The sequence below is a fragment of the Canis lupus genome, chromosome 2 (genome assembly GCF_011100685.1).
Source record: "Canis lupus familiaris isolate Mischka breed German Shepherd chromosome 2, alternate assembly UU_Cfam_GSD_1.0, whole genome shotgun sequence".
NCBI lineage: Eukaryota > Metazoa > Chordata > Mammalia > Carnivora > Canidae > Canis > Canis lupus.
The window spans coordinates 36001926-36143401 of NC_049223.1; the positions used below are offsets into that span (position 1 = coordinate 36001926).

The 141476-nt window shown below is 45.4% G+C and overlaps 4 protein-coding genes and 2 long non-coding RNA genes across 18 annotated transcripts; 3 read left to right on the forward strand and 3 right to left on the reverse strand.

The window, feature by feature from the left end:
- Positions 1–11718: 11718 nt before the first annotated feature.
- On the forward strand, positions 11719–26754 carry DELE1 (DAP3 binding cell death enhancer 1). Of its 3 annotated transcripts, XR_005355471.1 has the most exons (14): positions 11720–11881; positions 12551–12665; positions 12757–12880; positions 14932–15079; positions 16235–16396; positions 16645–16733; positions 16835–16931; positions 20302–20444; positions 21272–21430; positions 21525–21617; positions 24264–24429; positions 24940–25179; positions 25357–25457; positions 26163–26274. XR_005355471.1 is itself a non-coding variant. In XM_038530458.1 (13 exons), the coding sequence occupies exons 1-12, from the start codon at positions 11851–11853 to the stop codon at positions 25176–25178; spliced, it is 1566 nt and encodes a 521-aa protein (XP_038386386.1). In that variant the 5' UTR covers positions 11720–11850; the 3' UTR covers position 25179; positions 26163–26754. The 3 variants fall into 3 exon arrangements, 2 of the variants coding, with proteins under 2 accessions (XP_038386387.1, XP_038386386.1); XM_038530458.1 differs by lacking the exon at positions 25357–25457 and having other exon boundaries at positions 26163–26754; XM_038530459.1 differs by lacking the exons at positions 24940–25179; positions 25357–25457 and having other exon boundaries at positions 11719–11881; positions 26163–26754.
- Positions 26755–32307: 5553 nt separating this feature from the next.
- PCDH12 (protocadherin 12) lies at positions 32308–46596 on the reverse strand. Its single transcript, XM_038530460.1, has 4 exons — positions 43342–46596; positions 39223–39320; positions 37082–37230; positions 32308–33308 (listed from the first exon to the last, which is right to left on the reverse strand). Exons 1-4 carry the CDS (start codon positions 46219–46221, stop codon positions 32833–32835), a joined length of 3603 nt encoding a protein of 1200 aa, XP_038386388.1. The 5' UTR covers positions 46222–46596; the 3' UTR covers positions 32308–32832.
- Positions 43765–51369, forward strand: LOC119870213. Its single transcript, XR_005355472.1, has 3 exons — positions 43765–43893; positions 46330–46485; positions 50740–51369. It is a non-coding gene; the product is annotated as an uncharacterized LOC119870213 (long non-coding RNA).
- A 3490-nt stretch (positions 51370–54859) lies between these two features.
- RNF14 (ring finger protein 14) lies at positions 54860–81142 on the forward strand. Of its 8 annotated transcripts, XM_038530463.1 has the most exons (10): positions 54944–54963; positions 55072–55163; positions 60508–60686; positions 62884–63053; positions 64106–64257; positions 67049–67576; positions 68208–68436; positions 71449–71621; positions 72801–72931; positions 75060–81142. In XM_038530463.1, exons 4-10 carry the CDS (start codon positions 62900–62902, stop codon positions 75115–75117), a joined length of 1425 nt encoding a protein of 474 aa, XP_038386391.1. In that variant the 5' UTR covers positions 54944–54963; positions 55072–55163; positions 60508–60686; positions 62884–62899; the 3' UTR covers positions 75118–81142. The 8 variants fall into 8 exon arrangements, with proteins under 8 accessions (XP_038386392.1, XP_038386391.1, XP_038386395.1 ...); XM_038530464.1 differs by lacking the exon at positions 55072–55163 and having other exon boundaries at positions 54860–54963; XM_038530467.1 differs by lacking the exons at positions 54944–54963; positions 55072–55163 and adding an exon at positions 57813–57975 and having other exon boundaries at positions 60508–60656; positions 62871–63053.
- Positions 81143–84928: 3786 nt separating this feature from the next.
- GNPDA1 (glucosamine-6-phosphate deaminase 1) lies at positions 84929–96139 on the reverse strand. Of its 4 annotated transcripts, none has more exons than XM_038530473.1 (8): positions 96068–96112; positions 95470–95573; positions 95077–95206; positions 91714–91815; positions 90119–90301; positions 88871–89055; positions 87012–87186; positions 84929–86321 (listed from the first exon to the last, which is right to left on the reverse strand). In XM_038530473.1, exons 3-8 carry the CDS (start codon positions 95198–95200, stop codon positions 86221–86223), a joined length of 870 nt encoding a protein of 289 aa, XP_038386401.1. In that variant the 5' UTR covers positions 95201–95206; positions 95470–95573; positions 96068–96112; the 3' UTR covers positions 84929–86220. The 4 variants fall into 4 exon arrangements, with proteins under 4 accessions (XP_038386401.1, XP_038386398.1, XP_038386400.1 ...); XM_038530470.1 differs by having other exon boundaries at positions 95450–95573; XM_038530472.1 differs by lacking the exon at positions 95470–95573 and having other exon boundaries at positions 96068–96139.
- LOC111092038 lies at positions 90811–91706 on the reverse strand. Its single transcript, XR_005355474.1, has 2 exons — positions 91496–91706; positions 90811–91198 (listed from the first exon to the last, which is right to left on the reverse strand). It is a non-coding gene; the product is annotated as an uncharacterized LOC111092038 (long non-coding RNA).
- Positions 96140–141476: the final 45337 nt, after the last annotated feature.

Genomic DNA, 141476 nt, shown 5'->3' on the forward strand with positions numbered 1-141476 from the left:
ATAGTGTTCTAAGGTGTCAGACATCCTGAACCATTCATTTCTAGTCTTCTCTTCTGCCTAGTGGAAAAGAGGGTACCCCCTTTCTGCCAGGCAGAGGGTCAGTCCTGGGAAACTTGAAGGAGCAGCTGGACAAGGGGTGGGGGTAAGATAGGATGAGGATGAGAAAGGCCTAAATATGTGTCCTGGTTCTAGTCTACTTGAGCAAACCTCTTAACTACTCTCTGCCTCTGTTTCCTCATTTGGAAAATGTATCAGAAAAAGAAGTAATAATCATTCCCATTTTATAGATGAGGGATCTGAGCCTCAGAGAAGCTAACCCGCTCAAGAATTCCTGCATTCAGGATTCAAACTTCAGTTGACTGCAAGGTTGAAGCTCTTCCTTATTAAGAATTACTACTGAGGTGGGGGTGTGCAGGATGAATTGGGGGGAGGAAGAGATACTGTAAAGTATTAAATGCGGACATCCACAGTCACGTATTTTCTGGTTTCCAAATTGTTAAACCAAGAGCAAGTGTTTTAGCTTGAAGGGAACGCGGTATTGTGGGTGGGCTGGAAGGAGAAGGGATGGAGACGCAATATGACTTGACTGTCTCATGCTGTTTCTTTCTCGGGTTTACAGCCTCCGGCAGGCCCCAAGCAGAGGAACTGCCACGTTAGCGCGTGGCTAGGGGGCCTGTCCCCCAAGATGAGACCGTGGTGCAGGCCTTTTCTGCAGGGTGCCACTGACTCTCCCTACACCGCCCGCACTCCTCCCCCCAAGCCAAGGTTTGGAGGAGGGCGGATGGGGTGCAGCGGTTGCCACAGTTTATGCTCCTCCAGAGCTTCGGAGCAAGATTTCCCCAAAAAGCCATATTAAATAAATAAAAGGAAATTCAGCAGATGGGAACATGAATCAATGAAAACTCCCATATGAGTGCAAAGATTTATGTCAAAAAACAAAACATCAACATCTGGGAGCTGCCGCGTCTCCTCTTGGCTGCTCGCTCGGAATGGATTCTCACTGTCGCTTTCCGCCTCTTTCTGGCCCTGGGAGAGGACAGAGAAATAAGGAATGAAGCCCATTTAAAAAATAGTCATTTTTAATCAGAAATGAACGCTGTTTTCCCCCTCAAGGCTGGAGAGAACGTGATCGGGCGGCGGGGCTGCGGCGCCCGGCTCCGGGATCGCGGGGAGACAGAGCCCCCTGCCGGACGCGAAGGGCCGCCCCCGCCCCCGCCCCCGCGCCCGCCGCCCCCGCCGCCCCCGCCGCCCCCGCGCCCCTCCAGAGCCCGTCACCTCGGGATCGCAGCTGCCGGGCAGCGCGGGCGCGCACCCGGGGGCCTCCGCACTGCGGCCGGGCCCCGCGGCTCGGTGGTCCGGCCCCAGCCCGCCGCGTAGGCGGGGGGCCGCGCGGGGCCCGAGCGGCGGCTGCAGCCTCTCGCCAGCGCAGCCCGCTGCCCCTGGGGCCAGAGCCAGCCTCTGCGTGGGTTTCCGGGGAGAAGAATTGCCGACGTGCGTGCGGCGAAAGAGGAAGCCAGGCCTGAGGGACGTGCGGCTCGGATCAAAGGCCGCAGGTAGCTCTAAGGCCTGGCCACGCAGGCATTATGAGGGCAGGCCCTGGATCCTGATATCTGGGTTCAGATCCACTTCTGCCACGCCAGCTGTGTGTGACCTTGAGCAATTTAACTTCCCTGGGCCAGGGTTTCATTATCCGTAAAAAGGGAATAATAGCACCAGCCTCCTAGGGGACTTGTAAACAGTATATGAGAAAACGCATGTCCTTAGTACATTGCTCATATACATAAAATGGAATGTTCGCTATTATCATTAGGCTAAAGGCTCCAATCCTCATCATAGTCTGCAAGGCTCTGCCTAACGCATGCTGCTAGCACTGTGGCCTTCATCACCGAGTTTTGGCTGCATTCATCTCCTCTGGCTGCATTTAACCATCCAACAGCCTAGTTCCCTTCTGCCTCAGGACCTTTGCATGTACTGCTTCATCTGTTTGGCAGGGTATTTTCCACCTTCCACTTCAAACCAGCCTCACCTTTCTTAGAATTTGAATTTACTGGGGATCCCTGGGTGGTTCAGCAGTTTAGCGCCTGCCTTTGACCCAGGGTGTGATCCTGGAGTCACGGGATCGAGTCCCACATCGGGCTCCCTGCATGGAGCCTGCTTCTCCCTCTGCCTGTGTCTCTGCCTCTCTCTCTGTGTGTCTCTCATGAATTAAATAAATAAAATCTTTTTTCTTTTTTATGATAGTCACAGAGACAGAGAGAGAGAGGCAGAGACACAGGCAGAGGAAGAAGCAGGTTCCATGCAGGGAGCCCGATGTGGGATTCGATCCCGGGTCTCCAGGATCGGGCCCTGGGCCAAAGGCAGGCACCAAACCGCTGCGCCACCCAGGGATCCCAATAAATAAAATCTTAAAAAAAAAAAAAAAAAAAAAAGAACTTGAATTTACTTGTCGCATCAACTCATCCTGATTTGCCCCTCCCCCAGATGTAGCTAGCCTCTGCTCTATACTTCCTTTTTTTTTTTTTTTTTTTTTTTTTTTTTAAGATTTTATTCATTCTTGAGAGACAGAGAGAGAGAGGCAGAGGGAGAAGCAGGCTCCACGCAGGGAGCCGGATGTGGGACTTGATCCTGAGACTCCAGGATCACACCTGAGCTGAAGGTGGCGCTAGACCGCTGAGCCACCCAGGCAGGGATCCCTGCTCTATACTTTCATAGCAGCCTGGGCTTCTCCTTGCTAACAACAGTGCTCCTAGTTGAAATGTACCCCCAGTTTTGTTATGTTTAATGTCCACCGCCCCCTGAAGAGTTTGGTCCAGGAGGCCAGAAGCCCATCCCATTGCATTCATCTGCCATCTCCAAGCCCCAGAACAGTGATTGGCTTGGGTTCTCTATTTGTTGTAAGTGATCCAGGGTGGACGGTGAGACCCTGAGGTGGGAGAGAATCTTAAGTCTTCTATACTGTTTCACCAGTTCATTCCAACAATGGCATTCAAACAGGGGCACATTCTGCTGTAGAGTCAGAGCTCCTACTTGTTTGGCCTTTCTAGCTCAGAGCAAACAGCTCTGAAATTACCCTCCCTGCCCACGACCCCCTTTGGCAGTGGGTGTGAGCAACTCATCACGTTGCTGCCAGTAGGAGTCCTGCCACCCAGAAGCAGAGAGGCAGGTGGGAGCAAGGGGCTGAGGGGCAGGTGAAAGTTGTACACTCCACTTCACACATTGAGCTTAATGAGGAATGTTCACAAGAGTGGCAAAGGAGACCTGTAACAGCTCAGCTAAAAACAGGAGTGCCTCTGGCTTCTGTGCTGCCAAATCCCCGGCACTGGAGGGAGGCCCCTGCCTAAGCCAGCCTCAGCGCCCTGAGGGTGCTGTTCTCACCTTTCACACCCACCTCAAAGCTCCACTGATCCGGCTACATCTCCTCTCACTACCCCTGGGGCTTTTTTTTTAAAAGGTTGGATTCACATCCTTCATTTGCTCTCTTAATGGCAGCCCTGCCCGCTCTCTTGGATTCCAGGAGTCAGCCAGCAAAGGGTCTGGAGGCTTAGGGGGGGTGGGGGGAGCTGTTCTTCAGAGTTTTCTCTGCAGAGGCCTGGCTGAGGTTAGGTGGGGGCTCCTTTCGAAGATTCAATGAGACCACCCTTCTCTGTTCAGGTCCCCTCCATCTTCCATGTCTCAGAAAGCTGCATCTTCCAGCAGTGCCTGGTGAATTCTGACAGGTGGATGGATCTGAGGTCACAGCAGGACATCTAATGGAAAAGTCTAGCAGATGATGTCAGGCTAGAACTCAGGAAAAAGAACAAGGGTAAAGCTAATAACTGTTGTCATCTATTGAGTTCTTTCTGTGTGCCAGGCGCTGTGCTAACAAAGCACTTTATATGTGATTGCTCAGTGCATCCTCACATCAACCCTGTCAGGAAGGTACCAGTACTATCCCCATTTCGCAGATGTGGAATTTAGGCTAAAAAATTTCAAGTCACTGCCAAATTCGCACAGCTAGAAAGTGGTGGGGGATTCAAGTCCAGGCTGTTAGGACTCTGGAATTCAAACTCTTAACCACTCTGCTCTCCTTCAGGAGCCAACAATACAGAAGAGTTCAAGAAAAGGGCAATGGACAGAGAACTGAAACATAGGCAATGCTTGGACTCCAGGTCAGGAGGAGGAAAAGGCAATGGCAGACACAAAATGATAGGGAGGTAAACAAACACAGGAGATGCAGTGCAAGGGAAGCTGGAGAGGAAACAGATTCAAGGGCCTGATGCAAAAGATGGTGATTTTTTTTTTATCAGTCCTGGGGCCTAGGTAAGTGTGGGAGAATCAAGCACCTTTGGGGAATCTGTGCAGATCACAAGAAATCCAGAAAGAAAGCTAGAGAGAGGAGACTCACTTGATTGAGTCCTAAGTCTACAGTCTTGGTCTTTCCAGCTGCAGCCTGCCTTTGGGGTGCATTAGATAGCCGCCCCCCTCCCCGTATCCTGATAAAGCTTTTCCAAAAAGGTAGCTTTCAATGAATTTCTAATATTTGCAGTAAAAGTCAAGACTAATGTGAGAGCAGAGAGGGGAGTCGAGCTAACCCTGAGTTCAAGGTTTCTTTCCTGAATGGCGTGGGGAAATGATACAATTGACAGAAATAAGGAAGTGGGATAATGAGGCCATTTTGTATGTGGAATTAAGGAGTGGACAGTCAACTGAGTCAAGTACTCTGGGCCTAGGAGATTGATTGAGCAATGGCTCACTGGTGGTTAATGAGGTGGTCTTTGATGACCACACTGACAGCTATGTCAAAAGAATAGTGATGGAAGCTGGGAGACAAAGCTGAAAAGCAAAGGAGTGGAGAAGTCATGGGAGGCAGTATGTGTGCTACTTAATTAAGAAACCTGGGGATCCCTGGGTGGCGCAGCGGTTTGGCGCCTGCCTTTGGCCCGGGGCGCGATCCTGGAGACCCGGGATCGAATCCCACATCGGGCTCCCGGTGCATGGAGCCTGCTTCTCCCTCGGCCTGTGTCTCTGCCTCTCTCTCTCTCTCTCTCTGTGACTATCATAAATAAATAAAAAAAAATTGAAAAAAAAATATTTAAAGAAACCTGGCAGTAGAGAGAAAGAAACAGAATGATAGCTGAAAAGGGCAGGAGGATCAAATAAAGGATTTTCCCCCCAAGATAGAAAAGGTTCTTGTATATTTCATAGGAGGAAAGAAAATAACTAGTAAAGAGACATATGCTTTGGCATGAGGGTCAGGATAATTATAGAGACAGGGTTCTAGAAAAGACAGGAAGAGAATGGGACTAAGAGCAAACACAGAGTTTGGTCTTAGAACAAAGGGAAGAGACAGACCTCTCCAAGTGAGTCTATGTTCTTGTCATTTCCTCTAACTCATATTCATGCCTTACATTTATTTGTATAATGTGCAACTAAACATCCACAGCTATGCTCATAGCAGCTCTCAAGTGAGAACTTTCTTCATTATTACCATTTATTGACCATGTATGTGCCAGGCAATGTATGTACTGTTATCTCACAAGGAGGCTATAATTGTCATTCCCACCTTACAGATGAGGAAAGTGAGGGAATAGATTTTATCATTTATTTTAAGCCTTTTAAGCCTTTTAGTACTGTTTGACTTTTCCCTAGAATAGGGGCTCCTTTTTAACCAACCATCACTTAACTGAGGGTAAAATCCATTGAGCCTGGCCTGCTCCCTGTTCTTGGCAGGCAGGCTCTTCCTGAACACACTTAACACTTAAGTACAAATTGTTTGACCGCCTGACCAGCCTCATGTCCATATCCTACCAGGTAGCAGGCTTCCTATGATATGTTTTTTTTTTATTTATTTTTTATTTATTTATGATAGTCACACAGAGAGAAAGAGAGGCAGAGACACAGGCAGAGGGAGAAGAAGGCTCCACGCACCGGGAGCCCGACGTGGGATTCGATCCCGGGTCTCCAGGATCACGCCCTGGGCCAAAGGCAGGCGCTAAACCGCTGCGCCACCCAGGGATCCCTTTTTTTTTTTAAGATTTATTTGTTTATTATTGGTTGAGGAAGAGGCAGAGGGAGAGAATCTCCAGCAGATTCCCTGCTGAGTGTTGAGCCCGACTCAGGGCTCCATTCCACAACCCTGAGATCATAATCTGAGCCAAAATCAAGAGTCAGGTACACAACTGACTGAGCTACCCAGGAGTCTGGGTTCTTTCATGTTCTTTTCAAAATAAAAACAAAAACAAACAAAAACTTGTAAAAAGAGCTTTTTTAAAAAATGAAAATTTCCACTAATAGGGGTGACTGTCTGGCTCAGTCAGTAGATTATGCCACTCTTTTTTTTTTTAAGATTTTATTTATTCATGAGAGACACACAGAGAGAGGCAGAGACCTAGGCAGAAGGAGAAGCAGGGTCCTTGCAGAGAGTCTGATGTGGGACTTGATGCCTGCACTTGGGATCACACCCTGAGCCAAAGGCAGACGCTCAACCGCTGAGCCACCCAGGCCTCCCGATCATGCCACTTTTGATCTCAGAGTACTTAAAAAAAAAAAATCTTTAAAAAAAATCCCCACTAATAAGGTGCAGAAAGAACTTGTATCATTGCTAAGGTGATGACTCAGTCTCAGTGACAAAGGTGAAGTTGATCACTGGATAGAAGGTTCTGGGTGAAAATGAAGATTTGACCCCCTCCAACCCATCCCCCACATAGCAGCCAATAGTCTGTGTAGGGTCCTTCTGGCCTGATCATGCTCCTTCTTCCTTCCTTGGTGTCCCATGCCCTTAGGACAGAGTCCAGACATCTTGAGGCATTTACAAGACTTTATGATCTGGCCCCATTTATCTTTCCAGACTAAAGGGCTATCACTATCCCTTACTACTCCCTCCACCCCTGACACCACTCACCACTCCTCACCCAGCTATAGCCACACTGATCTTTTTTTTTTTTTTTAAGATTTTATTTATTTATTCATGAGAGACACACAGAGAGGGGCAGAGACAGGCAGAGGGAGACACAGGCTCCCTATGGGGAGCCCAATCTGGGACTCGATCCCAGAACCCCAGGATCACGATCTGAGCCAAAGGCAAACCCTCAACCACTGAGCCACCCAGGTGCCCCCAGCCACACTGATCTTAAGTTGTGCTCTCTTTGCCTCTCTGGGGCTTTGCACCAGCTGTTTCCCCTACCTGAACTGCTTGCTCTTCCCTTCATCTGGTTAGTTCCCAGACCTAGTCATAGAGGTTCATCAGTTAAGATGTTGCTGTTTCCAGGAAGTCTTCCTGACATCCATCCATAGATGTTCTCATAGAACCCTGTACTTTCCCCACTAAGCCACACTTCCTAGTATTTGTCCTGATGTGTCTTCTCCTCTTCATTGCTTGTGAGCTGACTCTATGAACTGCTTTATCCAATGGAGTATAGGTGCAGGCCCCAGCTTAAGGCTTAATAAACCTGGCAGCTTGTACTTTTGGACATTCAGAAGCTCTGAGCCACCATTTAAGTTCAGCTGCTCAGCCAGAGAGGCCCTGAGACCACATGGAGAATAGAGGGTCAGCCATTCCAGTGTCCTAGTTGAACCTTCATGACTCCAACTGCAGTAGGCATCTGACTGCCACCTCATGAGAGACCTGAAGTGAGACCAGAATTGCCCAGCTGAGCCCAGTCAGTTCATAGAACTGTGAGAGATAATAATAGTTTTAAGCCACCAAATTTCAGAGCATTTGTTATGCTGCAGTAGCTAAAACACCATGCCGTATTTTAATTGTCTACTGAGTCTGTCTGCCCTGCTAGACTATTTTCTCTGTGAGGACAGGGACCACATCCATTAAAAAAAAAAAAAAAAGATTTTATTTATGTATTTGAGAGACAGCGTGAGCAGGGGGAGATCAGAGGGAAAGAAAGAGAGGGATAAGCAGACTCCCCACTGAGCAGGGAGCCTGATGTTAGCCTCAACCACATCCATTTTTTTTTTTTTTTTTTAATTGTGAGGAGGCACCTGGGTGGTTCAGTCAGTTAAGTGTTTGCCTTGGACTCAGGCCACGATCTCATGGGTCCTCAGATCAAGTCCCACATTGGGCTCCCCACTCAGCAGGCAATCTGCTTCTCTCTCTCCCTCTGCCCCTCCGTGCTGTTCATGCACTCTCTCTCAAATAAAATCTTTAAAAAAAAAAGTCACCATCAAAATAAAATTCCCATTCCAGAGAATTTGAGTTGGTCTGGGGTGCAGCTGGTTGTCTACCTTAGGCTCAGGTCATGCTCCCAGGAGTCCTGGGATTGAGTCTCACCTGGCTCTCCATGCTCAGTCGGGAGTCTGCTTCTCCCTCTGCCCCTACCCCTGATTGTCCTGTCTATCTCTCTCTCCGAGATTTATTTAATAAATAAATAAAATCTTTTTTAAAAATTGTAATATAGTCAGGACATTCTCTATAGCATAAGCACTAATATATTTGTTTTTTTTTTTAAATATTTTTTTAAATATTTTATTTATTTATTAATGAGAGACACACAGAGAGAGAGGCAGAGACACAGGGAGAGGGAGAAGCAGGCTCCATGCAGGTAGCCCAATGTGGGACTCGATCCCGGGTCTCCAGGATCACACCCCGGGCCGAAGGCGGTGCTAGACTGCTGGGCCACCAGGGCTGCCCGCACTAATATATTTGATTAAATTCAGAATCTCTACAAAAACAAAGACAATAAAAAAAAATGTCTAGTACACTCACTGTGAATATACGGTGTCATCAACAAAAGGTGAGAAACTGGATATCTGGGCAGTAGGTTCCTAATATTAAGTTAGACAGTTTCTAGGATCGAGTCAAATTGATTGGGCCACAAGCCCACAACAGACAGCAACCTTGGGACCTGAAGAGAGTAGCTAGTGACTAAGCCAACAAAGCTAAAGATAAGGGAAGAAAGCTGTCATTCTGATGGTGCTCCTCTGGGCAGCACTGAACAGGTGATCTGGTGTGCTAGTGAGGACTCCAGCTGCCCTGCCATCGACCCCTCCCACAAGTGGTTAGTGTTTATATTTCTTTTTTTTTTTAATATTGTTCTTATTTTATTGTTCACTTCATTATTTTTTTAAATTTTTATTTATTTATGATAATTTATTTATGATAGTCACACACACACAGAGAGAGAGAGAGAGAGAGAGAGAGGCAGAGACATAGACAGAGGGAGAAGCAGGCTCCATGCACCGGGAGCCCGACATGGGATTCGATTCCGGGTCTCCAGGATCATGCCCTGGGCCAAAGGCAGGCGCTAAACCGCTGCGCCACCCAGGGATCCCAGTGCTTAGATTTCTAGTGACAAGAGACATCATAATGTCATTTTACACAGGGAAACAGGACACCTTATCTTCACAATTTTTTCAACTAGCTTCAGATATGAAGAGCCCTCAGTGTTTGTATGTGGAATGAATACGTTCCTACCCAAATCAATAAGTCCCCGATTGGGGTCTGGTGCTCTTGTCTGTAATCAGCAGCAGCACAAGGTGTCCAGTCAAGAGACATTGTTTGACAATTTATGTCAAGTTCTATGTGGGCCACAAAATGGGCAAATGCCATCCCTCCCCTGAGGGAAAGAACTGGGGAGAGTAGACTTACACAAATGAGATAATTAAATAACAGGACAACATATAATTACTGCTAAATTGTGTGGTAAGAAATTAAGTGCTACAGGAATTGGGAAAAGCAGAGAACAGTGAGGGCTCAAACAGTTGGGGAGTCATCACTGAAGAGCTGGATGTGGCCCAGCTCTTGAAAAGAACTGCAGACAGGCTGACGGGAGGAAAGGTGCAGAAGTCCCAGGAGCAAGAACAGAGCCAAACCAGCACGCTGGTTATTTTGAGGCAGCAACACAAGGAATGTGAAAGGTGGCTGCCCCAAATCCCAAAGCAACGATATCTCTGAATAGTTTCCCAATATTTGCACTCCTGGGCCTTTATTTTTTGTTTCTTTCGCTTCCAATTGCTTTCTCCCTTCTCCACCTAGCAAACTCTTCACTCCTATGTAAAGGTCCAGCTCAAATGCAACTACTTTTCTGAATCGTGCCTCAGTACCCCATAACGCAGCGCTCGTGCTTCTATTGGAACCTATCTATTGTTTTTGGCTACTCACCTCCACCACTGCAATGAACAGTCACTTATGTTAGGCTTACTACGTGCTACAGGCAATGCTAAACATTTTATTTAAAGATTTTATTTATTTATTCACGAGAGACACAGACAGAGGAAGAAGCGGGCTCCATGCAGGGAGCCTGACGTGGGACTCGATCCCGGGTCTCCAGGATCTTGCCCTGGGCTGAAGGCGGCGTTAAACCCCTGGGCCACCGGGGCTGCCCTAAACATTTAAAAAAATTTTTTTAATTTTTATTTATTTATGATAGTCACAGAGAGAGAGAGGCAGAGACACAGGCAGAGGGAGAAGCAGGCTCCATGCACCGGGAGCCCGACGTGGGATTCGATCCCGAGTCTCCAGGATCGCGCCCTGGGCCAAAGGCAGGCGCCAAACAGCTGCGCCACCCAGGGATCCCTGCCCTAAACATTTTAAATGTACTATTTATCCTCAACAATTTCATAAGGTATTCTGCCTATCTTATAAAGAACCTGAGGCTTAAAGTGCTTAAGTAAATTGCCCTAGAACACATAGCTAGGAAGTAAGAAAGCTCCGATTCAAGCCATTTGTGGAACACCAGAGGCCCTTCTTAAAACACTGGACCGTGTGTTCGTCGAGGCTACAAATGTTCTTTACTCATCTGTCATCTCAGATTCTAGGATGGAGGCTGCCATATGGCTCAAGTAGTGTTGAACAAATACAACTTCCTATCACATGCCAGGGTCTAAAAATAGGTGATCCCAGCAAACTGTTTCCGCAGGTGTAGCCTTCCACCCAACCAAAAGTCACGTATCTGGGGGAAAAGAGGACAGTGGAAGTATAAGCATCCTACATTTGAATGAGTTCCTTTATTTTATAGCTTCTAGTGTGGTGAAAGAAGAACCTTTCTCTTCCACACAAAATGCACAGATAACACCGGGTGGGTCTGAGGATGAGGACTCTAACGGTGTACGTGTGGGTGGGGAGGGAGTCTCCTCTTAGGTATTCCGAAAGCAACTCAGGTTGTTTCTGTCAAGGCAGGAAAGACTAGTGGAAATCCTTCCATCAGATCCTTATCAAGGCACAGGCCGAGGCCCAGAGAGGGGAAGGAAGGGGTCGTGAGGAGCATATATGAGGAGCATATACGGCGACACAACGCTGAGCCAGAGCCGGAAGCCCGGAGGCCCGGAGGCCCGGAGGCAGAACGCTGCTGCCTTTCCATCGCTCACCCCACCCCGTCGGTCTGGGCCGGGGCCGGGGCCGGGGCGGGGGCCGGGGCCGGGGCGGCTGGGACTCCCGGCTTCCCGTCGGACGCTCGCGCTCCTCTCCTCCCCCGCCGGCCCCGGCCTCCACCGCCTCGTCCCGTGGCGGGGCTGGGGAACAGGGTTCCCCGTTCGCGTTTCCACGGCGTTTGCAAAGTCGTCCTCTGCTCCGAGGCCGCCCTAGCCCTGCGTCCCCGCAGTCCCTTTCCTGACGCGGCCCGGCTTCGCCACCTGCGACCTCCCGCGACCTCCCGCCGCCGCGCGCTCTCCCCTCCGGGCGGGCGGCCCCTCGGCCACGGGGAGGTGGGGCCCACGTCCCCGCCCTCGCCGGCCCCAAAGGCGCCCGCACCCCCACTTCCTGCAGCGCGGCGCGCGCCTTCCGGCCGCTCTCCTTTCTAATTGGCCGGCCGAGCGCCTCCTCAGTCCGCGGCCCCGCGGAGGGTGCCGCAGCGGCCCGTCGAGCCGCCGCCCCGGGGTCTGGGCTCGGCCTCCGGACTGCGAGTTCCCTATGCCGTTGGCGACATGTGGCGCCTCCCGGGACTCCTGGGCCGAGGTAAGGGGCGCCAGAGCCGCGGGTCGTTAGGCAGCTGAGACTTCGAACGGGAGGAAGAGGCCCGGCCAGAGGACGCAGCCCAAGCGTTAGCGGGCGGGGCTGGAGGCGAGGGAAGGCGGGGCCTAGGGGGGGCGGGGCTGCACCCGCCCGTCAGGCGCCGCGGGAGTTCGAGGTGTGGGTGGGGCTCAGGGGAAGAGGGTGGAGCTTAGAGTCCCGGAGATGGGCGGGGCTATTGGAAGGGGGAGGAGTCGGATAGCTGGAGCTCAGCGTCTACGAAAGATGAGGCGGGGCCAGTGGAGGGGGGGGCGGTGGGAAGGGGCGGGATCTGGGGACGGGGAGCTTCAAACGTGGAGGGAGTTTGTGTGTGAATGTCTGGTAATTCTGTTGTAACAGTAATTGTCAGCACTGGGAGGACATCAGAACACCTGGGGAGCATCTTCAAAATATGCCCTGAGTGATCCTGGTTTATTGGTTCAGGATGGCACTTCAGAAACTGTACTAAGCAAGAGTCCCACGTATGTGCCTGTTTAAGAACTGCAGAGGGAGATGCCAGTGATTCCTGGGTTCCTGGGATGGGGCTCTGTCAAGCAGCAGAGGGAAGATCGGTGGGGCCACCATTGCCTCATTTCTGTGTATGTCGAGGTGATTGATCTTTGTTGTTCTACACAGTTCTTCCCCGACTGCTGGGACCTGGCCTCCGCGGGGTAACGCCCAAGTCCACCAACCCAGATGGGTTTCAGACTGCCTCGTCCAACCTGCTGGTCCCTGTGACCAGCTTTGACAGGTGAGATACTTCCATTCTGTCACCCATCTCTTCCTCTGGTCTCCTCCTCTCACTTGGGATAGAAGTTGATAACCTTTCTTGCTTTATCTAGGGCAGGCCACCATGGCCCAGGCCCAGGCACAAACAGGGGCCCAAGGTCCCATGGATGGAAGGATGCTTTCCAGTGGATATCTACCCGTGTTTCCTCAAACTCCTTGTGGGATGCCCTATCATGGGTAAGCCTTCCCTGGCTCTGTACTTGACCTTCTGTGTGGATGAGAATGATCCTGCATGGGAATAGAGCCTAGAAACAAGAGCTAGGGCATCATTGTCCCCACACTCAAAATTTGATTAACCCATGGCATTGGAGCCTATTTGGGGAAGTATTGCTGCTTCCCATCCCCCTGCCCTATTCCTCCTTTTTCCAATAAACATTTTTTTAATACCTCTGAGCCAGGCATTTTTCTTAGGTGCTAGTGACACAGTGGAGAATACGATAGATATGATTTTTGCCTTGATGAAGCTTACAATGAATAATACTAATTAGCTAACTTCTTATGTATTAATGCAAGTATTATGTATGCATTACCATATTTAATCCTTAGAAATTATCTTGGAAGGGAAATATAATCTCCATTTTATAGATAAAGGAAGTCAGGTTCTGAAACTTTAGGTAACATGCTTAAGGTCATAAGCTATGAAGTAGGGAAGCCATATTTCTTCAGGAGCTCATGCTCTTAGCTTCTGTGCTCTACAGCTTATTGCTTATTTCTCTGTGCACTCAAATTCTTTCTCCCTCAATGAAGATGTAAACTCCATGAGGACAGAGGCTGTAACTTGTCTTTGCCAGTGTACCCAGCACCTGTTGTAATAAGTATTTGGGTGTGCACAGGACAGATCCTGGTCCATGATTAGTTGCTCAAAAAATATTTGTTGACCCTGATCTATAAAGTCAGTGCTCAGTAGCGCACACTAGGTCCAACAAGGCAGAATCTCTGCCATGCAGGCTCTGCACATGTGCCTCTGCTTCTGTCACGTGTCTTCCCTATCACTTCCATGCTGTGTACTTTGGACAGGTGACTTGACTTCCCTGAGCATCAGTTGACTCATCTGTATATTGGTGTCATCAATAGAATGGAGCCTGGAGTCTCCATGGCAGGGCCACTTCTCTCTGTGGAGCTGCGGACTAGGGGCATAACGTACCTTGGAGAGCAGAGCATTTTCCCAATTTGTCAAAGATTGGAGCCCTAAAGCAATTCCACAGAGAGTCCTTCTAGAAACTGGACCTGGAATCCAGGGGTCTTAATGCTGTCCCTCACTGCCTTTGTGAAAGGTCCTGAGTACAAGCTGTCCCCACTGCCATGGATACATGTCCCTGTTATTACATGCTGGCACCTTCCCTTCCTTCTGGCTTCAGCTCACCCATCACCCCTACAGAGAGGCTTTCCTTGATGCCCTATTTTGTCAGACCTCCCCCTTATGCTTTGTGTAAACTCCTGGTTTGTTTCTTTTTTGGCATTTATCATAAAGTTATTGTGCTTATTTCTCTGTGTACTCGAATTTTGTCTTTCTCCCTCAGTGAAAATGTAAACTGCATGAGGACAGAGACTGTAACTTCTTTACCAGCGTACCCAAAGCCTATTGTGATAAATACGTACTGGGTGTGTACAGGAAGGGACAGAGAAAAGCAAACACTCACTGGGCTAGGAGCTAGCTTAGGTCTTCCACAGACCTGTCAGAGAAGAGACACCTTCAGCAAGTCTGTACCTGTGAATGTGTCTGTAGTGGGGTGGCTTGGGCAGAGGGAAGGGAAGAGTTGTACTCCAGGCTAGAGAAAGAGACTGAACCTGATGGGGACCTGTAACCTGTCACTGCATTTGTGGCCAAGCCCCAGCTTACCACGTTATTTCTTGCCTGCTTAGACTTTATTTATTCACTAACTCATTATGCATTTAATAAATACATGCATGTATATATTAGTTCTTTATCTTAGTATTCTTCTAGGCTCCGGGGATACATTGATGAGCAAAGCAGACATGATTCCTACCCTCGTAGTGCTTAGAGACTAACAGGAGAGACAGACCTTAGCTAAATAATTGTTGAGGTGATGATTTAAGTACCAGGGTGACCAGGGCTCTACAGGGGAAGTGTGGGCACTGGGAGAGTATGAGTTGGCCTCAGCCAGGAGTCTGGAAAGGTTTCTCGAGGAAGTGATGTGTGAGCTGCAGGATGAGGCTGGAGGAGGTGATGAGTGCAAAGCCGGGCCCTGACGTGCTGTCTTTCCCAGGGCACCCTGGCCGTGCTGGCCCTGCAGCTGGCAAGGCAGATCCACTTCCAGTCATCCCTACCAGCAGGACCTCAGCAAGTGGAGCGTGGCTCTTGGCACAGTCCCCTGGACCATTTCCTTTCATCTCCCTTGTGGCATCCGTGCTCCTGTGAGTTCTTAGTCCCAGGGACAGGAGGGATAGGCTGAGAGTTTCTCTGGGCCAGGAAGCATCTCTGGACACACCTCAGGAAAAGAGCCATCAGCAGCTCCTTGCCTTTCCTATCTGAAGTCAGAGGAAGGAGAATGTGAGGAAGTTCTATCCACCCAGGGTGTGGGCCACACCTGCCCTTCAGTGTCCTCCCATGTCCTCCCCTCACCTCCCATGGAGGGAGCCCCGCAGGGATCCAGGCCACTTTAGATCCTGGGTGTGGCTTCCTGCTTACCACTCAGCCAGTTGGGGCATTCTCTGGCTAGTCATTCATTAATAAATGAATCTTCATTGAATAGCTATTATGTACCATGGTACCCAGGCAGTACTGCCTAGTGGTTAAGGCCCTAGAACTAGTGTCAGGGTTCAAGCCCCAAAGCTGTTGCATACTAGTCTTGTGTCCATGAAGAAGTCACTTTTAACTTAATTGTGCCTCAGTTTCATCATCTATAAAATGGGATAATAATAAAACCTACCTCGTAGGTTTTGGGGAGAAGTAAAGGAGTTAATACATGCCAAAGAGTTAGAATAGTGCCTGGCACATAGTAAGTACCCAGTAAGTATTAGTTTCAGTTCTTGTTCTTACGATTATTATTATTATTTTTTAAATATTTTATTTATTTATTTGTGAGAGACAGAGAGGCAGAGAGAGAGGCACAGGGAGGAAGGAGAAGCAAGCTCCATATGAGGAGCCTGATGTGGGACTTGATCCCGGGACTCCAGGACCACACCCTGAGCCAAAGGCAGACGCTCAACCATCGAGCCACCCAGGCATCCCTGTTCTTAAGATTATAATCGTGATTGATACTATCATCAAACAAAGTGCCAGGTACTGGGGCTATAATGATGAATAAGATAAATGCCTCCTTACCATTGGAAGAATTCAGGCAGAGGAATGATTTATACCTAGGGCAGGAGATCCACATAAGTGTGGGCCCCTCTTGACCCCTACAGAGGGAAGTGGCAAAGGAAATGGAGAAGGGAGGTGGAGGTGTGTGAAGGAGGTGTCAGGAGAGTCCACAGTCTTCCCCCAAATCTCAGGGAACACTCAGTAAAGCCTGAAAAGACCGAGCTGATCCCTCTTCTGATGTGATTGCTCTTACTGGGTCTTTCCAGCACTTCGGAGGCACATCCTCCCCAGCCCTGCTGGCCCAGCTCCCAGGCATACTGGTCTCAGGGAACCCAGGCTGGGCCAGGAAGAACCCTCCACTCAGCCCGAGAACCTCTCTTCACCCAGCTCTCTGAGGGCATCCAGTCTTCAGGATCCCATTGAGGAAGGTATGTTTCTACCTTCTAGAATCAGCAAAAGGTAGAGGGGGTGGGTAATTGGACAGATGGACATTTGTTGCTATGTATTCTGGATAAGGTAATTGTCATTATTGCAGGGCCCCTGCTTTCTGGGGAATGATTTTGTTTCCTGGCAGTGGTGCTGCTGGAGGGGCTAGTGAGACTGGGATGGTGGGAGAAAAGGAGAAACCACATTCTTTCTCCTTGCCCTGACTGGGTGTCACCCATTTTCCTTGCAGATCCCAGTGATCTCAGCTTCCTGCACACCAGTAGTAGCTTCAGATCCAGGGAAAAGCCAGCCCAGCCTCAGCCCACTGGAGAAAAGCAGGTATTGTTCAGATTTGGCCTCCGGATCCTCATAATATTCCCCTGGGCAGGTGGCAGTTCCAATGAACAGTCCCATGATGAATCTTTATATTTCTTCCTCAGGAACAAGATAAATCAAAAACTGTTTCCCTTGAGGAGGCTGTGACTTCCATTCAGCAGCTCTTCCAGCTCACTGTTTCCATTGCTTTCAACTTCCTGGGTAACTGGGTGGACCCTGCATCAAGGCAGGCAGATAGGAAAAGTGGAAGGGGTATGGGGCTAGTCAAACAGAATTAGGGTAGGGAGTAGTTTAAACAAGAGAGAGTTTATTTTCTCCCAGGTAGGTAAACCAAGTGGTGGCATGGTGGCACAGTGTGTCAGGGGACCCATCCTCATGATTCTGCCATTCTTTTTTTTTTTTTTTTTTAAATTTTATTTATGATAGTCACACACACACAGAGAGAGAGGCAGAGACATAGGCAGAGGGAGAAGCAGGCTCCATGCACCGGGAGCCCGACGTGGGATTCGATCCCGGGTCTCCAGGATCGCGCCCTGGGCCAAAGGCAGGCGCTAAACCACTGCGCCACCCAGGGATCCTGATTCTGCCATTCTTAAAACTGGCTTCCATCTCAAGGTCCAGAATGTAGGCTTATGGCTTCACTTACTTGCAGAGACTAGGAAATGTAGCCTTTAGCTGAATGACCATGGGCTTACCTGGAAATTCTTCTTCTTCTTCTTTTTTTTTTTTTTTTTTAAGATTTTATTTATTCATGAGAGACACACAGAGGCAGAGACACAGGCAGAGGGAGAAGCAGGCTCCCTGCAGGGAGCCTGATGTGGGACTCGATCCCAGGATCCCAGGATCAGGACCTGAGCTGAAGGCAGATGCTCAACCGCTGAACCACCCAGGTGCCCTTACCTGGAAATTCTGTCACTGTGTAAGAAGGAGAAGAGAAAATCTTGGAGGATACCTTGAATTTTCTGACACATTTAGGCAAGAATAGGCTCCTGAGATTTGGAGCAAGCCCCCAAGTGTACAAGCAGGAACCTCTTACTCACATCTGGAGACTCCAGGTGCCCCTCCACCATTTGTCTTGTTCTGCACAGTGGCTTGGCTTAAGGGCCATGCCTTTTAACGTGGTGACTCAGATAATGGGCAGAGGGGTGAGAAGCTGGGATTCATTTCTTTTGCTAGGCCCTATTTTAGGTGTCAGGGATACAGTGATTCCTAAGATAGAATCCTTACCATCATGGAGCTGACAGGTGAATTGGGAGAGGAAGAAAAACAATACATTGGCAAGCAAAGAGAATTTCAGATGGTGGTAAATGTCATAGAGAAAAATCAATAGGGGATGTGTCTGTGACCTGGGGAAGGAGCGACTTTGGATTTGGAAGTCCTTACTGATGGGAAGAACTTTGTTCTGAGACTTGACTGACACACCAAGCCAGTCTTGTTTCCATCTAGAGAAAGAGCTTTCCAAACAGCAGGAACAGCAAGTACAAAGGTCCTGAGGCAGGATTCAGTTTTGCTTGTTAAAGGAACAAAAGAAAGGTGAGTGTGGCTGGAGCTTAGAGATGACCAGAATATTAGAAAAAGAAGTCAGAGAAGCAGGGAGGGGCCAGATCAGGCAATGCCTTCTGAGCCAAGGAGGAATGGATTTCCTAGGTGAGATAAGATGTCAGTGGAGGGTTTTACACTGGAGCAGGGGGAGCTGTTACATGATCTGAGTTACTTTTTCACATTTCTCTGGCAGTTGTATGGATGCCAGAGGAAACGGGGGGAGACTGGGTTGGAGCTGTTACTGATAGCATAGTAAAGCCTCATGGTGACCTGGTTTAGGTTCGAGGCAGAGGAGACAGAGAAGAGAGATGGATGAGGGAGCCCGGCTGGGGAATGGGGACAGGGTGGGTTCCTTCGTCCTCTTGGGTCTTCTCAAGGACAGAGGGCTCTTTCTGAATCCTGGACAGTGAATTTTCAGGCAGCAGGGAGGTGACTTTAATTCACTATGGGCTGAATGGAACCTGGCTTCGGCCTCATTAGCTTTTTGTGATTTTGATGGGCAGACAGTCTCTTCTGAGAATTTTCTTGCCCATTCCTTCATTCATATATTCATTTATTCAGCAATGCTAAGCAGTGTGGCTGAACACAAAGGGAGCATAAGCCATAATCATATTTTGCATTTGTATAGAGCTTTCACCCTATGCAAAGTTATTTCTTCTACATTCTTTTTCTGCTTCTGCCTCCAGGATTTTGCAGTCTAATTGAGGAGACAGGGCTTGTACTCTGGAAACAGTTTAGTTCATAGAAAAAGGCTTGTATATTAAGTAAATGCCTAGAGAATGTATAAAGTCTGAGTGTGGTCTGAAGGTTCCAGAGGCGAAATAGGCTGGGAAGGCCTGATAGTGGAGGCAGAAAGATACCCTGGGCAGGAGAGACAGCTTGAGCAAAGGTTTGAATTGGGACTCACCTGTGCCCAGCCCCTTCCCTGTTTTTTTGTCTGCTTGATCGTTTGGATGATAAAATGAACATGGGCTTTGCTGTCGGACACACCTAAGTTCAGGTCACAGTTGTCTCACATTCTCTCTCACGATTTCCTCCTAAAGCAGGATTAACAGTATCAGTTGTTACCAGTTATATTTAGTTGGTTACAGGCAGCCTAAACCCACTCTGGCTAGCTTTTTTATTTTTTATTTTTTTTAAAGATCTTATTTATTTATTTGAGAGACAGAGAGAGAGCATGAGTCAGGTGAGAGGCAGAGGGAGAAGCAGAGTTCCTGCTGAGGAGGGAGCTCAGTCCCAGGATCATGACCTGAGCCTAAGGCAGACACTTAATGGGCTGAGCCACCCAGATGCCCCCCCAGTCTGGCTAACTTAGGCACAGAAGGACTCCATTGGGATCTATTGACATCCCAAGTCTCAGAAAGGACAGAAGTCAGGGAAGTTCCTGGGATCCTGGGGGTAGTAACTTTTTTTTTTTTTTTTTTTTTTTTTAATTTATTTATGATAGTCACACAGAGAGAGAGAGAGAGAGGCAGAGACACAGGCAGAGGGAGAAGCAGGCTCCATGCACCGGGAGCCCGACGTGGGACTCGATCCCGGGTCTCCGGGATCGCACCCTGGGCCAAAGGCAGGCGCCAAACCGCTACGCCACCCAGGGATCCCAGCCACCCAGGGATCCCAGCCACCCAGGGATCCCTGGGGGTAGTAACTTAGGGACAGGGTCTTCAGAGTGCTGCTGTCAGAATAAACCTGCAAAAACTGTTTTTTCTCATGCCTCAACCAGATTGAGATTCAGTTTTCTGAGAGAGGGACTTAGTGGTTGGGAAGAGCCCAGCACATTGATTGCCAACATGGGGTGGTGGGGAAGGGCTGCTGCCAGAGGGAAATTGGGATGCTGTCACCAAGAGGAGGATGTTGTATAAGAGGGCAGACCCCACTGCTGTCTCTGGCAAACCAGTGAAATATTGGGAGGATGGAAACATGCAAAGTGTCTAGCTCCAAAAAGCAAGGAAGCAGCCTGTGAGTATGTGGCCAAGGATGTGGGGAAGTTCACGGAAGAAGCTGGGTTTCTGCCCTGTGCTTTCTGCAGGGACAGAGAACGTGAGGAGTGGGGACTACACGGCAGCCTTTTCTTACTTCCAGAAAGCAGCAGACCATGGCTACAGCAAAGCACAGTACAACGTGGGCTTGTGTCACGAGCATGGCAGGGGCACTCCCAGGAACCTCGGCAAGGTACTGCACCTTCTCCCTGGCCCCAGGCCTGCCCCCTAGAGCTGCACTGCCCAGAGCTGACCTCCAGAAATGAGCAGTGGGCCCACCTTGGAGGGAGTTCAGCTTCTCTCTCTCAGCCATGAGAGAAAAATAACAAGCTCCTAACTTCTAGGAAACTAGATTCAAAAGGAGGCCACAGACTTTGTCTTTTTTCTTTGCAGCCATATCCTCAGGACCTAGAATCTTATGTTGATGAATGGATTAATTCATCCTAAAAAAGTAGGATGACTACGCAAAGATGTTATATACAAGAATCTATTTCTTAGAATTGTATATGATGGCAAAAGAAAAAAAGGAAAACAATTTGAAGTTCCTTCAGTTGTGAATTGATTAATAATATCTATGTGGGCCTTAAAAATGAGGCAGTAGATCTATATTTACTGGCAGGGAAAGACATTCCTGGTATATTGTTAAGTGAAAAAATAGGTTAGAAAATTGTGACTGTTGTTCTCTCTGTTTCTTTCTCCCTATACTCACATTATATATGTGTGTGTGTGTGTGTGAGTGTATGTGTGTATGTATAAATACCTGCGTATGTGGGAAGAAATTTGCAAAGCTGTAAATGAAAAGGTGAACAGAGAATGATCTTTAGGAGGCAGAATTTCTTGGGATTTTGTGTTTCTATTTTCAGTTTATCTGTATTTTGAAATTTTGGCTTATCTGTATTTTCTGACTAATCTGTATTGATTATGTACTATTTAATTAGAACAGTTTTTACAAATTTCACTCAGAGGGAAAGCTGGCTTGCAGAGGTACCAGTTGACTGGGTGTCCCTCCTTTTATCCCAGGCAGTCCTTTCTTACCAGCTGGCTGCCAGCCAGGGCCACAGCCTGGCTCAGTACCGCTATGCCAGGTGCCTGCTGCAAGGCCCAGCCTCCGAGTGGGGTCCTGAGCAGCAGAGGGCAGTATCTATGCTGAAGCAGGCTGCAGACTCAGGCTTGAGAGAGGTGAGTGCCTGAGGGGGGTCTCTCCTGAGCCCTTGGAGCATGTAAGGCCTGGAGTGACCAAGATAACCTTTCTCCTTTCTTGACTTACCCACAGGCTCAAGCCTTCCTCGGTGTGCTTTTCACCAAGGAGCCACACCTGGATGAGCAGAGAGCTGTGAAATACTTTTGGCTTGCAGCCAACAATGGGGTATGCGCTCTCCAGCATCAGGGCTTGTTGGGGAGCGAGTCTGATGAAGGAGGGGATTTGGGAACTGGTGCCAAGCTCCACTGTGCACAGGAGGAACACTGGGCCAGCTTCGAGTCTTAACTGTCACTGACTTACTGTGACCCCTGGGCAGGTCTAGTGGGTGTGGTGGAGCTGGCTTACACCAGTCTGCAAAGAGGGGTTGGTGGCTTAAAATCAGCTTATGGGAGGAGGTTTGCATGGCAGAAATTACTAAATGCTACAAAGCCGGGCTCATTTCCCTGGAAAGCCAGTCATTACATTTACCAGCACACTCCTGGCTGGTAGCATCTTGTTTCCCTGTTTTCCTTATCTCAAAAATCAGGGTAGTCCTGAATGCCTCGCTTGCCTACTGCCTCACAGGGTGGCAGTTGTGAGGATCAAAATCTGAGGTCACAATGTGCAAGCACTTGGTAAGCTGTGCACAGGGCAGGTACATCATCACGAGTGGTGCAATTCAGGGAAATTGGAAGACGCTGAGCAGTTTTAGGGGGTGGGGTAGGTGTCTGGGGGCATTGGCATCCAGCCTGCAAGACCCAGAGTCTGTTCTCCACTGTATTAGTTCCATGGAGTGTTTATAAGTAATAGCAGGAAAAACATGTCCAGAGGGGTTAGGGAATACTGAGTTACACAGGTGTCTTTAATGCAGGACATCTCAGAGCTTTACCCCAGTGTGAATCACCAAAGATGTCTCTGGTTTGCTATATTCCTCAAGTGTCCTTGACTGTGATTTTTTTGTTTTTTGGGTTTGTTTGGTTTTTTGTTTTGTTTTGTTTTTTTGTTTTTTGCTGTTCCATCTGGAAGGATTGGATGAAAGCAAACCATGTGCATGTACTAGAATTGCCCTTCATAGGGGCTGCTGCTGTTCTCTGTGTTTTCTGGCCAACACAATGATAGCTGCAGTGTACTCTTAGGCATCAGAATACTTTCTTATTTTTACTCTGTTATCTGTCATTGCCATCTGAAGGGGACCAGTGTCACTGGCCAGTACTGCCTCTATGCCTGCCTTCCTTGACAACTTAGTAACAAAAAAAGGAAATAACTCTATTTAATATGGGCAAAGGACTTGAATAGACCTTTCTCCAAAGAAATGCAAATAGCCAAGATGCTCAATGTCACTGTTAGATCCCCAGAGCCTTCCTCAGGCTGAAGGTGCTTTGCCTTCTTTGTGTGCTGGACAAGCCTGGGGGTACTTTGGCCTGCTTTAGTCACCCAGCATGCTAGAAGGAGAAGTGCACAAAGGGATGCTAAGTAATGCTGTGTTGGGCACAGTCCTCACACCCATTCTAATAGGAGTTGTGTCTTTGTAGGTTTGTACTGAGCAGTGTTGCAGGGTGGGTGTTTTGGCCTTAGGAGTATTCAGTACTATATGCTAAGCTGGTCTATGGCCATGAGTCCACCATATTTATTATGTAGACTTAGGCATGCCTGTTACAGAAACTCTGTCCAGAACTTTGATGCTAGAAGGTAGAAGAGAAATGGGACCATGGTTGGGAATCAACAGAGTATTTTGCTTTTTTAAAATTGGGGGCTTGAGGGGCACCTGGGTGGCTCAGTGGTTGTCTCAAGAATAAATAAGTAAAATCTTAAAATAAAATAAAATTTAAACTTGGGGGCTTCAATATAATGATACTATTCCACCAAAGAGGGAGAGATTAATGATGTAGGCAACTGAAAGTGTGAAAATAATCACAGTAATTTTTTTTTACGATTTTATTTATTCATGAGAGAGGCAGAGACACAGGCAGAGGGAGAAGCAGGTTCCATGCAGGGAGCCTGATGTGGGACTCGATCCTGGGACTCTAGGATCATGTCCTGAGCCAAAGGCAGATGCTCAACCACTGAGTCAGTGGTTGAGGGACCAGGCGTCCCCCTAATCACAATAATCTAAGCACTTTTCATGTATTAACATGTAATTCTCATAATAATGCAGTAAGGTAGGTACTATTATTATTTCCCACTTTATGGATGAGGAAACCAAGGCATGGAGGCATAGAATAATGTCTGAGGTTCCACCACAGCAGGTGGTAGAGCCACAATTGGAACCCAGGCTGGCTGGCTCTCCAGGTTGTGCTCCGAAGCCCTCCCTGCTACTGGCTTTTCGTTCTCAAAGGAGAGAGGATCTAGAGCCTTTTAAACTTCCAAAGGAGGAACATTCTCTGTAACGTATGTGTTGCAGCAGCGACTCAGCAGAGATTCAGAAAAGCATGCAGGGCATGCCTTTGGGAAGCCGAGCCTCTGCTCTTGACCCTGGGACTCTTCCACCTTAAGTAGGAGCCTGACCCCCAGGTTCCCCATAGGTGGGCTGGTTGCTCCCTGTGGCCGTCACTTATGCTTGCCTTCAGTGCCGGCCTCAGTGACAGAAGCTGCCTAGGCAGCTCTGGCTCGAATCTCCCTGGGCAGAAGGATCTCCGTCTCGTCTGTGTTGGGAAAATGTGGGCCTCTGGCTTTTCGTCCTTAAGCTCCCTTGGGACAGGGAGGGTCAGAGCTGGGCCTTGAACCTGCCGGATGAAGCCCCGGCATGCCTGACTGTGCCACCATCCTCCCACCTTAGCATTTCAGTTCTTCACCCCTGCCTGCGTGCCTGTCTGTCTGTCACTTCCCCTTTAGGACTCCCAGAGCAGGTACCACTTGGGGATTTGCTATGAGAAGGGCCTTGGTGTGCAGAGGAATCTGGGAGAGGCTGTGAGATGTTACCAGCAGTCAGCGGCCCTGGGCAATGAACCTGCCCGCGAGAGGTTGCAGACCCTCTTCTCCACGGAGGCAGCCGCTAAAGGTAAGTGTGGCTTCCCTCCCCTGAGCAGAGTGCCCTGCGATGGAGAAAGGGGTGGCAGTAGCCCTTGGTCCACTTGGCATTTCCTGCCTCCATGATGGGGAAGAGCACACTTTTTTTAGTCAGATGCACCTGAGTTTTAACCCCTCTGCCTCTGAGCTTGGACTCCGTGTCTTAGGTTCTTCACTTCTGAAAGTGAAGGTGGTCCTGGTGCCTTACCTGGAGGTAAGGATTAATTGAGAGGACTCTTGAGGGCTTAGCACAACCCAACCTGGCACCCAGCAGGTATTGAAGAAGTGGTAGCTACTCTGATGATTTTTCAGGAGAGACAGTATCACAAGACTGCCTCCTTGCCCTGAGTTGCCCTCTGAGGGCTCTACAAGCCCTGCTCACTCATGAGTTGGTTGGGCTGGCCTGGATTGACAATTCCAGAGGCAGCTAGGTCCTTTAAGAAGTACTTGCTCCAAAGTAGGAACCAACACTGTGTGTCAGAGTTGCTCTCGCTTCTCACAGCCCTGGGGCCCAGCGACCCGGCAGTTACAGGATTGAAGTCCTTCTCCAGCCCCTCCCTCCTCAGCCTCAATACGCTACTGGCAGGAGCCTCTCGCCTCCCACACGCCTCGAGCACAGGGAACCTTGGCCTCCACTGGAAAAGTAGGCATCTTGGAGCCAGCCCTGGGGCCCCCAGCAGGGCCCTCCCCCAACACAACTACCCCTTGGAAAGGAGTCTCGTCAGCCTTGGTTTTGGCTAAGGTGAGGTCGGATATGGGTCACTGGTGTCTCCCACTGGTGTTTGGGGGCAAGGGGGAGAGTGGAGAGGGTGGATGGTAACAAAAATAGGTGTCAGTGACCCTTTCCAAGGTGGAAATGCCAGTGGACACTGAGGTTCTCAAGTGCATGGCTAATAAATGACTTTGACCTTTCCCCCAGTTGGTCGCCTCCCAGATGAGCAGTGGAAACATTCACAGTGATTCCTGGTTCTGTGCACAGAAGGGATTCATTCAGTGACCTGTGAAAAACTCTCCTGAAAGGTCCAGAGACCCTGGTCCTCACTTTGGCCTATGACCTTGAGTAAACCCCTTACCTATTCCCTCCCATGTCTCAGTTTCCTCAGGCTCAGACTACTTCAGTTTTTGCCACCAACTGACGTGTGTGCCCTGGTGGTTCACAAGAGGATTTTAGCTACACCAATTAATATTTTCTTTTTTTTTTTTTCAATTTTACTCATTTATTTGAGAGAGTGAGCAAGAGAGCACAAACAAGGGGAGGAGTAACAGAGGGAGAAGGAGAAGCAGACTCCCCACTGAGCAGAGAGCCCCACATGGGGCTCGATCCTAGGACCCCAGGATCATGACAAGCCGAAGGCAGACTCTCAACTGACTGAGCCACCCACACACCCCTAATTAATATTTTCTATCTTAGTCGTTGGATATTTAATTTATAATGCAAAATGTGACTAGCACATCGTAGTTTGACAGATATTAAAAATAATCCATTCAAAGAAAAGCCTTGTGAAATTAGATAAAGGGGAGACAGATCCAGAGGGGTGGCACAAACTGCAAGAGTAGTTCCATGAATGGTTAAAACATAGGGAACACTTGCCATTGTCAAGATGAGTCCCAACATCTGCTTTTGTTCGTCCCCCATGGATTCAGGACCGTCTCCAGTTTCACCTTTAATCTGAAAGGAACGAGTTTCTTGCCTACATGCTTGATGTGTCTGCTTGACTTTTTCAGACCTCCTCACTTCAGCCCCGAGGAAGGGAGTCTGTGGGTTCTCAGAGAGATACCACAACTTGAATCCCAAAGCAGAGGCCAGTTACCTACTCAACTCCCTAAAGAACTTCAAGCACCTGCCCCAGTAAAGAAGAAGAAAGTATGTGAAGACCCAGGTCCTGGCCATGTCACCTTGAAGCAGTGACCCGACCTGCTGCATTGTTTTCTCAGCTATAGACCAAAGGTGTTGGTGTCTGCCCTCCTACCCTACTGAGCTCACATGGGGCCTTTCACTGCAGAAAGGACCTTGGTCCTCACTTCAGCCTGGGGAGGCAGAGTGGTGCCACGGTTACATGGCTTTATGAGTCATCAGGCCAGGAGAAGACCTAGACCCTCTGATTCCTGGCCCAGGGGCTCCCTTGCACGATTTCACACAGTGGCTTTACATAGAAGTGTTACTGTCATCCTGCCAATGTGAGGAAGGAAACGGAGACTGAACACCTGGAGGCTTGGAGCAGGAAAGTGTAGATTTTGAGATCCTTGTTTGTAAAGAGTATAAAGAGTATGCTAGAAATGGATGGGAGTTTAATAAAATAGATACCGGATTATCTCATCACTGTTGCCCTTGAGTGTGTTGGGGAGAGCTGGGGGCTGGGCAGGGGAACTGAAAGCTGAGGCTCCAGCCTCATTTCTAAACTCTCCATTAACTAATTTGAAGGATCTTAAAAGCTTCTCCAAGAGAGAGACTTAGGAAAAAATGATTTCTGAGTCAACGCTAATGACTCCAATTACTGAATTTGTGCATAGCTGTTCCCTGGCTTCTGGATGTTAGCCCAAGTTCAATAGCATAGATGTGGTTGAAGGGGTGGGGGTGGGGGAGGGACTGAGGACCAGATCCTCTAGTAACTGTTCAAGTGGGAAAGACCACCTAGCTTGGCTAGTTGAAAGGTGGGAGGAATTGGGCAGGAGAGGGTTGTTCCCTCTCTGCTGCCCACCTCTCCACCTCCCCAACCTCTGATGGGTCCTGCCATACTTTTCCAGCATCTTCCTCTCACCACTGGCTTCCTCCAGCTCCAGTGCCTTCCCTGACTGCTGCTCCCTTCCCAGGCTGCCCTGCACACTGGCCTCCCCACCCGCATGCTGGTCCCCTCATGCAGCTGCCTCCCACAGATGACGCCTTGGGATCTGGGACCTTGTTGTCTTTGTATTCTGGTATCCTCAGCACTTAGCAGGTAGGGGCTCCATACACACATTGGTTAGAGCTCAGGTTTTTAAGCTGTACAATGCACTAATCTCTCTGAGGAAAAAAAAAATTCTGTGGTTAAATAAGTTTGGGAAATGCTGTACCAGACATCCCTTTTTTATAGATTCACAATGTACATCAGCATCTTTAAGGTTCAAAGAAGTCTTGCAGTAAAGAACTTGGTTAACCCAATGTTTACCAGTCTGAGCTGAGCACAGAGCTCAGCTCCATGCAGACTGCCGATCAGTCTTCCTGGAGCACCTTCTGTAAAATGGCATTTTCTGCCCTCTTGCAGAGCCCAACTCTCCAGACTCATTCTTTCCTATTATCATTTTGGTTACTGATTCCTTCTGGGGAGCAAGGAGCAGTTCAGACAGCTCCAGGACAGGGGGTGTCCTGTGTTGATGAACAGATGCAGCCCTCCATGCTTCTCAGTCATTACAAGTTAAGTACTGATTCAATTTGGGGTGCCAAACGTGGAGGTAGGATATTTTTAAGCTCTCCTCGTAGACAGGAAAAAAGGGAGAGTCATGAGAGAGATGTTGTCAGGGGCCCAAAAATCCTTGGCTGTTCAGTCACTGCGGTTGCCACACAGCCCCCAGGGGATGGGCTCCATCCACATACCCAGACCCTGCTGTGCTTTTGCCATTAAAATTCCATTATTAATGACTCACTGCCAGTGCCCTGAAAGGGAACAGGAGGGGGAGGGCAGGAAAGTGGCCCCTGCCAGGAGGGCCAGCCTGGGTTAGGATATTGCCGGACCCAAGCCTGGGGACCTCATACCCTCAGCAGTGAGACTTTTGTGTAGTTCTCTGCTGCCTCAGTTTCGTTATCCAGAGATACTGTTTCTAGGGAGTCCTGATGTTGCAGTCAGAACAAGGCTGTTTGATTGTTCATTGTATCTTCAGTGCTAACACAGTGTAGGGTACTTAGTAACTATGTTCAGTAAATATTTATTCAAAGAATGAGTGATTTTATGCATTGCCCCCTCTCCACCTGACAGCACCAAGTCTAGCTAGCACAGGGTAGGTGCTTTAGATATTTGTTGCATGAAAGATTCTGTATCTATTCTGGATCTAATCTACCCACTGCTATTTCTAGTGCTATTTCTGACACATAGTAATCATTCAATAAATACAAAGGGGTTTGTTGAATGAATGTTTCTGATCATGCCTCCCTCCTTCCCCCACCCATACATTGTACTCCATGCTTAGTAGGAACTGGAAAGAATTGACCTATTTTCTAGGTGTATACTAGGTGCCAGGCCGAGCCCGTGCTAAAACAACTCCCTTCCTCTTCTGTCTTCCTTTGGGGATTTGGTTCTCTAGAGAGTCCCATGGGTAGTGGTTGCCATCTCATGCTTGTTCAGCCAGAGGAGAGGTAGGGTCAGTGAGCTGCCAAGCTGACGTTGGGTGACAGACAAGGAGGCTGCCTGCCAATCTCAGAGCTGCCCCCAGGCTCCAAGTAAGCACTGCACTCCCGGTGCTGGAGAACGGCTGACTATTGATAAAAAATGTCCCTCTGCGCTTTCCAAATTGAGACGACACTTAACTGCATGTTGGCTGGCTTGCCTGCCCCCTCAATCTCCCAGGGGACAGAGCCCATCTTGGTTGAAAACCGTTCTGAGCATGTCTGAAGTCTCAGCTTTGACATCTTGGCTGATGCGAAGAAGTTTCTGTAACCTTCCTGTTCAGCATGCTCACCTGTCACCATGCACCCTGTGTCACTCCCCGCCTGTTACTGGGAAAAGAGCTAAGTGTCCCCATGTTAGGATGTGGTTGCATGGTGCATGTTGAGAGCACTCACCTCGAGTGTCTACATCCCCACTCCGACCGGACGTCTGTTGCCTCAGAACAGAAACAGCTGTACCCATCAGTTGTCCAGGGTCTGCGGGGAAGGCGGAACCAAGGACCCACAGAAAGGATCGCAGTGGGCCTTCATCTTATTTAGCTCATAGACCCCTTTGAAAATGTGGTGAGAACATTGACTCCTCATAAGAAAGTATACATCCTCCTAATTTTGCATGCAATTTGGCCAATTCATGGATCTTGGAGCCCAGCCATGGATCCCAGGTTAGGAACTATTGGTATATTAAAAAGAACATTTAAAAAAAAATGAACATGATATAGACTCCAGATCCAGATCCTAGCCCTTCCACAAACCTGCCATGTGGCTTTGTCCAAGTCAGTCTTTTCAAATCTTGCCTTTTCCTTGGTGATAATATGTTCTGGCTCCTTATGATTAAAATTGTAAAAAAAAAAAAAAAAAAAAAAAAAGGGCGGGGGGAGGGATCCCTGGGTGGCTCAGTGGTTCAGCGCCTGCCTTTGGCCCAGGGTGTGATTCTGGAGTCCCAGGATCGAGTCCTGCGTCAGGCTCCCGGCATGGAGCCTGCTTCTCCCTCTGCCTGTGTCCCTGCCTTTCTTTCTCTCTCTCTCTCTCAAACTCTCTCTCTCTCTCATGAATAAATAAATAAAATCTTTAGAAAAAAAATAATAAAATAAAATTGTCAAAAAATAAAAAATAAAAAAAAATAAAATAAAATAAAATTGTCTATGTTTGTAGAGGTTGAGGCCGTGACTGAGACCAGAACAGCATAACTTTTTATAGGTTAACATATTCCTTAGAGAATCTAATAAGGACTTTGTATCTCCTGTCTAGAAAAATGCCCATACACAAGGCTTTGCCTACTAATCACAAGGTCTAACGACTACACAGTAAGGACTTCTGTACTAGAGTGAAGCAGTGATCTAGGGTATCCAATGATCCAGGTGATAGCCATGGTTCCAATGTTAATTAATTAACATTAATTTAAAAATTAATTTTTTTTTTTAAAGATTTTATTTATTCACTAGAACACACAGAGGGGAGAAAGAGAGAGAGGCAGAGACACAGGCAGAGGGAGAAGCAGGCTCCACGCAGGGAGCCTGACGCGGGACTTGATCCCATGTCTCCAGGATCTTGCCCTGGGCCGAAGGCAGCGCTAAACCGCCCAGCCACCGGGGCTGCCCTAAAAATTAATTTCTTAAGTTGCCTGTTCCCCTGTCCCTTCTCTCCACCCTCCCAACACCAGCTTGGCATCAAACATCCACTAGTAGTTGGGGCGGGGGGGAGGGAGCAGGGGGGGGTTGGCAGTCAACATTGTCTGCTCTAGTTCTAATCTACTCAGACTTTGATTTCATATAATGGAAACTTTTTTTTTCTTTCTTTATAATGACATCTTACCTAGAGCTCCAATACAGGTACAAAGGGACACTGAAACATTGATTTATTCATTTATTCATTCATTCATGCATTCAGCAAGTAGGTATGCATCAGGTGTGGCTTTGTGCCAGTCACCTGACTGGTCAGTGTGGAGACCCTGCCTGCTTAGTCTCCCCTGGCTTCTCTCATTGACTTGGGGAACCCAACAGCTTAAAAATCACTGATCTTGTAAGGAGATCACTTGAGGTGATCAGAGACCCAGAGACTCTGCTCTTTAATCACTTAACTTTGGGGAGCCTCGTTTTCCTCATCTGTGATATAGAATAACAGGATAATGGTGCCACGTTGGATTCCAAGTATACATGGCTTCCACTATCCTTGGTGGAAGTATGATTGGCCCATTTCTATGAACAGTGAATGTGCGTACTGGCCTCCAAAAGCGGGCAGAAGGAGAAGCACAGAGAGGAGTTTTCGCCTTCAGAGTGGAGGAGAGCCCCTGCTACTGAGAAGCTGAATGGCTAAATGAATAACTGCTTGGAAATTTCCAGGAAAAGTATAAGGCTGAGCCTTGGAAAAATATTTGCTATTTCTTTGCTCCCTCCTGCCCTGGAAGTTTTGCTGCTGTCAGTAACAATTTCATAGACCCAGTTCATACATTGTCCTCGAGGGCCTGAATTCACAGGCCCAAACCTGCTGTGACAGAGGAAGATTTACCCACGAACGCTGGGTCTGCAAAGATGGGCTAATTGCTGGGAAAGGACAGGAGCCTGCAGAGGCCCAGGCCTTCATCAGGTCAGATCTGAGTCGCTCTTGTTCTGTGCTTGGAAATGCAGAGCCGTGCAGGCCTTAGCAGCTTTAGAAATGTACTTCTCAACGTTGTTTCATGAGGGGAATTCAGACTAAGTCTACTACTGGCAAAAAACTCACCTGTGGGGCTTTTTCCTTTCCTTTCCTTAGCTGGCAGTCTAAATGCCTAGGTCAAGGACATAGGTATTGATCTTGGTCCAGTTTGGTTCCAAAATCTTCGCTCTGTCTCCACTCTTTTTTTTTTTTTTTTTTTTTTAAGATTTATTTATTTTAGAGAAAGAGTGTGAGCGTGCTTGTGCAGGGGGGGGGGAGGGGGAAAGGGAGAGAGGGAGAAGGAAGCAGACTCCCTGCTTTGTGTGAGTAGCCTCACCTATGCTGGATCTAATGACCCCTGAGGTCCTAACCTGAGCCAGAATCAAGAGTCAGATGTTTCAGCAACTTAGCTACTCAGGCACCCCTCTGCCTCTACCCTTGATCTTCAACAAGATACTCTGCTTCTCCAAGCCTCATGTCCTTGTCTGTGAAATGGGGATAACACCTCTCTCCCAGGGTTGTTGGAAATTAAATTAAATCCTAGTGTAAAGGCTGGGGCCTGGCTCACATAAACATTCTATAAATAGTCATGCTTTTCTTAGCCCTAATTTTCCAGCTGAGAAGCAGGTTATTTGATAATGTAACATTAGAGAAGTGAGATCAAGAGTCTCCATGTTCGGGGATCCCTGGGTGGTGCAGCGGTTTGGTGCCTGCCTTTGGCCCAGGGCGCGATCCTGGAGGCCCCGCGATCGAGTCTCACGTCGGGCTCCCGGTGCATGGAGCCTGCTTCTCCCTCTGCCTATGTCTCTGCCTCTCTCTCTCTCTGTGTGACTATCATAAATAAATTTAAAAAAAAATTAGAAAAAAAAAAGAGTCTCCATGTTCATCATTGTGTACTGACCACTGTGTACCAATATGCCCTACTCCTGTCCAGGTCCAGCACACCCTCTTGCCAGTGAATGGGCAACAAGGAACCCTCACTCTGCTACCCTTCCCTCCCCATCTTGACAGGTGCAAACAGGAGAATGAGCCAGTGCTTTTCCTTTATTAGTAGGTCAGAGAGCTTTGCCTGGCACCTCAGGATCCAGCCCCCCACCCTCAAGTATGTGATAAGGCCATACTCTCTTGCTCATGACACTCCTTGGCATCTGTTCCACAGGAGGACTGACCCTCCACGCTCTACATGTGTTTTGCCAGCAAACACTCACTTCAGCCACAAATGTCTCTGTCCTCCAAAAAATTCACAGGCAAAGCCAGCCCCTAATGAGGGGCTGCTTTGATCGGCCAGCTATTAGTTGTGGGGCCCCTGCCTCCTCTATGGAGCAGCATGGGTCACCCTAAAGTTCTTGGGCCACCTCTGGACAGTGAGTTCAAAGATTGTCGAAAGCAGCTCATGTCCCAAGATCCTTAGGGCCTGGGCTCCCTGACATCTCCCAGGGGCCCCGGTTCCTGGATCCACAGGCCCCTGCTGCTGCTGCTGCTGCTGCTGCCAGTCCTGCCCTCGGCCTCCTTCTTTCCACCTGGGCCCCCCTGTCCGTCCGTGCCTGAGGCCCCGCTGGTGGCCAGGTCCAGACTGAGGGTCCTCCCGCAGACGGACAGCCGCCTCAGCACCTCGGAGGCGGCCTCCACGGGCACGCCCGAGCGCTGCCCCAGAAGCATCTCCAACAGCGAGCTCATCTCTGAGAGGAAGGTGCTGGCCAGCCGCGTGCCTGTCAGGCTCAGCTCAGGCCCTGCCGCCTTGCCGAAGGTCTGGAAGGTCCTGGGCTCCTCCACGGCCGGAGTGTCCGGGGAGAACACGTTGTCGCGGTAGTTCATAGTGAGGGGCAGAGAGAGCCTCGCCATCCAGGCCGGGTCGGGGACGCTCAGCCGGTCCAGGGCCAGGCCTGCATGGGACGGATGAGGGGACGCGGTGAGAGCCAGGCAGCTGAGGGTGGGGCTGGGCCGGCCAAGGGCTCCGGACAAAGGAGGGAAGGGAAATGGCGGGGGACAGATGGGGAGGCCCGAGGGGGACCGGAAGGAAGAGGCCCTAACAGGGAAGCTCGCTGGGCAGGAAGGCTGCCGACTGAAGTACCCACAGGAGCAGTGGGGAGGAGGCGGCGGGAGGAAGAAAGCCTAGAATTAGAAGCTGGCCCTTTTCTAAAGAAGTTCCCGATCCTGCTGTGTGACAGGCTAGGTGTCTTCCACCCACGGGTGCAGCCAGGCTCTTCACTCCCGCAGGGCACTAGTAGCTGCGAGTGGGGGATGGGCGAGCATCCGAGTTCCTGGCTGGATGCTGCCATCTGTTTGTATTCATAGCAATAGTGACCATTTATTAAGTTCTTCCACGCCATAATAATTTATGTAATTCTCTCATTTAACCTCTGCACAAACCTTTGAAACGAAGAGTGCTATTTCATTTTATGGATGAGGAAACGAAGTTCCAAGACATGGAATCACACATCTACTAGGCAACCAAATCCAGATTTTGTCCCCAAATCTGATGACTTTGACGCCTCATGGGACTGTACCCTCCTATCCACTCTCTCAGGAGCTCCCCCTTGGCCCCCCAGGTGCTCCGGGTGCACACCTGTGGCCTCCGGATTCCCCAGGCTTGCTAAGGTTTGTATGGGCACTGTGCCCTGGACTCCTCAACCTTCACTTCTCAAGCCACAGAAAACCCAGGTCTAGAGGCAGCGCTGGGAAGGGGTTGTCTGCTAAAGCGCTGTCCCAGGAAGGGGACAGAGGTTATGAAAAACTATCACCTAGAGGCACCTGGGTGACTCAGTCAGTTAAGCATCTGCCTTTGGCTCAGGTCATGATCCCAGGGTCCTGGGATCAAGCCCTACATCAGGCTCCCTGCTCAGTGGGGAGTCAGCTTCTCCCTCCCCCTCTGCCCCTCGCCTTCTGCTCATGCTCTGTCTCTTGCTTTCTCTCTCTCAAATAAATAAATAAAATCTTTTAAAAAACACCGCAAAATTGTCCCCTAGATCCTTAATGGCCCCATCACACTTTTCCTTTTCCCATCTCCTCAACAAAAATGCTATCTCAAACTAGCCCTAGGCCAGATGGTAGAGGTCAAGCCAAAAAAAGAAAGCATAAATCTTATGGTTAAGAAACTGTGTCTTAAAAAAAAAAGTACAACATCCACTTGAGCATGTATTTAATGCTTGCTTAAAGGTGAGCTGCTTTAGAATCTGTGCATAGAATAAAAGACTGGAAGGAGGTATGTCAAAATGTTAACTGGAATTACCCTTGGACAGAAGTGATTTATTCTCTTTTTGTTTAGCTACATTTTTCTACCTTAACCAAATATTACTTTTGTAATTTGGAAAAGTTATTCCAAAATACAGCTAATGGCTGTTTATATTGATAAATGAGTTTCTGTCTTGCCTTGTCAGGGTGGAGCTTTGCAGGCTGTGAGGCAGGGCAGGCCTCTTCCCACCTGGTCCAGCCCACGCCCTGGACTTAGTGAGCATTTCTTGAATGACTCAGTGAACATAAATATTAACCCTGGACATTTGGGAAATGTAAACCTTAGTTCCTTGAGACTTGGGGTAATAAGATTGAAACTCTTCTGGTGTTACAGAATCAGGCCTTTGTACCAGGGTCAGAGAGCTTCAGGAAGAATGGGAATTGGAATGAGAAAATCACTGGAGTATATGAGAATGGCTGGGCAGCAATGGTGAGTCCACCCAGAGGCAGGTGGACGCAAGGCTGGCCTGGGCTTGATTTCCCACCTCTGCCATTTATGAGCAGTGTGACCTTGGGAAAATTGCTTAACCTCTCTGAGCCTTCTTTGTCTCTCATAAAGTGGTGAAATAGTAGTACTCATCTTGTCAGGTTGCTATGAGCATTCACTGAGCTCATGCTACCAGTAAGGTGTTATCCTCACCACATTATCAGATGGATGCAGCCATGACCCCTGGAGTCAGCGAGCTCACCCATAGCCCCTGTGCAGCTCCACCCCGTGAGCAGCATAGGCTCTTCTATCCTCCTGCCCTCATCATCCCTCAGCAATTTCCATGTCCTCTGTGCCGCGGACAAGCAGGACCACGTGACAACTGATCACATAGGTTCCAGCCCAGAGCTGGCCAGTAGAGAGACAATGTGAGCCATAAAGGTCATTTTAAATTTTCTAGGAGGCATGTTTAAAAAGTAGAAAGAAAACTGTAATTAATTTGTAAAAAAATTTCATACTTAATATCATTTTATCATGTAATGAATATTTTTAAATTAATGAGATATTTCACATTCTTTTTTCATGCGGAGTCTTCAAAATCTGAAGTGTGTTTTATGTTTATCACATCTTTTTTTTAATAACAAGTTACTCTTTTTTTTCTGCTTTTTATTTTTATTTTTATTAAGTAAGCTCTATGCAGCTTGAACTCACCAACATGCAGCTTGAACTCACCACCCTGGGATCAGGGGTTCGCACACTCTACCCGCTGAACTGGGCAGGGGCCCCCATATATCATGTCTTGATCGGGACTAGCCATTTTCCAATGTGGCTAATGGCTACTGTGTTGGACTTCACGGTTATAGATTCTACACAATGCTGTCCTATAAAACTTTCTATATGTGTGCCATCCAAAGCAATGTCCACTAACCACATGTGGTTACTGAGTGTTTGAAATGTGGCTGGTATAACTGAGGAACTGAATTTTTCATTTTACTTAATTTTAATCAGATTAATTTTACTTACTTTTAATTTAGAGCCACATTGCCAGTGTTACTAACCATTTTCTGTACAAGCTTGGGAAAGTTACTAGACACCCTTGCCCCTCAGTTTTTTCCTTCATGAAATGGTGATCATGGATAGTTTCTGTCTCATAAAAATTTCTCATGAGGAATATGAGTGCATAGAAAGCTCTCAATGAATGTTAGCTCTATTTTCTTAACCAAGGAAAAGGAAGTCCCTGCCATGCTTTTAGTGTGTTTGCAGCCAGATAGATCACATAGGCTATGTTCAGTTGAGGAACAGATTATTAACTACCAAAACAGAAAACCACAGTTTAGGGAAGAACAGAGGTATGGTGTTACCTCAAGGAGGCTGACCAGTATCCAGCTAGCACATTCCTGAATTAAAGTTCAGATTATATACTTACTGTCAAAATGAATTATTTCTCTAGAAAATGTTATTTTTGTTTAAATTAGAAATATGAACACATTAAAGAGTTGACTGAGTTCTCAGAACGGAAGGATATTTAAACCCACCAAAGAAACACAAATGGGTGGTTTAGGAAGTGAGGGGAGGTCTCCTGACGGCAGGCAGGCCCAGGTTGGTTCCCCTTCAGTCACTGATGAGCTAAGTGACTCCGAGCAGGCTGTGGTATTTCTCTGAGCCTCAGTTTGCTTATCTCTAAATTGGAGCTCATAACATCTACCTCCAAAGACCGTTTGGAAGCTTAACCGCACTAACGTGTAAGATGCTTCCCAGTATCTGGCACACATCAAGAGCTCATTTACACTCTTAGGATTTTTAAAGATTAATCAGAGTAGAATCTGGTCTTTAAACAAATGAAGGCTGTTGGAAGTGTTAGGGAAAGTAAAATGTTACTGATATTCCTGCCCAGAAATAGAATGTCTGTGTTTTTCTTGTGGAAAAGTCTGACGCCAGGACATGTGAGGGGGTCGCAGGGGCAGAAGCAGGCTCAGGGTGATCCTAAGGAGTCCTTACCTGTGTGTGGGTCCAACAGGCTTGACAACTCTTCTTCTAGCAGCTGCTTCACAGACAGGTCCTCTTCAGGATCCAAGGGCCCTTCCTCCTGGTCTGGTTCTGTCTGGCCAGCCCTGGCACCTAGGCCGTCTGTATCTGGGATTATGCTCCTGCAAAGGAGGCCAGCCAGTCCACGAGTGAGAAAATTCACACACCAGATTCATTCATTCCTGCTCATGAACATTCTTCTACTCATGCCAGCATTCATCCACATAAGGAGGTAGATACAGAGCCCAGCTTTCAGAGTCAGACCAACCTGGATTACTTGGTCCCAGGCCTGCCTACTCTGCATCTGTTGCCTCATCTGTAAAATGGAGGTAATAAATAACACCCACCTCAAGGGGCATGCAAAATGAGACAGTTTATGTAAAGAAACTAGTACCTGGCACCATGTAAGCACTCAGCAAATACAAGAAACAATGAATGCATTGGCACCATTATTCACCAATGAATAATTCCTTCCCCCTCCTTTGCGTTGCCTGGCCCAGGGTAGGAGTGTAGTAACTTTGGTTGAAACAGTGCAGTCATCTGTCCATCCATCTATCCATCCACCTCCACCCATTCAACTATGACCTCCAGTGAGAGCAGAGATTTCTATCTGTCTCATTCCCTGGTCACCAGTGCTCAAAACAGAGCCCCAGCACATAGTAGATGCTCAATTAATACTTTGTGGACAACATGGCTGAATATTCCCTACTCCCTATTTGAGGCCAAATCCCAGACCAGAATAGCAGGGCAAAAGAAGATGCAGCTGGGATGAGGCATCAAAAAGCCACTCAGACTCTACCTGACTCTTGCTGTCTCCATCCTGTCCTCTCCCTCCCACAGACCTTGCCTGCCACCTGGAGGAGGCCAGTTCCTGAGAAGGCCTGAGTATGGGGAGGCAGGTCTGGTCCCACAGTTCAGCAGGTGGGAAAGGTCCCTCAGATTTTAAAGGTCTCAGGTCCTTTGTGCTTTTTTTTTTTTTTTTTTTTCCTGTCACCATTTCTGCTGCCATGAAGGGATTAGCAGGGAAGTGGCAAGTTCATAAGTAATGATGACAACAACTAATATTTATTAAGCAGTTACTCTGAGTCAGACTTTATGTTTTGCTAAGTATGTAGACCTTCTCTTCAAACTTTTCCCATCTGTAAGGTGTTCTCTTGTCATCATTCCCAAATTGCAAATGAAAAAAGGAAGACTTGTGAAAAATTCTACACCTTGCCCAAGGTCCCCATGGACTAAGTGTTAAAGCAAGAATTCAAATCCAGACTCATGTGACTATGGAGTATGCATACTCACTGCTGCTCTACACTACCTCCCACCATCTTTGCAAAAAAAAAAAAGAAAAAAAAGCAAAAAAAGCTATGAATTGTCAAGGCAAGAGCTCTGAGCCTGTATTCAGGTGCTGGGAGCTGGTCCCAGCTTTGCCACTCACTGGCCATGTGACCTTGAACAAAGTCACTTTGGGAGGAAAGGACTTAGCAATGGTTATGCACCTACTATGTGCCAGTCACTGGGCTATGGGCTTAGAATATGTTTGATTGTTAAATCCTTAACCTATCACTGCAAAGAAGTGTGGTGACCTCTCTTTTACAGATAAGAAACTGAGGCCCTGAGGATCTATCTGGCTTGCTCAAGTTCAGCATAGCTGGGTTGGATCAAACTACTCAGAGCCCCAGTTTCTATGTCTGTAACAAAAAAGAGTTAGATTAGATGTCCTGTTGAGCTCTCTTTAGTTCTAGGCCTGCCCAAAGAATACACCCACACACCTATGTCCTTAGCCAGGGAACCTTCATGTTATGTTAAAGGATCAAGAGAAAGAAAGCTGAAAATTACACATTTAAAGCCCATAGCCTAGCACCTCTGCAATCAGGGGACAGGTAGAGCCTCAGGGATGAAGTCATTTCCTTAGAGATCTGGGTCCTGTAAATACAATAAATACAGTTGCTCCAGGACCATGCTGCCCAGGATGGGGGGATGGATGCTGTCCGATGCTCTCCCAGGGGGGCCACTGTCTAGAATGTGTTCACCCTTCCTCAGATCACAGAGGTTCCAGGGGTGAAGGCAAGCTGATGGCGGGGGCGGTGCTCGAGAAGCCTGTGGGTCCATGTGCTGCTTACCTGCCTCCGCTGGGCTTGGCCAAGTATTTATTTCCCCGGTGGTTTGGTTTGGGCTGGAATTGGCCCTGATGCAGCAAGGACAGCAGCTGGGAGATTTGCTGCAAGACAGGAAAAATCTGTTGACTCCACACAATTCCGACCCAGCACACTTCCTTGCCGGATGTTTCCCTCAATGCCGGCGCTTTCTTTTTATAGTCTTTCCTCCAGCTTCAGATGTTTGTGCGATCAGATGGGGGATGGTGAACGGTGACGGAGGCGGTGACGGAGGCTGGGACCTGTGCTGGCAGGATCCTTGCTTTGTTCTGTCACCACAGGACCTGGGTATCCCAGGGAGAGAAGGAGGACCCCCCTGGGCCCACCCCTCACTCTCACTCTGAGCAACCTCCCCCCACTGGAATCTGTGAAATGAGGCTGAAGAAGGCATTTCCCGACCATAAATTCATATTACTTTGATACAGATTATCTTAAGGAGTTGTTTCCCCACCTTCAGGAGTACTCAGTCAGCCAATTTTGGTGGACAAGACATAAGACTCTGCAATGGAGAAAGCAACATTGGTAGCATTCAATCATTCCTTTATTCATCCTTTCATTCATTCAACAAGAGTGAGAATGAAAACAGAAGGCACTGCCAGCTGAAAGGCCAGAGGAGATGGTGGAGGCTCAGAAAGGCTGGGGAGGTGGGCAGGAGTCAGGTGAGATGTCAGGGCCAGAACCTGCAGGGCCTTATGAAGGCAAAGGTGACAGACCAAGTTTCAGGAGGCCGAGTTCTAGTTCAAGGTCATTTCTAGTTTCTGTAGTGTCAGGCATGTTTTTAGAGATACTCATACCTCAGTTTCCTATTCTCTAAATTGGAGCTGGAAATACGCATCCAGCCTTCTTCACGGGGTTGTTGGGATTAACTAACCCAGTGGTTTGAGAACTTAAAATGCAAGGATTATGGGTTGCTACTCCTAGAAATACTGCTGATGGTTCCTGGGCCTACCCCCAGTCTTCCCTGAGAAGGCCCATTCAGCCTCTCTGGGCAGCTCCAGCTAGAAAGTACCAACCTCAGAGGACAGTTGGAAAATTAGATGAGGCCTGGGTCCAGTTGTCTGCCTCAGGGCAGATCCTACCTCCTGGCCCAGACCAGAAGCCTCCTAAGGCACCTGCAACTCTTCCAAGTGTTAGCTGGTAGTTCAGGGACACTCTGAGTGCCGCAGCCTGAGCACAGTGCTGTCATTCAGGGTTGCATCATAGTTAGAATGTAAACTATGGTATCTATCAGACTCAGATTCAAATCCTATATCTGGGGGCACGTGAGTGGCTCAGTGGTTGAGCATCTGCCTTTGGCTCCGGTGATCCCAGTGTCCTGGGATTGAGTCCCACATCAGGCTCCCCGCAGGGAAGTTTGCTTCTCCCTCTGCCTATGTCTCTGCCTCTTTCTCTGTGTCTCTCATGAATAAATAAATAAATAAATAAATAAATAAATAAATAAATAAATCTTTAAAACAAAACAAAAAACACATCCTACATCTGCCCGTGCCCCAGTTCCATCTGGATGGCCTTGAGAAATTACGTAAGCATTTTGAGCCTCAGTTTCCTCAGCAGTAAAAAGGGAATAATAGCGAGGCCCATGTGGTTATAGTTATAAGGATGAAATGATTGAAAGTATATAATTCATTTATGTATTCTTTTTTTTTTAGGAAGAATTCTTTTTTTTTTAAGATTTTATTTATTTATTCATGAGAGACAGAGAAAGAGGGAGAGAGAGAGAGATTGAGAGAGGCAGAGACACAGACAGAGAAGCAGGCTCCATGCAGGAATCCTGATGTGGGACTTAGTCCCGGGACTCCAGGAACATGCCCTGGGCCAAAGGCAGGCGCCAAACCACTGAGCCACCCAGGGATCCCCTCATTTATGTATTCTTTTAAAACTTTTTAAAGTAATCTTAAATCTTTTTTTATTTTTATTATTTTTTTAAGATTTTATTTATTTATTTATTCATAGACACAGAGAGAGAGAGGCAGAGACACAGGGAGAGGGAGAAGCAGGCTCCATGCAGGGAGCTCGATGTGGGACTTGATTCCGGGTCTCCAGGATCACACCCCAGGCTGCAGGCGGTGCCAAATCACTGCCCAGGGCTGCCCTTAAATCTTTTTTAAAAGTAATCTTAAAAAAACCTTTTTTAAAGTAAACTTTTTAATTTAAGTAACCTTTTTTAAATTGTTCATGGTAGGACTTGAACTCATGACTCCAAGATCAAAAGCCATATGTTCCACTGACTGAGCCGCCAGGTGCCCCTATTTATTAATAGATCTTATGACCAGCGCTTAATAACTTAATAACAAGCATTTATGATAAGCACATAATATGTGTGTAATCTCATTTAATTCTTACAATAACTCTAGGGAAAAGATACCACCATACCCATTTTGTTGATGTGGAATATGAGGCTCAGAGGGGCTACACAGCAGTTAATGGCAGGGCTAGAATTTGAACCCAGATCTGACTCACTGTGGCACTGTGCTGCTGGAAAGACATGAGCATTAGGCAAGCTGCTTCCTGCCCTCAAGCTGATCCCAGATGGGTACCCTTCTTTCCATCACCCCAGTGGATTTAGCCCCAGTGCTTGCTCTCAGCTGTATGTGTTCGCCAACAACCAATACAGTGTTTAGCTCAAAAAGCTCACTCAGTAAGCATTTGAAAATGGATGGATGGGTGGATGGATGGATGGATGAACGAATGAATGAATGGTTCTGGGCAACCTCGAAGGCTACATAGGGCTCAGGGCAAGACTCCTCAGAGAGCAGCAGGGCTCTCTCCAGGTGGCTTCCTGAGGAGGATGTGGGGGAAGGAAGCTGTGTCCTTCCTTGACAGGAAACCTGAGCCAATTGCCTGGCCAAACAGACATGTGCCTTGAGTGGGCAGCCTGGCACGGGGAAAGTTCTCTGAAGTGCAGAGGAACAGATCTGGATGTGAGATCAGGCACCGTCCCTGAAAAGGATTTCCCATTTTTGTCTAGTAAATTCCAGGTTGCTACATATTTTGTCCTTCATTATTCTATGTAATCCTCAACTCCTGGGAGGCGGACACAGGGTCAGTTTAGCATCATAATTGCCATTTGGGGAAAATGAAGCTCTGATACTGACAGATTTGCTCAAGGTTGCCCTGCTATTGAGTGGCTATGCTGAAATTTGAATTCAGATCAGACTCCTAAGTTCCAAGATTGTTTCCGCTGCCCCATCCTGCAGACCTAGCTAGCAAAATCTTTTTTTTTTTTTAAGATTTTATTTATTCATGAAAGACACACAGAGAAAGGCAGAGACACAGGCAGAAAGAGAAGCAGGCTCCATGCAGGGAGCCTGATGTGGGACTCGATCCAGGGTCTCCAGGATCATGCCCTGGGCCAAAGGCGGCGCTAAACCGCTGAGCCACCCAGGGATCCCTAGCCAGCAAAATCTAGTCTCAGGCAAGTCCAGTGCAGCCCCAGAGCCCAGGAGCAATGATGCCCATGCTGGCCTGCTTCACAGGGAGGTTGCCCGGATGAGAAGAGGGCAGGAGGAGATGAAGAGCTTTGCAGAAGTAATTGCAACCATTTGCTGAGTGCTGACTGTGTGCCGGACATAACACTAGGCTTTAAGTGCACTCATTTCATCTTCAAGCACATTTAGGAGGTAGGTGCTGTTTACATAGGTGTCTTTAACAGCAAAGCAGAGTAACATTCCTGTGGTTCACGGCTAGGAAGAGATGAAGCCAGGATTTGATCCCAGGCAGCCTTATCCCAAAGCTTTTATTCTCAAATGTGTCTTTTGTTGTGTGTCTGCTTGTGCCAGGCCCCCTGAGTAAGTGCTTTGCAGGAATTAACTGATCAAATCCTCAGGACAACTGCGAGGCAGATGCTCTTACCATCATCTCTATTTTATAGATAGGGAAACGAAGGCTCAGAGACAGTAAGTAAGTTGCCCGGGATCACACAGCTAAATTTTGTTGACCCAGAGCTGGGCCCTGACCCACTGTATCCACTATACCATACAGTCCCTGGTGAGCCTAAGGAATGAATGTGAGAAATGTAAGGGTAATGGGGTGTCTGATGTGGTGGTCCAGGGCTGACCACAGAGAAAGCTGCCCATACCCAGGTACCTGAACAGGGGGAGAATCCATGGTGAGTTCCTCTACAGGGTTCCGCTCCGCAAAAGCAGCCACAGATAGCCGGACCAGGCTCCGCAGGATCTGACGGGGACCAGACTCTTTCTCTGGGGTCACTTTGCCATTGAGATTGGGCTGCCGCCTCAGGGTTGCCGATGAGGCTGGTGGACTCAGTGGGGCCTCCTCGCTGCCTGCGTCTCCTGACAGCCTCCCTGCCGGGCTGCCCATAGCCTTTGGGGTCCTCGAGCGTGGCTGGCCCATCACAGGCTGGGACTCAGGAAGGTTCAGGTTCTCCCGGGAGGCATTTCGCTGCCTGGGATGGTTGAAAAGGAGATTGACAGTATCCTGCAGCACCTCTCGGCTCTCAGCCTGTGTTCCCTGGTTGCCTTGGTTACGCAGGGTCCTATACAAGGTTGGCGTGAGGTGAAAGGGGGCCTGCAGGCAGGGGTCCCAGCCTGCTTCCATCATCCCTTCCTTGCCTGTGTCCTTGTGGGGCTGCCTGATGTCTCCAGGCTCATCCACCTGGCCCCTGAGCACGGGCACAAGGTGGATATCCGCCTTCTGGATGTGTTTCTGGGGCCTCTTGGGCTGGTGGCGGTAGGTAGATTCAGCCTCCCGACAGTTGTAGGCTCTGTTGTCCTTCTTCTCTGTCCTGCAGATGGACATGATCAGAGCCAAGATCAACCCAAAGATGGCCAGCAGTACAAGTAGGCAAATCACTGTCAGCACTGAGGTGCTCAGGGTCCCAGGCTCCTGGGCCCTGTCCCTCAAGTGATCCACACTGGTGACAAACAAGACCCTCAACAAGGCTTGGGTCTGCAAGGAGGGGATGCCATGGTCTTCTACCACTATCACCAGTTCCCACTCACTCCCAATGAGACTGCTGGCATTGGTGATGTTGATGAACAACTGCCCCAGGTGGGGGCTGAGGACAAAGAGACAGGCTTCATTCCCACTCCTAATGCTATAGAGAAGCTCTCCATTTGCCCCTGAGTCTACATCTCTTGCTACAATGGTTGCCAAAAGGAATGGCCGGGAACTATGGGTTGTCAGTGGTGGTGTGTCAGCACTCGCTGGACCCAACCCATTAGGAGTTTCAATGGGCACCAGAAGGTGGCCTGTGGAGGCATTTACGAGCACTGAGAGGATGGCTTTTCCATCACTGAGCGTGGGATGAATCACCTCTGGGGCGTTATCATTGACATCCAAGAGGCTGACCCACACAGAGACGCTGGATGCAAGTTGGGGCTGCCCCATGTCCTCTGCGATCACACGGAACTCAAAACTGGCCATTTGTTCATAGTCTAGTGACCTCTGAGCAGTGACATCTCCTGTGTCTGAGTCAATAGCTACCAAATGAGAAACTGGGGAGTCCTGAATACGATATGAGATTTTTCCATTAATGCCCAAGTCTGCATCGTGAGCCTTGACGGTAATGAGGTGAAGAGAAGGTAGGTTGTTCTCCCGAGTAGAGACCTCATACCTGCTCTCTTCAAACACAGGTGCGTTGTCGTTGGCGTCACTGATCTGAATGCTGAGCTGTTTCTTGGCCGATAATGGCTGGGGTCCTTGGTCTTGAGCCAAGAGAGTGAGGGTATATTTGGGCCACTGCTCTCTGTCCAGTGTGGTGTTGGTTAGCAGCATGTATGTGTTGCCATTGGTCCTTTTCAGCCTGAAGTGGCCCAGTTCTTGGCTCAGCCAGCAGTGGACCAGACCATTATTTCCTGAGTCCAAGTCATCTGCCATGACGAGAGCAATGAAACTATCCTTTGGAAGAGCTTCTGACACCAATGATGGCTGGGAGGCCCATGTGATGTGGATGCTTGGGGCATTGTCATTGACGTCCAGAACCTTAATGAGTACTTTGCAGTGGGCTGGGATGGGATTGGGACCCAGGTCCCTCGCCTGGACATCTATCTCATAGGCAGGATTCTTTTCATAGTCTAGGGGTTGACGCAGAATCACCTGGCCTGTCTTTGCATCAATACTGAAGGTGTCCAGCACCTCTGGAGGCACATGTTTACTGAGGAAGAATTCCACCTCCCCATTGGGACCTTGGTCAGGATCCGTGGCAGTCAAGTTTATGAGGAGAGTACCAGGGGCAGCATCTTCTTGGATTTCTAATGCCAGTGAGCTCTCAGCAAACACTGGGCTATTGTCATTGGAGTCCAGGACATTGACCTTGACTAAGCTGGTGCCTGACTTGGGGGGGTTCCCACTGTCATAGGCAGTTAGCACCAGATCAAAAAACGAGTGGATTTCCCTGTCTAGCTCCTTCACCACCACAAGTTCTGCATGTTTGGTCTCATCAGGCCCCACGATGACATCCAGGGCAAAGTGCTCACTGGGAGACAGTGTGTAAGAGTGCAGGGTGTTGGGGCCAGTGTCCGGGTCGAGAGCTCTGTCCAGGGGGATCCGGGTGCGCAAAGAGGCACTCTCAGAGATTTCTAGCTCCTGCTTACCTTTGGGAAACTGTGGCTCATGGTCATTGATGTCCAGCACCTGGATCTCCACATGGATCAGAGCCAAATCCCCCGTGGCAAGCACGTCAAAGGAAATCAGGCAAGGGTCCTGCTGCCGGCAAAGCAGCTCTCTGTCCAGCCGCCTCCCTGTGCTAAGCAGGCCGTCCTCAGGGTCCACCTGGATGGGGAGTGCCTGAGACAGCTGCAAGACCTGGAAGGACGCCTGTGTTTGTCCGCGTCTGTCCTCCCAGCTCAGGTCCCTGGACAGCTTTCCTATCACTGTGCCAGCCGGCACCTCTTCCGCCACTTGGTATTTCACAGTGAGAGTGGCCACCTCCTGACAATGCCCTGGAAGGAACAAGTAGCTGCCTGACCCCAAAAGCTCCAGCAGTAGTAGCAGAAGTAGCATCATGCTTACCGCCAGGATGGGCTAGGCTCAGAAACCACTAGAGTTCTTCAAAGGCCAGGCAAGTCCTCCAGTGTTTCCTGAGTGGCTCGATTAGTGTTCTCCTGCCCCCAGATCTGCTGTCACAGCCTCGTCCCATAATTGGATGATGATGGAAGTAGAGGATTCTCAGGCAAGGCCATCTTCATCTGAAGAGATCTCAGAGCTCCAAGCACTGAAGTGAAATTGCCAAGGGACACCCCACACAGGGGCACCCGTTGGTCCCCTTCGGTAAGTGATGGCCAAGAGCTAGTCCAAGAGGGACTTGACCCAGTAAAGCAGGATGTGGGGATCTGACTTCCAAACAGTCGCTGGGCTAGGGAAATGGAGAAGCAGCTTTTTCCTATGGAAACCCCACCTACAGGAAAAGGGAGGGTTATGCGTTTCAATGCCAATTAGAGAAGGAGGGCTTCCCGTGAAGTGCGAGGGGCCTGCGGCGGTGGTGGCGGAGGGTGGGCCCGGCCGCGAGGAAGGTACTAGCCACGCGAGGCGGCCCCTGAGAGAGAGGGAGCTGCTGTGTGGCCAGGTGGGCAGAGAGCTGAGCCCCTGCCTGCCCCAGTACCCTTCCTGGGAGCGGCATGTTCCTTGTGTCTCTCCTTTCCTCTGCTCTCTGTTTCCCTCATATCCCTGTGATTCCTCTCCCATTCGTCTTTTCCCCACACGCATCTACCTCTCTAAGTCCTGACTCTGCCCTGACCACTCACCCATTTTTGTCTCTCAGGAAGCAGCTGTGGTTAAGAGAGCGGCCATCAGAGCCAAAAACTGCCTGGGTTCAAATCCGGACTCTGCAATTCACTGTCTGGGGCATGTGGGACAAGTCACTTAACCTCTCTGGGCTTCTACCACTTCATCTTTAGAGTGTAGATGGGAAGGATAGGAGCCCTCACCGCAGGAAACTGTGAGGACAAATGAAATGATGCGTGAAGGGCTGGGGCCTGGCTCAGAGTCACAGGCAATGACATTCTGTGAGTAGGGGCTGTTGAGAACTGAATAGCTGGTCTCACCTCATAGCTCTGGCTCTTGCACTGGCGCCGGGGCAGTCCCTGCCCACACAGACCCATGAGGGTGCCCATGGCCTTGGCTTCTGAAGTTCAGGGATCTGTCTGACCTGACCATGTGGCTGCCCACCCCCTTCCCTTCCTGCTCCCCAGCCTGGAGGCCCATTGTTCTGTGCATCTGGTCCAGCTTGAGTCCCTATCTAGGGGAATCCCCGGCCTCCTGCTTCCCTGCCTAGGAGGTTTTTATACTTTTTCTTTTCCTACGCCTTCCTCACCTTATCCCTCCCTTCCCCTGATTCTTCTCTCCCCACTGCTGTCTATGAGTCCCATGAACAGTTCTTGCTCCCCTACCCCCCAACACTCCTAGAGATATGGATGTTTTTAGGTATGCCCTCCTCTCACTCACCTGCTCACAGAAGTGAGGCCCAGGATCACTTGGGTGGCATTTGAGGTGGCTTGTGGCTTCTCATTTCCCTCCTTACTTCCTGGCCCAGCGCCCGTCTGGTCTTATACTCTGCCTCAGGCTGATTCTAGAGGTTTGTAAAACACTGGAAGTGATGGGAATTTAAGGCCAGCTTCCTTTAGGTGTGTGTTTGTAGCTGAGTCCTTGGGACATAGGGGACCCTCATCAGGGGTTGGCGTATAGGCCCGTGGCCTTAAAGCTATCTGTGCCCCTCCCTGCCCCTATATTTTCTTCCCACACCCTATCCTTTTTTTAAATTTTTAAAAAAGATTTTATTTATTTATTTATTTATTTATTTATTTATTTATTTATTTATGAGAGAGAGAGAGAGAGAGAGAGAGGTAGAGACACAGGCAGAGGGAGAAGCAGGCTCCATTCAGGGAGCCGACGTGAGACTTGATCCCTGGTCTCCAGGATCTGGACCTGGACTGAGGGTGGCGCTAAACCGCTTAAACAAGTCACTTAACCTCTCTGGGCCTCAGTTTTCTTCTCTGTAGAATGGCTGTCACCTATCTCATGAGATTATGGTAAGGATTCAATGAGATGATACCTATAAGAGCCCAGCACAGGGCCTGGTACAGAGAAAGCACCCACTCCATATTATTGCAGCTTGTATTGTTTTCTAGGTTTTATGCTTCTGATGCAAATGGTGAGGATGACCTTGCATTTGTCCCTTCGCTGTTTACTCTGCTTCCTTGGCCAAGAAAACTCATTTTCCAGGGCTTCCTCAGCTCAGGCTTTGGCCAAGTGCTGCCTGTGCTTCAAGGGGAGCCAGCACAGGCCCCAGGCTCCTGCTGCTCAGAGATGTGCCTTGTACTCACTGCCCTTGGATGACAGCCTGCAAGGCAACCACACTCTCTGGCCCTCACTCGTCCTATCGTGCAAGGCAGTTGGCAAGACAAAGTGACCAAGTGGCCTGTAGTGTAAGGAAGGGGCGGGGAAGAGGAAAGAAGGGAACCCAGTGGCTCTGTGTTCCGGCTTCGCTCAGGGGAGGCTCCTCATGGAGGGCATTGGGCCAAATCCTGAAGCCAGAGGAAGGTAGGTGAGCAAGGGAAAGGCAAACCGGGCAGAGGAAGCAGAGTGGACAAAGGCCAGAGGTGATTGAACTGGCTTCTTATAGTACCTAAAGAGGGTCTGTGTGGAGAGTGGGAAGAGGGTAGGCCAGGTATGTTAGAAGGGGCCGCCAGACCCTAGACAGCCTGGGGTCCCCTGCTAAGGATTTGGAACTTCTCCAGAAGGCCATGGGGAGCTTTTGAATGCCCCCAAGAAGGAAGATGAGGACAGCAGCTATATGCCAGGCCTTGTCCTGAGTGCTTTACCTGCACCCTCCTGTGCCACTCTCATGCCCGGGGCCATTGGGATAAAGAAGCTGAGCACAGAGGGTTAGATAACTTGCCCAAGATCATGCAGACTGGACCTCCAGAAAGCCCCTTGGGCTGTACCCTGGAGAATGGATTGGAAGAAAACAAGAGGGAGAGGGGGAGGGCAACTGGGAGTAATGCAGGGGAGCTTTGGTGCAGGAAACTCTGGTGCTGAGAATGTTTCCATAATGCCATCTGGTGGCCAAAGGCAGAGAAGAGAAAAAGGCACAGAGGCAGAGGGGTGGGTGCCTGGAGTTCACACAAATGAACAGCTCTAGACCTATACTCCACAGAAGGAGCTTACACACGGTGACAATCACTTCTCTTCACAAGAAACCTAATGAGACCCACTGCCCACTGAAGGAATTATAAAATTCATGATTTTACCAGTGTTAACATTTATATTCTTGAAAGGACACTCTTGTATTTATGCTCTGTGTGTATGTATTGCCTTAAATGTCCCATGGATGCAAAACATGGACTTACAGATCACAAGAAAGTTTTTGAATTTAGATTTCTCAGATGATATTTATGGTTGTGGCTTGTTTGTTTTATTTGCCTTGAGGGCAGAATCCAAAGCCAGCAGACAAGATACCAGACTTTTTTAAGGTCTGGGAATGAGGTCCTGGTTTACTATTTTTCTCTCTCCTTTCTGGCTGCAGGGGTCAGCTACATGTAAAAGGGTGAAAGGAGCTGTCACTGGAGTTTTTCTGGAAAGTCTTCATCACTCTGAGTTTTGAAAATAGGTTTGAAGTTGCACAGGTCCTTTGAAATAGGTTTGAAAAAGCGAAGGATGCCTCCCTCAAGTCTGAAATATTTTTTTAAAGAGGACAGAATCCGGGCTGGTATTTGGAAGTCTTTCTTGCTCACTGTCAACCTTGAGGTCGTTCACATGTGGGCCCTTGGCTATGAGGAGGTGTTGGGGGATGAAGTGGGAGGGGTGGAGTCAAGATTTTTTCAAAATGCCTGGCGTCCTGAGGAACCTTGAGAGATTAGACCAGCAAGGTAGGACACTGACCCTTTGGAGGACCCCTGGGTCAGCTGGATAAAAGCTAGGATCATGCCCCATGCTATCAACGTGCTGCTCAGCTGGGTGCCCACCCTCTGGGCTTTTTGTGAATCTGCCTAGCAAATGCCACAGTCACCATCACCAATGCTGCTTGGTGAAGCTCGAAGCTCAAAAGCTCGGAAGCTTCGTCCTCCTGGGGATTATTCCTGTTGGGAGGATGACCGGACCACCCAAGGTCAGCCTCTTTCTTTTAGCAAGACTTTGGTGAGATTAGAGCCAGTCTGCCAGGAATCTCCACTGGGAGACTCAGGTAGGTGTTCTGAGTCAACTGCTCCTGATGTGGCACTTGGTGGTCTTTGTTGGGACAGATGACAGATGTCCACTCCCACACAGTGACACCTCTCTCTGGACCCAGTGCAAAAAGAAAAAATGTACTTTGCAGGCAAAAATTTGCCAAGAGATAGAACCTTTAAGAAATGAAAAGGCTTTGTGTCTTGGTTGTCTTGCTTAAGAGTGATAGCTCTCAAAGGGGGCCAGATACCAGAATTACTTTTCCAAATACCAGGAACAGGGCAAGACAATTCCTACACCCCCCACCCCCCAAAGAGAATTTTATAACTACCAGCTCCATTCTCCTTCCCTCCCTTCGAAAAGGCTTCACCTTTCATTTGGGACAAAGTTGGAGATGGTGATTCGAAGTTTTTTCTGGAAAGAGAGGCTTAAGTGATCTACATAATACAAGGCAAAGAGGAGAGCGGGGATTGATGAAGCTGAAGAAATTATGGAGGGGGTTCACAAGAGAAAGAAGGGGCTGTGAAGGAAGTAACGTGAACATGAGGACTTGCCAGGGAATCCTTGTGAGCCATGGATCTCCTTCATGATTTTCAAGAAAAATGCAAGAAAAGACTCAGAATTTATTTTGTGCTTTAGTAAGCATAACTGAACAACATAAATTCTGACTTAATAAGGGCTACATGTGTTTTGTCTCTCTTCCCAACCTCAGAGGGAAAGTGGGCTACTTCCAGTATGTAGATTTTAATTCTGATATACGGAACACTCTGAGGTGCACCCCATCTCCACCCCAATCTCGCTGAGAACCACTGATATAGAACTTCTTAGAACAACTAGCAACTTTGTAAGGGTCAAACCTGTACAGCCATCAGGCCTTCCTTGCTGAGCATCCTCCTGGTCGCCACCTCTCCCTCATGCCTGTGTCAGTGCTCAGCAGAAGCTCTATGCATAGCTGGTTGCCCCCTCATATTTTGCAGACTCTTCTGTTCGCTTCTCTGAAAGTTTCGGTTTTCCTTCCATCTGATTCCCAGTTACAGGTGTGTCCCCAGATACTGTCTTCAACCCTCTTTCCTCCATGGGCTTATTAGCTCAGAAATAGGTTGTCAGATTTAGCAAATAAAAATATAAGGTGCCAGTTAAATTTGAATTTTAGGTAAATGACAGTTTTTTAAAAAGATTTTTAAAATTTATTTGACAGAGAAGAGAAAAAAATGCACAAGCAGGGGGAGCTTCAGGCAAAGGAAGAGAAGCAGAACCTCCCACAGAGCAGGGAACCTGATGCGGAGCTCAATCCCAGGACCCTGGGATCATGACCTGAGCCAAAGGCAGATGCTTAACCCACTGAGCCATCCAGGTGCCCCACAATGACAGGTTTTTTTAGTGTATTTTTACCTGGCAATCCTACTCAGAAGTAATATATACTCTCAACACAGTTTCTCTTCTGTTTTTCTGTTTTCTTTCCTCCTCTCCCTCTTCCCCTTCCTCCTCTTTCGCTCCCTCTTCTCCTTCTCCTCCTTTTCCTTCTTTTTGATTTACACAGTGAATTTGAAAATCTATCAGTGAACACAAAAATCAAACATATTGACTGGGAGCATCATCTGTGCATGAATATTCAGAAGCTGACTGTGTTGATTGGCCTTGTTATGTATTCAGCATTTCTGGGTGACTCCAAGATTGAACGGTTCTCACACTGACAGAACCACCCCAGGGGAAGCCTGGATCACACTCATTCATTAACTTATCCGGTCAGCCAGTCACTCATTTATCTGGTGGAATCCAGCATGTTCTTCTCTATTTACAAGGTCAGTTTATTTGGCAAGAGAAGTAACTGACATTGATCCACATTTTCCTTTCCTCTAAACCATTGGTTTGGTTTTCTTTTTCACATAGAATCTAATCAGCCTAATTCTTGCTTGCTTCAGAAAGGTTCTTGCAGGAAGGAAAATGAGTCTTCCCATCGTTACATAAATTCTCATGGGGCTTCCCTTTATAAGTTTATGACAGCCAGGAGTTGAGCCTGGAGCTCTGAGAGAAACAGCCACACACTGATTTATGATGGCAGCTGCTGCTAAATCTCACCCCTCTTTCCTTCTTACAGAACCATGTTACCTTGGGGTTACAAAACTCTTTTCACTGTTATTCAGGGGAATAATAATAAAATGCCAGGTTGCAAGTATAAACATGATCATTCTGTGCCTATTATTGTAAATCAAATTTTACCTTTCATCAGAAGCACAGAAAACATTTTATACTGTCAGCCACCTCAAGCCTCTTTAGGAGTCTGTTTTTATGTAACCCTGGGATGACCTGAGGTGGTGGTTGAGCTGCCCTGACCAGAGAAGCCGGTCACACAGGTGATCTGACTGCTTCTCCTTACATACCCAACTGACCATTTTCCCTGAGCAAAGCACTAATTTGATCTAAGCATAGCATTGAGCTTAATGATATGGGCTCAGGGCTGCAGTTGCCTGGGTTCAAAGATTGGTTCCATGACATACCATCTGTGTGACAGTGAAAAGTCACTTAACTTCTCTGTTATCAGTTTCCTTAGTTTTAAAATAGGGATGATCATGACGGTAACTATGTTTTAAGGTTCTGTAAGGTTTAGCTTAGTCAATATACAGCATTTAGAGTAAGGCCTGGGATGTGGCTAGCACTTTAACGTTTATTTATAATTGTGCTTTTAGTGTAGTAGCTCCTAATTTGTTTTTGACACTAAAGCCCCCATTTGAAAGAAAAACCAATTTTTCAGATTCCCATGTGATGATTATAGACCTTTTAAAGATCTGCATGGTGAGCAAATACATAATGACAAGATGCTAGTGGGAATTCAGTGATTCTTCTATATTAGAGTGGGGCTCACCACTGTCCAGAACTACCTCAGAGTTGGGGCAGGGCTTTTCCTTCCACATTGCCACCCATTTGTGTGTCAAGGCTTGTTTCAGAGGTGCTCACGAATGGTGGCCATTGAAAAGTTGACTATTAACATCACGCAGGTGGGATGAGTTCAACAAAGTCTCTGGACACCCACTGGATGCCCCAGTAATGCATGGGAACAAGGACTGTCACTGAGAGAAGCCTGCTGGTCCCTCCATTAACCAGCATGTTCTGACTCATTCCTGCTTCTCTACTCAATGGTCTATCCACACGTGAGCCCTGACCTCTGTTCTAGGTCACACATCCCATTCTCTTCTGGCCTGAGGCTCCATCACCTACTGTGCTTGGGGATAGGCAATGGAGGTAAGTTTCTTTCCCTCTACCATTATGTCATAAAATCTAATCCCGACTTCCTTAGGGTGTTCCCCTTTAATTCTGAAGGCAGGAACTATTTTATTCTCTCTGTATTTCTGCTACAACAAACCTAATTCTCTTACAGAAGAGTGTAATCACTGATGAGGAACTGGTCCTAATCCTGCATGTCACCATTGTATGACACTGGTCAAATCACTTCACCCCTTGGTGCACCAATTTCCTCATCTGTAAAACTGGGAGACAAAATTGCCTCAGTTATGAGGTCCTGGGTATTTAAATGAGATCATGCATGGAGCACCTCGGTGGTTCAATCAGTGGAGTGTCCAACTCTTGATTTCAGCTCAGGCCATGATCTCATGGGTCATGAGATCCAGCCCCAAGTCAGGCTCTGCTCTCAGTGAGGAGTCTGCTTGAGGATTCTCTCCCTCTGCCCCTCCCCCCACTAGCATGCACCCTCTCTATCAAATAAATATATAAACATTTTTAAAACCCACTAAAAAAAAAAATAAAAAAATAAAACCCACTAAAATAAATAAGTGACATAATGTATGTAAAGTACTTAGCACAGTGGAGCGCTGGGTCCACGGGGTAAGCTCAACTTAAAAAACTAGACAGGCACATGAAACTGAAGACACAAAAGTCTATTGCTTTTCTTGAGTCTGAAACCAGAATTTTTTTTTAAAGATTTTATTTATTTATTCATGAGAGACAGAGAGAAAGAGAGAGAGGCAGAGACACAGGCAGAGGGAGAAGCAGGCTCCATGCAGGGAGCCTGATGTGGGACTCGATCCCAGGACTCCAGAATTACGCTGTGGGCCAAAGGCAGGCGCTAAACCGCTGAACCACCCAGGGATCCCCCTAAAACTAGAATTGATTAGAAAACTCTCTTTATCCAATCCTGACCTCAAAACTGGACTGTAAATATTTAGTCCAAATTATTATTATTATTATTATTTAAGATTTTATTTATTTATTCATGAGAGACACAGGGAGAGATAGAGGCAGAGACACAGGTAGAGGGAGAAGCAGGCTCCATGCAGGGAGTCTGAGGTGGGACTTAATCCCAGGTCTCCAGGATCAGGCCCTGGGCTAAAGGCGGCGCTAAACCGCTGAGCCACCCGAGCTGCCCTAGTCCAAATTATTAACACTGCTTTGAAATTCTCTCTTCTATTCCCTTCATCCTGTGACCTCTGACATGAGGTCATGACATGATGTCATAATTTACCTCCTGCTCTGATTTGTAAGAATTTCCCAAGTTGGTTCTTAGGCTCCCTCACTTTTTGCATCTAGGAGGTCACTGGCAGGATTCATAGTCTCACCTGTGAACACTCAAAGGTAGGGTTGCCATACATTTTGCTCTTGCTTTTACTTCCTTTGCCTAACATGAGTAATGATATTAGTGAATGGCTTCATAGACTCTTCTTCTATCTTTGCATCTTTAAGGAGCATGTTTCTGGTTTGGGTCTGGTCTGGACAGTATGGAAAATTATGAGTGATTATTTGCATCTCAAAAGTTGTCCCTCTGTCGCAGTCAGGTAAGCCCCTTCAATGTCCTGATTTTCTTCTCTCCTGAGTGCATGACCAGTTCTGTATTTTGTGGGGCTCAGTGTAGAATAAAAATAGAGCACTTCTTATTGGAAAATTAAGAACTTCAAGATAGGCATAGGAGAGCATTAGACTAAGAGCAGGGCCTTTCCAAGCCTGAGGCCTTCCTGAGAACAGGGCCCTGTGAGACTACACAGGTGACTTACCCATGAAGCCAATCCTGCCTGGAAGGCAGGGGTGGTAAAGACCTTTTGAATCCTGTAGGCTTGGATTAGAGGTTTACCCTTGAAAATTACTTTTCTTGGGGGAGAAGTATATGATATAGAGGACATAGGAGCTTATTAGATCATTAGGGCCACATTAGTTTGATGGTTTCCAGGAACCAGAACCAACATTTCAGCATCCCGCATAAGGACTGACTACCTAAAATTTTTTTATTGAGATATAATTCACATATCCCCAAATTCACCCTTTAAAAGTGTACAGCCCAGTGGTTTTTTTTTAAATTTTTATTTATTTACTTATGATAGTCACAGAGAGAGAGAGAGAGGCAGAGACACAGGCAGAGGGAGAAGCAGGCTCCATGCACCGGGAGCCCGATGTGGGATTCGATCCCGGGTCTCCAGGATCGCGCCCTGGGCCAAAGGCAGGCGCCAAACCGCTGCGCCACCCAGGGATCCCCAGCCCAGTGGTTTTTAGTATAGTCACAAAACTGTGCAACCTTCACCACTATAGGATTTTCATCCCCCAAAATTAACCCCATATCCATTAGTAGTCACTTCCCATGCACTCCTGTCCCTATGGATTTGCCTGTTCTGGACATTTCATATAACTGGAATTATACAATATGTGGCCTTTTGTGTCTGACTTTTTCACTTAGCATAATGTTAAGGTTCATCCGTATTGTAGCATTTATCAGTATTTCACTCCTTTTTTATGACAGAATAATATTTCATTGTAAGGATGTACCATATTTAGTTTATCAATTTATCTAATGATGGACATTTAGGTTGTTTCAACCTTTTGGCAATTGTGAATACTGCAGCTATAGTGAACATTTATGTATACTATATGCAAATAAATATGTACCAGTGTACAAATGTAGTTGTGCATATGTGTACAAGTTTTTGTGTGAACATATGTTTTCAACTCTCTTGGATATATACTTAGGAGTAGAATTTCTGGGTCTTACTGAAACTCTGTGTTTAACTTTTTTTTTTTTTTAAGATTTTATTTATTCATTCATGAGAGACACAAAGAGAGGCAGAGACATAGGCAGAGGGAGAAGCAGGCTCCATGCAGGAAGCCTGATGTGAGACTCGATCCCAGGACTATGGGATCACGCCCTGAACCAAAGGCAGACGCTCAACCACTGAGCCACCCAGGCATCCCAACCTGTCTTTTTATTATAGCCATCCTAGTGCGTGTGGTTTCTCATGGTGGTTTTGATTTGCATTTCCCCAATGACTAATGATGTTGAACATCTTTTCATATGCTTCTGAACCATTTGTATGTCTTCTTTGAAGAAATGTCTATTCAGATCCTTTGCCCATGCTACAAACATGGTTAAAACTTAAACACATTTAAAACTGGATTGTCTCTTTTATTGTTGAGTTACAGAAATTCTTTTTATATCCTGAATATTAGATAAATGATTTGCAAATACTCCTATTCTGTAGGTTGTCTTCTCACTCTCTTGATAGTGTACTTTGAAGCATAAACATTCTTTATTGTGTTGAGTCCAATTTATCTCTTTCTTTCTTTTGTTGCTTGTGCTTTTGGTTTTGTAACTAAAAAACTCTTGCCTGACCCAAGTTCATGAAGACTTATTCTCACATTTTCTTTTAAGAGTTTTACAGTTTTAGCTCTTACATCTCGATCTTTGATCAATTTTGAGTTACTTTATGCATATGGTGTGAGGTAGAGGGCATGTAATTTTAATTCCCTCTCAGCCTCTCAATAATCACCTACCATTTGGTAAATTCCCCAACAGCGGGGCAGCCCCGGTGGCGCAGCGGTTTAGCGCCGCCTGCAGCCCAGGGCGTGATCCTGGAGACCTCGGATCGAGTCCCACGTCGGGCTCCCTGTCTGTGCCTCCGCCTCTCTGTCTCTGTCTCTATGAATAAATAAATACATAAAAAAATCTTTAAAAAAATAAAATAAATTCCCGAACATCTCTACGTTTCAATGTCCTCATTAATAAAATGGGAATAATCATAAGGTTATGGTGAAGATAAAGAGAAAATGTATGTAAAGCACTTAGCAAAGCGCTTGAAGCGTCCTAACTGCTCAATAAGTGCGGTAATAACAATGGTGAATGCTCTCCTAGAGGAGGTACCACAGAAATGGGCAACCTGCTTAGTCGGCCCGGAGGAGCAGATCTGTCGTGGATAGACCATGGCCTCCCCTCACCTCTAAGGGTTGGCAAAACTTCTAATTCCCGAGCGCATCCCGGAACTACTGAAAAGAAGGAGCCCCGGGGGCACAGAAGCTGCGTTTGTATCAACTTGCCAGGGCCGCGTGTGGGGCGCGGTGACGGGACCGCGCCGGCAGCGCCGCCTTTGGCCTGCAGGGGGCGACCGAGGGACCGGGGCGGCCACGGCGCCTGCGCGAAGCCCACTCCTCGCCGGGCCGCCCCAGCCGGATCCGCCCGGCTCAGCTGACAGCTCCCTACGCGGAAGAGGCGGTGCGAGCCCTGGTTGAGCCGGGCGTCTCCGGGCCGGCCCGGCGGTGGCGGCGAGGGGACCCGGGCTAGGGCAGAGGGCGGAACTTTCTGGCTCGGCACGGCGGAGTGGCCGGAAGGTACGGTGTGGACCGCGCTCCGGGCGCGCGAGGCGGAGGAGAGCGGCCTGGCCGGGACTGCTCGGCGGGCCCGAGCCCCCCCGATTGCGGACAGGGCGTCCCCAGCCGGGCCCGGCCGAGATCCCGCCACCCCCCGGGGGCGCTCCGAGGGGCAAGGGCAAGGTCCAGGCCCTGCTCGCTGGGGACGGCGCTCTCGGCGCGCGGGCGCTGGGGCAGGGAGCGAGGCTGGGGCCGGGGCTGGGGCTGGGGCCGGGGCTCGGGCTCGGGCTCGCCGGCCGCCCCGCCTGCAGGTGAGTCGCGCCCACGACGACTCAGCACGCCGGGTCGTGCGCGGGGGCACAGGCGCGGCGGCGTGCTGACTCGGGAGCCGGGGCCGACCCCAGCTCTGCAGTTTGCACCGTGTGGCCTGGGAGGAGGAGGAGGATTTCCCGAGGCCGGAGGGGAACCCGGCGGCCCAGGGCTTCCGTCGCCCGGGTAGCCGCCTCCCGTGGGCCAAAGCCAGTATGAAACCCGAGGTCTGCCTCTCGTCTCGTGGCGCCGGGGTTTGTTCTTGCTCCTGGGTCTGAACCCAGATTTAGTTCTATATTAGCGGTGTGACCTTGGGCCGGAAAGAGACTTAAACTGCCCTTTTTTCTCATCTGTGTAATGGAAATATTAAGAGGGACTTGCTTCATGGGGCTGTGGGAATCTAACAGGAGTTGATACGTTTAAAGGGCTTAGCACAGTGCCTGACTCACGGAAAGAGCCCCCTGAGTGTTACTTTTCTTCGTGTAACTGTGACTCCTGCTTCTAGTGGGTTGTGGCAGAGCAGCCCCTGAGCCTTACACTTCGGGTCCCCAACTCAGCACACTGCATCTCACGCCAATTCAGTTAACGGTGTTTTGTTTTGTTTTTTAATCCAGTGTCAAACACTAGGCACTGGTAGATGCTGAGACCAACACACAGATGCAGAAGACTTGATCCTTGCCCTTACGGAGCTAATTAATGGAGTCTGATAGTGCAGGTTCTTCATAAACCGCTCAAATGCAAAGTGGGATGTGCTAATGCCCTAGGAAAGTTACAGTAACAACAACAACAACAACAACAAAAAGCTTGCTGGATTTTGGAAGGCATCATCTCTAATTGAAAATTTCCACATAGAATAGGGGTTTGGGACATGAGCCTTAGAGGCCGAGTGGATAAAAATGAAAATGAAATGTAGGTCTGCCATGTGCATTAAGGGACTGGGACCTGATGGCAGGCAGCCTTAGAAGCTGGGGTGTGGTGGGGTAGGTATGAGGAGCTATTTAAGGGAAACACTGGAAAAAAAAAAATAAGGGAAACACTGCTTGGATTAGAGCTTCTCAGTCCTAGGCACACTTAGGAATCATCTGGAGAGCTTGGAGAACTACTGATGGCTTGATTTAATTGCTCTAGAATATGGCCTAGGTATTGAGAGTTTGAAAAGCAGCTCCCCAGGTGATTCTAATGTGCAGACAAAATGGAGAACACTGACCTAAAACCAGAATCATTATAAATTCATCTTTCACCCTGTTTATAAATGTTTAAACAGGAAGAAACAAAATTATATTGTCACCGGGCACTAGGTCTGGTAAAATTGTTTAAGTAAAATAGTATAGAAGGACCTAATATAATATACAGTAGGTGCTCAATAAATGTGAATTGATTCCAAATTTCATTCTTAGTTTATTTGGGAGTCACACATCTGAGAATCTGGTTTCAAAATTACTGTTTTGTATGACATTTTTGCATGTGACTTCATAGTGTTCTTAGGTTTCCCCATAACCCATCTATGGACCACCTTCCTTTTCCCCCTTATTTCTCGTTGAGAAGTCTGGCTCTAAAACTTTCAGAATAGAACTAAAAACTTGTTTTAAATATCTTTCTGTCATGGTTAAATTGACCTAATGTTGAATATCCCTAGCAGGATTAATTTATTAGCAGGTAATTCATTAGTAAGAAATGAAGAAATAGAAGAAGCTGAAGAGGAAAGAAGAAACAGAAGCAGACCCAGGAAGATGTTTAGGTGTTTGTTATGGGACTTGATGTGCTCACTTCCCATATGACCTTGGTATTCCACCTCGGCTCCTCCCAGGGCTGAAGGCAGTCAGATAAGGCTTGTCATTGCTGATGACTTGCAAATACCCCTTTAACCACGTGGCTCAATTAGGCTTTCCTAAAGAAATACACAGCTGTAGATTGGCATTGACTATATGTCAGGATGTATTTGACTTAAGTGGTAATAACAGAAATTCAGAATTTAAATTTGGAGATTGAGGGATCCCTGGGTGGCTCAGTGGTTTAGCGCCTGCCTTCTGCCCAGGGAGTGATCCTGGAGTCCCACATCGGGCTCCCTGCGTGGGGCCTGCTTCTCCCTCTGCCTGTGTCTATGTCCCCCTCTCTCTCTCTCTCTGTCTCTCATGAATAAATAAACTTTTAAAAAATCTTTAAAAAAATAAATAAATTTGGAGATTGTCCTAACTCCATGTTTTGTTTTTTGTTGTTTTTTTTTTTTTTTTAATTTTTCTGCAGATGGCAGGATTTCTATAGTATCTCTAGTATGAGTTCCAGATCTTGGCCTTGTATCCAACAGTATCAACAGTCTCAACACCACCTTCTGGAGAATAAATGGGATTTGCATGAATTCCAAATTTTGAACTGAAAAACAGACTGCAGTGTTAATATCCTTTTCTTCTGGTTGTTAATAACAGGTACTAACCTCAATGGAAATATGTCACCGTGTTCTATTTGGGATAGGGATGAAGCTTAAGCAAAACCATGATCCTCTGTTGGCAAAAAAAAAAAAAATTGAAAACAATCATTTTATATAAATTTGTTCAAATTTTATAGTGTCACCTTTAATAATGTCTTAACTTTTCAGTTGTATACATTTCAATTTTTAAAAAAAAATCTTATTTATTTTTATTTATTTATGATAGTCACAGAGAGAGAAAGAGAGAGGCAGAGACATAGGCAGAGGGAGAAGCAGACTCCATGCACCGGGAGCCCGATGTGGGATTCAATCCCAGGTCGCCAGGATCGCACCCTGGGCCAAAGGCAGGCACCAAACAGCTGTGCCACCCAGGGATCCCTAATTTAAAAAAATTTTTGAAGGCATATTTGCAAATCCACTTAATAGTCCAATATTTTAATTGACAGATCAGTAATTTTTTGTTTTAATGAATTTTTATAGATTCTCATTACATATTTTTCTGTATACACATTATCTGAAATTGTGGTGCATCTTTCAGTTGCTGCACTTAAAAAGCATCAATTTTACATTTTAATTGTAGTATATTTTCATTCCTACTTTTGCCTAAAATAATGGTAAGTCTTAGAATTGTTTTGACGGACTCTGGTAGTATTTTTAAAAATTTAACGTTTCTTTGCTGCATCCTTAGTTATCTAACCCTCTCCTGTAGTATCTGCCCCTGAAATGTTCTCTAGAACAGGGTGCTCTCAACTGGGAGCAGTACCCCTTCTCTGCACCCCTGGTTGGGGAAGCACATTTGGCTATGTTGAGGGGGAGGCATGCTGTTGGCATCTAGTGGGTTGAAGCCAGGGATTCTAGTACACATCCTGTAATGCACAGGACAGCCTCCCACCACAAAGAATTATTTGTTCCCGAGTGTCAAGAGTGTTGAGGTTGAGAAAACTTGCCCTAGAGGTTTCTGTACATTTAAAAAACTCATTGATTTTTAGGAAGATATCACATGTATTTTAGTCTTCTGTGAGCAAGGCACTTAGCTAGATTTGGTGGGCAAATCAAAATAATTTGTGATTTGTCTTTTTTTTTTTTAAGATTTATTCATTTATTTGAGAGAGCGCACGCACAAGCAGGAGAGGGAGAGAGAAACTCAAGCCAACTCTACATGGAGCATGGAGCCTGATGCGAGGCTTGATTCCACAACTCTGAGATCACTACCTGAGCTGAAGTCAAGGGAGTCTGATGCTTAACTGACTATGCCACCCAGGGACCCCAATGATTTGTCCTTTTTTTTTTTTTTTAAAGATTTTATTTATTTATTCATAGACACAGAGAGAGGCAGAGACACAGGCAGAGGGAGAAGCAGGCTCCACACAGGGAGCCCGATGTGGGACTTGATCCCAGGTCTCCAGGATCACACCCCAGGCTGCAGGCGGCGCCAAACCGCTGCACCACCGGGGCTGCCCTGATTTGTCCTTTTTAAAAAAAAAATTTAAGGGCGCCTGAGTGGCTCAGTCAGTTGAGCATATGCCTTCGGCTCAGGTCAATGATCCCGGGTCCTGGGATCCAACCTCATATTGGGCTCCCTGCTAGGTGGGGAGTGTGCTTCTTCCTCTGCCCTTTCCCTCTGCTCGTGCTTTCTCTGGCTCTCTCCCTCTCTCTCTCAAATAAAAAAATAAAATCTTAAAGTTTTTTTAAATCATGCTTTTTTTTTCTATAATTTTTTTTTAAGATTTTATTTATTTATTCATGAGACACACAAAGAGAGAGGCAGACACAGGCAGAGGGAGAAGCAGGCTCCATGCAGGGAGCCTGACGTGGGACTCGATTCCGGGTCTCCAGGATCAGGCCCTGGGCTGCAGGCAGCGCTAAACCACTGAGCCACCTGGGCTGCCCTAATTCATGCTTTTTTTTTTTTTTTTTTTCTAAATCAGTGATATTTAACTGATGAAGGCAGCAGTTAGAAGCACCACAACCGTCATTTTTGAAAAAGTTATTGCTATTGCAATGCTACTGGAATATTAGATATGTCTATCATATCTAGTTTAGCAGAAAAGTGGAAATATGGAAATAGTGATTAATTCTTTGCAGTTGTTTGTAAGGAACTTTACCTTTCTTTTTTTTTTTTTTTTTGGTGCCACTAGGCTTGTCCAAACTCTGTGCCTTTTCTGTTCTTAACTAATTTCAATGATTATCTTCAGCTCTTCAGAAAATTAAATGTCGTCAGAAGATCGAGAAGCTCAGGAGGATGAATTGCTGGCCCTGGCGAGTATTTATGATGGAGATGAATTTAGAAAAGCAGAGTCTGTCCAAGGTGGAGAAACCAGGATCTATTTGGATTTGCCACAAAATTTCAAGATATTTGTGAGCGGTTAGTTAATAATATTCTCTTAAACAGATTTTTATAAATGTTATTCTCAATTTCTTAGTGTACCTCAAACTTACTATCTTGTGTTTGTAGGCATTAGTGATAGATGGTAGTACTACAGACTTAAGGCATGTTTCTGTTTTAATTGAAAATTGGACTGAGAGTAAATAGTTCTCAATTTGATTCGCCTTTTGACCACCGAATTGGGATATTATCCTGCATATTTCATGCATTCTAATTTTCTAACTAGCAGTTTATCAGCTATGAGTCATTGGCTGTTAAATAGGGATAATAAAAGAGAAAATGACATAATGTATGTAAAAATGCTTGGAAAGTTTTAAAGTCCCGTGGTGGTTGTTAATATTGTTTGGTTTCCAGAATCATTTCAACTACCATAAACCTGTGACATATGCTGTTATTCTGTGACCTTTTGCTTCAGAAAAAAAAAAAAAAAACCAAACTACTTTTGATACAAACGTTCACAGAAGACTTTGATGCACACTTTCTCAAAATGTTTCTACTATAAAGGCATTGAGTAAAGAAAGTAAGTGTGATTTTTTAAATGAAACTTTGATTACGAGAATGTTGTGTGTTGTATCTTGCCCTCAAGCCTGAGATCATTGTGTTGGCACAAATTCTCCCAAGTATGATTCATGAGTAGTTGGCACATGCTGCTCTAAGTAGGTCATGGCTCTTTAATAGAAATAAACATCCTTTTCTCTAGATTGTGTCTGTAATCATCTACTGTAAAACAACAGAAGAAAACATTGTTTATTACTTATTAGCTAGTGTTAGGAATTGTACTCAAAAGTATACACGAGAATAAGTTATGTGTCTTCAGAAATATCATGGTGCTTAATAGATTTTTCAAGGACTTACGATTTTTTTTTTTAAAGGTGGTGGCTATGAAGTTAAAATAAGGAAATAGAAACTGCTTTGGGGGAGGGTTCTTCTCCCCTCAACTAAAGCATTAGTCCTTCTTGAGCACTGTTCAACAGTAATGGACACTCAAGTGTTGACCAGCTGATTCTTTCTAATCTTTGTTTTTGGTTCAGGCAATTCAAATGAGTGTCTCCAGAATGGTGGCTTTGAATACACCATTTGCTTTCTGCCTCCACTTGTGCTGAACTTTGAACTGCCACCAGATTATCCATCCTCCTCCCCACCTTCATTCACACTTAGTGGCAAATGGCTGTCACCAACTCAGGTTAGACCCGAAACTTAATTTCTCCTATCCGTTTTTAGAAACTTAAAAAACCATCTTTAATTGAAGACTATCTTGATGATCTTGAATTCATTGCATGAAGAACAAATGGCTTTGGTTTTGTAATTTTTTTTCCCTGTGCCTTCATGAATCCTAATGGTAATGAATTGAAAGTGTTTGGTGTTGTAGAAAGGAATGACATTAATTAGGATGACTAGTCATTATGAATTGCAGTAGGAATCATTTTTAATCAAGTATATATATATATATTTTCCTTATCTTGCTATTTTTCCACTTAATCTGCTTTGTAATAGAGATTATAAGGTCCTCCTAATTTTCCTTAGATGTTGGTATTACTTTTTTCCCTTAGTTTCTTACCATTCCTTAAATGAAGATTTAACTATAATTAGGAGGACTAAAATTGAGCTGATGTAGTTAGAATAAACACATTTCCTAAGTCAACATAATAAGCACTTTTATTTTTAGAGATCTGTGTATTAATAACAAATGTTGACTGGTCTCCCACAGATGTAAATGTACACAAATAGAAATGCATAGGATTCCTATATTTCCTATTTCACAAGCCCTGTATTATGAAGCCTTCATTTCCTCTGGCTTACATATCCTTTCATAGTAATAGCCTCAGCTCTTGATTGAGACATAAATATGACTTGAAGGTAATATAAAGTACTCTGGGATAGATAATGGATCAATAGCAGCTACTTCTCTAGAAGTCGTGATGAAGATTGATAGGCTGATGTATATTAAGACAAAAGCTGTCAGAGTTACTTGACCTCAAGGAACAGCTTGTCAGTTTTTCCCTTTTGATCATGGAGTTTTCATTCCACCCCACTGACCAGTCTAATCTTTCAGATGAGAGTGCTTTTGTAAAATTGAGCTTATGATTTAAAAACAAAATTAAATTTTAAGTTAGGCTGATACATGTCTAATAAAAAAGGAATATTACCTAGCATTCTGATATCTGTGCCAGAGGCAATACATGTAATATAGTGAATTATTTGCCCAAGCATATCAAGGCTGTTTGACATTTAGATCACTGAGAGTTGACTAAATTATTTAGATACTGATAATCTCATTTCTTCAGAGAGCTCTTGATACTTTATATCCGTACATGTGTGTACATGGATACACACAAGCACAAACAAGGACAGATTCACTGTGTGTGTGGTTGCAGTTTCAGATTCCAGCCAAGTAGCATCTACTTACTGCTGGCTTGTGGGAGTGTGGGAAAGGAGAGTTGTTCATTATTTTATGTGTTACAGCTGAAATTACAGTAGGATTCTCTATCAGATGCATTCTTGTAATTGATGTTTTAATTGGCCTCCTATTCCTTCCTGGTTCAATTCTTGTTTGCTGGACCCTGATTCCTTGGCATTGTGAATCTCACTTCTTTGTTGGACTTGGTGGCTCAAATAGTACTCAGAGCTCTCCTTTTAGTATTTATTACATTTTACACATTTCAGCAAGTTTCTCAGAAGTATGATGATCTTATAAGCATATTCATGTCAGTGTGAAAAAGTATTTTGCACGGTATTTAACGTAGTAAGTTTTTAAGATCAGGAAGTGTTTAAGTTTGTCCCTGTGTAGGGTGTGGTAAATGGCACTACACAGAGCAAGGAACAGAAAATGTGGTCTTACCACTTGTTATTTAAATTTACAAAATTTGTCTGCATCTGGAAGGCTTATTTTTTCTGTTTAGCTAAAAAGAAAAGCTGCTTATAATTCCTGAGCTCTACTTACCAATATTTTACATTTCTAATGGAAAATCCTCTTATATTTGCCTTTCAAATTGAACAAACCACCTTTAAAGAGAAAAGTCAGAGTAGTCTAAACTTTGGTTGCTTAGCTTAGGAAGTGTAAGCTTTCCCTATGGCAGCAAAACCCTGTTGAGAGCTTATAATCAAGTCCAGGTTCCATATCATTTTGTCCCCCTCCATTAACCAGGATCTGGCGTAAGCCCAGATTGCTTAGTTAACACTAGCTTGTAAATCTGACTAACAAGGATTCTGAGGTTGGATTCTGTTAGAATCTTTCACATGAGTTGGCTTTTTGTTAGGACTGAAAAAGTTAGAATTAAAAAGTTGGGTGATATTATTAAGCTGCTCTAATCATTATGTAGCATACCTATAGGACTAGGACTCCAAAGGATAGAAGTAGTTCATTTTAGGGTTGTCTGGGTGGCTCAGTGAGAAGGATCTGCCTTTGGCTCGGGTCATGATCCTAGGGTCCTGGGATTGAGTCCCAAATCAAGCTCTCTCTCCACAGGGAGCCTGCTGCTCCTTCTGCCTCTCTCTCTCTCTCTCTCTCTCTTTGTCTCTGTCTCTCTTTCTCTCTCTTTCATGAGTAAATAAAATCTTTTTTTTTAAGTGGTGCATTTTAGAGTCACATCTCTTTCTCCTACATGAGAATATGTATCAATACTTGAACAACCAAGAATAGAAAAAAAATCCTCCATTTCAGCTGCTCATGTGTAGACCTATACTCTTAGAGCGTCCTGCCATTTCTCTTGTTTTCAGGATACTCTTTTTAGCTTCTGACTGTGTGTTCTGCTGTGACTCAGTGTTGTTGAATAGTGTAAGAAGTGCCCCAGTAAGAATATTGGTGTTTTTTACAGCACACTTTATCAGAGCAGTAAAAAAAAAAAAAAAAAAAAAATTATGTTAGGAATTGTAAGGGCTTCACTTAGAAGTTAAAAAGATTGCAAGAGAAATGAAGAGTTGACAGTATGATCATCTTTCCATGCTCACTAGCACCCTCCTGTGCTCTCTCCTAGCTCTCTGCTCTCTGCAAGCACTTAGACAACCTATGGGAAGAACACCGTGGCAACGTGGTCCTGTTCGCTTGGATGCAATTTCTTAAGGAAGAGACTTTAGCATACCTGAATATTGTCTCTCCTTTTGAGCTCAAGATGGGTTCTCAGAAAAAGGTGCAGAGAAGGACGGCTCAACCCTCTCCCAACACAGAACTAGATTTTGGAGGAGCTGCTGGATCGGATGCAGATCAAGAGGAGGTTGTGGATGAGAGAGCTGTACAGGATGTGGAATCGTTGTCAAGTCTGATTCAGGAAATCTTGGACTTTGATCAAGCTCAGCAGATAAAATGCTTTAACAGTAAATTGTTCATGTGCAATATCTGTTTTTGTGAGAAGCTGGGCAGTGAATGCATGTACTTCTTGGAGTGCAGACATGTGTACTGCAAAGCCTGTCTAAAAGACTACTTTGAAATCCAGATCAGAGATGGCCAAGTTCAGTGCCTCAACTGCCCAGAACCCAAGTGCCCTTCGGTGGCCACCCCTGGTCAGGTAATCCTCTACTCTGCTGATAGCTGCCTCCTGATTCTCTTTCATAAAGGGAGGCATCTTCTCAGCAATTTCCTTGATGGGGCTCATCAGGGTAGGGTGAGGCCTTGAAGCCTGCCCACCTGCAGGTAGTTTCAATATGTCCATCAAGAATGCCTTGGTCTTCCTCAATGATTGAAGCAAATGTAAATACTTCCTTTGCCGGCCTGGGCATGAGCAGTTCTTGGCAGGGATGAGTGTCAGAAAAATTACTGTAAAGTGTTCTGTTGAGTTACTTGCTTATCTGCTGGATTCCATCAACCCTGGAGAATCAGTAACCCGCCTTTATGTGACGTTGGGATCTGAATGGTTAACAGAATCAGGGACAGCGTATTTAGTTTGACTTTTCTAATCAACTTTATTAAGCCGTAAATGTACCCATTTAAAGTGTACAGTTTGCTTAGCTTTGACACATATATAGGCCCATGTAGCCACCATCTCAATCAAGGTATAGTCTCAGCCACATTTGGTTTGTTTTTGAAGTGAGACAGTTTTAGTTCATGTGCATCTAGTTAGCACCAACATTTTAAGGATCTCCTCAGAATCAGAACTGGCTGGGAAATCATCACATTTATGTGTTTTATATTCCCTCCAGGTCAAAGAGCTAGTGGATACAGAGTTATTTGCCCGTTATGACCGCCTTCTCCTCCAGTCCACCTTGGACCTGATGGCAGATGTGGTGTACTGTCCGCGACCGTGCTGCCAGTTGCCTGTAATGCAAGAGCCTGGCTGCACCATGGGCATCTGCTCCAGTTGCAATTTTGCTTTCTGTACCTTGTGCAGATTGACTTACCATGGGGTCTCTCCATGTAAGGTAACTGCAGGTAAGTTGTAACTGTGTGAACTCGATCCTTCTAGCCTCTACACACCACCACTCCTCCCACCCCTCTGCCCCAAGAGAAAACTAACATTTTAATCCTCCAGTTTGAAAGTGTTCATTCAGCAGATTTTTTTAAAAATTTTTTCTCCCGTTTTCTTTTCTTTTCTTTTTTTTTTTTTTAAAGGTTTTATTTATTTATTCATGAGAGACAGAGAGAGGGAGAGAGGGAGAGAGGCAGAGACACAGGCAGAGGGAGAAGCAGGCTCCATGCAGGGAGCCCGATGTGGGACTCAATCCTGGGGCTCCAGGATCATGCCCTGGGCTGAAGGCAGGCACCAAACCACTGAGCCACCCAGGGATCCCCTCAGCAGATATTTTTGTTTCAGTTATTGTCCTAGGCTCTGGAGATACCCTCATGGAATTTATATTTTAATGGCAGAGATAGGCAAACAAAATAAAAAGAATATTAGATGGTTGTAGGTGCTGTGGAGGAAAAAAATAATAAACCAGGGACAGGATATGAAATGTTCTGAAGGGGAAGTGGTTTGGGATTTTACTTAGGGGAAAAAAGGGAAGACTTCAGTGGCAAAGTGGTTTGAATAAAAGGCTTGAAGGAACCAAGGAAACAAGCCATGCAGATAGCCAGGGGGAACATGCCAGAAAAGGAATGGCAAGCTAATTTCTGTCTATGAACATGGGATAATGTAGCTTCAAGTTAACAAATCAGACTGTCTTAGCTGCTACTCTTTTTCCATGGCACCTATGTCTGATCAGTCATCAAGTTCTTTATCATTGAGCCCAGGGAAGCCACAGAATGTTCATCAACACTTAGCGCTTCAGAAAGCCACCATTTATTGAAGCGGGTACAGGAGGTGCAACTATTTGCTAATTCTGATCTAATAAATAAGGACTGAGAAATCAGGCCTCAGACCTCAGTTTAACTAGATTTCATGGGTTAGTTTTTTTCAGGCTAGCAGGGGTAATGATAATAGCTATTTCATAGGGTTATTTGAAGGATCAAATAAACTATCGTAGTGCTACTTGAAGCTCGTATTTTTACACTAGTCTGTGATAAAAGAAATTGAGAGTGAGAGCTAGAAAGTTACAGTGATTTCACAAAATAATTTTATGTCAGATCTAATAAAAATTTAAGCTTTGTTTCTTGTTTTTAAAATAATTTTTCTAATAATTCATTTGATTATATTTTGCAAAAGTTGGTCCCTGATAGGCAGGAGGAATAGGTGGCGGCAGGTGTGTGTGTGTGTGTGTGTGTGTGTGTGTGTGCGCGCGCGCGCGCGCATGCAGAAAACTGGTTTTTCACCATAAACAGTTTGAGAACTGGGCTGATCCATTTAAAATGCAAAATGTTAACCATTAATGCCATTATTACTATAGTTACTATAGCAGAGTGTTATTATCTCCCAAGAAAGTAACCCTAAGAGGAGAATGACTGGATTCTTCCAGTTGCCTAGAGCAGAGTCTTGTAGTGGATATGGGCAGATGGGATGGAGGATTCACCAGAGTATAATATAAGCCTTTGCTTTAGACTTCTATAACCTTATCTTGAGAGGCTGAAGTACATTTTAGGTGTTTCATAGCATTTGTGGAAGAAGTCAGAGAGGCTTGGGGACTTTAACAAAATTAAGAATTCCTTTCTTGGGATGCCTGGGTGGCTCAGTGGTTGAGCATCTGCTTTTGGCTCGGGTCGTGATCCCAGGATCCAGGATTGAGTCCCACATCGGACTCCCTGTGAGGAGCCTGCTTCTCCCTTTGCCTATGTCTCTGCCTCTCTCTCATGAGTAAATACTCATGTCCCTCATGAGTAAATAAATAAAATCTTAAAAAAAAAAAGAATGTCTTTCTGTATCTGTCTCTGTAGATCTAGCCATAATTGATATTATTCTATAAAATACATGAAATACTAACAATTATTTTGAGAACATTAGAGCAATAATCTTTGAAATTCTCAAGAAATCTGGGAACACAAAAATGCTTTGATTTTTTTTTTTTTTTTTTTTTAGAAGGATAAAAATGACAAGATAAAAAGGTACGTGTCTGCTACATCTAAGTAGAGGTGATGGAGCCATGGAATGCACAGTACAGAGAAAGAAATCTTCCCCCCAAAGATCAACTACATAAAAAGGGAGTCAGACTAGTAAATAAAATAATTAGAACAACGTTGAGAGAGGTCTTCAATTAATCTTGTTGAAAAATTAAGGTGATAGAATGTGAACAAAAGTTTTTGTCTATAAGTAAAGCCCTTGAGAATGGCTGCCTGCTGCAGCTGAGTTAAGTGATAGAACAGTGCAGTGAAATTGAAAAATATCAGCGGAAAGGTTGAAAGGAGGAACTTTACCTGTGGGTGGTAAATTTCAGTCACTGACTTTTTTTAATCTACAGAATTGAATAGTCTTTGCTCTTAAGCCAAAGATGCTTTGTTTATTTGGTAGGCCTTGTTATTGTCAAGTGTGAATGATGCTGACTTCGTGGAAAATCAGTGTGTGTTTCAACCTGTGACTTCTAGCTAAATCAGTCTTTAACTGTATGCTACTAGTTGCTCAAACATGTCAACATTAATAAGTCAGACTCAACAAAAAAGATGACCTCTTATTCTAATGCCTTGAGCAAGTCCCACTTCTCTAGCTAGAGCATTCTTTTATATTCTTTGTCATTTGTACATGTAATATTTTTACCTACTTAGTTCTAACCTAAATATGCCTTTTTCTGGATTCTGTAATGAGTATTTTAATTGAGTTATAGCCTGCTCATAAGTTTTTAATAACTAAATATTGTCATTAATTGGTTCTTTCACATGTGGTTGTTCCCTTGGACATTTAATTTGTTTGCCATTGTTATGTGCATCTCCATGCATATAACTTTACTTTAGATTATTTCCTCGTGATTAAACTTCCAGTAATAGCATTATTGAATAATCAAAGGTTATAACCATTTTTTAATGGTTTTTAGTCAGCTTTGGAAAGTTATATAAAAGTTAATTTTCCATTTCACTTTCCAGAGAAATTAATGGACTTACGAAATGAGTACCTGCAAGCAGATGAGGCCAATAAAAGATTTTTGGAACAGAGGTATGGTAAGAGGGTGATTCAGAAGGCACTGGAAGAGATGGAAAGTAAGGAATGGCTAGAAAAGAACTCAAAGAGCTGCCCATGTTGTGGGACTCCCATAGAGGTAAAGGTTTGGGCCAGATTTGGCAGACAGACTTACAAGCTTGTTACGATTGCCTTAAGAAGCCTATTAATTTTATGACTAAGAAAACACATTTATTAAGCTTTCTTACTTATAAAATGCAAATTCACTACCAAATATTGTTAATGATCCTAAATGTATGTAGACTTACCTTTTTAAATGCTTTCATAGAGTGAAAATTGGGGATCCCTGGGTGGCGCAGCGGTTTGGCGCCTGCCTTTGGCCCAGGGCGCGATCCTGGAGACCCGGGATCGAATCCCACGTCGGGCTCCTGGTGCGTGGAGCCTGCTTCTCCCTCTGCCTGTGTCTCTGCCTCTCTCTCTTTCTCTCTGTGTGACTATCATAAATAAATAAAAATTAAAAAAAAAAAAAAAAAAAATTTTATTCATAGAGTGAAAATTGTCCTCACATTGTATTCACATCAAATTTGAATATGTTATGGAGAGCCCTAGTGGAGCTACAATGAACTCTTAACTCATCTACATGATAAAAAAAAAAAATCAAGCTTGACTTCTTAGAACTATTTATCCTGGAAATTAACACACCTGCTTATTAAGAAGTATACACTTAGGAAATGAAGACATTTTCCTGTTAGTCTGAGCCAAAATAGACATTTAATTAAATCTATTGCTTCTTGACAAAATCGTAATATGTTTTAAAATCAGAATATAACTTGGCATTTGATGCTCCTGTTTTAATCCATTGTATCCTAACTGAACCAAGTGGTGGTTCCCCAGTTACTTTGTTAAGGAAACTGGCATTGTGTTTAACCACTTTAGGCATGCCTCGGCACGTTACAGTGGAGGATTTGGTACCAAATGTTTACTTAGATTTATGTAAAAAGTTTAAAGTCACACATATTAAACCCAAACATTTTTTTAACCCAAACATTTTTAATATTAATTTACAAGTTCAGCTAATATTATACATACTTGGTTTGAATCTACTATTCATCGAAAAGATTTTGTGAAGTATCTAGTTGTAGGTACACCTGCTAAATATTTTCTGTATTTCACTTGTAAAGCAACAGAGTAAGCATGTAATAGTCCCTGCATGAGGAAAAAGGAAGAGACTGGGAGACCATTGTACTCAATCTTTTTAGCATGTGCTTTTCTCTTTTGTTTTTATAGCCTTGATATTTTTCTCTATCTTTCCCACCAGAAATTAGATGGATGTAACAAGATGACATGTACTGGCTGTATGCAGTATTTCTGCTGGATTTGCATGGGTTCTCTCTCTAGAGCAAACCCTTACAAACATTTCACTGATCCTGCTTCCCCGTGTTTTAATCGGTATGTATACACAGTCCAGTCCCCTTGGTACTTCATTTGTGGACCACTTTGCTTAGAGAATTCTCTTACATATTTTTTTTCATGTATGTGGACTTTCTATTTTCTTGAAAACGAGTTAATGATGAAAAATGTGCTGTCTGGAAATTTTATTTTTTATCCGCCTCAATTTTTTATAGTGAAACTGTTCAAACATACAGAAGAGGTGAAAGTTGAAAGAGTATGATTAGTAGGATACCATCTATGAAGATGAACAAGTGATAATAAAATTCTTCTATATAACAAGAATATTTAAAGAAATTTAATGATGATGGCATATTTTAATGTAATAAACATATTTAAGGATGCCTGGGTGGCTCAGTGGTTGAGCATCTGTCTGCCTTTGGCTCAGTTGGGTGATCCCGGAGTCCCAGGATCGAGTCCTACATCAGGCTCCCCTTGGAGAGTCTGCTTTTCCCTTCACCTATGTCTCTGCCTCTCTCTCTGTGTTCTCATGAATAAATAAACCATATTGAAAACTTCCCACTTATCCCTGAAAGTATCTTTTAAAGCTGTTTTACTGAACCAGGATATAATCAGGTTCAAACATTTTACTTGGTTCTGTCTCTTCAGTATCTTACTATAGAAGAGTTTTGCCCACCTTTTTTCCTCTATGTTAAGGAAAAACATGTTTCCTCTATGTTGACACTTTAGAGAGTCCAGGCCACTTGTCCCGTGGAGAACAGCTTGATTTCTAGAGTTTTATTTCTCCCTGTTGTCTTTTTGTTAGTTTCTCTGTCCTTAGTTTCTCTGTCCTATTTCCTATAAATTGGAAGTTAGATCTAGACTGAGTTTGAATAGATTTAGAGTCACATTTTTGACAAGAATACATGAGGGTTGATGTGTACTTCTTATTGATCACATTAGGTCCATAATGTCAGGCTGTCCCAGGTTAGTATGCTGCTCAGTTCTATTTGCTACATTGTAAATGTAAGTTTTCTTTTTCTGTTATTAGTAAGTAATCTCTGGGGTGGTTTCTTGGCACAGTGTGAATATCCTGTTTTTTCAACAGCTCTGATTTCAACATCAGCTGATGATTTTTGTTAAAAGACGTCTGTATAGTATCTACAATCATTGATGTTACTAAATTATAAGAGAAATTGAAGAAATAGGATCTTTCCATGAGCCATTATAAATCTAGTGTTGAAATTGCATAAATTTCATTTTATTTTTTTAAATTGCGTAAATTTTAGGTAACATGGGAAAGTAAAACAAATTGGCAGCTATAAAACATACTGTTGGAGAGTGCAAGGACAATGAAACAGAGAGTATAGTGACTCACATGTAATAGAGTAATGGTGGTTTGAAAGAATTCCCCCTTCTAGATTGCCTGACTCCCCAATCCTGGCTTAATTCCATCTACTGTATATGTGTACACTGAGTATCAATTTTTTGATACCCATTTTCCGTTATTGTTAATTCTTGGCCCTAGAGAATTTGGATCTGAAAAGGGCTATTCTTGGAAACTTTAAGACAGCTTATTCAGGGGCGCTTGGATGGCTCAGATGGTTAAGCATCTACCTTCAGCTCAGGTCACGATCTCTGGGTTCTAGGATCAAGCCCCATGTTGGGCTCCCTGCTTAGTGGAGAGCCTGCTTCTCTCTCTCCCTCTGCCTGGTGGTCCCCCTGCTTGTGTGCTTGCTCTCTGTCTCGCTCTCTCTCAAATAAAAAAATAAAATACTAAAAAAAAAAAAAAAAACTTGTTCAAAGGGAGCCATATTTCAGCCCTCCTTGGTGTAGTGATTAAAGGAAAGGAAAAGATGGGGATCCCTGGGTGGCTCGGTGGCTTGGCGCCTGCCTTTGGCCCGGAGTGTGATCCTGGGGTCCTGGGATCGGGTCCTGCGTCGGGCTCCCTGCGTGGGGCCTGCTTCTCCCTCTCCCTGTGTCTCTGCCTCTCTCTCTCTCTGCATCTGTCATGAATAAATAAATAAAATCTTAAAAAAAAATAAATAATAAATAAACACATAAATAAAGGAAAGGAAAAGATACACATGTTATCAGAAGAATGCAGAAAGTAATTTTGAGAAAAGGAAAGAGATGATACTAAGTTTTTCCCAAGTGCCTATAAATGTACCTTATTTTATGCTTCTAGGTTGTTCCATGCTGTGGATGTTAATGGAGATATTTGGGAAGATGAGATTGAAGACTAGTTAACTCCTACTGCTCAAGATAAGGAAGTGGAATGGTTTGCCCTAATCTTTTGTCGAGTACAGAAAATAACTGCAGGATATTTAGGGTACCGTTAATTCACTCTTCCTTTGTAGAAGATGTGGAAGAACAAGGTTTATATTTTCGTGTGGTACTACTGATTAAGGCACATTCATATGTTTTTCATTGTAACATAGAGAAAATTATAAGCCAAAGGTTCAGAAAATGAAAACTAGAGAATATTAAATACTACAGTGTGCCCGAAGCTCTGAATAGTTAAAAAATAAATATTTATTTTCTTCCCCAAGCTTTAGGTAAGGAAAGGAGTCAAGAGTTAAAGACCTTTTTACCTGAAAACATCCCTCTAAGACATGTGGGAGTCCCCTCAGTATTACTCCTTAAAACTGGGATGGGTAGAAAGAAGCCTTATTAAAATTGTACTGAGAGCCTGATCTCATTAACTCCATGTTACATTCCTTTCAACCTAACTGCCAAGTTAGTATTCTTTGGAGGAAGCCCTTTATTCTGTAACTGATTGGATGGCCCAATGTCATTTTGATCTACTGCTTTTCAGAATAGAAATTTATAGATAATTTGAAAAATATTTTTAATGCCACAAACACTGTGGGTCACCTGGTATTTATTAGTGGTGTGCAGTCCACTGGTTTTGAGCCAAGTCTAGAATTTCATGACACTGGCCCAGAAGAATTTGAGTCCCATTCAACTCTTCGGGGCTGTAGAGCCTAGATGCAAGATGACTTGTCTTTGCTACCTTTTTGTTCTACATTCTCTCCCTTTCCTCTTACCCTACCTTCCATCAGTGAGGACAATTTTAATATTAACTCCAGCAGCTCATATTTTTATTTCTGCTGAAGTAAGAGAAAGCCTAATATATTCCCAAGCTGAACAAGCTGTACTTTCTTTAATTACCTCCATTTTGAACTCCATACCATTGTAGTTCCAGCCTTCATTTTCTGAATTCTTTTTAAAGGTCTTTTCTAATGAGCTATGGAAATTTGGCTTCCTACCCCTTTTTGTAACAGCACTGTTTTGGGGGATAATTTTGGCTTAATTCCTAGATCCCTGTTTCTGGGTTTTGATGGCTTTTTGAAAAATTGTCTTTTCTTATGGTTTGGTGAATGGTTTGGTAGCAAAATAAGATTTTTTGAAAAAGAGGACAAGAGGGATACAGCTGCAGCTGTGAACAGTTCTTTTTTCCCAAATTGTCATTGAAAATTGGGGAATCACTTTTCACCATTTTATGCGTGTGTATCCAGAGTCAGCAGGGACTGTTTCTGGATTGTCAATGAGGCTGCTTAATCTTAAAAATAAAAATAATTTAAAAATTGTCTTATAATTAGAGCAGAGTTTCTGCTACTCTGTTGCCAAGGCATCTGATCACATTTTTAAAAACAATATGGCATGTAACACGTATTCTTAAAGTGAGCAGAAAAAAGTCATGGAATAGCATTTCTTCTCTTAACCAGACTCATGACTGAACCTAGCTTTTAGTGCCTCTATTTTGTTTGGACCATATGGCTCATGAGCTTTCATTTTGCACATTTTATATAAGAACTAAAGAATAAGTTGAATAAGAAATGGAAATTAAAATAGTTATACACAATACACCTAAGAAGAGTGGCTCTGTGATTGAATAGGAATTCAGTTGAAAAATTTTTTTAAGTAGTAGCCACTCAGAAGTTCCCCAGTTCATGGACTAGTTGGTATTTGCTAGAGGTTATTTTATTATTTTAGGCTTTTGCACATTATGTTGATGACATAGTGGAAATAAGAAAGCTTCATAATGAAGGTTTGCGAAAGAAATGGGATATTTCTCTTTCTTGATGATTTTAAAAAACACAAGTGGTTAGTCTCAGACTTGTTTGTTCATCTGAATGTTTCATCCTTTTTCCTTAATTTCATCCTCTTTCCTGCCATTTTAACAAAGACAATAGGGCTTGTGAAGTCTTAATTTTGAGACATGAGTTATGCAGTAATTTTAAGATGGCATAGTTTTGGCTAGAACACTTTTGTCTCTGAGTAAAATGAAAAATTGGCTTAACTCCCTGAATGCCCTATGAAATGCCTGGGTTTATGGAAGGTTGGTATATCAAGAAACTATATAATAGAACAAAGAGTTTTATACCTAGTTTAATTTCATGAAGGCTCCCCCCCCTCCTTTCTTTTTTTCACAATTGGGCCAGGATTTATCCTACATTGACATGAACCTCATGTGTTCTCTTGATGAAAGCAAGAGAGCCAAGGATTCCTGTGTTATAGCAGTTTGTAACTGCCAGTTCATCATGCTGAAAATTGTAGTTTGAAAAGGCTACGTCTTTTGATTTAAATAAAAGGTTTGAGTCTAGAACAGATAGTTAAAAATAAGTTACTAAATAACTTTTAAAGTCAAACTAGAACTTTTGTGACTTTTAAAGCTTAGGATTGAACTGACTTAAGAGCTCACTTTTGTCCACCGAATTGTGCATCTTGTTTATTTTTTTAAGCAAACAGTTTTAGAAGTTTCAGATTTACAGGAAAATTGCAGAGATAGTACAGTGTTCCCATATGTTCCATGTTTCCCCTATTACTTGACATCTTACATTAGAATAGTAAATTTGTCACAATAATGAACAAGTATTGATACATTATCAGCAACAAAAGTCCACACTTTATTCATATTTTCTTTGTTTTTTTCCTGTTGACCTTGAGCTATTCCTGGGTCCTTTCCAGAATACCACACATTACATTTAGTTATCATGTCTTCTTAGGCTTGTTTTGGCTGGCCCAGTTGTACCATCCATTTTTATTGTTAGTATTATTTAAACATCCTTTAGATCTTGATGTACCTGGATTGGTCAGGAGCTGAAAACCTTTTATGGAAGACTGATGACCTAATCCTAGCAGGCTCAGCAAATTATTGAATGTATGGTGTTTTGTTTGTTTTGTTTTGTTTTGTTTTGTTTTTTTGTATGTTTGTAGTTTTAAATCAGTTATTGCTCAGGACACTTCACTGGCTTTGTATGGAGTTTTTAGTCCATATACTCTTATGGTTATTTTCCTACTCAGCTTCATGAGGAAATTCTCAAACTGGATGGTTTTTGTTGTTGTTTTTTAAAAGATTTAATTTTAAGCAATCCTACACCTAATGTGGGGCTTAATCTCATTACCCCAAGATCAAGAGCCACACACTCTCCTGACTGAGCCAGCCAGGCACCCCTGCAAGGTCATTTTTTAGTAGTAGAGGGTTCTAGTTTACATTAGAAATCTCTTAATATACTTCATTTTTATATATTTATTTAGGTTAAGAAAAAAGTAGAGTTAATTAGATGGTATATTCATAACACCATTCATGTGGCTGCCTGCTTTGAAAGGAAATTTTGGAAATCCCAAGTATTAACTTTGTCATAAGCGTGACCAGCAGGTGGCAGCAGTTCCCATGTTATAAAAATGCAATAAGATGGTATTTTATTTTGTTACAGAAACAGGTTTATTTGGGGGATTTTAATTTTCCTTCTTGTGTTTCATCATAGTCTGCTATAAGCACTGGTAGGTAGAATGGCATCTAATGATATTAGCAAGGCAGGAACAGCAGTATTGCCAAAAACTGTAAGGCCACTTAAAACTATAGTTGACATTCAATTGTTACATGGGAAGTGTCGCTCCTGATAGTAACACTTGTCTCCATCCACTGAAGTAAACAAATTAAGTTATATCTGATGCATGCCCCTAAGTATGACAGACTAGTCATTATACTGTGATACCTTCAGATACTGGGTAAAAATAGCCAAATAATCTGCTCTCTGAACTTTGGCTCAATAAAAAAATCGGCCAGCAAAACGGACTGAGGCTTTGTGGTCAGAGAGCTGGCTTTGAGGATGTTCTGACCAATGTTAATGATAATTACCAACTTTTAGCATTCACAGTCTAGTCTTTGCATAATTAGATCTCCTAAAGATTTACCACTCAAAGGTACTTTGGAGAGGATTGTGCACATTGAAAACACAGTGAGATTCTGATGCCAAAGTTATAAATACAAAATCAGTATAGTTACTTAATTTCCTTGCTTGGATCTTTTTTTTCCTTTCCCTTCATTGAATCAAACAAACTAAACTAGTATCGATGTAATGTCAATGCATAGAAATTCAAAAGATTGTCTTACTGTCATTCCTGTTCTATTTCTTGTAGTCTGCTGTATTTCCTGGTATTCATTCACTTACTTAACATATTTCTTGCATACCTCATGATGGGCCTTACTGTTTTTCTGGGTCCTGAGAATGTAGCAGTTAATAAAACAGACATCTTTTTCCTTATGCAACTTAAATTCTGGTGGAAGGAGACAGACATTGAGGAAACAAGATGGGTTATCAGAAGTCAAATGCTATGGAGAGAAGTTAGGGGAGGCAGAGTGTGATGTTGGAATTTTAAAGAGTGTAGAAAACTTCATCAAGATAGCAGTTGTACAAAGGCTGAGCAGTATGGGAGTGTACCATGTGAGCACCTGGGAGAAGAGTCCAGATAGAGCAGCAAGGGCCAGCGCTCTTGGAGTGAGAGCATGTTAGAGGGCTCCAAGAAGAGCATGGGAGCCAGTGAGAGCTAAAGTAGACTGAGGAAGGGAGAGTAGTGAGAGGTTGGACAGTGGAGGCAGACTGCTTGACCTTTGGATTCTACTCTGAGATAGAAGCCTTTAGAGGGCATTGAGCAGAAGTGTGATAGGGTCTTAGATTTTAGGAGAGCATGTGAGCAAAAGTAGAAACAGACCAGTTAGGAGACTAGTAACTCAGGTGACGAGTGGAGGTGGCTTGGCCCTCTGTGCCAGCACTTGGAATCCTGATGAGTGGTCAGATTCTGTACTTAACCTTGAAGATAAAACTTCAAGGATTTACTAATAGATTGCATGTATAATATGAGAAAGTGAGGCATCAGAGTTGATTTCTAGCGCTTTTTGTCTCAGTAATTGAGACAGGAAAAGCTATAGATGGCAGAGATTTGCTGGTGAAGATCAGAAATGTATTTGTGGATAGAAGAGTTTGAGGTGCCTGGCAGTGATCTCAGTGGAGATGTTGGGTAGGCAGTTGGGTGTTGTAGTCTGGAATTCAATGGCGTCTTGGCCTGAAGATGGAAACATGGGAGTCAATGTATAGATGGAATGTGAAGCCATGAGACTGGATGAAATTACTAAGAGAGTGAGTTATATGGGAAGAAGAGGTCCAAAGACTGAGTCTTGGAGCCCTCCAAATGCCAAGAGTTCAGGGTGATGTGAAGGACCCAACAGAAGAGACAGCAAGTGACCAGTAAGGTCAGAAAAATCAGAGTGTGATGTCTTGGAAGGCACGTCAAGTTTGAAGGAAGGAGTGGTCAGCTGTCAGGTAGTGCAAATAGGTCAAGAGATAGGAGCTCAAAGCATTGACTTAGTGATCATTGTGGCCATTGGTGACTTTGACAAGTGTCAAAGTGACAAGGGAGGTGAAAATCTAGAATATATTTGAGAAAGAATGGGGTATCCTCACAATAAGAAAAAATGCTGAACAAACAAAATCAGGTTTTCTTCAATCCATCAAAGAAAAGAGGTCACCGGGCGAGCCACCACAAAAACTAGAGAAAAAAAATGCAGAAAATACAGATCTGTTCACCTAAAGGAGAAGCTGCTAGAGCCAATTTTCAGGATTGAAGTGAATTACTGGGGGCTGAGTGTGGACTTGCTTGAGAGTTTAAAACTCCTAGGAGTTACTCTATGTGGTCTCCCACACTGGTGGGATTTATCTCCAGGAGCTTCCCCAGATTCTCAATGTAAAGATGGCAGAAAAATCCCCTTCTGCAAGGTGGAGGGGGAAAGTAGCCATTTTAAAATACACCCCGAATTTTCTGTTTCCATGGCAGAAGGCCGCCCTCAAGCGGAACTGCTTTGCTAGAGTCTTCTCTGACCTTGGAGAAGGGCACTTGGATGGCTTAAGCCCCCTTTAGCCTTCCTGTCTCATATAAGAAAAAAAAAAAAGGGCTAAGGCACTTCTGAAGATCTTGGCCCAGGGACTCTAGCTCACTAAAAAAGATAAAACAGATATAAGATATAGAATAATTCTCCCTAATACCCTACCATCAGTAGAGCTCTAGTATTATAACATAGATTACAGCTTTTAAGAAAACTGCAAGACACAGACTCTATTTCAAGGAGTTTCTAGGGAAACCCAAACATAGAAAGGGAAGACAAAAACAAGGACACAGCAGACATTGCTAGTCATGTAAACATAAGACCTCACGCCCAAGGCCCACTGACTTCAGTTCCTGTTCCCCAATATATATCATGTCCAGCTTCCATTCTTGTATAAAAAGTATACAAGGATGCTAAGTAGCAAGAAACAAAGTCTGATGAAACAAAGCAAGCATCAGAACTAGACTCAGATACAGCAGAGATTGTACTGTTATATCAGACTGGGAATTCACAGTAACAAGGATTAGAGGTGCGTGGGTGGCTCAGTTGGTTGGGCTCAGGTCATGATCCCAGGGTCTTGGGTTAGAGCTCTGCATTGGGCTCCCTGCTCAGTGGCAAGTTTGTTTCTATCTCTGCCCCTCCCCTCTGCTCATGCTCTTTCTCTGGTGCTCTCAAATAATCTTTTTAAAAAAATAAAATAATGATTAATATGCTGAAATCTCTGATGGAAAAAGTGGACGACGTACAAGAACAGTTGAGTAATTATGCAAAAGATGGAAACTCGAAGAATCAAAAAGAAATACTAAAAACAACAGAAACAAATGCCTTTGAGGGGCCCATCAGTAGTCTCAAAACACCTAAGCAAAGACTCGGTGAGCTTGGAAATATGTCAAGAGAAATGTTTCACACTGAAATTTGAAGAGAAAAAAGGAATAATTTTTTTAAAGGTATAGAATATCCAACAATCTTTAGATAGTTACAAAGGTGTAACATATGCATAATGAGAATACCAGAAGAGAGGCAGGAGGAGAGACAGGAGAGCCCAAAAGGGGTAATTTCCAAAAGTTTTGCAGTAAAGGGAATCAGAGACTGAGGCTACTACAGGAGGAGAAATGGGATAAAGAGTTTTGTTTATAGGGGTGCCTGGGTGGGTCCATCTGTTAAGCATCCTGATTCTTGATTTCAGCTTGGGTCACAATCTCAGGGTTGCAAGATGGGGTGAGCCTGTGTCAGGCTCTGCACTGGGCATGGAGCCTGCCTAAGATTCTTCCTCTCCTTCTGCCCCTCCTCAACCCCACCCCACCCCACCCTTGCGCAGACTCACTCTCTTAAAAAAAAAAAAAAATGTTTTTAAGGACTGTTTTATATGCCGATAGGAGTGATCCAGGAAAGCAGGACATTTTGATGCTGCAGGGGAGTGGTGGTCTTGCTGGAACAATCCCTCAAGGAGGCAAGAGAAGTGGGATCTAGTATACAAGTGGAGGAACTAGACAAGGAGCAAATAATAGGAAGAAAGCAAAGTAGGAAAGCAAGGCTCTCTGGTGGATATGTGTGATGGTTGTGGAAGTTCTTTCCTGCTTGCTCTGATTTTCAAGGTCGTAGCTGAGAGAAAAGGTGGCGGCAGAAGCAGTGGAGGTTTGAGGCTTTATGAATTAGTCTTAGGACACTGAACAAACAAGAGGAATACAATGTGGTTGCCATCTGGTGTTAAGGCCTCCCTTAAAGTTCAAAATACTATGTTCTATTTATCATTATTATATAACTCAGTAGTCTGTCAAAATATAATTTGTTAGAAATGTATACTTGCTTCACTAGCATCTCATCACAGTAAGGATTTGGGTTCCCAGGAATGAGGCATCAAATTTAGTTAGATCTCCTTAGTATGTCAACTGGGTAATCTCTTATCAGATAATATGCTGTTACTTCCCCAGGTTCTTGTGTATGTTCACTACTATTGTGGTGAACTATTCAGGATTATAGTTGAACAAATATAACAGCTGCCTTCTGGATATCAAGGCACTGAGAGGGATGGGATAGAGCAATATTTAAGTCTGCCTTCATAGAGCTACATTTAGTGGGAAACAAAATACACAGTAGGTAGTGAAAGAGCTGGGTCAGGGAGTAGGGACTGTGGATTGCTACTTCATACTGAAGGGTCAGGGGAGATCTCTGATAAATCACACTGAAGCAGAGACCCAAAGGAAGGAAGGGAGTAAGCCTTTGATATATCTGGGGGAAATAGTGGGCCAGGATCTTATATCTATCTCAAAGTACTTTCTAAACAGATTAAATAGAAGAGGCCACACCCCATTTATGTCAACATGCTGCTGCTTTTTATGAAATGCAATAAAACGTTAAACACATTCACTCTTCTCTTCCTGAAATACGGTACCATTTATACTCAACAGTATCGTTTCGTTTTCCTCTGAGTATCAGATTTGGGGTTTCACAGATTCAACTTGTTCCATTTAGCTGTATTTAATATTTTCTTACTGATCAAATTGTCGCAACCTGAGCAGCAGAAGCCCCATTAAACTGGCTGTTTTGACCTTTCATTACTACCCCTTATTTTTTGGCAGCAAGATATTCCAGGCTCACTGTGATCCCCACCCCAAAATGTAATTACCTCTTTTCCAAGGAGCCAAGAGTACCATCAGAGACCCAGTCTGGGTCAGGAATCCATCCCACTTGCTCTGCATAAGAACCGGTTATAGCGGGATGACATTGCTACTGTTGGACCATCAGAGAAAACAGGCCTGGGAAAGAGATCTTTTTAAGATCCCAAGTTCACACAGCCATGTCCAGTTTAGCTGTTGTGACTAAATTTTTTCATTCTAATTTTTTTCTAGAACATTTTAAAATGTATTTATTTAAAATGTAGTTCCTCCTTCACCGGATAAACAAAATGCAGTATATCCGTACCACAGAATACTGTTTTGCAATAAAAAGGGAATACTGATGTGCATTAAATGGATTAACCTCAAAAACATTCTGCTTAGTGAAAGAAGCCACACCCACAAGATGCCATGCCATAGGATTCCACTGATGCAAAATATCCAGAAAAGGTAAATTGTAGAGACAAAGCAGATCTGTGGTCACCTGGGCGCAGTAGGAGTAAGGAGCTCTTGGGGATAGAAATGGATGTGATAGGAAATTGCAAGCTCCAAAGACAATACAAATCAGTTTATATTTAAAATAGGTGACTTTTGTGGGCATGTAAATTATATCTCAATACAACTGGTAAAAAATTAAACCCCTTTGCCAACTTCTACTTGTCCCTCAACTGGTTATATTGATCCAAGATGTTCAATTATATTTACTTTTCTAACAAAAAAAACCCCCACAACTAAACGTATTTTCCATACCCTGCAGTTCTTTTATCCCTCCTGGTCACAAGTCTCCTTATTCTTTTTAGAAGCTGTACCTTGTTTGGATCCCAGGTACAGCCAGAAGAACATCACAATCTATTACTCATCCGTTCAAGCTCACCATTTTATACAGGTGCTTCATTTTTATAAACGATTTTATTCTCCCCCTGGTGACGGAAGACGAGGTCAACAGTTGCCATGATTGTGCCTTCCTTAAGATTTTATTTATTCATGAGAGACACACAGAGAGCGGCAGAGACATAGGCAAGAGGGAGAAGCAGGCTCCCCAAAGGGAGCCTGAGGCAGGACTTGATCCCAGGACCCAGGGATCACGTCCTGAGCCAAAGGCAGGTGCTCGCCCACTGAGCCACCCAGGTGCCCCTCCCCTGAGTGTGCCTCCCTATAGAGCTGTTGTGAGGAGGGAGTATGAAGCTTTGCTCACCCACTCTTCCCAAAATATGTAAACAGCAACCCAGACCACTGTCTGCCCTCTGGGGGGTGCAAGTCCACAAAGACACATTTTATTTGAAAATACTGGATTTAATAGAAAATATCACATTGTAAACAAGTCCACTGATCCATTAGCTTAAGACAGAATAACAGCACAATCACGTATAAAAGCTAAAGACAAAACACTGGTACCCAATACAGTACTTGAAGAGAGGCCTGAGCTAGTCTCTGAAAGATCTTTCCCAGAAAGGAAAGGAAGTAGGAGCTTCAAACAGGCACAGAAACAGGAAGGGGAAGGCAACATCCGCTTCACAAAGGCTTATGAGAATCTAAAGGCAGGGCAATAAATTCATTTTGTGAACAAGAGGTGAAGGATAAAGGGACAAAGGAGTCTGTTATTTCCTGATGCTCTGGGAACATCAGACCACGCCACAGGAACCTGAGCGGGTTGGAAGGGCAGGGTATTTTAAGTGGAGAAAGGCTACTATTAGGCAACTTTAGAAGCATTTGGTATGTTGTCCGGGCACTCAGCACTCAGAGAAACAGGATAACATGTTGTTCCTGTTGTGACTAAACTTAGGCCTGAGCTGCTTGCCCCGGCCGCCTTTGCTGAACACGACACTGTGGCAGGATCTGTTGCCCCAGTGAGACCTCGGAACAACAACATGGGTGCCAGAGGGTCCCAGAGGGAAGGGAGTTTGATGTGGCTAGCCACCTTGAGGCTCTGAGTGTATCAGCAAAAGCCTTCTCTTTAGCCCTAGCCACCCATATCCTCCCCCGGGGGTCCTCTTGAGTTCACAGAAAGGCCAACTGTGAGAGCAGGGGGGAAAAAAAAATAGCTAGGGAAAGAAAGGAATCATTTTCTTGCCATGGCACTTATAACTGAACAGAAGGTTGAGACTTTGTTCCTTAACCTAGAACACTGAATTCTCAAAGGAGAGGCAGGCCCACTCAAGAGGGCCTTTCAAAGCCTCTCCAAACAGGTTCTGGCCAATACACAGGCCCCCGTACTCCCACAATGGAGAATCAGTGTATGTAATGATAGAAATTTCTGACAGGAGTGTGTCGTCTGTGAGAACTGTGCCAGAGGCAGAACAAAAGCTAAAAATCCTGATCTGTGTAGGGCAGACCTCAAAATTCCAGAGTACGTTTTTCTGATTAAAGTAAGTTAGAAAACATGTCCTCCTCCCTGTAGCTAAATTCTCATGACTAGGTTCCATGCTGCATAGCCAAGAAAAATATCCATTGATCTGGAGTAACCATACTGGATTAAAGAAACACCATTCTGTCCTCCTAAAGGCAATTTCCAGAATTTGCTCTGCCTGTCCTAAAGAGGTACTCGATGCTAGGATGGGTACAGGCTAATCACCGTATGGTTTCTCAGAAGGCTGGTTTTTCTCTGTTTCTTTCTCTTTGATACTGTACAAGGGGTCCACCAACTTGTTATGAACAAGCATTAAACCTGTGAAAAATTAAAAACAAAGGTACTTAAATGCAGGTAGAAGCAGTGTTCCACGATTATGAACAATATCCAGCAGCTCTCAAAGTTTGTCCTAGTACTGAAAACCATCTTTTCTCTGTGACTCCAAATGATATAGATACTGAGAGTAAGAAAAGAATTTGTTATTCCCAGTGAATGCTAGAATCCACAACCCTTTTATAAATTCAATCTTTAGAGGTGTTGGCTATCAAAAGGTTAACCTCTTCACCAAAGAATAAATTCGTAATTTGTCTGCTTAGTAAATGAGGGTTTTCCCCTAAGTTTGCCTAAAGAGGTGTGTCCTTTTTAAAGTAGAAAAGATCCTTGTGACAGTTTGGCGCCTTACCTAGAAGGGAGAGGCCTATATGAGACCTGGAGAGATTAAAAAAACCCAAAAACCTGAGGTTCAATATCCTGCCAAGAGAACACCACACAGCTGCTGGACTACTTTCATTTCATTTTCTTTGTGCCTCCTCAGAACAAACGGGCCTCCAGAAATAGACCCTTGCAGTCATGGATGGAAAAGCAATGACCGTAAGGTTTGGTTTTTATTGAAATCCAGAGTTGTCTATGAAACCAGCCAGAGCAAGAAAACTAGATCCACTCCTCACCTCCGGCATACCCTAAAACCTGGCCACCTACTTCCGGACCCACCCTTCCCCCTCCCCTCACCTTTGAAATACTTGACAGTTTTCACTTTCAGCTCCAGGGTGGCATCCTCGTCGCACACAAACACCGTGCGGGGATGCTGCTGGAAGGCAGACACAGTCCACATGTGGCTCACTCCTTCCTCGATGGCCTTGTACAGAGCAAAGGCCTTGTGAGCACCCGTGATGAGGATCATCACCTGGGGATCAGAAAACAAGCCTGTGATGCAGGAGGATGAGCAGTGGAACCTGGAGTCCAGAGGCCTGAATTCTGGTCCAGCTACCCCAACTGGCTATAAGCACTGTGTGTTTTTAAGATATGGTTTATAAGTTGTTAGCCTGCAACACACTGCTCCCTGCTCTGTGTGCATCACCCATGACCTGAGGCTGGGAGCATCATCAGCCCCATAATCTATGATGAGGAAATGAACTCCAGGGGACTAAGTAGTTTAACCCGGGTCATTCTTTTTTTTTTTTGTTTTTTAACCCAGGTCATTCTGACCCAGAGTCCACGCTCTAGACCACCAGGTGATGATGCCTCCTGGTACCTTTGACAACAGCTGTGAACACATAGGCCAAAGGCCCATGCCTCTGACCCAACAGTTGGGACACTGGGTTCCCAGGAGTCCTAGGCTGAGTTTTCACAAGTGCAGTCTGAAGAAGAGGGGTCCCAGCCTGCACCATCTCCAAGGGGCCGTGAAGTGATAGGGGGTAATGGTTATATGTGCAGCCACTGAGATTCAATCCCACAAAAGCTGCCCCTTAATCTGGTCACTTTCAATTCCAGGTATTAGACTGACTAGCGGGACCTGGAATGATGCTTTATGTTCAAATAAAACAAAGACACCCGACTCCCTCAACAGTTAAAATGTCAAGAACATAAGTGCTGGAAAGTGACTGTAAAGGTACCTTGCTCTCTAGATTTCCTCTCATTGCGATGCACTTGTACCACAGGGTTGTGAACAAGATGTACTGTTTCTTAAAAGAAGAGAAGCCAGAGGCATGGAGAGAATGGAACTCTTTTTGTTCAGGATCCCAGAACTCCTGATTTCCAGACCCAGGTCCTTCCCCAAAGCATGATACCCTCACGTGACAGGGAGGGCCCTCACACCCTAGTGTTAACAAGCCGTGAGGCCCAAAACAGCAAGGTAACCCTCCACAGTACTGAGTCAAAAGTTATCTAAGGCAAAGCTGGTAACATCACTCATTTCACAAAGTTCTCTTGAAATAGGGAGCTTTTTTTCACTGATTTAGATCTTTGTTCACAGATTTGGGCAAAGAAACTTGAAGCTAAAATGTCAGTGACTGCTGCCCACTGACTATACCCCTGAAAGGAAGAGAAAATGCATTTAAAATTCTAGTGAAAGATAGTAAAGAAACTAGAACCACAAAAAATTAAAATGATACCAAACTTTCTAGGGAAAAACACACTAAACTGGGTTAAGACACTTAAATCACACTTCTCCACGTTTAGGAGTCCCCGAGCACAAGGCCATAACCACATGTATCCCGGGTGGCAGGGGGACCTCCATTCAAACAGTGACCTCCACTCACTGCAGGGAGTCCCTCTCAGTACCTGGGCAAATAGGCTCATTCCTATTCAGACATTAGTGGTGCTCAGCATCTCTTGGCCTTAAACTCCAAAGGGGCACATAAGCAGAGGCCAGGGAGCCCACAGCCTCTCGTGCGGAAAGGGCTCCACTGAGAATAGAATAATAGTTACCTCCAAAGAGGAAGGAGGAACAGTCATAGGATGAGCTGGGAGTTTAGCCTTATTTATAATGCCTTCACTTCCAGTAACCGTGTACTCAGATGGTACTGGATAGTTAACAACCAGACAAGTCCAACCCCCTAAGGAAGGCCTGTGGACCCCAGTGCCCTTACCTCTCTAGCATCCATGAGAGTGCCCACACCCACCGTCAGGGCCATGGTGGGCACCTTGGTGAGGTCACCATCGAAGAACCTAGCATTGGCCAGGATGGTGTCCATAGCCAGAGTCTTCACACGGGTCCTGGATACCAGACTGGAGCCTGGCTCATTGAAGGCAATGTGTCCATCAGGCCCGATGCCTGCCCAAGAGAAACAGCCAGGACAACCCTGTCAGCCCCAGAGATCCAAGATTTTAAGAATGGACAATCTACCCTTCCCCACCTGGGGTGTGTGAAAATCTTTGAAATCACAACTCTGTTCTCATTCACCCCCAGGGAAGATACACTGCAAGCATAGGTCCTCTCCTCTCCCCACATCCTGCCCATTTTCTGTTTGAGGCACACACACATTTCTGTTTGTCTGGTCACCTTGCTACCACCACCCTCGAAAGCTAAGTAAGCAGTACTCCAAATAGCTTCTGCTTCAGCAGATCATTGAAGGGTAACTTCTTTAACTTCTTTCTCCTGCCAGTAGTCAAGGGTCCTGGTGCTGGGATAGCCCCAGCAAATAAAAAGCAGAGACTGAACAAGGGTTGCAAAGTTTATAAAATCTTAGAACATGAGAGCTCTCAGCCTTTTCCTCCTACCCTGAAGTAAAGAAGAGTTAGGTCTAGAGCAGTAAAAGGCACTCCAACTTACTACCCCTGTAGATGACTTCAGATGTGGCAAAAAGATGGAAACCTAAGGGGACAGCCCAGGGTAGGAAGAGAACACAGACTGACAGGGGAAACCCTAGGTTCCTGCTTTCTTTCCACTGCTCTGGCTGACCTTGGGCAAGTCACAAAACTTCTCTGGTTCAAATGGCTATCTATAAGGTGCAGGGGCTGAGTGTGGAATCTTCTGGAACTATATGAGTCTTTGATTTTTACTGTGTAGGTTAAGTCCCATGGACTGATCCATATAAAAACTTAAGGAACAAAATCTTAGAGTCCAAATCCAAATATCTCACTTTACCATGAAGGCACTAAGGTTCAGAAAAAGGAGATGTCCAAAACCACACGGTCAATGAGTGGCCCAGTCAAGGCAGGGAGTGAGGGCTCCTACTCTGTCTTCCCTGCCTACGCAAGGTGATAAATGATTCCCACTGTTACTACTGCACTGTGAGGAAGCTGTTGGGAGACAGGCCTAGGTCTTACCTTCCCCTCCACGTGTTTGCACCACCCTGGGCCTGCCCTGGACACATAGCGCAAAGTGTCACACTCACCTCCGACAAACAGCTCGATGCCCCCCGCGGCTCTGATCTTCTCTTCAAAGGCGTCACACTCAGCCTGCAGGTCAGCTGCATTCCCATCCAGAATGTGGGTGTTTTCTGGGCGGATGTCAATGTGCTTGAAGAAGTGGTTCCACATGAAGGAATGGTAACTCTCCGGGTGGTCTCGAGGAAGGCCTGTGGGGCCGCGGCTACACTCAGTCATGCCAGGTGGAGCCAGAGCCCTCCTCCCAAAGAGGATGCCGAGAGGCCCTCAGACCTCCACAACACTTGCAGGGGAATGCCTATAAGGGGGCCTTGGGCACCCATCCTCTGACCCCGAGCCACTGGCCATTCGGCTGAGATGGTACCCCTGTGCCCACCCACCACCACAGGTGGCGGCAGGACTGGGCCAGAGTAACTGCACATCAAGAGCCTGAGAAATCCCCTCATCTGGATCTCCTTCACACAGGCAGTAATTGTAGACGGGAGGCCAGGGCTACTCTCTGCTTCCTGAGAAGGCCTAGCAACCTGGGCATAGGCCTTGGGCCATCTGGGAAAGGAAGCATGCATACCCCCTGCCCTGTGCCTCCCACCCCACCATTCACCCCCATATACCCCTTTCAGCCTGAATCCCAACCTGAACACCAGCTGGTTGGAGAGAATTATCTCAGGGCTTCCCCAAAATGATTTCTAGCCAAGAAGAAAAAGTTTCAAGTGGATGTTTAATTAAACATGAAGAGTGTTTAATGCCAGCCTTAAAAAGGAATGAAATTCTAACACATACTGCAACATGGACAAACACTGGGAGGTTTTGTTGAGTGAAATACGCCAGTTGCAAAAAAGGCAAGAACTCTACGATGCCACTTAAACGAGGTATCCTGAGTAGTGAAATTCACAGAAGCGGTAAAATGCTAGTTGCTAGGGCTTGGGAAGCAGCACATGGGTAGTTGGTGTGGAATAGTAGAGTTTCAGTTTTCCAAGATGCAAAGAGTTCTGGAGATTGGTTGCACAACACCGTGAATATACTTAACGCTGCTGAACTCCACATAAAACAATTGCTGGATGGTAAATTTTACGTGTATCTTACCACAACTGAAAACAAAAATGTTTAAAGTGAAGCCTTACGAAATGATGGGAGAGGGGGGCAGGGAGACGGAAGACCAAGGTATAGCTTCCCAGCACCGGAAGGGCCACCAGTCTCTGCTCCTCTCCCAGTGTGCCCAGCAGGGAGGGGAGCTAGAGGATGACACGGAAAGACCAGACACAGACACTGGGGAACACACCCAGCCACGATCCCCCTGGTTACAGAAAGAAGTGGCGTGGAGCTAGGGAGGAGGAGGAGATGCTCTTATATTTAAAATGCTCGCTGTGTACAAAAGGCTCCCCTACCTGGTAGATCCCTTAATGCTTACAACCCGAGGTCAGCTGTCATGGCACCATTTTGTAGGTGAGTACACCAAGGCCTGGGAGAGATGGGTGTCGCTAATTGAGCTTATCACCAAACATCACTGGTTCCCGGAGACATCCCCATTCTACTCCTGGGCTGAGCCCGGAGGGGGAGGAGCAGGACCCTCCTGGAATCATGTAAGACCTTGAAAGAGACTCACCCACGTACTCATCCATGTTGAAAGTCTTCACATATTTGAAGGACAGGTCTCCATTCTTACAGTACTCAATGAGCTTCTTGTAGCAACCAATTGGGGTGCTCCCTGCAAGAGAGGCCACAGCCATGAACACCCTTCAGCTCCTAGTTCCTGAGGAACGAGTCAGGATTCTTCAGGAGGAAGACCCTATGAGATCTGAGACGGCAGGTCAGATCCGAAGTCCGGCCCCCGGTGCCCCAGTGCCAACTGCCATCCCGTAAGTGCTTCTGAATGCCCCCCTCCCCGCCAGACTGCCAGCTCCAGGGCAGGCCTGTGCCTGTCCGCTCTGCTGCTGAATCCCGGTGCTCAGCACACTGCTGAGGGGAATGACTGGATTAGGAACCTGGGTAAATATCACACTTACATATTCCCTGAGCAACCAGTATGTGGGAGGCAGTGGGCCACAAGATGGGAACATGGAGGAGGGAGAGCCACAGCAGCCACGGTGAAAGAGCTCCGGGTCTAGGACTGCAACGTGAAGCAGTAATGTCCGCCGTGACCAGGCTAAGTCTACGGGGTTCAGGGAAGACTTCCCCAAGGGGCAGCAGACTCATTTGAGTTGAGTCTCATTAAAAAGTCTCTATGTCATAAAACATAAAAAAGGCAGGAAGACCTCTGTAGATTAAAAAACTAAATATGCATGAAGTTTGGATACTGGATTATTGGGGGGAAAAACATAAAAGATAAATGTGGACGGGATCCCTGGGTGGCGCAGCGGTTTAGCGCCTCCCTTTGGCCCACGGCGCGATCCTGGAGACCCGGGATCGAGTCCCACGTCGGGCTCCCGGTGCATGGAGCCGGCTTCTCCCTCTGCCTGTGTCTCTGCCTCTCTCTCTCTCTCTCTGTGTGTGACTATCATAAATAAATAAAAGTTAAAAAAAAAAAAAAAGATAAATGTGGACAATTAAGAAAAAATGTTACTATTGTCTGTATATCAGTGATACTATGGAATGATTTTTAATAGGTATGATTGCAGCGCTATAGTTATGCAACAGGATGTACCCTTATTCTGAGGAGATACATGCCCAAAGAGCAGAGGTCAAGTGTCAGAAGGTTTGGAACTTACCTTCAAGTAGCTCATTAAAAAGTGTGTGTGTGTATGTGTGTGTGTGTGTGTGTGTGTGTGTAGACAGAGAATATGAGGCAGAAGAGATGAAGGGTAAATGTGGCAAATGTTAATAGCTGGTAAGGCTGGGACGCCTGGGTGGCTCAGTGGTTGAGCATCTGCCTTTAGCCCAGGGCGTGATCCTGGGGTCCGAGGATCGAGTCCCGCATCGGGCTCCCTGCATGGAGCCTGCTTCTCCCTCTGCCTGTGTCTCTGCCTCTCTCTCTCTCTGTGTCTCTCATAATAAATAAATAAATAATCGGTAAGGCTAGGAAAATGGTACTGTCCTTTCAGCTTTTGTAAATATTTGAAATATTTTTAAAATAAGTTGGAGGGGCACCTGGGTGGCTTAGTTAAATGTCTGCCTTTGGCTTAGGTCATGATCTTGGGGTCCTGTGATCGAGTTCCACATCAGGCTCCCTGTAAGAAGCCTGCTTCTCCCTCTGCCTCTCTCTCTCTCATGAATAAATATTTTTAAAAAAATAAGAAAATGGAAAGAAGCCCCACCCAAATCAGATTGCTCTTTTCAGCATCTACTAATGGCTTCTCATTTCAAAAAGTGACAACCAATCCTCACAAAGTCTCTACATACCTTGGCCCCTGGTTACCACCAGCAGCTCCAGGTAGGTCCACCTCAGCCAGCATTGCTCTTCCTTCAGGGACCTATGTGATTCTCACTTCTGGCCTTTACTCAAATGTTGCTTTCTCAGAAGGACCTTCCCTGCCACCATAGCCAACACTGTAACCGCCACCCCTGCCTAGACACTCCTTATCCCCCTTCCCTGTTTCATTCTTCTCCTTCACTCATCACCATCTAATATACTCTGTATTTTGTCAATTAACTTGCTTATTCTGTCCCACTCAGGAAGGCAAGACTCTATGTCTTTGTCATTGTATCCGCAGCACCTAGAAGAGCTCAGCATACAGTGGGCATTCAACAAATACCTGCTGAATGGAAGTTCCCTCCCTGTCCCCATCATCAGTCTGTCCCTAAGACAAGGCCTCAGCCATGCCTGAGCCACACACTTCCCCGGCCTCCCGCTGAGCTTCATCATGTCCACTTTCCAAATTTGTTTCCCATCAATTCTGTGCTCCCCAATATCTAGCCAATACATTCCTTTTCTGCTTAAGTTAGCCAGAGTTGGTTTCTTTGGTTTCCACCCAGAGCCCTGACAGAAGCCATGCTCCAAGGAACCAAAATGGAAATACTGTGCTGGTTCAGGTAGGACAGTCGGGAAGGGGCCAGATCTCAGAGGACCCTGAATGCCACACTGAGAAGCTGGGATCTGATTGTGCAGGTGATAGGGAGTTAGGGAGGGATCTCAGCAGAAGCAGAGACTCTGACCTAGAGAAGCACCACAGTTAGAAAACAGGATGTTAGTGCAGCCCCTCCAGGACCTGAGACATTAGTGGTTTCACAGAGACGTGCAGATACTGCTCCCACAAACCTCTCTGGTGCAGAGGCCCACAAACTTCATCCCACAGGCTAAACCTAGCCTGCTGCCAGTGTTTATACAGCTCATCAGTTTTTTACATTTTTAAAGTAAAATATCAGAATAATATTACTTTGTGACATGTGAGAATTATATAAATTCAAACTTCAGCATCCATCAAGTTTTATTGGTAGATGGCTATGCACATTCATTTACGTGTTATCTGCAGCACTTTTGAGATACAAGGACAGTAAGCAGTTGCAACAGAGGCTATATGGGCAGGGAAGCGTAAAATATTGACTCTGTAACCATTTACAGAAAAAGTCTGAAAAAAAAAAAAAAGAAAAAGTCTAAGTCTCCTGCTCTAGTGGATGCCACACTGGGACAAATCCACCCAAACTTGGAGAGAAAGAATCAGGACATTTGCCTTGAGGAGCTGGGGTCAAAAAAATATCCTCCCATAAAGGCACTATTCTGATTTTTCCATAAGAAACTGAGACTAGGGTCGCTTGGGTGGCTGAGTGGGTTAAGGGTCTGCCTTCGGCTCAAGTCATGATCCTGGAGTCCTGGGATCGGGTCCACACTGGGCTCCCTGATCAGCAGGGGAGCCAGCTTCTCTCTCTGTGTGTGTCTCTCCCTCAGCTCGTGCACTCTCTCTCTTTCAAATAAATGATATTTTTTTTTAAAAAGTCCCTTGGCTCTGTGAGCCCACATACCTGGCCCCTTAAAAACCCTAATGCTCGCTCACTTTCGCGAAATCCTTGGCACCCTCTCCATCCCACAACGCACCAGTAGGAAGTCCCAGGGTGAAGTACTTGTCTGGCCCTGGGTTGAACTGGATGATGCGGTTCCTGATGTACTTGGCTGCCCACTCGCTGGCCTGAGAATAATGGTCCAGGATGATTAGCTTCATCTTGTCCTGGAGGCGGCAGGTGACAAAAGGAATCCGTGGTAAAGGACAGGGAGATAGGGACGCAGGCGGCCGGGGGGAGGGGAGAAGTCCTTCTCACCCAGCAACACCCTCTCCCAGGGTGTCTCTGAGAGAGGAGGAGGTAAAGACCCCACCGTCCAGTTCACACAGGCTGGGCCCAGCGCCGCCGCCACCCACCAGGAGGCGCTGCTGGAGGACCGACCGCGTTCTGACCCCAGTCCCTCCATTTACCAGCTAACCAACCGCAGGACCTTGGTCAAAGGGCTCGAGTTCTCCCAGCCCGTTTCTTCTTCCGCGAAAATGAGGACAACAGCACCTCCCTGACAGAGTCCACGATGGCGAGTATCCGACGAGGCTGCACGAGCACCACACAGTAGTGGGCTCGGATCCGGCGCTCGACCGCCCCGTCCCGCCCCTCCACCCCACGCGCTGGGTATTCTGGATCCCGGCCTCTTCCTCGCTGGAGGGGGCCTGCGGTCGGCTCGGGCCACCAGGGCAGGGAGAGCCACGGGCCTCCCGGGAGGGGTGCTGCGCTGCCGCCCGCCGGCCTGGCTCTGCGGACCGTCAGTTCCCCCAGAGCACACGGGGGACGTAACCTTCCCGCGCGGCGACCCGAGCGGGAGGCGGAGGTGGCCGTCTAGGCCAACCCAAGGACACGGGAGGCTCTCCCGACCCCGATGGCGACCCCACCGCCCCTCCGGCCCCGCGCCGGGAAGGGGTCCCGGCAGCCCGCGGGCTCCGGCCTGGGGACCCGGGGCGGGGTCGGGTCGGGGTCGGGGTCAGCGCCCGCGCCCGCCCCCGCCCGCGAGGAGGGCCCCGCCGGCCCCGCCGGCCCCGCTCCCCACTTACTCGGACGCCTCCCGCGGCGGCGGCTGCAGCAGCGCCGGCGGCCCCGCCCCGCGCGGCTCACGTGGCCCCGGGTCACGCGGAGCCCGCCCCGGGGGGCCGAGTGCGGGCGGACGCGCAGGGGCCCGGCTCGGAGCCGACTCCGCCCCGCCCGCCGCCCGCCGCCCTCTCGGGAGCGCGCGGGCCTGGGAGCGGCCGCGGGGCGGGGAGCTGCGGGGGGACGAGCAGAATCGCTCCCCGACGGGTCCCGGGGTTGGGCCTGGCTCTGCCTTCGGTTTAACTTTTTTAGCTCTTTTTTTTCCTTTAACCTAGATATTACAACTTTTTTGCCTTAAATGCAATTGGATTTTTCTTCCTTTTTTTCCCCTTCTGAGCTTAATCTTCACAGCAGTCTGTACTAGGGAAAAAAGGAGGTCGGTGGTTGCCCCAGCGCCCCACCCCCAGATAGCACTGCCAGCAGTGTAGGCTACATTTCCAAATTGTTTTCCCTCGAATATACTTATTTTTTACAGAAATGGGAACACGCCACACGTGGCGTTCACATGGAGCAAGGTGGGGATTGGGCGCACCCCTCCCCTGGGGCCCAGCTGCAGCTCCAGAGCAGCTTGATGGAGGTGCTGTCCGTCTGGTGAGGCCCTACGCGATGTGGTGGAGCTACTACCTCTACAATTCTGTGGACTTGTTCCTTCTGCAGTCAGAAACCTCATCTCAGCTTGAGCACTGTAGATTTTTCATAACCCCAGTCTCCAGACACATCAGATAATGGGGCCTGGTCTGCAGCAGCTGCATTCAGATGGTTCCAGGAAGAGTGACCTCATGTAACTTTAATTGGGCCTGTCACCCTCACCCCCCACCCCCCTTACCCTTTCTGTAGGGAACCAATTCCAGGTCTCAATTAAGCCTGGCAGCTCTGGAATCAAAGAGCTTAGGGGACGAATCAGAAAGATCTCGTCTAGTCAATCCCTGGTTCTGGAGCAAGTGACTCCAGCAAATGACTCAACTTCTCCAGCTCTGAATTTTCTCTTCTGGAACACGAGAATTGAATGGGAATAAGTAATAGTGACCTCGTGTATTTGTTGTGAGTACTGGATGAAACAGTGGCATAGCTTGGCTCTCATGGCCAGCCATGATTACCTCTTCCCCAGCTTCCTTGCAGCCTTCTTTGCCCTGATATGCTCCCTGTCCTAACCAACTGTCCCCTCATGTCCCTCCCACTGCACGCCTGGGTTTAAACTTACCCATACCCAACCTTCCATCTTCTTGTGTTAGAACTAAAATGGGCTAATTAAAAGAATTGTGGATTCATCCTCACAGTGGAACACTCTGTAGCTCTCCTGTGGAGGGACTGGTACATTTTCATTGCTCTTGCTTTGAGGAAACACATTGCCCCAAGCCTCAGAAAATCCTATGCAGTCCCTGAGGTTCATGTGAGGTTTGTGAAGCTAGTCCTACCCCTTGGCCTAAGATCTAATCAATTAGAAATCTCCATGCCCCTGGCCATGATTGATTCGGGGCTAGGCAGACATGGAAGATGCATAACCAACAGCCACTCACAGGCTCCCTTCTTGGCTGCTTCCTGCTGTAGCCTCTGGAAAGTTAGCTACTCTCCCACCTTCTCAGTGAGGATGTGGCCAGGTAACCTAGTTCTGGCCAGTGAAGTAAAAACACTGCTCTGGGAAGATACTTGACTTTCTGAGAAAAGTGCCATGCTTGTGAAACAAACTGTCTCTGTTCCTTTCCTTTTCCTCCTGCTTTGAAGGCAGATGTGATGGGTGGAGCTGGGAAGGCCGTGTTATAACCATGAGGCAATAAGCATTAGGATAGAGTGAAGGCTAGAAAGAACTTAAGGACTTAATATTTGACCAGTGCTGGGGCTTCTGCTTCTGGACTTCTTCTAAGTAATAAATATCCTCATGGTTTAAACTTTAAGCCACTGTTAGTAGAGTTTTCTACAACTTGAAGTTGAAAACATGACTCATCATTACAGCAGATGATTCAGAGCTTCCTCGGAGTTTATGCTGGTATTTTGAGGAGATACGTTGCGGGGAGCTGTAAAATCCAGGAAAGCTTAGAGCTGCCAGTGAGAAAAGAGATACAGAGATACAGAACCCTGATGACATCATTTGAGCCACTTCGATCTGGCCATGTCTGAAGCCAAATATACCCCGTTAAGTTCAATAGTTGGATGAATGAATGAGTGAAAACATAATTTTTTTTTACCCTGAGGCTAGTTAGAGAAAATCCTGGAAGGATGTTTTGTTATCTAATGCTGCATAATAGATTATTCCAAAACTCAATGCCTGACAATGAGTCCAATAAGAGCTACAGAGAATTGGGGTGTCAAGCCACGAAAAGACATGGAAGGAAACTCAAGTGTTTGTCACTGAAAGAAACTGATCTGAATAGCCTATGTCTGCTATAATATTCCAAATATATAACATTCTGGAAAAGGCAAAACTGGAGAAACAGTAGAAAGATCAGTAGTTACCAGCAGTTAGGGAGGAGGGAGGGATGAATAAGAAGAGCACAGAGAATTTTTAGGGCAGTGAAACTGTTCTGTATGATGCTGTAATGGTGGGATGTGTCACTCTACGTGGGTCTAAACCCATGGAATATACAAGAATGAACCCTGATGAAAATGGTGGGCTTTGGCTGATTCCGATGTGTAAGTGCGGGTTCATTATACAAAAAACAGATATTTATTATATTTACATAATAAATGTGCCCCCCTCTGGTGGGAGATGGTGATCATGTGGGAGGCAGTGCATGTGTGAGCACAGGAGACATACAGGCAGTCTCTGGATCTTCCTCTCAATTTTGCTGTGCACATAAAACTGCTCTAAAAAAATATTTTAAAAAACATTTATTGGGGTGCCTGGGTGTCTCAGTGAGCTAAGTGTCTGCCTTCACCTCAGGTCATGATCCCGAGGTCCTGGGATTGAGCCCCTGCATTGGGGCTCCCTGCTCAGTGGGGAGCCTGCTTCTCCCTCTCCCTCTGCTGCTCCCCTTGCTTGTGCTCTCCATCAAATATATAAATAAAAATTTCTTAAAAAATTAAAAAATGAAAATAAAACATTTTTATCATCTCTCATGATTTCTGTATGCTAGATATTCAGACAGGATACAGAGGGGATGATGTCTGGAGCCTCAAATGTAAGACTCGAAAGCTGGAGCTGGAATCATGAGGGTCGTTTACACATGTCTGGTGGTTGATGCTGGCTGTCATCTGGAACACTCACGTTGGGATTTCTCGCTGTGGCCTGGGCTTCCTCACAACGTAGTGGCTGGGTTCCAAGGGCAAGCATATTCAACAGATGTGGGTGCCGTATCATGGAATGGACTCCAGAGCCACACTGTCTGGATTTGAATCCCAGCTCCACTACTTACTAATTGGGTAACTTATGGTAAGTCACTTAATTTCTCTGTGCACTAATTGCTTCATCTATAAAATAGGAAAAATATCTTCCTTATCATATTTGCTATTATAACTAAGAATGATTACCTCAGGGAGGAATAAATGATTTAATAGATGTAAGGCACTTAGAATAATGCCTGGCACAGAGTTAGCCACCGCTAAGGAATCATTTTGAGATGGGTCTCGAAAGAGAATTAGGATTTTATCATTGAAGAAGAAGAGGATGGCTTTATAGGCAGGGGTGATCCAAAACATGGAGGCACAGAAACTGGGCCTGAGGTCTCAGATGGCCTCAGGCCTGAGGGCCAATTTAAAAAATAAAAACGCAGAAGACCCAGTTAAATTTGAATTATTCCTAATTGCCTACACGTATATATTTGAGATTTTTAAAATATTGCATTTAAGATTTACTTATTTATTTGAGGGGGGGCAGTGGGGAGGAGCAGAGGAAGATAGAGAAAATCTTAAGCAGACTCCCTGCTGAGTGTGAAGCCTGACTCAGGCTTGATTCCACTATCCCGCAGATCATAACCTGAACCAAAATCAAGAGTTGGACGCTTAACTCATTGAGCAACCCAGGTGTCCCAAGACACACATATTCTAAAAACAGACTTGTTTATCTGAAGTAAATTATAAATATCTAAATTACATACCTATTTATTCCATTATATTTCCCTGGCAATTTGGCTCTCCTTAAGAGTTCCTTGTTTTGGGGCACCTGAGTGGCTCTGCCCAGTTAAGCATCTGCCTTCAGCTCAAGTCATGATCCCAGAGTCCTGGAATCGAGCGTCGCCTCGAGCTCTCTGCTTGGTGGAGAGCCTGTTTCTCCCTCTCCCTCTGCCTGCTGCTCTCCCTACTTGTGCACTCTCTCTCTGTCAAATAAATAAAGTCTTAAAAAAAATAGTTCCTTGTTTTGCAGAATTTGCTTATCCTTGTTTTGCAGAATTTGCTTATAAAATTCCCTGAAGTTACAGTCTATGTTCCATTTACATTTTAATGTGATTTCTGCAATGGTCATATTCAACTAATTCTGTTCTTGGCCAACGAGAAATTGTGCTCAGAATTAGCATTATGAACCAGCATATGGAACATGTACTTGCAAAGAGTTAACAACACTAAGAATTGCTCTTCAGATGTGATTGGTTGAAGCACATAATACCATCTTTCGTAGAATAACCTGCTTTTCCACTCTTCAGGATTACATTGCATCTCTTAATCAATAACTTTGTAAAGTGCCCAGTAACAGAAAGGAGCATTGTCATCAATTTCTATTCCTTTTTTCTTCAGTACTACACATGTTTATTTGACTTGTTCCCATGCTGAAACAGTGTTTAGTAACACCTATGCCAAAAATCTTATTTTTCAATGAGGGAAATCCATTTTGAAAGATAGTCATAGCAGGTGCTGAAATAATTATCCACTTTGGGCTGAAATTTATTTTCCAGCTCATACATAATATCCCTTTTAAGAATAGCTTTGGGGACACCTGGGTAGCTCAGCGGTTGAGCATCTGCCTTTGATTTAGGGTGTGATTCCTGGATCCCGGGATCGAGTCCCTGCATCAGGCTCCCCGTGAGAAGCCTGCTTCTCCCTCTATCCATGTCTCTGCCTCTCTCTGTGTCTCTCCCATGAATAGATAAATATAATCTTAAAAAAAAAAAAGAATAGCTTTTAGGGGTGCCTGGGTGGCTCAGCCAGTTGAGACTCTTGATTTCGACTGGGGTTATGATCTTGGGGTCATGGGATTGAGCCCCATGTTGGGCTCTACACTCAGCGTGGAGTCTGCTTGTCCTTCTCCCTCTGCTCCTCCCCCTGCTCTCTCTCTCTCAGATAAATAGTTTTTAAATGTGAGAGAAATGAAGAATACTGAATGCCAATAAAATCACAAAAATCCTAAATTGATCACTTAGAACAGTATCAGTGCTGATATCAGTGCTGAAATAGGAGAGCAATTTCACAACAGTTACTTCAATCCTAATGAAAAAGACATCGAGTACTGTTGAGTAGCATTATGCAGAGCATGATTAGAATGACCAACCATAGAATTATTTATGCTGTGCTTTGACCTTGAATAAGTATTGTTTATACCCTTATACAAACATTCACCAAAAAAAAAAAAAACATTCACCAAAAGTTGTTTGTATTATCTCCAACAAAAGTAGTAAAAACATTTTTTTAAAGATTTATTCATGAGAGACATACAGAGAGAGGCAGAGACATAGGCAGAGGGAGAAGCAGGCTCTCTGTGGGGAGCCTGATGCAAGACTTGATCCCAGGGCCTCTGTATCTCATGACCTGTGCCAAAGGTAGATGCTCAACCACTGAACCACCCAGGTGTCCCAGTAGTAAAAACATTTTTTTTTTTTTTAGTAAAAACATTTTTAACAACTTTTAAAATATATACAATAAAACTGCATATATTTAATGTATGCAATTTGATGAGTTTGGACGTATGCATACACCTGTGAACTGTCACCACAGGCAAGATAATACACATATCCATCATCTCCAAAAGTGTTTTTGTGCATCTTTGGTGTGTGTGAGATTAACTCTCTTAGTGAGTTCACTCTCTACCTAAATTTGCTGCTGTGTCTGAGGTCTTATCTGGAAGAGAGTTTACTCACAATAGCCTTATTAGCACTTTTTTTTTTTTTCAAGAAAAATATTGCACAAAGGAAAAGCTGTTTCTGCATTGAGATTACTTACATTGTGGCTGTGCCATAATGTGAGACATTTAGATCTTTGATCACCTCTGTAATGCTAAATGGAGCTTTTACATTTTTATTACAGCAATGGAGTTCATCCTACTATTTGAAATTTCCTTGTAATTTTGCTTTTGTTTTGTTTTGTTTGTTTTGCTTGCAATTTTGGAACCAGAAAACACTTTCAGGTTATTTGAGCTGAAAGAGTGATCATATCATATCAAATGTAGGCAACTACATTTCTGCTGCAATTATTTTATCATTTTAGCCTAAATTTCTCTTAATTAAAAAAAATATGTTTATCACTTTCCTTAACACTAGTTGAGGAAATCATACGTCTCTGATGCATAGCTGTTAACAAATGCTGATTTATATTGGCTTACTACAATTTTTTTAAATGTTAAACGAACAATTGCATACTGCAGAAAGCTTTAAAAGGAATTTTTCCTCATTTAATAGATGACTACTGCTCAGAAAGTTCAGCACAAAAATTTCTGCTTGCTTTTGGTTTGGGGGTCTGGGTTCAGATACACAGAAATAAAAAATAGATAATAGAAACTACTGCAAGAGTCCAAGAGACTGAATTCGAAGATCTCATAACTGCATCAGTGCAACTGCACTCACAAGTCTGACCTCACAAACAAACCATCAACGGGAGTCCAAACGGTAAAAGGGCTGCAAATTTGCAAGGTAACATTCAGTTGAACTTGATATCTGATACAAAAAAAGATGAACTTCATGTCTGCCTGAAAGTGAGAAGTGTGCTTAATTAAGTCTTACTTGGCTAGGGGATCCCTGGGTGGCGCAGCGGTTTGGCGCCTGCCTTTGGCCCAGGGCTTGATCCTGGAGACCCGGGATCGAGTCCCACGTCGGGCTTCCGGTGCATGGAGCCTGCTTCTCCCTCTGCCTGTGTCTCTGCCTCTCTCTCTCTCTCTCTCACTGTGTGCCTATCATAAATAAATAAAAAATTAAAAAAAAAAAAAGGTCTTGGCTAGAGCTGGTTTTAGGTAAGGTTTGGGGAGACGCGACGCCAGGCGCTGGTGGCCTTTCGGGAGAGCAGGTCCGCGGCGGTGGGAAGGACTCAGCTGGGTTCCAGCCTCGCAGAGCAAAGCTGCCCTTGGCTCGCTGACTTTCCAGCCCGGGCTCCGGAGTGAGGGGCTTGCTGATTGGCTGCTGCCTGCACAGGGGCTTCCTGATTGGCTGGCTTTCGGAGGCTGGGGCTGTGCGAGACTTGCTCTCTTTCCGAAGCTTGTTACCGGGGTGACGTTATCGCTGATTGGCTGATGGTCAGAACAAAAATCTGAAGTTACCTCTTATTGATAGTGCTTGCTGTTCACGATCTGGGACTTCAGCCAAGGAACAGTATTTTCCTTTCCTGAATATGAAAATAAGTACCTTTAATTTTCAGTCTTCCCTTTTATAAACTTCCCCTCAGTTAAACCTGCAGGTGACCGTATGGGATTGTCCAGATCTTTCTTCCAAGAGATATGCTTTTCAGTTAGTATGGCCTTTAATTGATTTAAGTACCAATGATGGTGGAAGAAAAATAGCTCTAACGTTTTTTTGTGGGTTTTTTTTTTTTTTTTTTGTAGTTAAGTTACAAAAAAAAAAAAAAAAAGCTGAGTATCGGACATTCATGGCATCCTGTTGGTCAGTAGAGAGCTCAGGACAAAATACAGGACATGTCCTGTATATACAAGCAACTCTGGGGAAAGTGGAGGGAAAAGAAGAACCCCCGTCCCCAACCGAAGGAAATCTAATTCTCATTTCCTTCTAGAAGGGCATTCATTATAGCCCCACTTGTTAAAGGAAAATATTGGAAACAACCTAAGTGTCCATCATTGGGGAACTGGTTGGATGAAGTTTTGCAGCTCTATAAAGTGAACACAATGCAGCAGTTAAAAGGGAGAAATTTTGTGAACTGCTATAAAGACTACTCGATAATTTAGTATAAAAAAAAAAAAAAAAAAAAAACAAGATGCAGGGGTGCCTGGGTGGTTCAGTCTGTCTGCCTTTGGCTCAGGTCATGATCCCAGGGTCCTGGGATTGAGGCCCATGTCCGGCTCCCTGCTTAGTGGGGAATGTGCTCTCTCTCTTTTTCTCTCCCAAATAAATAAAATCTTTAAAAACAACAACAACAACAGGATGCAGAATTCCAGGTATGGTATCTTCGACACTAAAGGATTCATGGGGATCACGGAGTAGGAATAAATATATGTTCCTATATGCATAGACTGTCTCTAGAACGACATTTAAGAACAGTCATGGGGGATCCCTGGGTGGCGCAGCGGTTTGGCGCCTGCCTTTGGCCCAGGGCGCGATCCTGGAGACCCGGGATCGAATCCCACGTCGGGCTCCCGGTGCATGGAGCCTGCTTCTCCCCCTGCCTGTGTCTCTGCCTCTCTCTCTCTCTGTAACTATCATAAATAAATAAAAAAATTAAAAAAAAAAAAAACAGTCATGATGATCTTCTTGGGGGAGGAGAGCAGAAAAGCTTCGAAGCTGAAGGGAAAGGAGCAGGAGGGTCTTCCTTTTCACGTCATATCCTTTTGATACAGTTTGATTTTTTTTTATCCTTTGTGAGTGCATTACCTCTACTAAATAAATTATTTTTAAAACAGTGATTTAAAAAATCAAAGGTGTGACCGGGGCATGGACAAGAGGCACAGGTTTGATATGTTTGGGGTTGTGGACAGGATGTCTTCTGAGCCTGGTGACCCTTCTGCACCAGCATGGACCTCTGAGGCTGGCTGACCAGCTGTGTGGGATGTTTCCATCGTCTCCAAGTCTCTTCCACATCACAGAACACAGGAAGCAGCCTGGGGCTGGGAGGGAGCGGTGTCATCTGACATAGCATGTGACCCAAGAAACAGACCACACTATGCACTAAATTGCATGGGCAGCCAAAGGAGACAGGAGCCACTCTCATTATTCTGTATAGAGTTCACTTCCTGGGAGCTCTCTGTTGCTGATGGAGATGAAAACCAAGCAGGGTACTCCAGGGCAGCCTTGGGATTTCAGAGCTGGAGGTCTTCTCATGGGAGAGTCAGTCTGCTTTGAAAATAACAGCTTCTTTCCTGGCAAAAACAGATCTCTGCAGCACAGAATGTATTACAGAGAGAGTGTGTGTGATAAGAACTTTTGAAAACAGAGGGAACCCAGTAGACAGTAGAACCCTCTGTCACAGATAATCACCATCACCATAGGAGATGATATTTACTGAGCATTTATTGTGCTATGTGGACTGGGCAAGGTGCTTTACATGGATTTACAGTTTCAGTCCTTAGAACAGTCCTATGAAGTAGGCATATTATTCCAATTTTACTGATGAGAAAATTAGCATACAGAAATTTAAAATTTCACCCAAGTGGGTGACCTGGGGCTTGAACACAAGCTGTCTGTATTCTTAGCCATTCAATCACACTGCCTCCAAAAGAAGGTTTCTCCAATGCAGCCGAAAAAACAATTAAAAGCATCAAGCAGAGGTGCCTGGGTGGCACAGCTGGTTAAGTGGCCTTACTCTTCGTTTCGGGCTCAGGTTCTGATCTCGGGGCCCTGGAATCGCATTTAGCAGGGAGTCTGCTTCAGGATTCTTTTTCTCTGCCCACCCCACCCCCCACTGCTCACCTCTCTTTCTCTAAAATAGATAAATAAATCTTTTTTAAAAAAAGAAGGGGCAGCCCTGGTGGCGCAGTGGTTTGGCGCCGCCTGCAGCCTGCAGTGTGATCCTGGAGACCCGGGATCGAGTCCCACATAGGCTCCCTGCATGGATCCTGCTTCTCCCTCTCCCTCTGCCTGTGTCTCTGCCTCTCTCTCTGTGTCTATGAATAAATAAATAAAATCCTTAAAAAAATAAATAAAAAATAAAAAAAAGAAGCATCAACATTCATTGAGCACTTACTGTGTACCTGGGGCTGGGAGAGGTGCCATGGGAAGCATTTGGTGTTTGAGTGCTAACATGACTCTAGGAATGTGATTTTCTTTAATTGAGGTGAAGTTTACCTCAATGTAAAGCTAATCATCTTGAAGTGAACAATTCAGTGGTATTTAGTACACTCTCAATGTTATATAACCATCACCTCTATTTAGTTCCAAAACATTTTCATCACCCCTAAAAGAATCCCCCTCCCCATTAGGCAGTTCCTCTCCATTTTCCCCTCTTCTCAGCCCTGTAACCACCAAATCTGTGTTCTGTCTTGTGCATTTACCTATTCTGGATATTTCATGTAAATTGAATCATATAATACATGACCTTCTGTGTCTGGCTTCTTTCACTTAGTATGTTTTCAGGGTTTATCCATACTGTAAAAGGTATCATTACTCCATTCCTTTTTGTGGCTAAATTATATTCCATGTACCTGGATACCACACTTTGTCCATCCACTCACTGATGGGCATTTGGACTATTGCAAATGCTACAGGACAGAGAACCAGTTCCAAACTGAGATTTCGGCTGTCCACTGCTTGAAAACCAAGAGACAGTGATGGAAGGAAAGGAAAGGTTGTTTTTATTCAGGAGACTGGCAACTGGGGAAGATGATAGACTAATGTCTCACAGACCATCTTCCCTGCCCAGGGGAAGCTGGATGGTTTGAAAGTGGAAGGCAATGGGGATCCCTGGGTGGCTCAGCGGTTTAGTGCCTGCCTTTGGCCCAGGGTGTGATCCTGGAGTCCTGGGATCGAGTCTTGCATCTGGCTCCCTGCATGGAGCCTGCTTCTCCCTCTGCCTGTGTGTGTGGTGTGTGTGTGTGTGTGTGTGTGTGTGTGTCGTGAATAAATAAATAAAATCTTTAAAAAAAAGAGTGGAAGGCAATGGAAAAGGCAGGGGGACTGCGTGCAGGAGAAGGAGGTGCCCAGGTGGTTCTTTGTATGTCGACATGACTCTAAACAGACTTGCTGGCATCAATGGCAGCTTTTTTTTTTTTAAGATTTTATTTATTTATTCATGAGAGACACACAGAGAGAGAGAGAGAGAGAGAGAGAGAGAGAGACAGGCAGAGGGAGAAGCAGGCTCCATGCAGGGAGCCCGATGCGGGACTCAATCCCGGGACCCCAGGATCACAACCTGGGCCAAAGGCAGATGCTCAACCACTGAGGCACCCAGGCGCCCCGATTTTATTTTTAAATAATCTCTGCACCCAACATGAAGCTTGAACTTGCAACCCCGAGATCAAGAGTCACGTGCCCTACTGACTGAGCCAGCTGGGAGCCCCAAAAGGAAAAATCTTTTGTTATGAGAATAATCACTCTCCTTTTTAAAAAAGACTTTATTTAAATTCAAGTTAGTTAACATAGAGTGTGTTATTAGTTTCAGTAGTAGAATTTAGTGATTCATCAATTGCATATAACACCCAGTGCTCCTTATATCACCTGCCCTCCTTAATGCCCATCTCCCAGTTACCCCAACCCCCCACCCCTCTCCCCTCCAGCCATCCTGTTTGTTCCCTATAATAATCACACTGTTTAATCACAAGTTGTCAGAGTGGGATTGCAGCCTATTCGTCTCTGTCGCCGGCAGCAAACAAAAGGCCTGCAGAAAGAGGTATGTCATTTAGAGTTCCAGGACGGCAAGCAGTAGAAACTGAGTGGCTTGCTTGAACAGATAATCCTGGGGGGGGTGGGGAGGTTAGGCTAGCTCCCAGAATCGAAAGAATAACTAAACAGTCAATATTCCGGGAGGCCAGGCGGGGACAAGTGTGTCAGTTCCAGCAGCTGGTGGCTCTGCCTTCCCTGAGCTCTGCCTCCCATGCCCCTGCTCTGACCTCATCTCTCCCCTGAGGGCGCCCCAGCTCGAGGCAATGTGGCCATGGCTTTGCATGGCTCTAGGGGGTTTCGTCATGTTCCAGTCATCAGAGGTCCCAATTCTCATTATGACAGTTTTCTAACGAATACCAGTCTTGAAGAAAAGCGCGTCTGTAATGAAGTCACTGTTGGGGTTGAAAGAGCCACATGTGGCCTGGACTGACAGTGAAAGGCAGTTTGTGGTGCAAAACGAAACCAGGAGGACAGAGAAGATAAAGCCAGCGGGAAAGCCAGCAGGAAACAGGTTCTCCCGAAGTCATGCAGAAGCTGTGAAATGTCAGAAGGACCTCTCTTTGGGTGACCAGTGCTTTCTGATCTGTGACAAAAGGTTAAAGCAAAAGCCTGCTTTGCTATTCTCATCTCTTACGGGGGACAAGGAACAGCCAACTGCTCAGCCGCCCTCACGTCATGACAGCCTTTGCTCCCCAGTGAACTCTATTTTCTCAATCTCAACTCCAAAGCAGCAACAAGTGCAGTGCGGTGGAAGGCCCACCTCACTGCATCAAGTCCACAAACCCAATTCCATCAGACTGTGGGCTTGGTCTGGTGGCCTTTGGATAATGAGGCTTCACAGGTCTGTCAGGGGCTGGGACGGAGGACTGTGTGGGCACCCCTCCCAGGGCTGTGGCACAGAGGGCTGAAGTTTCCACAGAAGAAGGTGGAATGCTGTTATCAGCAAAGGGTGCAAGTATTGGGCAGCCAGACCCAAGAGTTGGCTCTTGGAGTAGATGCTCAATTAATGCTAATTATTATCAAGATCATGTTATTAGCAAGTATCTTATACAATTGTAGATCATAGTGATACTTGATGATTGAACATTTGCTATGTGCCAGGCATTGCTCATCTATTTAATTCTTGAAGCAACCTCACACCTATTTTATGAGGTCCTCTGCCTTTCTAGGCCATACTACCTGTGCATGGAGTCATCTATCAGGAAGCCCAGAGGCAGGTTGCTTCCAGCTCTGGCTGCCACCTCACGGACTACTCCGGCCTAGCAGTGGCCCCTGGATCTCTCTAGATCTTTGTTGGGGGCGTGTGAAGGCAGAAACAACTGCTGGCCCGACATGCCCTACTTTAGGTCAGAGGACTCACTCTCCTCAGGCAGCAACAGTGGTAACAACGACCATTCAAAACACTCAAAAGTGGCTTTACTACATATCAGAGACCGTGCTAAGAGTTTCACATGTATCATCTCACTTAATCAGCAGAGCAGCCTGGGGAGCAACATGCTTCCTTATTTAACAGATGAGGAAGCTGAGGCCAGGAGATGTTTTTTGCTGAGGTCACATAGTTGATGAATGATAGAACCAAGATTTGAACCTCAGTCTGTCCAGAGCTCATGTGCTAAAATCACAAGGCTATGTTGCTTGAATGACCTGTGACCATCTGGAAACACAGCCTCTGTTTATATTTTTATAACCATTTGTGTATTTACTTATTCGTATGTAAATACATACATACATACATAAATACGTTTTTAAAAGATTTTATTTATTTATTCATGAGAGACACAGAGAAAGGCAGAGACACAGGCAGAGGGAGAAGCAGGCTCCATGCAGGGAGCCTGACATGGGACTCGATCCCACGTCTCCAGGATCACGCCCTGGGCCGAAGGTGGTGCTAAACCGCTGAGCCACCCAGGCTGCCATCTAAATATATTTTTTAATTAATGAATAAAGTACTTAGCACAAGGCCTGGCACATGAGACTCATGAGTCATTATGACAGTTACAATGGATGTGTCCTTGACAAGTACATAAAATCCTATTCTCACTGTAACTTTATTTTTATTTTTTTTTAAAGATTTTATTTGAAAGAGAGCATGAGCTGGGGGTGGGGGCAAAGGGAGAGGGAGAAATGGGCTCTCTGCTGAGCACGGAGCCTGACGTGGGGCTCGATCCCAGGACCCCAAGATCATGACCTGAGCTAAAGGCAAATGCATCACTGCTGAGCCACCCAGGTGCTCCTCTCAATGTAACTTTAGGTTATGATTCTCATTTTATCTTCACTGCTCAGTGATGATCAATCTGCCATGGCTCTTAGATGCTCTTCATCTCTCCCGCAGATGCCATCTGCCAGGTTTTTCTCTCACACTCTTTATGTGGCAAACATTTCAGGGCAAGAGCCTGAAAAATAGAAGCATCTCTTAGCAAATCCTTTTGGGAAGGAAAGAATCCTGTTGTCACAGGGTAAATAAGTAATCACCTCCTAATTTTTGTTTGTAATCTCAGGAATCTGGGACTTGGGGAGAGAAAGGCGGAGCGGAGACCACGACGGCTGTCCCGCAGACTGGGGAAGCCCAGGGTTGCCTCTGCGCCTGAGAGTAGCCAAAAGGGCTCAAAGTATGGCTCTACCATTGGCACTGCCGTCATCATGGGCAACTGGGCCAAAGTGCAGGCTCCTGAGCCCCATCTCAGGCACAGTGAGGCCGTGTCTCTGGAGATGGTGCCCATGAACCTGCATTAGGCATGGTTCCAGGTGAAGACCTATAGTCTTACTCTATTATCAAGGAGAAACTGCCTGGGGCAAGGCTGGGGTTGCTGTCGGAGGAGCAAGCGTATCTCAGTAACGCACTGTGGATGGCTCCCATTTCAGGGATCTCCTGTTTTGCTCTCACATGTCTTCCCTGCACAACTTTTCATCACAGCCTCACTTGCCTTTTTAACATCAACTTCCTTATTACCTTAGTGCTGTAAGTCTCCGCCTCTGGAGGATGCAATGGGGGAGCCATCACCTTCCCTGCTTCTTCCCCCAGACACAGTTCTGCTCCCGGTCTGCTTGCAGAGCACCTACTGTGCTTCCAGGCGCCCTACCCTTTTTCTTACTTCCTTTCATCTTTGCTGCTGCTCTTTCATCACAGGGGAGGCAGAGAGGTTGCTCCTAGAATGTGAAAGACCGATTTGCCTTATGAAATTCAAGGATGAATCAGTTTTCCTGAGACTCTGAGGCACTGATATTTTGTACCTAATTTAGTACCCACTGGATTGAGAGAATTGATGCCTGCTTGTTTATGCCCTTGGCTGACCTTCCCTCCCTTCTTCCTGCTTTTGTTTCTTTTTTTCCTCTAGTTGCGGTTGCAGGTTTCATTTATCAGTCTGGCTTGCTTTGAGATACCAGGAGAGGAGGCAGGGCATGAGTCTGGGCCTAGCTGGGGGACTGAGAGGAGGCTCTAGGAGCACTGTGCGAAGAAAGGAATAAGTGGATATAAAACACCTTGCTACACAACTCAACAACAAGAAACTAAACAATCCCAACTGAAAAATGGCAGAGGATTTGGATACACCTTTCTCCAAGGAAGATACACAAGGAAGTGGCTGATTAAACACACAAAAAGATAGTCAACATCACTAACCACAAGGGAAATGCAAATTGAAACCCACAATGAGATACCACTTGGCTCTCATCAGGATGGCTATTATCAAAAAACTCCAGGAGATAGCAAGTGTTGGTGAAGAGGTGGAGAAATTGGAATTCTTGTGCACTGCTGGTGGGAATGTAAAAAAATAAAAATAAAAATGGAATTACCACATGAACCAGCAATCCCACTTCTGAGTATATACCCAGAAGAATTGAAAGCAAGGACTTGAGAAGATACTTGTACACCGTATTCATAGCACGATTTGTTACAACGGTCAGAAGGTGGAAACTACCCAGGTGTCCATTGACAGGTGAGTGGAAAAACACAGTGTGGTGTGTACATACCATGGAATATTATTCAGCCTTTAAAAGGAAGGAAATTCTGGCACATGCTACAACCTGGATGAATCTTGAGGGCATTATGCTAAGTGAAATAAGCTGGTAACGGAAGGATAAACATTGTATGACTTCACTTATACTAGCACTTGGGGTAGTCACGTTCACAGAGATGGAAAGTAGGGTGGTGTCTGTCAGGGGCTGGAGGCAATGGGGAATGGAGGCTCATTTTTAATGGGTAAGGAGTTTGGGCAGATGGGAAAAATTCTAGAGATGGATGGTGGTGACAGCCACACACCAGTGTCAATGTACGTAGTGCCACTGAACCGTATACTTAAAAATGGTTAAAATGGTCCATCTTATGTTTTGTATATTTTCTACAGTAAAAAAAAAAAAAAAAAAAGAGGGTGGCAAAAAAGGTACCTACCTCGGGCATTGTAAATAACACCCAGTGTTTACTGAGGCTGTGCTGGTGCCACTCCAAAACCTTGACTTGTGTGTTTCATTTAATATTCCCACAAAACCTTTAAGGCAAATCTTTTTTTTTTTTTTTTTGGAGGGGGGTTCATTTTATAGATGTAGACACTATAAAGGCCCAAGCGGCTAATGGCCAATCATCCAGCAAAAGGCAGACACAGGTTTAAAACCCAAATCTGATCCAAGTAAAGCCTCTGGTGTAACTTCTTAGGGTAGAAACTTGGCTTTGGCATAGCTGTTTCCCGGTACCTGGAATAGCACCTGGCACATAGTAGTCTCTTAATGAAGTGTGCTGCCTGAATGAGTAACTCCAGAGCCTGTGCTCTGGGCTTGGCTGACTGAGAGAATGTGTGGTTAGTGCTCAGCCTGGTGCTCGGCACGTTGTAAACTGTAAGTGAATAGAAACAATTTTCATGACCATTATAGGCCCTTCATGTGGCGGAGAGCTCTGAGGAGGGATATAAAATTCATCTCCCAACGTCCTCTGCAGACCAGACTGGGGCTTGGAGGGTGGCTGCTTCCTTCCTCAGCCCACTCCTTGCTTCCCTTCCTTCTTGCTTTCCTTCTGCCTCTTTTAGGCTTTGTCTCTCCGCCCCTCCACTCCCAATTGGACTGAGCTTCCTTAAGAACAAGGTGGTGACATCTCTGTGTCCCCTCAATAGCTGCTACGTGTAGGGCTTTAGGCCTGAAGGTCACTGGAGAAATAGAACAGGAACCCCATGCACCTTCTGAATGAGGGTGGGGAGGCCTCTCTTCGGTACATGCTGAGAGGACACCGCCCCCTCCCCGGGAACTCAAGGCCGGGCAAAGGTCCTACTTCTCGCTTTACTTGGAAGACCCTGCCAGTTAGCTCTGGTGTACAAAGCTAGCTGTTTCCAAATTGGGAAGCGTTCTGGTCAGAGCCAAGAAAAAAGATGAGAAAAGACTTCCAGAATATTAATAGGAAAAACATTCCTGACACGGTTGATGTACTAGCAGATTCAGAAAAGAGCCACGGCTCAAAGTTAGGGTGCTGCTCTTTGTCTTTGTTTAGCAATTCAGTATTCACGGATGTGCACTTCCCCTGACTTTCCTCTCTGTCAGGCCCTGGGCCGTTGCTCAGTCCTGCAGGCCACATTATTTCATTTCGCGGGGCCAGACAAACAGGAAGTGCAATGTGAAGAGATCTGCTGACCTGGGAAATAAAATGCCTGGCTCTGGGGTTTTCACTGGCTGAGGAATTGGAGCCTTTTCCTTTGCCTCAGGAGAGCAAAAAATAATTTCTATCGTGTTTACAACATAAGCTCCTCAGGAGAAACCTGCCCTGGTTGTTTTCTCTGAGGCCTGGGTTTTTCTAGAAAATCACCTTTAAAAAAAAAAAAAGATCTTATTTATTTATTCATGAGAGACACAGGGAAAGGCAGAGGAAGAAGCAGGCACCTTACAGGGAGCTCGAGGTAGGACTCGATCCCAGGACCCCTAGATCCCAGGATCCCGGGATGGTGACCTGAGCTAAAGGCAGATGCTCAATCACTGAGCCACCAGTGAAGTCATGGATTTAATGTCAATATATAATGTATAATGTTCCATTATACACACAGGAACTTGTACACACACAATTTGTTTTTTTAGATTTTATTTTTAAGTAATCTCTATACCGAATGTGGAGCTTGAACCCACAACTCTGAAATCAAGAGTAGTGGCTCCACCGACTGAGCCAGCCAGGTCACCCTACACACACGATTTTAAATAAACACATTAGTGAAAAAAAAAGTCCAGAAGTCATCAGGCATATGTACTGTACCTCAGGAACAGGGCCTGTGTTACGGTTCCCTGAGGAAAGCTATGGAGGTGGGTTCTATCAGGCTCAGGTGGAACCGGTATCAGCTGTGGACACACGGACGTTTCTGGCCAGTGGGTTCTTCAACTCCAGCAGTAAACCCAGTTAAAAGGCACGGTGTCCAGATCCCTATTACACTGAGGCATTCTCCCTAAGTTTCTGTTCTTCCTTCTGTAGGGCTGCTGGTGGCACCATGCTCCAGCACACCCTGCGGTGGGCCTCTGCTGCAGACAAGTCAGCTGACGTGCCAGATTGCCCTTAGAACTCTGAACGGTGTCCTCAGGCCCTGAGAGGGCTGGTCAGCAGAGCGAGGCAGCCATAGGCTGCTTTCCTTTGCTAGATGTGTCTCTGAACCCCCCCCCTCTTTTTATAAAGGTTCATTTAAAAATGTATTTATTTATTTGATCGAAATAGAACTTTTATCTCACATGTGCAGTTTGATGAACTTTTCTATGAGTACTTACCCACGAAGCTACCACTCAAATCAAGGTACAGTCCTGTGCCGTTTGATATGGTAGTTATCAGCCTACTGAGCAATTGATGGGTGGCCAGTTGAGGGTCACCTAGGCTGGCTTAGACGCTACAGTGTGTGACTCTTGATCTGGGGGTTGTAGCTTGAGCCCCGTGTCGGGTGTAGAGATTACATAATCAAATTAAAAGAAAAAAAAAAAAGGATGGCTAATTGGAATTGAGATGCACTGTAAGTGTAAAATACACTTTCAACAATGTAATACAGAAAAAGGGACTGTATATCATTGATAATTTTTAAATAGTAATTAAATGTCCAAATGACAGCATTTTGGATATTAAATAAAAATATATCATTAAAATTAAATTTCACTGATTTCATTTTAGCTTTTTAAATATGGCTACTAGACTATGTTAAATTACATAGATAACTTGCATTATTTATTTTTTGGACAATGCTGGTATGGAACATTCCCCGCACCCTGGAAGGCTCCCTCGTGTTCCTTTCCCATCAGTACCAACCCTACAGGTAACCCCTATCCTGATCCCTCTCATCATAGCTTCATTTGGCCTGTTCTTGGCCTTCATGTAAGTGGAGTAATATAGTGTATACTTTTCAGTATCAGGCTTTTCTCACTCAACATTAGATCTGTGAAATTCTACCATTTGTAGTGGTTTGTTATTTTTCACTGTTCTGTAGTATTGTGGCGTATGAATAAGCAACACTTTATTTTACTCATTCTATTGCTGATGAACACTGCTGGTATTTTCCCAGAGTTGGGTTATTGTTAATCTGTAATGATTTTGTGTGTGTACTTGTTGTATATAAACACACACTTCTATTGGTATATACCTAGAAACGGAACAGCTGGGGCATGGGGTGGATGTGTGCTTTGCTTTAGTAATATTGTGTGACATTTTTCCAAAGTGGTTGTTAGAATTTGCACTCCCCTCAGCTGTGGGCAAGAGTCTCGGTTGCTCCATATCCTCATTGACACTTGGTATTGTCATTCCTTTTGATTTTAGCTTGTCTAGTAGAAATGTAGTCAAATTTTGCATTGAAAATAATTCTTGGGGATCCCTGGGTGGTGCAGCGGTTTAGCGCCTGCCTTTGGCCCAGGGCGTGATCCTGGAGACCTGGGATTGAATTCCACGTCGGGCTCCCGGTGCATGGAGCTGGCTTCTCCCTCTGCCTGTGTCTCTGCCTCTCTCTCTCTCTCTCTCTCTCTCTCTCTCTCTGTGTGACTATCATAAATAAATAAAAATAAAAATAAAAAACTTAAAAAAGAAAAGAAAATAATTCTTGGGTGGCCTGGGTGGCTCAGCGGTTTAGCGCTGCCTTCAGCCCAGGGCGTGATCCTGGAGACCTGGGATTGAGTCCCACGTCAGGCTCCCTGCGTGGAGCCTGCTTCTCCCTCTGCCTGTGCCTCTGCCTCTCTCTGTGTGTGTCTCTCATGAATAATTAAATAAAATATTAAAAAAAATTTTTTTTAAGTATTTCTCTTCTACTGGATAAGTGGTTAGTAAGTGTGCAGGGAGAGGGTTGTGTGTGCACTGTCTACACTGCTCAGAGAGCATTATACAGGGCAGGAGGCAGGTCAAGTGAGTCTGTTGATTGCAGCTCTGTCTCAGTTCCAAAAATGTCTGCATATTATTTCTGTTCCTCACCCTTCTGTTCTCTCCTCACTCGCTCAGAGAAAGCTCATTCAGATACTTCCTGTGCAATTTGTGACTCATAGCTAGATGATGGCCCAAGCAGTGCTGATTTCAGCAAGAAATCCTCCCCACAGCGTAAATTGGGTCCTTGTGATGCCCAGAGAATGGATTGGAACTGCAAAGTCTGTGCAGCCATTTAGTGCCTCCTTCTTTTTTTTTTTTTTTTTTTTTTTTTAATTTTTATTTATTTACTTATGATAGTCACAGAGAGAGAGAGAGAGAGGCAGAGACACAGGCAGAGGGAGAAGCAGGCTCCATGCATCGGGAGCCCGATATGGGACTCGATCCCGTGTCTCCAGGATCACGCCCTGGGCCAAAGGCAGGCGCCAAACCGCTGCGCCACCCAGGGATCCCTAGTGCCTCCTTCTTATGCCCTTACTATGAATCTAGAGCCCTTTGTTTAATCTGAGGGAGGGTGCACTCAAGAAAATGCTGGACAGAAGAAAGGTCATGGTCTGGAGATCAGGGTTCAGGGCTGGCTCTACTGCTTTTCATCTGCGTGACTAGACAGCGCTGAGACCCCCTCCCAGTGCTGGGCCTCAATTACTCCCAGTGTAAAATGAGTTGGAGGACTACATGGTCCCCACCGAGTCTTCCAGCACTAACATCCAAGGACTCAGCTCATTTTCTCTTTTTAACGTGTGGGCTCTGATAGCTGTTTACCTGAGAAATTTGGGGAGTCCCTTGAGAGTCCCTCTCAGATTTTGGAACCCATTGAGAGTAAAATAGAAAGTGCTTTCAATTACTGAAGTTGTTCCTACATTTTCTAAAAAAAGATTCCATTCCACTCATTTGGAAAAAGTAAAATTGCAACCGAGTGAAATGACTAACGAGGCAGTAGTTAGGTAGTGAGTCTGAGAAGGTCCCTTTCTTCTGATCTGACCACAGATGTGGGTGTGGGAGCAGTGGAGGCCAAGAACTTTAGACTTTGTTTTCCTGGACACGTGATTGATACAAGGATGGCATGACATACATGATTCTGGGAGAGAAGGTCTCTGTCCCAAGATCTTAAACCATCCCTGGTGATGCTAAGCTGGGAGAACATAGGTATGAGTAGCAGGCAGCCATCATTCTTATACATGGAAAGAACCTGATGCAGAATGAGGCCAAGCAGGGGCTACAGAGATGAGAGGTGGAGAGTGTCATGGAAAGAGGACACAAGAAACAAGAGGGAAATTCAGAGGGGAATGGAAAGAGAGAAATTCAGTTTGAAGCTGAAGCCTTGATTCCTATAACTTCCCTCTATAGTCTGTAAGCTATGTGAGTATCTTCCTAGCTACATGAGTAAATACATCCCCTCTTTGCTTCAGATAATTTGAATTTGGAAATATCCTGAATAATGTACTAGTGTATTTGCAGGAAGCTCTTCTTAGATTGTAAATGCGTCATGCAGATGGGTGACACATGAAGCCAGTAATGTAGGTTTTCTGATAAGCTGTGACCACTACATAGAATAGACAAATTCTGACAAAAATGATAAAGCAAGAGTATCATTAGAGAAAGGTGGTATTGCTAGAAAAGGGAGGAATCCTCATACACTGTTGGGGAGATGTAAATTGGTGCAGCCACTGTAGAAAACATTTGATACTTCCTCAAAAAATTGAACATATGGGGTACCGGGGTGGTGCATTCGGTTAAGCATCCGACTTTTGGTTTTGGTTCAGGTCATGATCTCAGGGTTGTGAGATTGAGTCCTGCAATAGGCACCGCGCTGGATGTGGAGTCTGCTTAGGCTTCTCTCTCACCCCCTCCCTCAGCACCTCCCCTGCTGCCACCCCCGCCTCAGCTCTTGCACTCTCTCTAAAAAATAAAAGACCTAGGGACGCCTGGGTGGCTCAGTGGTTGAGCGTCTGTCTTTGGCCCAGGGCATGATTCCGGGATCTGGGATCGAGTCCCACAGTGGGCTCCTTGCAGGGAGCCTGCTTCTCCCTCTGCCTGTGTCTCTGCCTCCCTCTCTCTCTGTGTCTCTCATGAGTAAATAAATAAAATTTTTTTTAAATAAGACCTTGAACATATGTTGTGGAATTTAAGAAACAAAACAAATGAATAAGGGACAAAAAGAGACAGAACTAATATAATAGTATATATTAGCTACACTGGAATTAAAATAAAAAAATTTTAATTAACAAATGTTATCTCATGACCCAGCAATTCCACTGTTAGCTGTATACCTAAGAGAATTGAAAACATACGTTCACACAAAACCTGTACATGAACACTCATAGATTATTCATAGTAGCCCAAAACTATTCCATGAGTTGGAATGCATAAGCAAAGTATCGTATATCTGTACGATGGAATATTACTCAGCTATAAAAAGGAATGGCGTTCTGATGCATGCTACAACATGGGTGAACTTTGAAAATGCATTAAGTGAAATGAGCTAGTCATGAAATGCAATATATTGCTCGATTCTGTTTATATGAAGTGTCTGGAACAGGCAAATCTATGGAAATGGTAGATTAATGATTTGGTGTGTGAATTACATATCAATTTTTATTTAAAAAATTTAAAAAAATATTTATTTCTTTGAGAGAGAGAGAATGAGCAATGGGGAGGGGCAGAGGGAGAGAGAGGGAGAAGGAGAAGCAGACTCCCCATGAAGCAGGGAACTTGATGCAGGGCTCCATCCCAGGACCCTGGGATCATGACCTGAGCCAAAGGAAGACGCTTAACCAACTGAGCCACCCAGGTGCCCCACATCTCAATTTTTAAGGAAAGATTACTCTAATCTGGTCATTCCCATCTTTATATCAAATCATCCAGAGTACATTTTGTGATTTGACTCTGATTCTTTCCCCAGGCATCCCTCTTCTAGTCCCCCATCCCACCCCAAATCCTCCACAATATTTAGAACCCCTGGAACACTGCCTGGTATGAATAGGAACTGGAGCTCGCTTCCCTTTCAAAAGAGCTACACTCTTTTGCTCGCACAGTGATTTTGTTGGGTAAAGAACCAGTCTTATCAACTCAAAGGGGATAGGCAGCAGGGGACTGAAACTAATTCACAATTTTGTTTAAATTTACTTGTCAAAGGCAGAAATATTCAATTTCATGCATAATCCCAATTCCCTGCCCTGGGAGCAGATTTCCAGGAAGCAATTATGTAGAACAAAATGTAATGGGTAACAGGGGGTGCCTGTGAATTATTCATAATCCCATAATGATTTTAACCCATTTTTAACAGTACCTGCTATTGGTGTTAGCTTCTGGAAAGTTCCCAAAGTAAGCAGCACAGAAGCTTCCTTTAGCTGTGCTTCTATAACCGTAAACCTCCTGCCTTTTCCCAAACCACCTGAATAATTAAAATTAAAAGAGGCCTGGGATCCCTTTTCCTTCCAAGTCTATGAAGCAAAGGTAAATGCTGCATTACAGGCTCCCATCTTGCTCACCCATCAATCCTCCTTACTATCTTCTCAGGGAGGTTGGTGTGGCATAATGCCCAGCAGAGTGCCTGGCTCTGAGAAGGCACACAATATTAACTTGGTTTGGATTACTTGAATGAATGAATGATGGAAAGAATGAGGTATTTGTAGTAAAGAATACTTGGGCTAAGTATTTTTGCTATTTACCAGCTGTGTGGTTTAGGCAAGTGTCTTGCCCTCATTTTGCTGTTGTTGTTTTTTAATCTGTAAGGTGGAGAAAACCATTTTCAAGGTTCTTGGAAGAATTTGAGAACATAATAATAAGTGTTCAATAAGTAGTAGCTACTAGCAGCCCTGTAGCTTCCCCAAATCTGGTAAACTATGAGAGAATCAGCCAAAGCTTTCTTAGGATCCAAAGATTCCCACCCCAGTGTATATCAGACTCACCTGCAGAGGTTTTATAAAATATAAATTTCTAGGTTCTACTCTGGAGATTCTGATGTAGTAGGAATAGGATGGAGCCAGAGGATATATATATTTGGTTTTTTGTTTTTGTTTTTTTAAGATTTATTCATCCATTTTAGAGAGAGAGAGAGAGAGTACACACAAGCAGGGGAGGGAAAGGGAAAGCAGACTCTGTACTGAGCGTGGACTCTGATGTGGGGCTCCATCTCATGACCCTGAGATCATGACCTGAGCCAAAACAAAGAGTGGGATGCTCAATTGACTGAACCATCCAGGTGCCCCTTGGTTTTGATTTTTAAATTAAGGTAGAATTTACCTATAGGGAAGTGCACAAATCTTCAGAGTAAAATTGGGTGAATTCTGGCAAACGTACGGGTACAGAACATTTCTATGGTCCCAGAAAGTTAAATCAATCTCCATCCTGTGTAGATCACCACTCTTCTGATATCACCATTGATGGGTCTTTCCTGTTCTTGAATGTCATATCAATGGATGTGTCCAGTTTCTTTTTTTTCTTTTGCTTCTCATAAATTTTTTGGGATTTATCTGTGTTGTTACACATATCATATCAACCTTTCATTGCTTTTTATTGTTGAGTAGTATTCCACTCTAAGGCTATACCTCAGTTTGTTTATCTACTGATGGATCTTTTAGTGTTATTTTTGGCTATTATGAATAAAGCTGCCATAAATATGTTTTCATTTATTTATTTATTTATTTATTTTCATTTATTTATTTTTAAAAAGATTTTATTTATTCATTTGACAGAGAGTGAGAGAGAGCACAAGCAGGGGGAGCAGCAGGCAGAGGGAGAGGGAGAAGCAGGCTCCCGAGGAGCAGGGAGCTGATTTCAGGCTCAATCCCCGGCCCCGGGATCACGTCCTGAGCCAAAGGCAGATGCTCAACCACTGAGCCACCCAGGTGTCCCACCCCTATTTTTTTCTTAAAGATTTATTTATTTATTTGAGAGAGAGAGAGGGAGCCAGCACGGGGAGGGGCGGAGGAAGAGAGAGAAAATCCTGAAGCTTACTCGCTGAGGGCAGAGCCTGAGGCAGAGCTCGATCCCACGACCCTGAGATGGAGACCTGAGCCAAAATCAAGAGTCGGCTGCTCAACTGATTGAGCCACCCAGGTGCTCCTGTTTTCATTTATTACAGCTAAATACCAAATACCAAGGAGTGGAATTGCTGAATAATAGCATAGGGATGTGTTTAATTTTATTTATAAAATCAAGTGATTGTAATGATCACTGTGATTTGGGAATATCTGAGGTAGAGGAAGATCAACCCTGATGATTGATAATTTGTTCAGCTTTTATTTCATTATACAGGTGTCCTTCTTTTACCAGGGAAACATTATTTCTTCTCCCTCTCTCAGCTGAGGAGCCCAACCCTTGTCTCTCTTGCTTGCTAGTACCTTACCAGAGAAGAGCGTTCCCAGCCAAGGATCCCCATGAGTCTCTTGAATTATGTCATCCAGATAGTTCCAGGAAGCAGTGGGGGTGAAGGGAACTGGAGGAGGCTACCTACCAACAAGACTTGCTCTAACCTTGGGATTGCTTGCTTAAGATGAAAGGCCAACCCTCCAGTCATTTGGAATTTGGATCCCATTTTCATAGGGTCACAGTAGTCCCACCACCTGATACAGGGGCGGGCCTCGGGCACTTTGGGACTGAGGTCTTTGGTAGACCGTGTGCAACTCCAAGGAGAGAGCAGCAGCAGAGTCCTGTAGACTCCTCAGGCTCAAGAAATTGGAATCAGAGTTGGAACCTGTAAAGTGTGATGGGAAATAAAAAGTTGTCAAACACAAACCATTTTGGGGACACCTGGGTGACTCAGTGGTTGAGTGTCTGCCTTTGGCTCAGGGCATGATCCTGGATGAGGGATCAAGTCCCACATCGGGCTCCCTGTGAGGAGCCTGCTTCTCTATGTCTCTGCTTCTCTTTGTGTCTCTCAGAATAAATAAATAAAACACACACACTTTAAACACACACACACACACACACACAAACCATTTTGTCCAAGGGTCATGCTCTCTCTTGGCTCAGGAATGCTATATGTTTTTCTTTTTCTTTTTACTATATGTTTTTCTTTATGAAATTGTTTTTCCTTTGGGGGATTATTAGAATTTCACAATAGGGGTGAAGACATTTAGGTACAAAAGTGATGCTCTAATTCAGTGTTTCCCAAAGGGTGGTATATGCATGTGGTACTTAGGATGGTTTCAGGGATTGTACAGATGAGTATAATTAAAAATAAGTATTTATCTTAGCACGTAGTAGAAAAAAATAAAACTAGCACATTGAATATGTCATTTCATGGATACATTGCTAACCATGAAGCCAAGTTAAAAAGGTAATTCAATTTTCAGAAAAATATTAAGTATATAATAGTATAGGTGATACACAAGCAAAAAAATACGGAAGTACACATGAGAGGCCAGGGTTTAGCAAACTGCCTCTGTCGAACCGTGCATGCTATGAATGATAAACCAAGGTACCAAGATGCAAGTGACTTGCAGAAAGTCACAAGTCATCAGAACTAGGACCAGATCCCCAAACTCATCTGTTCCTGGCCCACTGCTCGCTCCACTAACCTATTACTTCCCTTTTGTAAGAAGGAGAAGGGATGCCAATGACCATGTAGCCTAGCCCCTAGGTTCAAAGTCCAATGCATTTGCAGAAACAGCCTACAGTTTGATCAGACCACAGAGGCAGAGGGAGTCCATGACTAGGTCCAGGCGCCAGGAAATCTGAGGAAATGGGAAAGAACCAGACTTCCAAGAAACAAACACTAAGATCTTTGTAACTCTCCTCACATGAAATCTTTGGTGACATAAGAAGACAGAAGCAGAAGGGACAGCTTTTTTCCTCCATCTATCTCCTCCTCCCATCCCTCCAGAACATTGAACATGGCCTCCAAGAGAAGGTGCTAGAGCTGTGAGTGCCCTACCTGGGCAGTCTATCCCTGCACAGGTTTTTTGAGGCCATAGAAAAAGAGAGGTCTGATTGTTCACAGAAATAGCTTCAGGCAGCGGGCAACATGTAAGGGCACAGCTTCCCAGATGACTGTCATCTTTGAATCTTCACAAATCCAGTAGGGAGAGTCAGAGGTGGCAACTCTGTCAGAATTCTAGCATTTGCTGATCCCCACCCCAGCAAGAGTGAAAAGGGCAGGTCCTGGGAATGCAAGCATGGACTCGAACTTTCTCAGCTGGAAAATATAACTGACAGTGGGTGTGGGTGAGAAGATCCATGTTACCCTTCCTCTTCTCAGAACGAGATCCTGTGTCCCTTGCTGAGGCATCCCCGACCTCTACAGTCTGGGAGCCGTTCATTCTTCCTCTTCCAGTTACCCTCAGGGTGTTGGGCTGTGTGACCTGCGGAGCCCATCCCTCAAAACAAGTCTCAGAGATCCACACAACATCGTAGGAGATGTAGTGGGATAGATCATGTGCAAATTTTTCTGACCTTACAAGATCTCAGCACTGAGAGGGACAGCACATTTTCCTGGAGCCAAAGTGGAATCTTTGTGTGGACCCCTCCAACCCTACCTCCTGTCCTTGCTCTGGTCGGTGGGAATAGGAGCCCTAAGAATTTGATAGTGGATAGGTTAAGCAAGTAACTACAGCTCCAGAGCCTCTCCTGACTTCTATAGGCTCAGAATGAGGATTCTTTTATTTAGCAAAGAACCTTAATATGTTTTTAGGTATGCCAGGGTAGGCTCAGGAATCTGATTTGAGTAGAGGTGGGGAGCCGAATACCTCCGCATCAGAAAGTAACAAGGAATTTCTTGGTTCCTGCTGGGAGCTCCAAGAGAAAGGTCAGGGAAGAAGGGAAAGCATGTGATTTCCCTACAGTGAACACAAAGGATAGAAGGCAGTTGAAGAACTGTTTCTATATGTGGAGCATACGTTGCTCTTCTTCTGAGCTATGGAGTGTTCCCCCTCTGTTAGCCCCTAGATCCTCAGTAAAACTTTCTGTAACACAACAACCAGTGTTGGTGGGACAACCCATGAAGGTGACACAGGTGAGGTGGGCAGAGAGGTCCCCAGAGCAGAGAGTGACCTTGAGCTGACATGAACTGGGGCATAGGGCCAGGTCTCAGGAACAGAACTGAGACCATAAAAGTAAGAAAGCAGGAGTGCAGGTGGGATGGGGTTAGGGTGAGGGGTGGAGGGACACACGCTGTAGATGGGTCTCTTTCTGTAAGGGTGGCCTGCACCCCGGAACTCCCCGCCTTTCCCAACCACAAAGAATGAACCGAGAACTCAGGAGCCTCTTTGTTCGTACTCTGATCCCATCCCTCGCTGGTTGATGGAGCTGGGAACTTCTGACCTAGGCCCAGGAGTGGCTTCCTTTGGAGTTATGGTCTTAGAATGGAAGAATGCTTGAGGTCAGGCTGTCTTGTGTGACTGCAGCTTGGAAAATAAAACTCACAGGGTCTGTCAGTAGGCACACTGTCTGCCTTGTGGGAAAAGCCACTGGAAGGAAAAGGAATCTGACCACCAGGGAGAGAGGGAAGAGGCTCTGTAGAGTCCTGACGACTATCAGGCCTCGGACTCCCAGCTTCGTCACTGCCTGAAGTTTAGTCTCTGCCACTTGTATCCAGACGTGCCCACTGGGCACCAAGCATCACTTCCTCCTCTCCTTCCTCCCGTGTGCTCCTCCTTCTGGAATAGATGAGGACAGAGGGAAAGGCCCACTGTAGGATCAGAGCTCCTCAGCTCCTTTATCTTCACCACACCTAGCACTCTCCAAATCACGGTAGTTTGTTTCTCTATGTCCTTTTACCGTCCCTCTCCGCTGGGCAAACGTCAGGTTCCGCCCTGGCTTGTTTAACGTGGCGTCTCTAGCGCCTGGAACAGAGTAGGTGCTCGGGAGTCCCTGAACGAAGAGGTCGGGCTTCAAACCAGAGGCCACCACAGACCCACCCCCACCCCCCACCCCCAGGTCACAACTGCAGCAAAAAGATCTCAGCGCCAGACCCCGAGGCCCGGATGTTAGAAATCGGTGTGCAAGTTCTCGGCCCCTCAGGGCGTGCTGGACGCACACGCTCGGTGCCTCGTGAACCACAGAAGAGCCAGCAGCCGAGTGTGACGGAGGGCTGCGGGAGGGGAAGTTCAACGCAGGTGACAAAGGGCTCGTCGGCAGCAGGGGACTGAAAGGCTGTAACTAGGAAGCGTGGGATTCAGAACTGGCGGCGGGTCGGGAGGGCCGGCCCGGCGGGGGGCAGCGCACCGCGGGCGACCGGCCCCGCCGCCCTGCGCTGACGTCATCGGACGGGGACGCAGCCCGTTGCCATGGGAGCGGCCAATCCGAGGCGCCGCTTCTGTGGCGAGGACTCGGGCTTTCTAAAGAAGGGGCGAAGAAAGCCGCCTTTGTTCCGGCTCTGAGCTCCTCGCTGTCAGATCCCCGTGGGGGTGAGGCGGCCTGGGGCCGGGGCCAACAGCTGCTGGCCGCGGTGGCCGGGAGGGGGCCGCGGGAGGACTCCGGGGCGCGCCGGGGCTGTGCCCTTGCGGCAGCGCGGGGGCCGGGGGCTTGGCTTTCCGAGCCTGAGAGCGCAGTGCTCACAGGGCAGCTCGGCCTCCTGGCAGCCGCCAGACCCCAGGAGCCGTCGTGCCTCAGCTTCCCGGCGTGGACGGAGGGACTCGAACACCTTCCTTTCTGGGGGGTCGTAAGGGCTGAGAGAAGTGACGCGCGCCCCGCGCTCAGACAGTGGTAAACGCTGTTGTCTGTTGTCTTGACAAATGATGCAAACTGCTTCCCTGCAGCCCCCTCAAAGGGCTCTTAGCTTCTGGGGATTAAAAGCCGGGTTTGGCTTCTTTAAGGGAACCAAAAAGACTCCAGGAGATGACCGTTCGGACTAACAAACTTGTATTTAAAAAGAAAACATTCTTTAGACTGTTCTGAGAGCTGTGCACCACCAGAGACTGCTTTCTCCTTTGTTCTTCTGGCCAATTTGTGGGCCTGGACAGGATACAGAGATGAGGCCTGCCTTCCACAGCGGGGGAGAACACAGAGGAGAGGACTCTGAAGGGAGGACTTCCTCCCGTGTTCCCCCGAGGTGGGGCTGGCGGGCCGAGGAGGGCGCGTGGCTTAGACCGGAGCAGGCGGGGCGGACAGAGCCTGGGCACAACTGTGGGCTGAGCCCCCACCCCCCTTTCCTGCCCTCACAGAAGTGCTGGGAGATGTACGCATCCCTATTTGGACTCTGGTGCAGTCCTCTGTTGCTATGGCAACTCAGTGGGCTCTCTGGTGGGTGGAAGAAGGGCAGCGGCCGCATGGAAATCAGCAGCTCTGCCCTTTTGCTGTGGCAATCAGGGCATTTCTGAGACATTCCCTCTCACAACCTCGGGAGGCCCTGGGAGGCCCTGGGACTTTGGGGCCTCACTCCTGGAGGCAACCTACACCTTCCTCAGTGAGGAACTGGGACTCCTGTTCGGAGAGATTGCTCCCTTAGGACCCTCACTTGGGAGTGTGTCTTCCAATCACGCGTTCCTCTGGAGGTTTCTTCATTTTCTTTGCAGAGGTAGTCTGTTAATTTGTTCAGCCATTGGTTACTGTGTGCCTACTGTGCAAGGCGCAGGGTGCAGAGCAGTGAATTAGACAAAGTGTGCCTGCCCAGATGGTGCTCATGGTTTTGTGGGGAGCAAACAGTAAACATATGCAGGCAGAGAGACCTGGAAGGTCATGAGCAGGGGGTACAAGCTGGAGACATTGGAGAGGTGGGCTGCTTAGAGTGGGGTGGTCTGGGAAGGCTTTTGTGCACCGCAGTTGGCAAACTGAGAATGAGTCACTGCAGCTGCTCCAGGTGTGAGGAGTGTTCTAGGGGAAAGCCAGTGCAGAGGCCCAGAGCAGGTGGCACGGTGCTTAGAGGAGGAGTGTGTGTGTGTGTGTGTGTGTGTGTGTGTGTTGGGGGTGGGGGATAAGCTGTGAGGCCACGGAGGATGGAGCTGGAGAAGCAGCAAGAGGGGATTGGGCACAGTCTTGTGGGCTTTGCCATGGAGCCTGGGTTTCACTCTGAAGGCAGCAAGAAGCCCTGACAGATTTTAAGCAGGAGAGGGAAGTGATCTAGTTCATGTTTTCCAAGGCCTCTGCTAGCATGGAGGATGATGGGTTGTAGGAAGGCAGGTGGAGATGCCAGCCCGGACATGGCCACATTGCCTGATGGGAGCTCATGGTGGCTTGGCCCAGAGTACTGGGACAATAGAATTTGCAGGTAACCCCACCTAGGCTTGCTGAGTGCCTAAGGATGGGGGTCAGGGAAGAGTAGGCTTAAGGGTGACTCCCAAGTGTCTGCCTTGAACCCCTGGGTGGAGGGAGGGATGCACTGTGAAGGGAGTATGAAGGGGAGGGATTGCATTGAATCTCAGTTCTGTAGACTGGATGAAGCACTCTTCTATTGTCCAAGAATTTCTTTTCATGCTGGCCACGAAACCCCTGAGAACTCACGCATTGCATAAGAAACAGTTCTAAGGAGTTAAACTGAAAGGAATCTTCCCTATAATGCATTAGTGGGGAAGAAAACACTTATTTGATTTTAATTTAATTTGATTTAGTTTTATTTATTTATTTACCTATTTATTTAAATATTTTATTTATTCATGAGAGACACAGAGAGAGAGAGAGAGAGGCAGAGACACAGGCAGAGGGAGAAGCAGACTCCACGCAGGGAGCCAGATGCAGGACTCAATCCCAGGACCCTGGGATCACACCTTGGGCAGAGACTCAACCACTGAGCCACCCAGGCATCCCAGGTCAACAGCTTGATAGGTCATTTCTCAGTGTGAGAGGTGATATCCTAGTGAATATGATATGAACTAATGTACCAGGCACTGTACTAAGGGCTTTAAATACATTCTTTTTTTTAAGAATTATTTATTTAAATAAATAAATGAGCATGGGTCCAGGGTGGGGGATGGAGAGAAGAGAGAAAGCAAACTCCAAGTGGGGCCTGACTTGGGGCTCCATCCCACAACCCTGAGATCATGACCAGAGCCAAAGTCTGATGCCTAACCAGCTGAGCCACCCAGGTGCCCTGCTTTAAATACATTCTAATGTAACTTCTGTTACATAAGAAACTGAAGCTGAGAGAAACTGAAGCTGCTATGTAACTTGCAGATGGTCACACAGAAAGCAAATGGCAGAACCCAGATTTGAACGGGGGGGGGGGGGGGCCTGTTAATCATGCTGCAAGATGAGGACAGTTAAATTGCTGTGCAAGGTAAAAATAAAGCAATAGGAATTGAGCAGCTATTCCTTGGCCATTGGAATTGGAAAGGCTTTGGGAAGATGGCAGAGGACCCTTGGGAGAGAGGAGGTAACCTGGCAAATTGCTGGGGCCTGAGAAGTTCAGCCAGTGGTTCTTCCCCAGGGTATAGTGGTACAAGAAGTTTTTCAGAAGTGTTGCCTGGTATTTGTTGTAATGCATTTCCTGTTCAGCATTGTGCTGTGACCCCTCTCCTACACCCACAAATCTCAGTGTAGTTGTTGGTGTTGGAAGAATATAGAAGGAAGAGTTGCAATGATGAGCATGGGGAAAGAGGTGAGAATAGAGAAGCCCCTAGTGGATTCAAGAACAGGACAGGGACAGGAAGAGACCAGGAAAATGTAGGCAACCTTGGCATCTACAGAAATCCTGGGAAGGGAGCTGCCATGCCATATGCTGTGAAATGGGAAAAGAAGCCAGTTTATTTGGATGTTGAAAAATTAGGAACCTAAATGCTCATCAAGAGGAAGATCCTTGCATAAACTATGGTACGTCCATACAATAGAATCATAATGTGAGGGTTACAAAGGACTTTCCCTGAAATGGAAATAGGGCCAAAACAAAATGTTAAATGAGAAAAGCAAATTGTACAGTACAAAGAATATGATCCCACCTAGGAAAACACAACACAGTAATCTTCCCCACATAGCAAAAGGCCTTGGGCAACCTGGATGGCTCAGTGGTTTAGTGCCACCTTCAGCCCAGGGACGTGATCCTGGAGACCCAGGATCGAGTCCCACATCAGGCTCCCTGCATGGAGCCTGCTTATCCCTCTGCCTGTGTCTCTGCCTCTCTCTCTCTCTCTCTCTCTCTCTCTGTGTCTCTCTTGAGTAAATCTTAAAAAAAAAAAAAAAAAAAGGCAAAAGGCCTAAGATACCCAAGCTATGGTAGACACTTCTATGTAGAGAGTTGACACAGGTTTGGGAACTCAGAGGGGCTTTTTTTTTATTTCAACTGAGATGTTCAACCTTTTTTTTTTTTTCCTGCAGAAATATATTCATGTATTTCCTATATAATTAAAAATGATTTTAAAGCTCTAAAAATCGGAGTGCTGTGGTGGCCCAGTGGGTTAAGCATCTGCCTTCAACTCAGGTCATGATCCCAAAGTCCTGGGATCAAACTCCACATCAGGCTCCCTGTTCAGCTGAAAGTTGGCTTCTCCCTCTCCCTTGGTACCTCCTCCCTGCTCATGTGCACTCTCTCCTCCAAATAAATAAATAAAATATATTTTCAAAGGTCTAAAAATAAATAAGTGTCCCTGAATGATGTCCTGAGGAAGGCTGGTGCTAACTGCCCTGTTGGCTCCAGACACCAGCTGCCCTTCAGATGATGAGCTCCAGGATCAGTAAATATTAGTAAATATAGGCCCAACTCCCCTGCCCCAAGTCAGACAGTTTTTTTCAGTGGTAACAAAACCTCTCTTGCCCATGGAGATTCCCAAGGACATGGCCCAGTCACAGTTCATGACAGTCACATGTAATGAAACTGGACCTCAGGATAAATTGTTGAGTGAAAAGTCAAGGTGAGGGGGAAAAAGCAAGGCAGAGGACACTGGGAATAAATTCCACTATTTTAATGAATATAAAATTTCCACTATTTTAATGAATATGCAGGCTTATGTATGCATAGACTATTTCTAGAAACCAGTATCAGTGATTACTTCTGAAGAGGGCAACAGGGTCACTGAAAGAGGGGTGGGAAGGAGCCTTTATTACAGGCATTTTTGTATCCTTGGAATTTTGAAATATTATGTGTTGCCTGATTTAAAGTAAGTGTTTTTTTTTTCTTTTTTCTGAAAGTTTGTACCTCTTGACCCCCTTCATCTATTTTGCCTAACCTTCCACCTCCTACCTCTGGCAACATTCTTTTTTATCTGTGAACTTATTTTTGGGTTTTGTTTTCTTTAGATTCCATATATAAATGAGAACATATGGTATTTGTCTTTCTCTGTCTGGCTTATTTCACTTAGCATAATGCCTTGAAGGTCCATCCATATTGTTGCAAATGGCAAGATTTCGTTCTTTCTTATGGCTGAATAATATTCTACACAAATGTATTCCTTTTCTCCATCCATTCAATCATCCATAGACACTTGAGTTGCTTCCATGTCTTGGCTATTGCAAATAATACTGCAATGAACAAGAATTTTCTTTTTATTTATTAATTATTATTATTTTTTTTTATTTACAATAGTCACAGAGTGAGAGAGAGAGAGAGAGGCAGAGACATAGGCAGAGGGAGAAGCAGGCTCCATGCACCGGGAGCCTGAGGTGGGATTCGATCCCGGATCTCCAGGATCGCGCCCTGGGCCAAAGGCAGGCGCCAAACCACTGTGCCACCCAGGGATCCCGAACACGAATTTTCTTTACGATAAATACCCAGAAATGGAATTGCTGGATCATATGGTGGTTCTATTTTTAATTTTTTGAGGAACTCCCATACTGTTTTCTGTAGTGGCTGTACCAATTTTCATTTCTACCAGCAGTGTACATAGGTTCCCTTTTTCCCTTTTTCCCACATCCTTGCCAACACTTATTATTTCTTGTCCTTTTGATAATGGTGTGAGGTGATATCCCACTGTGGCTTTGATTTGCATTTCACTGATGATGAGTGATGTTGAGCACTTTTCATTTATTTATTTATTTATTTATTTATTTATTTATTTATTTATTTTAAGATTTTATTTATTTATTCATAGACACACACAGAGAGAGAGGCAGAGACACAGGCAGAGGGAGAAGCAGGCACCACGCAGGGAGCCCGATGTGGGACTCGACCCGGGGTCCCCAGGATCACACCCCAGGCTGCAGGCGGCGCCAAACCGCTGCGCCACCGGGGCTGCCCTGTTGACCACTTTTTAAAGGACCTGTTGGCCATCTGTATGTCTTCTTTGGAAAATGTCTATTTAGATCCTCCGCACATTTTTTTTTTTTTCCTCTGGCCTTTTCTTTTTTAAGATTTTATTTATTCATGAGAGATACACAGAGAGAGGCAGAGACATAGGCAGAGGCAGAAGCAGGCTCCCTCTGGGGAGCCCGAGGTGGTACTTGATACCAGAACCCTGGGGTCATGAAATGAGCCAAAAGCAGGCTTTCAACCACAGAACCAGGTGCCCCTCTGCCCATTTTCTTAATCCAATTTTCTGTTATTGAATTACATGTATTCTTCATATATTTTGGATATTAATCCTTTATCAGATATAAGATTTGCAAATATTTTCTCCCATTCTATGAGTTGCTTTTACATTTTCTTAATGGCTTCTTTTGCTATACAGGAGTTTTTTGGTTGATATTGTTCCACTTGTCTATTTTTGGTTTTGTTGAATTACTTTTGGTGTCAGATCCAAAACATTATTGCTAACACTGATGTCAAGGCACTTACTGCCTATGTTTTCGCATAAGAGTTTTATGGTTTCAGGTCTTACGTTTAAGTCTTTAATTCATTTTGAATTAATTTTTGAATATGGTGTAAGCTGTCCAGCTTCATTCTTTTGCATGTGACTGTCCAGGTTTCTCGACATGATTTATTGAAGAGACTGTCTTTTCCCCTTTGCTTTTTTTTTTTTTTTTTAAAGATTGTATTTATTCATGAGAGATACAGAGAGAGGCAGAGACATAGGCAGAGGAAGAAGCAGACCCCCTATGGGGAGCCTGTTTTGGGACTCGATCCCAGGACCCCAGGATCACTACCTGAACCGAAGGCAGACACTCAACCATTGAGCCACCCAGGTGCCCCTGTTTTAATGGCTGTATCATACTATTTTGATTATTTTAGCTTTATAATATAGTTTAAAATTAGGGAGGAGCATCTGGGTGGCTCAGTAGGTTAAGCATCTGCCTTCAGTTCAGGTCACGATCCCAGGGTCCTGCAATGGAGCCCCATGTTTGTCTGCCCATTCAGTGGGGAGTCTGCTTCTCGCCCTCCTCTCTCTCTCTGTCCCTCCTCCCACTGGTGCATGCATTCTCTCTCTTTCAAAATAAATAAATAAAATCTTAAAAAAATAAATATATAAAATCAGTGAATATGATGCCTCCATCTTTCTTATTCTTTCTCAAAAATATTACTTAAAATATTTTTTAAAAATTTATATTTATTTTTTTGAAAAGTAATCTCTGCTCCCAATGTGGGTCTGGAACTCATGACCTAAGATCACAAGTCACATGCTCTACTCACTGAGCCCACCGAGTGCCCCAAAATATCTATTTTTTTTTTTTAATTAAAAGAAATATATTAAGGCACCAAGGAAAAACTATCAGAAAGGGCCTTTTTTCTAAATTGTGAGGACATGGTTGGGGGAAGCCCCCTTGACTTAGGACCTAGGGGCCAGTGCTAGGGTAATACTGACACACAGGCTACTATGTCAGGAATGACTCAGTTTCTTCTAATGCACCCCAGCACCCTTTCAGTGATCTAGAAATCACCTTGTGGTAGAGCACCTCTGCAGGCATCTGTGTACCTCAGTCTCCTTTCAGAGTTTTTAGGATAATAATACACTATGCTAATTTTACACTGTAGTTGGTTCATACCACGAGATTTTTGTTTCCAAAACATAGCTGAGAAAACATCCTGTTGATGTTTGCCCAGGAGGCCTATCATATACCCACTACTCCTATTACTTTGTGGATGAGACAAGGCCTAAATAAGTTTACGTTGCTGTGTATCGTATGGAGCCTATAGTACTGCTGGGTTCCAGTTTAAATATTGAAAACCACCCTCCTCTGTGAGAGTGTACATGCACACAGCAACACACGCCCACACACTTTCTCACAAGTGCTCCTTCCATTGAGAACAATGGGAAGGACAATGGGAAGCCGTTGAAGGGTGTTAAGCAGAGGAGTGACCAGATCAGATCTGCCTTATCTGATGGCTTCCTGGGTGTGGAAAGTAGGAGGGAACCTGGTGGGGCAGAGCTGACTTGGGGAGAAGAGGTGGGAGGGGAGGCTGCCGCAGGGGCCCAGGCTGCAAGTGATGGTGGTGAAGATGAGCAGTGATGAGCAGTGCGGCGTGGGCTTGGTGAGATGATAAAAGCGCTGTGGAATTTGGAAAGTACTTTACGTGGAGACTCTCTGTAACCACCTTACCTCAGTCCCAGGCGACCCAGTGCAGGCAGAGGCGACAGGCGCCTCTTAGAAATAGCTGAGGAAAAAAAAAAGAAAGGAAAGAAAGGAAAGAAAGGAAGAAAGAAAGAAAGAAAGAAAGAAAGAAAGAAAGAAAGAAAGAAAGAAAGAAAGAAAGAGCTGAGGAGGGGGGCAATTGGGTGACTCAGCAGTTGAGTGGCTGCCTTTGACTCAGCTCATGACCCTGGGGTTCTGGGATCAAGTCCCGTATTGGGCTCCCTGAGAGGAGCCTGCTTCTCACTCTGCCTGTGTCTCTGCCTCTCTCTGTATGTCTCTCATGAATAAATAAATAGAATCTTAAAAAAAAAAAAAAGAAAAAAGAAATAGCTGAGGAGAGAGGAGGAGGGATTATGTTGGGTTGCCTCCTCTCCTGCAAGTCTCAGGAAATGAGAAGGAAACCTGAGTCCTGGAGAGCCCTGAGCTGCTCAGGGTTGCAGACCTCTAATATGTCGCTGAGGACAGGGCTTGTAGAAAAGATATGTAGGGGAGGGCAGAGTGAGGCAGATTTTCAGAGTATTTCCTTATGTTCTATTTCAACCCAACCCAACTCTCTTCTTGAGAAGACCCCAGGGTTCAGCCCCTGGCAAGTTCTGGGGGAACGGCCGAGCTAGAGGTGTGTCACACCCTGCTCCGTAAGAGGGAGGAGGCCTGGCTTCTAATCTTGACTTCATCACTAACCTGTGTGAGCTGCAGGCTTATCACTTCACTGCTTTGAATTTCAGTCTTTGCATCTGTAAAATGGTGATTATCATCCTCTTGTGCAATTGAATATGAACCAAATTATTAAATGCTGCTCTTCTTGCAACATGGAAAGCAACAGTCACATAAAGTGGTGATTTTAGACCGTGTTCCCCGTGTCACTTAAGGAGGGTAGGTGGCTGGGACTCCAGACATCTCACTTCCCTATTCACCAGGACAGCTCCACTCTAAAATATTGGAATTTGAGTAAGATTTCATTTGAACAAGGGTCTTACTTCTAAAACAGTTTAAAAACCATGATGGCAGTGTGCCTGGGTGGCTCAGTCGGTTAAGTGACTTCAGCTCAGGTCACTATATCAGAGTCCTTGGGATCCCAGCTCTGGGCTCAGTGGGGAGTCTGCTAATCCCTCTGCCCGCCCCCCCCTCTTGCTGCTGTGTGTACGCACTCTCTTTCTCAAATAAATAAATAAAATCTTTTAAAAAAAAAAACCACCACAAAAAAACAGTATGGCACAGCATTCCTCCCTGGGCAATTCAGATGTCTGACCTTAACCCAGGGATGGCAAATAAATCATCCACCACACAGGAAGCCTGTGCCTGTGGCAGACATAACTAATTGATCACAGGCCCTTTCCAGCTGAACCTTAATGAAGCCTCAGAATTACTTGCAACACAACATTTCTATCTGCAGGTCCATCATAAGCATGTGAGATGAAACTGATCTTCCACTATTTTGACTTTTCATTGGAGGTTGACCTTGAGCATCCAGTTGAACTGGGGACAATAGTTGCTCTAAACTTCATTTAGATAAAGTTTGAAAGCAAGGTTGAAGTCTTTGCTTTTGTCTTGGTCAGTTTGGGCTGCTATAACAAGATATCACGAACACAGTGTCTTAAGCATCAATCATTTATTTCTGAGAGTGCTGGATGCTGCAAGTCCAAGATGAGTGCTCAGGCATGGCAGGGGTCTGGCACAAGCCCTCTTCCTGGTTTACAGATGACACCGTCTCGCTGTACCCTCACATGGCAGAGAAAGAGATTGGCAGAGGGAGAAATTGTCCCTCTTTCTAGGGTCTACTTGTAGAGGCACTAGTCCCATTATGAGGGTTCCACTTTCATGACCTACTTATTTCCCAGAGGCCCTACCTCCAGTACCCCTGGGGATTAGAGCTTCAACATACGAATTCTTGGGAGACATAAACATTCAGTCAATAGCAGCTTTCAGAGATTTGTTCTACCAACATGTATTTAAGAAACTAAGATGTTACTTTTGATCATTTACAGAGGATCCATCATCCTTATGTGTCCCACCCTCCTCATATTTTACATATGCAAATCATACTTAACCTTTAAATTATTATTTTTTTTCTTTTTATAAGAGATCTAATGTGGAGGGATAGAGGGAGAGAGAATCTTAAGAAGGCTCCATGCCCAGCACAGAGCCCAATTCGGGCTCAATTTCACAACCCTGAGATCATGACCTGAGTCAAAATCAACAATCAGATGCTTAATGGACTGAGCTACCCAGGGGCCCCTCCTTCCTTTAAATCCTAAATCAGATGCCTCCTAGTTATCTTTTCCATGAAGATGAATTTCCTTCTCTGAATTTTCACTGCATTCTATCTGCTTTGTTCATGGTATTTAATACCTTGTAGTATTAGGGGTGTTTTGTTGCTATTGTTGTTGTTGTAAATGCCTTGAGTTTCCATTTAGACAGTGAGGTCTGTTGAAAACATGACTGTCATCGGTTCGTAGGCTAAAAGAATGAATCAACATGAGGAAATCTGAGTGCTGGCCCAAAAGGTTATTTCATTTTGTTAAACTACAAATTGAAGCATACTTGGGTTCCATTGGGAATTGAAAGTAGTTGCCAAAATGTAGATTCTAGGAGGACAGGTGATCTTGGTTTGTTCATGCTTCACTTGTACCTGGAACAATGTCTGGCATACAGTAGGCCGTCAATTTATTTTAGTAAAATGAATAAAAGAATGAATGAAGAAATGAGGATTTGAGAAAATATGATAGCCTGGTAGTGACTTCTCTTGTGTTTATCTCACATGAGGTAAGGTATTAAATGATTAATAGGGTGTAGCCACCTTTGAAATCAGCTGAACAATTGCCTGCTTATTTCTTATTTCTTTTTTTTTTTTTAATTTTTATTTATTTATGATAGTCACAGAGAGAGAAGGAGAGGCAGAGACACAGGCAGAGGGAGAAGCAGGCTCCATGCACCGGGAGCCCGATGTGGGAATCGATCCTGGGTCTCCAGGATCGCGCCCTAGGCCAAAGGCAGGCACCAAACCGCTGCGCCACCCAGGGATCCCTGCCTGCTTATTTCTATGGAAACTTGCACATTTCACAATTTTCCAAACAGGTCAGAATTGACAGGATGTTGTTATGTAATTGAGATCGACTTCCAACTCTGAGAACTTACATACTCTTCCCTTCTGGAAATCTGAGTAGATGCGGTTCTTTAAAGGATGAAAATATTCTGCATATTTTAAATGTTATAGTTGTTATCAAAATAACTCCTGAAAATTCTTTTATTTTTCCTGCGTTTGGCAGATGAAGATTTCTGTCTTCCAGGGCCATTCTGCCAAGAGAGCTACTATTGAATTTTCGATTTCTCTTTGCTATGAGAAATTTTTTGATAATTTGCTGTCCAGTAGGACTGTTGAGTGCTTTTACTTTACTGCTGATTGTGCGGAAACTCACTGATGGAGAAACCCACATTGGGTACAACATGGAATCATTCTCAATCTCAGGCAGAACGTTGTCATCAGAAAGGTGGCTTTTTAAAGGCTGATATTTGCAAGCCACTCTTCGGCACATAGTAGGTGTGTGCCAAACACATCGAATTTGTGCATTTAGTCATTCAACAAATATTTATCCAATGCCCAGCCCTCCACTTGAGGTTACCAACATTAAATTCAGGTCCTAAGAACATTACTGGTGGTGTCTCTCAGAGTCAAGTTGACTAATTACTGTGGGCATACTATTATTTTCTTGACTGGCCTAGGACTGCCAAATCGCTCAATTAAAGCAATAAAATTGATGACGAGGGCTTGATCTTCCTTTAACATTTATCATCAACAGGGGCTCAGTTCTGTCTAAAAAGGCTTGAATAAAGATTTTATTGGGCCCTTTGACTGCTCAAACTAGTGTATAACCATTAACTAGTTAATACAAAATAGGTCCTCAGGGAGGCCAGGCAGAGCCATTATCTTTACATTACTGAAAGCCTGGTGGCTTGCTCCAGACTGCTGAATGAGGTCAGAGCTGGTTTACACTGGTGGCATAGGAGAGTTCGCCCCTCTTTGTCAGGTTTGGTCAACTGCTTCACTCCCTAGGCATTTGCACATCTGTCTTTATTTTTTCCACTTAAGAAGAACTCCATTTTGCCACCTTTCAGCTTTGTCCGCTGGTGACCTCATTCCACTATCCTCTCTTCTCAGACACCTTGCCCCAAGAAGTCTTCTGGTGAAAGTTCTGGCCCCTAGAGACTTGGAAGTCCTTCTATTTCAGAAATTACCCTGAATTGCTATGCAGACCTTAGCAGCTAAAGCTTTGGTGTCAGGCAACTCGGGTTCAAATCTTGGATTTACTGCTTAGTAACTGTGGAGGCCGAGAAAAATTAAGGCCATCCCACCTAGTTTAGCATTAGCACAAGTACAGCCATCTTAGGCCCCCGTGAATAAGAGCTGAACTTTAAAGGGAAAAACTGCAGAATGTCCTCAATGTCCTCGGCAGGTAATCCCATATCAGAAAGACAACAGAGCCCAGGCCCATAGTAGAAAATCCCCTAGACCAGCCTAATTCTTCCATCCCTTCTGGAAATCCCCTAGACCAGCCTATAAAAAACCCAGCTGTAACCCACTTCGGGGTCCAAGTCCCTGCTCCGCTGTGTCGGGTATACTTGGACCCAAGCTCGAGCTTATAAATAAACCCTCGTGTGTTTGCATCGGTGTCGGCTCGGCTCCTTGGTGGTTTCTCGGATTCGCAATCTTGGGCACAACAGTAACCATGTGACTTCAGGCAAGTCACTTAACATTTGTCGAACTTCTCTTTCCTCCTCTATAGGATGGGGGTGTTAATAATAGTACTGACTGGGACACCTGGGTGGCTCAGCAGTTTAGTGCCTGCCTTTGGCCCAGAACATGATCCTGGAGTCCTGGGTTCGAATTCCTAATGCGGCTCCCTGCATGGAGCCTGTTTCTCTCTCTCTGCCTGTGTCTCTGCCTCTCTCTCCCCTCTCTCTCTCTCTCTCTGTCTCTCATGAATAAATAAATAAACTCTTTTTAAAAAATCATAATACTGACTTATGGCGTTGTTGCAAAAAATAAATGACAATGTCTGTAAGCACTAAGCGCATCGGGTGGCACCTAAGAGATGCCTGATGTATAGTAGCTATCACTTTACAAGGCAGCCATCACAAATTGCCTCTGGACAAAAAAGTAAGACACTCTAAACCAGCCACATCTTGTCTTTACAACCAAACTCATCTGAAAAACCAATAGCCAGAATAGAAACTAGCCTCTTCACATGAGATGGAGCAAATCTAATCTGTATACATCTGTGTTGGCTAGAACTTGGGGGAAAGATACATGTAATGAAAAAGAAATAGGCCTTCTACTGCTTATTTACCTGGATGCAGCAAACTGAAGAGAAAGCAGATACTCTTTGGAGAGATGCATTTATTACCTTTGGGAGGCTGAGCTGAAGTGCAGCTGAGCAAACCAAGATTTTGACATTTATCTGTTTTCCCGATGCTTTATGGACTCTCTATAAAACCAGTCTAATGACCTTCCTACCAAGGCTGAACAATTTGCTGATGGAACTGCAGGTTTCTGTGGGCCCTTTGTTTGTGTGAGTGGCTTTAATTTCATTTCTGGAATAAAGGAAGTGCAAAGACATTAACTCTGGATCCATCAAAAGATAGAACTCTATAATTGCAATTTGGCAGCAACTGTGCTTGTGCTATGTGCACTTTGAAAGCCAGCAATGATTAATCCTGCACATTTATCAGAGCCCAAGAACAGACGCACAGTAATAACAACTGCGTCAGGCAAGAGAATGTTGTTTGATCATTTCAGACTTGGGCCTGCTGTGATGTGCATGAGTAGCAGCATCAACCAGATCTCAGCCAAGAAATCTAGACCTGCATGTCCACCATAGTAGCCACTAGCCACATGTGGCCCTTAAGCACTTGAAATATGGCTGGCCTGAATTGAAATGTGCTGTAAATGTAAAACACCCACTGGATTTCGAAGACTTAGTATGTGTAAAAGAATGTAAGATATTTGTATATTGCATATGTTAAAGTAATAATATTTTGGATATGTTGACTTAAACAAAATATATTATTAAAATTTGTCTCATCTGTTTCTTTGTATTTCTGAAATGTCATCTGTTAGAACATGTTAAATGACATATGTGGCTCGTATTTGTTCATCGCATTGTATTTCTGTTGGACAGCGCTGCTCTGTAGTCAGAGAATAGCAGGTGAGGCAGACACATTACCCCCCACCCCCCACAGTAATTCCTCTTTTTCAGGCGACTGCCTTTGTCTGGCTCTCACAGTTGAGTGGTCTCCTCATTGCCATCCTGCTGTTTTTTTGACACAGGGATGGACACCTGACTCAAGCCTGTCAATCAGACTACTTCCCTGGGAAGTTGAACTAGGAACCGGTGGGGGGAGTGATAGCATGTAACATGGGTGGCCACAGACTTGCTCATGTGTCAGGAAAGCACGTGGAGTTGCTCTTCAAAGAGAAAGATATGAATGAAGCACGTGTGTATGTTTAGAAAAGAGGTAAAACATGGGGGGTTTTGTTTGCGTTTGAGACTCTGGTTGTGATATATATTTGGCCCAGCCAGGTTCTCATCCCAGGGTCTTGTGAGATATCCCGGATCCTTATCATAAATGTCAACTTTTTCACTCCGTCTACTCAGATGGGTCTCTGACTACCAAAAGAGTCTGAATAATTCATATGTCACATCTACTTTTCTGTATCACCTCAGATCCAACCTGAAATAAATTTCCTCTGAAGTTCATGAAGCTTAAGCCTTAGAGCCACTCACTTCACTTGCAAAACCCTATTTAAATGTGTACTTTAATGTTCTTTTACCTAAAGAGGGTCCTCCAAAGTCTATGAGTTTCAGGCAGTATAAAATGTGGATTTACCCTCTGTATGCATTCCTCTCTGTGCAAGCAAATGCAAACTTTGGTGATTTCAGGAAGACTGTTCCTTTATAACAACAAACTCATACCTACCTTCTTAGGATCTTTGACAAGCCTCCCTTTGCCTGCAATGTTCTTCCTCAGAGTTTTAAAGAGTTGGCTCCTTCTTATGGATCAGGTCTTTTTTTTTTTTTTTTTTTTTGGATCAGGTCTTACCTTTAATGTCATTTCCTCCAAGATGCCTTCCCTGTATAGCCCACCCAGGGAGTCCTATGTCTCTATCACATCATCCTTTTTTTATTTTCATGTAATTCCTTGTGTATTCATTTATTTGCTTATTGTTCATTTCCTCCTATTCTTTTTTTTTTTTTTAAGATTTTATTTATTCATGAGAGACACACACACACACACACACAGAGGCAGAGACACAGGCAGAGGGAGAAGCAGGCTTCATGCAGGGAGCCCTATGGGGGACTCGATCCCAGGTCTCCAGGATCAGGCCCTGGGCTGAAGGCGGCGCTAAACCGCTGAGCCACCCGGGCTGCCCCTCCTCCTATTCTTTCTAAATGCAAGTACTTTAAAAGCAGGAATACTGTCTTGCTCACTTCTATAATCTCAGCATCTAGAACAGTGCCAGACATATTGTGGGCTATCAGTAAACATTTGTTAGGATTTTATTTATTTATCAATATTTATTTATAAAGTGCTTCTTGTCTGCTGGGCAAGATTCTAAGAACTTTAAAAAAAAAAAAAGATTCTAAGAACTTTGCAAATGAATGAATAAGTAAAGTTCTCAATTCTCTGTTACAGTCTGTGCCATAGACTATATCTTCAATTCCTGATTCCCTTTTACTAGGAACAATATTAGAACTCATCAACAAATAATTATTTAAGTTATTCCTGTGTTCCAGATACTAAGCACTAAGCTAAATGCTTAACAAATATCTTATATGAATCCTCACAGCAACCATATAAATTAGCATATTCACTTGGAATTGCATTTGTCTGTATGTAACAGAATCCAGACAACAGTGGGTTAACCCAGTAAAGATTAATTTTTCTCCCATAACAGGGAGTGTAGGGCATGTGGTCCAGGATTTGTATAGCATCTCTGTGAGGCCATCAAAAACCTGACTTCTGCTTTCTTGCCTTGGGTAGCTCTTATAATTGCAAATATGGCTACTGACTCTTTAAGTGTTATTGTCTTGCTTTAGGCAGGAATGG

Coding starts and splice junctions, on each gene's coding strand:
- PCDH12 (XM_038530460.1), bottom strand. CDS start 46,221: ATGATGCTACTTCTGCTACTACTGCTGGAGCTTTTGGGGTCAGGCAGC. Junction 37,231..39,222: donor GCCAAGCCCAGCGGAGGCAG/GTAAGCAGCACA, acceptor CCTCCTTTGCAG/GAGCATAATCCCAGATACAG. Junction 33,309..37,081: donor CCTGTTGGACCCACACACAG/GTAAGGACTCCT, acceptor CGTCCCATGCAG/GCCTGGCCCTGGACCGGCTG.
- DELE1 (XM_038530458.1), top strand. CDS start 11,851: ATGTGGCGCCTCCCGGGACTCCTGGGCCGAG. Junction 12,881..14,931: donor TGTGGGATGCCCTATCATGG/GTAAGCCTTCCC, acceptor TGTCTTTCCCAG/GGCACCCTGGCCGTGCTGGC. Junction 16,932..20,301: donor CATTGCTTTCAACTTCCTGG/GTAACTGGGTGG, acceptor TGCTTTCTGCAG/GGACAGAGAACGTGAGGAGT.
- RNF14 (XM_038530464.1), top strand. CDS start 62,900: ATGTCGTCAGAAGATCGAGAAGCTCAGGAGGATGAATTGCTGGCCCTG. Junction 67,577..68,207: donor CGGTGGCCACCCCTGGTCAG/GTAATCCTCTAC, acceptor TATTCCCTCCAG/GTCAAAGAGCTAGTGGATAC. Junction 72,932..75,059: donor GCTTCCCCGTGTTTTAATCG/GTATGTATACAC, acceptor TTATGCTTCTAG/GTTGTTCCATGCTGTGGATG.
- GNPDA1 (XM_038530472.1), bottom strand. CDS start 95,200: ATGAAGCTAATCATCCTGGACCATTATTCTCAGGCCAGCGAGTGGGCA. Junction 90,302..91,713: donor CAACATGGATGAGTACGTGG/GTGAGTCTCTTT, acceptor GCGGCCCCACAG/GCCTTCCTCGAGACCACCCG. Junction 87,187..88,870: donor CTCTCATGGATGCTAGAGAG/GTAAGGGCACTG, acceptor TCTGATCCCCAG/GTGATGATCCTCATCACGGG.